The sequence below is a fragment of the Paramisgurnus dabryanus genome, chromosome 13, assembly GCF_030506205.2.
Source record: "Paramisgurnus dabryanus chromosome 13, PD_genome_1.1, whole genome shotgun sequence".
Lineage (NCBI taxonomy): Eukaryota > Metazoa > Chordata > Actinopteri > Cypriniformes > Cobitidae > Paramisgurnus > Paramisgurnus dabryanus.
Genome location: NC_133349.1, coordinates 13352064 through 13480667, shown reverse-complemented (window position 1 = coordinate 13480667; position 128604 = coordinate 13352064). Strand labels below are relative to the sequence as shown.

The window sequence follows — 128604 nt, the reverse complement described above, 5'->3', positions numbered from 1 at the left end:
TAGGAACCATTTCTGTTTACTTTGTATTAGCTGTTTGCATGCTTGAAGTGCTTTGCTCCTCTGTTGTGTACGTTGGCAACTTCGCCTCGAGTGCAGAAGGTCATTTCTCTTAGATAAGGTTGCCCAAGTATCTCTTTATGTGGTCTATCAAGACTGTAACATCCTTATAACTTCATGCAAGCATGCAAACATTAAAGCAGGTATTCTGCCCTGAATAAAACCTCCTCTTCATGGGGAAAATGTGGTTTGAACCGCAGTGCATGATTTTGAAACAACTCAGGCAGGGCCTAAAATAACAATTATCCAGATGCCTTGGAGAGATCCTTGTAGAGCTTAATAATTTAATATGAGAACCACTAAGATGACAAATTCGTACGTAATGTGTATGACGTTTATTAATAATGCCGTTGGGTCAAAAAAGGACGAGCCCAGCCTGTTGGGTTGTAATTTAACCTATGCTGGGGTGTTTTATCCAATTGTTTGGTCAAATATAAATATTTTCTGGTTGTTTAGCTCAAGGGCTGGGATCGTCCCTTTTTGACCCAAATGACATTTTGTAGAGTGTTGTATACTATGTATCCATCTTAAAAGCCTAGTTGATGATAGCGGTGCAGATCTTTAACATATTTGCTTTGCTGTATGTATTTGTTTGCAGTATAATGGCACTGCACCTTTGATCTATTTGGATGTGTCTGTCATGGCACCTGGGTGATCGGCAGTGTATGTGTGTCTGTTTGTTTACCTTTGGTGTTGGTTCCTCACGTGTGCACTCGCTCCTCCCATTCGTTTCTCTGATTGTTTCCCAGACGTGTCCTATTCCTTTTGGTCTTTTTATAGTCTTGCGTTTTGTCCTTTGTCACGCGCTCATTGTTCTCGGTTGGTTACTGTCTCGCTCCCTGTCCAGGTAGAGCCGTCCGCTGTAATTTATCTCACCATCTCTGCTCTCGCCCCAGGTTCAATCGCCGACATCCGGACTCTTGTCTCTGTCCAGGATTCTCGATCCTGTGTGTTTTGTCAGTGGATTACTGTCTAGTTTCCTGAGTTTTCGCGCAGTTGGTTGCTTCGTCTTCAAGCGTATACCAGCTGTCTTCGGCTTCCTATTGTGTGACGTCATCGGAAGTGGGTGGACCTCCTCGTCACTTTTGGACTTCTTCGGCGGTGCAGTGTGAGAGACTCTTTCCCCTGTGGATTGTGGACTAGTGTGGATTTATATTTTCTGTCTATCTGAAATCAGTCGGGTGCTTCGTCTTCAAGCGTATCCCTACAGTATCAGTGTTATTTTCATTTAATAAACTTTTTTGATCCCGCATTTGAGACTCTGATTCCTGAACTTTATTGACATTTCCTGACAAATGAGCGCGTCAGATATGGAGTCTGCGGGCGCGGAGGCTTTGGACCCTGTACAGACCGCACTTAACCAGCAGGGGGCAGTCATCGATCGGCATTCCTCTCTCCTGAATGCAGCCTCCAGAGATTTCCGCCTTCTCTCCGATCGGCTCACGGAGCTAAACAACCGTTTAGATCAGATCAGCCCACCGGTCGGAGAATCTCATCTTCCCGTTCCCGCTGTTACACCATCCAGCACAGATCGCGAGCCACACGCGGCCACACCGCCTACGTATGACGGCGACCCTAACACCTGCCGGGCCTTCCTTCAGCAGTGCTCCCTGGTCTTCGCTCTCCAGCCCCGGAGGTTTGCAGCGTCTGTTTCCAGAGTGGCGTTTGTTCTCACGCTGCTCACGGGGAGGGCGAGAGACTGGGGAATGGCTGTTTGGGAGGTCCAGGCCCCGTGCACGGCTTCGTTCGAGGCCCTCAAGGACGAAATGCTGAGACTTTTCGATCGATCTCTACAAGGTGACATGGCAGCAGCTGAATTAGTGCGATTATTACAACGAGATTCTTCCGTCACTGACTACGCTATCACCTTTAAGACCTTGGCTGTCACTTGTGGATGGAATGATGCTGCTCTCCGAGCTCAGTTCCTTGAGGGTCTCAACCCGCACATCCAGGATGAAGTCGCTGCACGGGACCCACCTACGTCATTGGAGGCTGCGATTGACATGGCATTACGCATAGAGACTCGTCAGCGTCAACGAGACCTTCGCCAGTCATTTCGTCGCTTTACTGTGGCATCTGAGTCTTCGGTTTCACCTGTTACACCTGTTTCACCGTCTGAGCTTGAGGAACCCATGCAATTGGGTAGGCTCCGCCTTACCGGCAGCGAACGACAACGTCGCTTGAATAATGGATTGTGCCTCTACTGCGGTAAGGCGGGGCATTTAGTCGCTGCGTGTCCAGTAAAAGGGGGTGCCCGCCGATAAACCCGGGAGTATCGGTGGGCGTTTCATCCTTTGATTCTCCCGTAAACCGCACCTTATTGCCTGTAATTTTGAAATATAACCACTCTGATTTTAATTCACAGGCATTGCTGGATTCTGGTGCGGAGGCAAGTTTCTTGGATGCCAGGTTGGCTGAATCTTGGGGTATTCCTGCTATCCCTTTAACCTCTTCTCTCTCTGCCTGGACGTTAAAGGGTCAGCATATGGCAGTAATCACCCATCGCACTCCCCCTGTAGGTCTGTATGTTTCTGGCAATCATCGTGAGGACATTGAATTCTATCTGTTACAGTCATGTAATTCTCCCATTATTTTGGGGCATGACTGGTTAACTAAACATAATCCTCACGTTGATTGGCAGAACAATATTGTCTTGTCTTGGAAGTCTTCGTGTCATGTTTCGTGTCTTGGTCCTGCTCCTTCTGCTTCTGTTTGTTCTACTTTTCAGATTCCTGCTGCCGATCTCTCGGGGGTCCCGGCGGAGTATTCAGATCTGCACCAGGTGTTCAGCAAGGCTCGGGCCACCTCTTTACCTCCTCACCGGTCGTACGATTGTTCTATCGATCTCCTCCCAGGTACTTTTCCGCCTAAGGGTCGTGTTTTTTCCCTTTCTAAACCTGAAAGAGAGGCTATGGATAAGTACATTAATGAAGCGCTTAATGCCGGTCTCATTCGCCGCTCCTCGTCTCCAGCCGGTGCTGGATTTTTCTTTGTTAAAAAGAAAGACGGTTCTCTTCGCCCGTGCATTGATTATAGAGGGCTTAATGACATTACTGTTAAGAACAAGTACCCCTTGCCTTTAATGTCATCAGCTTTTGAATTACTTCAGGGAGCACGCGTGTTTACCAAATTAGATTTGCGTAATGCTTATCATTTGGTACGTATTAAGGAGGGCGATGAGTGGAAGACAGCTTTCAATACACCATCAGGACACTGGGAGTACTGCGTTTTACCATTTGGTCTTTGTAACGCACCGGCTGTTTTCCAAACTATGGTAAATGAAGTGCTGGGAGACATGATTAATAATTTTGTCTTTGTGTATCTTGATGACATTCTCATCTTTTCTCCCTCCATGCAGATACACACTCAGCATGTTCGCCAGGTTTTACAACGGCTTTTAGAGAACCAACTTTTTGTTAAGGCGGAGAAGTGCGAGTTCCACAGGGTGTCAGTCTCGTTTCTGGGTTTCGTTATTGCTGAGGGAGAGATTCGCCCCGATCCCGCTAAAGTTAAAGCGGTCACCGAATGGCCAGTGCCCGACACTCGTAAAGAGCTTCAGCGTTTTCTGGGGTTCGCCAATTTTTACCGGCGTTTCATCAGAAACTTTGGTCAGATCGCTAAACCTCTCACTGCTCTCACCTCCTCTAAAGTGTGTTTCCGCTGGAATAAGGAGGCTCAGGAGTCCTTTGATGAATTAAAGTCCTGTTTCATTTCTGCTCCGGTCCTCTCTATTCCTGACCCGGCAAAACAATTTATAGTGGAGGTAGATGCTTCTGATGTCGGGGTAGGTGCCGTTTTATCACAGCGGTCGTCCATTGACGGGAAAGTACATCCGTGTGCTTTTTTCTCTCACCGGTTAAACCCAGCGGAACGAAATTATGACATAGGTAATAGGGAGCTGCTGGCGGTTAGACTCGCGCTGGGTGAGTGGCGTCACTGGTTGGAGGGAACCTCGGAGCCCTTTCTGGTCTGGACGGATCATAAGAACTTAGAATATATCCGTTCGGCCAGAAGGTTAACATCTAGGCAGGCTCGTTGGGCACTTTTCTTTGACCGTTTTAATTTCACCCTCTCGTACCGGCCTGGCTCCAAGAATACTAAACCTGATGCTCTCTCCCGTCTGTTCGGTCATTCCGAGTCTGAGCGGACCGAAACCATTCTTCCTAAGGGCAGGGTGGTCGGTGCCCTCATTTGGGGTATCGAGCAGCGGGTGAGAGAGGCCGGACGAGAGGAGGAAAGGCCGGATGGGTGTCCAGCGGGGTGTCTGTGGGTTCCTGAGTATTTACGTTCCGATGTCATCCGGTGGGGCCATGAATCCAGATTTGTCGGCCATCCAGGTATTCGGAGAACGTTGGCTGCCGTCCGCCAACGTTTTTGGTGGCCTTCTATGGCTACAGACATCAGACAGTTTGTATTAGCCTGTTCTACGTGTGCTCGTAGCAAAGCATCTAATCAGTCTCCCGCTGGTCTGCTCAATTCTTTGCCCATCCCTTCCCGCCCCTGGTCACATATAGCCCTTGATTTTGTCACCGGCTTACCGGCATCTGATGGTAACACTGTCGTTTTGACTGTGGTGGATCGTTTCTCCAAAGCGGTTCATTTTATTCCCTTACCTAAACTTCCTTCTGCCAAGGAGATGGCTCAGGTTCTGATCAACCACGTTTTTCGTTTACATGGTCTTCCGACTGATGTGGTTTCAGATAGGGGTCCTCAGTTTATTTCCCGGTTTTGGCAGGAGTTTTGTAGACAGATCGGCGCTACTGCCAGCTTGTCTTCTGGTTATCATCCACAGACCAATGGGCAATGTGAACGGGCTAATCAGGATCTCGGTCAAACGCTTCGCTGTCTGTCGTCACAATATCCGAATTCTTGGTGCCAACAGCTCCCGTGGGTTGAGTACTCACATAATTCTCTTCCTGTCGCTTCTACTAGTATGTCACCATTTGAACTATCTATCGGTTATCAACCTCCCCTTTTCCCATCACAGGAACCCGATGCAGCGGTTCCGTCTGCATTAGCTTTTGTCCGCAGGTGCAAACGCACGTGGAAAAGAGCTAAAGACCTTTTATTACAATCCTCCAGACGGACCAAAGTTGCGGCTGACCGCCACCGACGACCTCCACCTCGTTATGTGTGTGGACAAAAGGTATGGCTTTCTACCAAAGATTTGCCTCTCCGTGAGCCTTCTCGAAAGCTGGCTCCGCGTTTCATTGGGCCATACAGTATTGTTAAGGTCATTAGTCCGGTAGCAGTGAAGCTCAAGTTACCACTTACTCTTGGTCGGGTTCACCCTGTTTTTCATGTATCCAAGGTTAAACCTGTGATTTTTGCCAGTAATTTTTCCCCTGTCTCTGCCCCCAACCCTCCCGCCCCCCGTCTAGTGGATGGTGCTCCTGCCTATACGGTTAGGAGATTACTAGATGTTCGTCGCAGGGGCAGAGGTTTTCAGTATTTAGTGGACTGGGAGGGCTACGGTCCGGAGGAGAGGTGTTGGGTTCCGGCTCGGGATGTGCTGGATCCTGGTCTGATCGAGGATTTCCGTCGGCGACGAGGTGAGCCTCCTCCAGGTCCGTCCGGTGCCGGCCCTGGGGGGGGGGGGTACTGTCATGGCACCTGGGTGATCGGCAGTGTATGTGTGTCTGTTTGTTTACCTTTGGTGTTGGTTCCTCACGTGTGCACTCGCTCCTCCCATTCGTTTCTCTGATTGTTTCCCAGACGTGTCCTATTCCTTTTGGTCTTTTTATAGTCTTGCGTTTTGTCCTTTGTCACGCGCTCATTGTTCTCGGTTGGTTACTGTCTCGCTCCCTGTCCAGGTAGAGCCGTCCGCTGTAATTTATCTCACCATCTCTGCTCTCGCCCCAGGTTCAATCGCCGACATCCGGACTCTTGTCTCTGTCCAGGATTCTCGATCCTGTGTGTTTTGTCAGTGGATTACTGTCTAGTTTCCTGAGTTTTCGCGCAGTTGGTTGCTTCGTCTTCAAGCGTATACCAGCTGTCTTCGGCTTCCTATTGTGTGACGTCATCGGAAGTGGGTGGACCTCCTCGTCACTTTTGGACTTCTTCGGCGGTGCAGTGTGAGAGACTCTTTCCCCTGTGGATTGTGGACTAGTGTGGATTTATATTTTCTGTCTATCTGAAATCAGTCGGGTGCTTCGTCTTCAAGCGTATCCCTACAGTATCAGTGTTATTTTCATTTAATAAACTTTTTTGATCCCGCATTTGAGACTCTGATTCCTGAACTTTATTGACATTTCCTGACAGTGTCTAAATATTTACATTCGACAACTTCAGTATGAACTCAAAGCTAGCATAAGAGGGAAAAGGAGGGGCTGGTATAAGAGAGTCTCCATATAAATGGCTCTCTCTGTTTGGGTGGAAGCTCTAATAGGTGAGGGAGAGGTGGGTTTCGAAAGCCTGCTGAAAAGGTTTATGAGTGTGTGGCATGCATGAATAAACATCTCACTCTTTAATCTACATTACCTTCACACGCTTAGGATTTGCCTGAGCAGTCATTAAAAACTTTACAGTTTTCTGCTCTTTAACTTTCAGTGATTGCGAATTTTCTTCTTTTGCATATAAATGGAATGAAGGATGCCGTTTCAGCAGAAAGTGTGTGGCAAAATGTATGAATTATTCTGACCACAGCCAGGCAGATAAACTGGAATCCAACTTTTAAATAATGCAGAGCTTCTCGAGATCAGATTCGTCTTGATGTATTGAGTACTGAAGAGCATCAGCTGAGAAAGGAGCAATTTTCAAGCAGTTGATTTCTAGATGCATCCTCCGAGATAAAAATCTGTTCAAACTAGCTGGCACAAAAATATTCAAAACAGCTGTAAATCAGTATATTCATTTAAAAAATCCAGCTGTTCATTCCTAATCATGAAGACATGACCTACTGTTAGAGCATTGCTCCAGACAAAGACCCCTCTATGCAACCAGTGTCCCACAACCATCACCCACTGCCATTCCTTTCAGAACGATGCTGCCAAACATGCTTGCACCCTTCGTTACTGTAATTGTAAATTCAAAACTAATGTCAACAATAGGATTAATAACTAACCTTTCTCCCAAAACACTAACACGAATAATGAACCTGATTAGTGAGCCTAGCTGTTAGCGCACATACTCCAGATGCCTTCAAGTGGCATAATGTAGGATACTTATTTGTGTGATATTTAGTTCTGATATCACTTTCATCATCATTTCCTGTACTGTGTTTATCTCTCACTATCAGTCCCAAAATAATAATGATACCTTTAGTGTGAAAGGCTGCTTGTGATGATGGTTGTGGTGGTGGAATATTCTGTCAAGTTGGAGGGTGGAGGCAGCGGTCTGAAGCAGTGAGATCACCTTTCTCTGTTCAAACTTGACAAGAACTTCACAGCTTAGAAAGGGGCTGATGTGTATGTTCATTGTGATCTTATTTATAAATATTGACAAGAGGCTTGAAGACACATGTTATAGACAGGGAAATAAAGTGGTAAAAGGTTCAAATAAGATTAGTTGTCCTAATAGCTCAGCTTATAGAGAATTGTGCTAGCAGTCCAAAAGCTCATAGGTTTGATCCCTAAATAACCACATACATACTGATAAAATGTAACTTGAATGCACTGCAAGTCACTTTGTATAAAAGTATCTGCCAACTGAATTGCTCATGTCATAACATTGAAGCCAACCCACCACCACCATATTGGTATGCCCAAGTAAACTGCAATATATCTTATTATTATATAATGTAAATACTGCCTATCCCTGCATATTTTTTATATGTTAGGTCTTCCTGTACAACCTTACCCAAATGTTTTACACATGTACTTATTTAGAGTGCAAGTGAATTATATTCATGTTTATCAGATCGCTTGGCAAAAAAGCATGTTAGCATTTCAGTATGTATTGCAAATGTCAGAATTTTCATTCTGAATATAGATTTGTGCATTTATACATTAAACCCCTTAACTGTCCCTGTCCCGTGAGTGGAACACCTGTGTTTACTTTATTGTTTTGCATGTAAATTATAATCTATCACAACAAACTATAAATCTTTGGAAGAATCTAAGAATGTAGTTTTCATATTTCAAAACCTTTTGGAAGTAGTAATAATGAAGTGACAGTAATTTATTAGTTTGTGATAAGAGTATGCAGCACACTGTTGACGCCTAGTGGCCGTTGTTGGTAAAACCACTAAAAGTGTAACACAAACCATATGTTTAATATATACTTTATTGAATTATTTTTATTTATTACAATGAATGTAAATTTCTATAACGATTTTTAATTATTAAAATGCTATTAAAATCTATCTCACCTTTGGCCAGCAGGTCCTTGTCCTAATGCGTCCATTTAGTGAAGTCCTCGTTTAAACAGATTTAACGATAAACAAAAGAAACCAGTACTGATATCAATCACAAGATGACAAGTTTTATTCAAAAAGCACTGAAAAAATGAGGGACCAATCTCGAGAGAAAGTGTTTATGTGTAGTGCTGGTTTGCGGTCTCGCGAGACTTCCACAGATCATAGTTGAAGTTTGTTCGACTTTCTTCCGCGCCGGAAAAACGGACAGGGGAATGATGTCAAGATACCGCGAGAGCGAATCGAGAAATCATACGGAGATGTCTAATTTTGGATTGCTCTCGCGGTACTTGTATGTCATCCGCCTGTCAGTTCTTGCGGTGCACGTGAAGTCGAACAAGCCTATTGTCTACCGTTGGGACTTGCGCAGGTGCTTTATTTTTTAAGCGAATTGTAGACGCTCTCTTGCTGGTGCACGTTACATTTAATAGGAAAAACAGCTCTCGCAGAAAAATAAATGAATAAATAAATAAAATGTGGTAAGCATGTCCTATCCATCCATTTATAAGTGTTCTTCCAGGAATTTGACAGCAATAAAAAAAAATTTTTTTTTACATTTTTAAACACAACCACTTTGCGTGGTCTCTTGAATTGATTCTTACGTCTCTTTATAAACACACTAAAATGTTTTATGGGGGAAGCTGAAAGCTGTAGGGAATGTCAGAATTTCTTGAATCAAATTGAATTAGACTGCGCGCGCAACATCCCCAAACAAGTCTGTGAATAAACACAAAACGTGTCAATTTATATCCAAAGGTTTGCCAAAATGTGCACGGTAATTTAAAGGCATCCATTTATCTTGAAGACCCCCTGCTCGTGTGTTTATTACATCACGTGCATAGAGACAAGTGTCATTGATGTGGGAACCGGGACAGAGCCACAATAAAGCCGCTGCTGCGCTATTGTGCGCACAGTGGAACGAATCATCGCACAAATCCAGTCAAAGCCCATCTGAAAACATGGGATAGACGAGTCTTTTTTAAAAGCTTTATTTAGAATCTCATGATTCATTATGGTGAACTACAAGTTAACTTTTCTCCGCTCCATCGTTGGAGAGCATGATGGTCCCTCCCTCACATTTACGAGATCCTTTGTGAAAATTTTGTTGGGACTTTTTCCTCCCATTCCCTTAAACGTCAAGTGTAATCCCTACCGAGGACTTCGTCTCTGTGCTCTCTCTGTCTTGAAGGTGGAGCAGATATGAGAAGAAACGGACTATCAACCCACCAACAAGAAGAACTTTGAGATGAAGTAAACTTAGACCTCTCTAAACACGGGTTCATTTTTAATTACACACCCCTTTGAGGATTAAACAAATCCATAAATCGAATGATAGCAGGTAGGATGCTTTTCACATTTTCACCTGAGAGTTATCATTGGTGATATATAGGCCTTCTTTCTGTTTGATATCTGGAGTGTTTGTAATTGTTTAACATTTGTCTGGAGTCCTAGATGATCATTCAAAATGAATCGTCTCTAGGTGGCTTAATGCCAATTATCTGCAGTTGTTAAAGTTTTGAAAGTTTGGTGCATAGTTGCAGACTGTATAAAATCAATAGAAAAATCTTTATTTCTAGTCAATAATGATTATTCTGAAGCAAATCGACTAGCTGAATTGCAGAGCTTTTCAGTAGGCTTATGTGATAGATTTGTTGTATTTTATTTTTTAAGGAAAAAAACGGAAGTAAACTGGTCCCACCATTAAATTATACTTTTCATGCTCAATTCATACTTTTTCCAATAAAATTTAGTTTTAAACTCTTAAAATCTACTTTAAATCTGCCCTTGCAAAATTTACCAAGATAAAAGTTTACATAAAAATGCCATATTTATTATATGTGGAAACTGTGGTTACCATGGTAACTCTAAAGGGGGAGTTTAGTTATCCTGTAGATAATTAAATATTAATGGTGTAAATCTTCATGCACGAATGATAGACAGTGATGCCCGCACTAAACTAGCTGAGCTAACTTTAAATGAACTTGCCAGTCGATGTCAATTTAGTTTGAAATTAGACCAACAGCGCCACCCTTTGGTTGAACAAAATGTTGGTTAAAAAAATGCTAATCCGTATTTTTTAATAGAAAAATTGGGAAATGCCGACATGGGTGGGAAAATTTTTGCTTCTTTAAAAAATCCTTTCTCAGTCTTTCTTTTCTTAAGCAGTATGCTTATTAGATGTAATACCTTAATCTGCCCATTTTTAGATTTGCACATTTTTGTCTGCACAGGCAATCCATGCAGACAGTCAAGATGATTCACATTGATGACACAGCAAAGTGTGTGAAGTGGGATTTGCACTCCCAAAGGAAAAATGTACTCAATCAAGAGTACTGTAGCAATAATATATCCATCCTGACTCATTCTTTCCACCCCTAAACTGTCTATTCGTGGGAAATTGTTGCAGTAATGTGTTTTAGTTAACAGAATTGCGTAGTCTATTGAAGAATGAATGTGAGTATGCTGACACAGTATGTCTGTGAAATGCTTAGCTTGGTGCTTTGGATCTTTAAACCGGTGCTAAATCATTTCTGTCATGATACACTTACCGTACCTCTGCTGTGTAGCATTGTTTTATGATATGTATTGCGCCACTGCTTTTATTTTTGGCTCCTTTTTAAAATGCAATGACATTCTGGGTTTAACCTAAAATAGTTTGTGCATTTCTAATGTTTTGGAAAATGTATTCAGATGTGTCCCTACAAATATTCGTACCATGCATGATATTACAGCTCCTGGCAGACAATCATCTCTTCAGTTCTGTGCAAATTGATGGTCTGGTGAAAAAATGAAATGCACTCATATTTAAAACTCATTTATTGAGGGCTGCTTCACTGATAAACTGCATAGTTTTGTGAATAGACACTGTTTTAATTGAAATGTAATTTTTTTTTATTTAAGGGTGAGGTTTAGGAGATAGAAAAGGCTGTATAAAAACACCAGAAGTGGAGAGGCCTTGTAATGATGGTAAAAGAACCTGATATGTGTTTAATGCTGAGATTTAGCAGGGCAGTAGAGAAGATTTCCAAGCCATTAATTCAAAAGCTCTGACTCACAGGATCAAACTCTTACACTACCACAAAACTTCAGCCTCCACCGACAGCATCATTTTCCTCTGCCTGGAGCAATTTATGGAGTATTTGTCCGCTCTTTCAACCGTTTGTTTAGTCTCTAAAGCTAGTGCCACTAATTTGGCACTGTAAAGGTAACAAAAATGTTTCGCTTTGCATTAAGGGTCTTATAAGGAAACTTGAGATGTTTGGAAAAAAATATTTTGGATACTGTTGTTGATGTAACAGGGACATTACGACTGGATCTAAATATGTGTGGTATGTTTTTATGGGAGTTATAGAAATGCTGCACACTACAGACTCTCCCCTTCATTCCCAGCTCCTAAAATAATGTTCCAATGTCTAATTATTAGTCTCCCCCTAGTGGACAGACCTATAAAGAAAAAAAAATAGTAATATACTGCATATATTTTGATGTATTTTTTAATTAAATAAATTTGCAAAGAAAGAATTGATTAATGAATTCAATATTTTTTTAAAGAATATTTATATATAGGAGAAAACTGTAGTGTACTAAGTATAGTAAACTGTGCATTAACTATCCTTTAATAATATAAGCTATAGTATTCTGTACTACCTATAGTGAATTGATACACTGTAATAAATACATTAAAAGTGCCTACTTTAATATTTGCTATAGTAAGGTTTAAAAACTGTAGAGTAGGAATTTTGCTAGTTTACTATAGTAAAGTATACTACAGTATACATGGTGTTTCTTGAGCTGTACATAAAGTAACAAACAATTTCTCGTTCTTCAGTATTTCAATGTAACCCTGTTTCTTTTTCTTTTGGGCCCAGGGGTTTCTCTGCAATGGGCCCGGTACCCTTAAAACTCCTGCTTTCCATCTTGGCACTGGCTGCGCTCGTGGCCGCAGCAGTGGACGATGCCACGGGTGACGATGAGTGGCCGCAAAATAAAGTTCCACTGCTACAAGAAAAGCGCACGGTGCGTCTGGACAGCTCGGAGTTTTCGGCTAAACCAAAGGAAGAGCTCCACGGCATATGTGGCATCGAGTGCCAGCGGGGTCTCCCGGAGCCCAGCCTGCACGATCTGGAGAAGCTGCTCTCCTATGAAACGATGTACGACAACGGAACGCGAACGCTCACCACCGTCACGGTACGGGACCTGAACGCGAGCGAAAACTGGGCGCAAAGTTTTCCATCGCGCGCCCGGCGCAGACGAGAGGTGTACGGCACTGACACGCGCTTTACCATCGCCGACAAGCAGTACTCCCTGAAGTATCCCTTCTCCACATCGGTCAAGATCTCCACGGGATGCTCTGGAGTGCTGGTGTCACCTAAACACGTGCTGACGGCCGCGCACTGCATCCACAATGGCACGGACTACCTGGAAGGAGTGAAGAAACTCAACGTCGGTGTGCTTAAGGATCGATCTCGACGTAGGAAAGGAAAGAAAGGGAAAGGTAGGAAAGGAAAAGGACAGAGAAAGAATAAAGAAGAGGAAATTGAAGGAAATGAAGATGTTATTGAGAAGCAAGAACGTAAGGGCAAAGGCAAAGGAAGGAGGAACCGTAGCCGACGAAGCGCAGTTTCCGAGCCGCCATCGTTCCGGTGGACGCGCGTGAAACAGATGCAGGTTCCCAAGGGTTGGTTTAAAGGCATTTCTGAAAGCGTCGTGGCCGATTACGATTACGCCATTCTGGAGCTCAAAAGGGCCCAGAAGACCAAATACATGGATCTAGGAATCATACCCTCCATTAAAAAGCTACCAGCTGGACGCATCCACTTCTCAGGTTTCGACGATGACCGACCGGACAACCTGGTGTACCGCTTTTGCTCCGTATCGGAGGAGTCCAACGACTTGCTCTATCAGTATTGTGATGCCAAACCCGGATCCAGCGGTTCGGGTGTCTACATTCGCCTTAAAGAACCCGGCGAGAAGAAATGGAAGAGGAAGATCATCGGGGTTTTCTCGGGTCACCAGTGGGTGGATGTGAACGGTGTGCAACAGGATTACAATGTGGCGGTGCGCATCACGCCGCTGAAATACGCACAGATCTGTCATTGGGTTCATGGTGACTCCAGCAAGTGTCAGGGAACCTAAAAACTCAAATAGTCACCTCCCATCAATTCTAGCACCTCCCATTTGTGCACTTCACAAAGTACACAAACGGATGCATTTGTCAACACTTCAGCACTCTTACATTCATCAGTGAAGTATTCTGAGTAAGGCTCTTTTGATACCTTAATTTATTTTATGAGACACTTTTTGTTTGAATCAATTGGATTTCAGTCTGTCTTAATGAGAATTATCTCTATTATTTTAAATCAGAAAGTGTTTAGCAATGGGAGGCATTTTTTGTCTGTATTGACATAGATGCGTAGAAGTTAGATCTGACACAGAAAAAAATATTTTTTTTCTGAGAGAAGCAGCTTGTTTATTTGTGGATTTACCTTATTAATAATACTGGCAGGTTTTTTAAAATCCTTTTTTGTTTTGTTTCCATCATCATATAGATGTTGTAGTTGTGTGTATTTGATTTCATAAACTGTAAACTGTCTTCATAGGCATCCACTTACATCCATGTTGCTGTCTTTTATAACACAATGCAGGCAGATAACTACTGGGTGGGTGTCCTTGTTGACTTATGGTGCTAATTTAATTTTAAATGCAAAATATCACAGGACCTGTTTGAGATACAGGCTACTGTTGAACTGTAATTATGTATTTAAAGGTGTGGATTAGTTTAATAAAACCACATATTTCTTAAAGGGGTCATATTATGAGATTTTTTTAAGATGTAAAATAAGTCTTTGGTGTCCTCAGGGTGCATATGTGACGTTTTAGCTCAAAATACTGCACAGATAATTAATTATAACATTAAAATTCCCACTTTCTAGGCCTGAGCAAAAATGTGCCGTTTTTGGGTGTGTCCTTTAATATGCAAATGAGCAGATGAAATTCAAACACTGATCACCTGGATGGTGGTTTGTTGTAATTGGAACTCAATTGTGCTGTCAATTATTTTTTGGCTCTCTCTCTCTCTCTGCACTAAATGGCAGTGCTGTGGTTGGATAGTGCAGAAGGGTGGTATTATTGTAATTGGCCTTGCTACCTACCTCACAAAACAGGCGAAATCTGACCAGCCTAATTTTTCACACTCTTGCAGAAAATGTCTTACCCAAACTAAGTTACTGGGTTGTTCATTTTCAACTTTTGTAGGTTGATAGATGCACTGGGTACCCAATTATAGCACTTGGAAAAAGGATTTCGGATTTTCATGCTATGACCCCTTTAAAAAATTACACAGGGTTATTTAAATTTAATGCAGGCATTGGTTAATATCATTAGCTTTTTGTAATTATGATATGGAGGAATGCAATGTAGCTAGATAGGAAATGTAAATCTTAATATAATTTGCATAGATTTCTTTTTCAAAATTGGCTAGATCCTAATCTGTACTTTTAAAGCACCAAATAAACTGAGATTTAGGTGTCTTGGTCCAAAAGGACAAATATAGTACATCTGTGTTTTTAATGATCAAATAAATGATAACTCACATTACACATTGTTAAGCTAACAGCTTATCCAGGTCTAGTCTAAACCTGCTCTCAAGAATTTCTTATATACAGCTTTTAATAATAAATGTTTGAATTATATATATATATATATATATATATATATATATATATATATATATATATATATATATATATATATATATATATATATATATATTCATTTTATCATAATTATTTCACCTTAATGATCAAGGGATAGTTCACCCAAAAATGAAAATTCTGTTATCATTCCCTCACCCTCATGTTGTTGGTAACCTGTAGGAGTTTCTTTATTCTTGTTGAATACAAAAAATATATTTTGATAATGGTGAGCACACAGTTTACGGTACCCATTGACTTCCAAAGTATTTGTTTTTCTACTATATAAGTCAATGGGAACAATCAATTGTGTGGTTGCCATCATTATTCAAAATATCTTCTTTTGAAGGTTTTGAACAACATAAGGGTGAGTAAATGATGACAGAGTTTTCATTTTTTGAATGAACTACCCCTTTAAAGGAAAACACCACCCTTTTTCATATTTTACTATGTTCTTACCTCAACTTAGACAAATTAATACATACCTATCTTTTGTCAATTTTTATCTTTGTACATCGTGTCATGAAAGTGTTAGCATTTGGCCTAACCCCATTCATTCCTTAGGATCCAAACAGGGATGAATTTAGAAGCCACCAAACACTTCCATGTTTTTCCTATTTAAAGACACGAGTTACACGAGTAATTATGGTGGCACAAAATAAAACTTTTGTTTGGAGCCATAGGAATGAATGGGGGTAGGCTACATGCCAACACATTTACGAAGTGCTGTACAAAGACTAAAAGTGCATGCATCGATAAAAAATAGGTATGTATTAATTCATCTAAGTTGAGGTAACAACATAGTAAAATATAGAAAAACTGTGTCGTTTTCCTTTAATGTATCTCTGTTGAAAACAGACACAAGGGAACTCAGGTGGGCAATTCTTCCCATCAGTGTTTATTGCATCTCAAAGGGCTTACATGCACTATGTAGGGGTGTCAGTATGAATCAAAATAATTGCATTGAGAATTGCAAAAAGAGATCCAAAGATCTGCCTTTGTCATTTCCATGACAACAAACAATATATTGAGTTCGAGAGGGAAGAAGTTTCTACAGGTATGTCAATAAGACCTTTCTGTAACACTGTTTAACAGTGACAACCTCTGAAAACTATAAGAAAGATCTAAGAGTCTATCACTGCTACTAAACAGCATGTGCACCTATGCCCGATGTTATCCAGAAGGAAAACACCCCATCATCCATGGCATCAGTATTTTCATTCTGGATATCTTCACTGCACTCCATTCTGTTGTGCAAAGTAGTACCTATCCACACTCGCCAACAGAGGGAGCGTTCACTGACCATATTACGTATAACAAATGAGGAATAGTGCTCAGGATGTGCTATGAGAGGGTAAGACTGAGAACCGAACATGTGGGTGGTTCTTCTACAATTATACAAAATAACACTACATGTACCAGTTTCAGTTTGAAATTCATACAAGCACAAGTAACTATATAAGAGACTCAAACACAGCATTCCACTTACTACAACCGTGAATGTTTTGGGTTTTCGGCAGGAAACATCCAGATAACCAGGTTAACAAGTTGCTGTACATATCGGCTATTTCATTAAGAGACTGCAAAAGGCCTTTCTCAGAGATTACTCGGTAATGCTGAGGTTATTTTTTATGGGGTAAACCAAACGGATGCAAACAGTGAGTTAACAATGAAACAATATTATTACAAAAATGACATATAATCACCAATAGGATTATCTAGAGGAGCCCGGATATGTTATTACTTTATACATATTCATATATATATTTATATTTGTAAACAACGATTTCGATCGGTAACAGAAGATGACAAACATGTTCTTATAATCCGATTACCAGGTTCACATCAATAAGTTGGCCACAGATAAAAATGAGAAAAGAGGGGAGATCTTTGTATCGTAAATATACATGGTACCTTCTGCAAATGATACATTGCACACTGCTCCCAAACCAACATACAACAAATAGCACTCGAACAAACATATTTAAGGTGGTCCGTTACACCTCTGACCCCATGGCTCCCAGAACTACATTTAAGGGGAACACGCATATACGTCATACATCATTCACTTCAAAAATAAACATTGGAAAATAGTTGACATACTTGATTTTAATTTTTTCAACTTGTGTGTTTTTAAATCATTTTTTGTTTCATAAAAACAAAAGATTACATCGAAAAAACACATCATCATTTTTCGGCTTGTTTTTTCTATACGACTCACTTCACAGTTTGTGCTACAACATGACACGGGTATGCTGGGATGGGGCGGAGGCGGTTGAGGATGGGATCAGTGGATCTTTAGCTGTGGGCTCCTCAGGTGTCTGAGGGTGTAAACAGACAGCAGTCCTCTCTCATGGGACGGGAGCTCATTCTTTGAGAAGAAAATACTGAAAAGAGAACATAGACAAACTGATGTACAGTAGTATTCAGCTCTACAAAGATTTCTAGCGACATCTAGTGGTAAGATAAATTGCAACCAATGGCACAGTCTATATCTAGCTAAAGCATGTCTTTTGAAATGCATAGTGAAGCTACAGTAGCCACAGTTTGTCCATTTATGACTACTGTAAAAACATGGTTTATGTAGATAAAAATGCCTCATTCTAAGGTAATAAAAACATTTAGTAAGGTCTTTATACACTACCAATAGGACAGTTATGTATATAATAATGCATTTATGTCAAGAGACCCTTCTTAAAGTTACACAATGCACCTTTAAACTACATTAAGTTACATCTCTGTTACTTTGAAAAAAAAAAGAAAATTATCAATACTTTTGTAAGAAATATTGGTAAGATTTTACAATATAGTTCAATTAGTTAACAACATTAGTGTTGATCCAACAACAAACAATACTTCTACAGCATATACAGTATTAATCTTACTTCATGTACATTTTAACATTTACTAATACATTCTTACAACCAACGTATATGTTAAAGGGATAGTTCCCCCAAAAATGAAAATAATGTCATTAATGACTCACCCTCATGTCGTTCCAAACTCGTAAAACTCTTCCGCATCTGATGTGAAGCGCATGCGCGAGACTAAAGTCACGTGATTGCATTGACGCGGATGACATATGATGCAGATGACATATGACATGGCTGACGTGTTATCTGGTGCGCCCCAGCTGTTATTTTTTGTGCGCCCAAGCTTCGTTTACAGTCTGAGGGAGACACACACTGTAAGTTTGAAAAAAAAACTTTGCAAACACATCTAAGGATAACACGTCAGCCGCGTCACTGCAGTCACGTGACTTTAGTCTCGCGCATGGGCTTCACAACAGACGCAGAAGAGAAGACAATGCTGATTAAAGTCGTAATTTTGTTATTTTTTGTTATGAGGAACTGACCCACTGATGTCACATGGACTACTTTGATGATGTTTTTATTACCTTTTTGGACATGGACAGTATACCGTACATTTTTCAATGAAGGGTCAGAAAGCTCTCGGACTAAATCTAAAACATCTTAAACTGTATTCCGAAGATGAACTGAGGTCTTACGAGTTTGGAACGACATGAGGGTAAGTCATTAAAGTCATTATTTTCATTTTTGGGTGAACTATCCCTTTAACATTAGTAAATACAATGAAGGAACAAATAAATAAAAAAAATTGTATTTGTACTAACATTAAACAAGAATAGTGTTGCAAAAATATGTTGCTCAGTGTTAGCTAATGCATTAAAGGCAGGGTGCATGATTTTTTAAAAACACTTTGGAAAAGTACTCGGACCGAGAACCAAAACAAACTTGTAGCCAATCAACAGTAAGGGGACGTGTCTACTAACCAACATCGTTGCCTGGGTTGCGTATGTGTGCAGCGGGTCTATCAAAATAAGGTCCAGATTCCATTGGGGTAGGGGAGTGTTTTTTAGGTGATTTCAAATGTCAACATTGGCTTTCAGAGATCGCGCACCCCGCCTTTAACTAATGGTAATAATTGAGACATTGATCAGTGGTTACATTTTAATCATACCTGAGGGATTATAAGAAATCCTTGATGTTAAGATCTGCAAGGGGATCCTTGGTGGGTGGCTTTTTGGGGCTCTGAACAGCAGGCCCTGGAGACAACTAAGAAGACAAAGCATGGTTAGATAAAAGTGATATGCAATATGATTTAAATTACTGCAGTCAAGTGTATGTGTCTGTATTTTTGTGTGTGTATGAGGATAAGTTGTTTACGGGTGCTCCTGGACTAGTAAATGGTGGTCTCATCAGGGGCTGTCCCATCATTGCAGACTGAGGCATCATGGGAGCTCCCACTCCTGCTACTGCAGGCTGTATTGAGAAAATAACAAAATAATGAGAGAGAGAGACCCAGATTTACATAATATTTGCTATGCATTATGTTTTAACAATTTCTTAATATATTTTTGAGGGGATTTCTTACCATGCCAAAGCCTGGCTGTGCTCCCATGGGCGGTGCCATAGCTCCAGGAGGAGGGGCAGCAGCACCTGAAGCTCCAGTAGCAGAGCCAGGCTAAAAATAATCGCAAGAGAGAAAACAGAACCATGATAAAATATACAGAAAAACTCAAATCCTATAACATTTTTAAGAAGGAGCGACTCGTACCATCTGAGTGCCGGATGTGCCCCAGCTAGTGGGGGCTACCTGAGGTGTCCAGTTAGCTCCACCTGTTAGCTTCTTCTCTCCCCACTGGTTTTCCCTGTACAAAACAAAAAGCTGTCATGTCAGATGTCTTAATATACCTAAATCATTTTTCTCAATTTGTACATGGGACTCAATACAGTTGACTCGGGCCCTCCAAGGATATAGAAATTAAACATAATTGAATTGTCCTTGAGGAAAGAGTGAATCAATCAAACTGCTATATGAGTGTCAATACAGGTTACATCAAGCAGGCGGATGGACAATTATAGATAACTGACAAGATGACAAACACGCACAAATGAGAGCAAACACTTACTTCTTTTGGCTTCCCATTCCCAAGTCTACAAAAAAAAGAAAAATAGAAAGATAAACTGAACTGGCTTCACATGCAAATTGCCTTCTATAGCATTCAATGACCCTTACACACTATCTATACATCATTTTCTTTACGTACTTCCAACCAAACTGGCAAGTGAAGAGTCCAAGTCTCCGCCAATAGGTTTGACTGGTTGGGCAATCGGCACAGGTACCATTGTCGGGATCATCGCCGGTGCCATTGTGGGACCAGCGGTGGGTAAAATTCCAGGTGTTACTGGTGTGCCGGCAGTAGCCATGGGAGTCCCACCCGTGCTTTGAGGTGTAACGGATGGCATCAGAAGATCTCCTAATCCGTCAAACACTGGCATGGGCACAGAAAAGATTGGGTTGATGCATGCAGAATAGATTTGGAGTATCTACCATGCGTTCAGAGCCCTGAACTTTGTTTTGGACACACATTCACATAACAGTTCATTTGCATAACAGACTGAGACAGATATTGCAGTAGAGGAGTGAAAGACAACAGCAATAAAAAAACAGAAGATTATCATAACATGTATTCAACTCTGCATCCATGTGTTTTTTTAGACATGCACTAGAATGGTGCAAACTGGCAACACACATTTTTACATATGGGATATTTGCAACATGATCTCACAAGTTCTGTGTTATAGCCATGGAATATTTTGCTCATTTATCCGTGTCATTGTCACGGATCTCCGCATTTTTCCGTGTCTTTTTCCGTGTCAGTTTCACGTATTGGTTACTCAATTGTTTTTCCTATTTTTAAACCATTGTCGCGTGGGTTTGGGGTTAGATTTGGGGTTTGGTTTAGGATGTCACTTTAACTATTGGTTTATACTATTTTTTTCCGGATTTTTAAACAATTGTTGCCTGACATTAGGGTTAGAGTTGGGTTTGGGTTAGGATGTCATTTTATGTAACAGAAAGTCGTTCTAACCCCAAACCCACTTGACAATGGTAAAAAAATAGGAAAAACAATTGAGTAACCAATACGTGAAACTGACACGGAAAAGAAAGTCTGTGGCATGGTCATGGACACGGAAAATGTGAAGATCCGTGACAATGACACGGATAAATGATCAAAATATTCTGTGACTATAACACGGAAATTCTTGAGATCAGGTTGGATTTTTGTTGCATAACACATGTCAAGCTAAAGGATGCCAGCACACGGCTGGATAAATCCTGTCAGGCACAAAAGGAAATATCCTGAGTTGGACCAGATGAGGATATGACCCAAAACTTCACCAATACAAAATAAAGTTTTAGGTTATTAGAAAATGTTAAAGATGCAAAAAATATTTTTTGAGGAAATATGTTTATAGTGAGGTACAGTCACTATAGTTATATCAGTAAATTGTCACCATTTTATGACCAGCAGAATACCACTTTTGTGACATTTGTGACCCTTGCTGTGAAATCCCAGCTAAAGTTTATTTGTCTGATTTAAGTTTTCTCAATAAAATCATCCTACATGATATAAATAAGGCGCCTGACCAATATATCGATATTAATGGATTTTCCAAACTATCGGTATCGGCATTCATAATGGCCGATAAATGAATATTTTTTTAAAAAAATGGACGAAACAGCCTTCATTGGCCCTGTCCCAAATGGCACACTCCGGACTTGTGGTCCTCCTCAGAGTCCACACTTTAATGACATCACGTAGTCCAGACTTTAGGGACCCTTAATGCGAGTCCACGTGGGTGCACCGGAGTCGTATTTTGGGACAGACTCGAGCATCACACCGGAAAATAGGTAGAGAAGTTGCCCGTCAGTGTGAACTCCTCCCTTCCGTCGTCTGATTGGTTCGATTGCCCTTTCGCAAGGACTTCTGGGTTGGCAAAGTGCGCGAAGCCTGCTGCAATGCGGGCTTCGCTGAAGACCGCATCAAGGGGGCAAATGAGGCTTGATGAGCACACTTCAAAGCGTAAAAAAGACAGATGGGACACCCTACGGACTCGTAGACTACGCGAGAACGCGCAATTTAAGGCCACAAGACCGAAAGTCCACATGAAGTGCGCCATTTGGGACAGGGCCAAAAGATTTCCTCACTGTTGGTGTTTTTGACAGAGCGCTCTGAACCAGTAGCTGCTGGTGGGGTCCAGATTTAGGCGTCTAGCCACTGCCTGAGTCAAGTGATCAGCAATTTATATTTTGCTGTTGTTGTTATTTATCAGAATTTGTTTCCAGTCCAATTCAAAGTTATATTTATGAACAAAGTCTTTTAAAACTGGTAACTTTGATTTGGTTGTTGTTGTTTTTGTTCAAAGGCCTTTACGTTTCATATCTTAAGTTTGTATTTTTATACATTTTATTTATCAGAACTTTAATATATTTTGATGTTCCTCTGTTCTGACAATAAAAGAAACAAATTTCTTTTTAAAATCCATTATCATATTATTTTAGTTAAAACTCATAAATAACTACAAATAACTAATGTTAGGGAAATCCGTTAATGTTTTGTTGCACGTTTCTGAGAAAAAAAAATCGGCCGATATATATCGGAATATCGGATTTTAAACACAAAAACATTTGTATCGGTATCTCGTGTATTAATATTTTTTATTGTAACAATTTATGATTTGCAAAAATAACTGTTGCATCTGTGTAGATTAGATAAGCAAAGTGTATGCGCGTTGTGCACGCTATACATTATGGTCAAGCATGCGCCCTTAAAATAGCATAATGAACAATGCGCAACGGGCCACTGACTTTAAACAATTTTTTTCTGGTCAGTGGCGCAAAATAGCATCAGGGATGGTTTGCGCCGGAACACACCTCTTTTTTGTGCTGAACCGCCCAGGGAGCTTAAGTTCATTCCCTTGTTTGCCGACATGCGTCTGTGGAGGGAAAAACCCGCTGTGCGCCGGTGCAAAATACGAATGATACATGCGTCACTGACAAAGTCAATTACGCTGGGTGCAAGATAGGGCCCCATGTCTAAAATAAAATCAAGTGAAATTAAACTTTTTTGCTCCTAATCTCATTTAACCTGGATTTCACAGACAGGGTCACATTTGTGGTAAAGACCAAAATTAATGGCAAATATACCTGCAAAAACAGTACTGTATTCCTACAGTGATGTCAATTAGCAAGGAAATAAATACAGAAAGTGCACTTTTAATGAAAAACTAAGCAGGAGGGGTTTGGTCCGATCAAATCCTGAAACACCACACCAGAGGTCAAGTGAGTGCAATACCTACAACACTGATGCAGGCAATTCATTCTGCAGATATGTAGGCAAGCAGGTGGAAACAGAACACTAGTACATTCACACTTCCCCAACCCTGCAGCGTGATTGGGTAAAGTGATACATGCCGCAAAGCCGTGACCGGAGCTCTCTCGCCAACTCACCAATCGCACAGCAGGAGCAAGCAATGAGCCAGAGCAGTGTGCGAAGAGAGATATCACAGAAGCAGAAATACGAGGAAAGACCAGACAGATGAGGAAGTTGAGAAAAAGCATTATATTAAGAGAGAAAGAGTGCAGACAGTAGTAATTCAGATCCCAAAAAATAGAGAGAAATGCTTTTGGGAAAATGCCATACTCGGTATATTATACAGTACAGTATACAAAGGTCAGCGAATACAAAAGCGCTCATGCATAATTGGACAATGAGAAGCAGACAGGCTTAAAAGGGCGCCACAGTGTTTAGCAGAGGACTTTATCCAAAACTAAAATTCATTTTGTCAAATGGAACCCACTCTATAAAAACCCAGCCAAAGTCTTTTATTTGGTGATTTACTGTTTTTACATAAATTCATCTTAAGCCCTATTCGGACGGGATTAGTTTTACAGGGGGACCTCTGAGAAAATCGTGCTTCTCAGAGGTCCTCTGTGTTTTTAATCCCGTCCGAATCGGCCATGTCTGTTTTTTTTCTCTGACGACCTCTGTAAGAATTCCAGAGCAATTTACCTACTGTTTTTCGCCGAACTCCGAGGTCCTCTGAGAAATTTAATCCCGTCCGGATGCAAATGTCTGTGTTTGCCCGCAATATCTTTTGAAAACGCGGTTCATTTCGTGTTTTGGCCAACGTGATCTGCCGTAAGGTTTACTAATCCGCGTATATTTTATTTCCTGAGTCCCATTCATTCAGATATGGATGTTTTTACGCATTTGCCAAAATAAAATAATTAAATCAAGACGAGCTGAATATCAAACACTGACTGGCCACTGTAATATAATTAACGTTATAAGAAACTCCGTTCAAAGTTGTTCAACTCCAGAATGGTAATGTTAATTAATAAAGATAATAAATTGTTATTAATCATTATTTCTTCATTTCTTTGGGTTTATTATAAGCAGACAGTTATATAAAACACGTAGGCTAACGTAACTTTAGTAGGATTTGTATATTTTATTTTGATTTGTTAAAATTAAATAATAAATTACATTCTGTCATAATTTTACATTTAAAGCAAAATATTAAACATTACAAACACGCATATCCAGAGCACGTGCTCTTCTGCAACGCCCAAACGTATGAAACAGACACTCCCATCTCTGGAACAGCCTGCATCATTTTAATCCCGAAATCGGTACATAAAAATCACAGACTCAAACGTTGTTTGGAAAACTAATCCCGTCCGAATAGTGCTTTAGATCATGTTAAAGGGATAGTTCACCCAAAAATAAATATTCTGTCATCATTTACTCTCTCTCATGTTGTTACAAATCTATATGAATTTCTTTGTTCTGATGACCACAAACAAATATATTTTGAGAAATGTTTAAAACCAAATCGATCATGAGCCCCATTCACTTCCATAGTGTTCTTTCTTCCTACTATGGAAGTCAATCAGGCTTGATTACAAACATTTCTCAAAATATCTTTCTTTGTGGTCATCAGAACAAATAAAATGTATACAGGTTTGTAACAACATGAGAGAGAGTAAATGACAACAGAAGTTTTATTTATGGCTGAACTATCCCTTTAATGAAACTCTGTGAATTTTTTCTTTAAAGGAAAACACCACTCTATTTTTTAATATTTTACTATGTTGTTACCTCAACTTAGATGAATTAATACATACCTATCTTTATTCAGTGCGTGCACTTTTAATCTTTGTACAGTGCCTCGTGAATGTTTTAGCATTTAGCCTAGCCCCATTCATTCCTATGGCTCCAAACAAAAGTTTTATTTTGTGCCCCCATACTTACTCGTGTAACTACTCATGTAACAGTCTTTAAATAGGAAAAACATGGAAGTGTTTGGTGGCTTCTAAATTCATCCCTGTTTGGGACCATAGGAATGAATGAGGCTGGACTAAATGCTAACACATTCACGATGCGCTGTACAAAGTTTAAAAGTGCACGCATTGAAAAATGTGTATGGATGTATCCATTTTTCTAAGCTGAGGTAAGAACATAGTAAAATATTGAAAATAGGTGGTGTTTCCTTTAATATTGATTAAATAAGGTCATGTTAAAGATTCAAATAAATCCTTATCTCATTACATTATGAGACTTCAGCATGGATTTCACAGGCAGGGTCACAAATAAGTCACCAGTATGAATATTAAAGTGAGAGATCCATCAGAGGCAACACCTCACCTGATGCATCAAAGCCTCCAGATGGCGCTGCAGTGGCAGTAGTGCTGTCTGTTGCCGCTGGTGTTGCAGGCACAGAGCCGAAGGCATCAAAATCTGACTCCAGCAGGTCAGCAGGGGCTGAAGATGGCACTGGGGTAACTGTGGGGGCAACTGGTGAAAGTAACCCTGAAGACATTGAGAGAGACAAACGCCATTCAAAATCCACAGACCCATATCAACAAAGTTTCCCGAACAGGGCTTATCCTAGTTCCAGACTAAAAAACCTCTTGCATTGATATATCTTAGCATATATCAGTGCTATTGTTTTGTCTCAAGATGCACACTAGTATTGTTTTTTTGTAAGGTTTATTTGTAAAAACGACTTAAAGGAAAACACAATCGTTTTTCAATATTTTACTATGTTCTTACCTCAGCTAAGATTAATGAATACATACCTATCTTTTTTCAATGCATTGTGAATGTGTTAGCATTTAGCCTGGCCCCATTCATTCCTTAGGATCCAAACAGGGATGAATTTAGAAGACACCAAACACTTCCATGTTTTCCCTATTTAAAGACTGTTAGATACAACGTGGCGATTATTTAGGCGGATAAAAAAATGAGAACTTTATTGTATGGCGGAAGAGCACTTAGTTTGCAGCACTTCGACCTCGGGTTTTGTGCCAACATACCAACTTGTGTAACTTCTTATGTAACAGTCTCTAAATACTGAAAACATGGAAGTGTTTGGTGGCTTCTAAATTCATCCCTGTTTGGATCCTAAGGAATGAATGGGGCTAGGCTAAATGCTAACACATTCACAACGTGCTGTACAGAGATTAAGTGCACGCATTGAATAAATAAGTATGTATTAATTTCGTCTAAGTTGAGGAACATAGTAAAATATAAAAAAACTGTGGTGTTTTCCTTTAAAGGTCCTAATAGCCTAGTCCTGGATTAATCTAAACCCTGTCCGGAAAACCGCCCCAAAAGTGTTTTTTTTTCTAATCATCATATGTGACACATACCCCCAAGCAGGTCACCTGATGGTGCTCCGGGTGCAATGGTCTGGGACTCTAAGGCAGTGTCCCCAAATGCGTCTGTCAAGGCGATCCCATAACGCAGCATTAAGGAGGGGAAACATTAGTGAGCCTTAAAGCTGCATACACACTGGGAGAAGGGCAGATGGAGAGAGTGAGCCGGGATTTACACCAGACAACACACTCCCACACCAACACATAAACATACCGCAAAAACAATGACGCACTGTGCATGTTCCCACACATGCAGTCGTCTACACATGATGGCACGGCATGCAAACACGTACAATAAACACGAATGATGCATCTCTTTCAAACCTTATCATTGGTTCATATAACAGATGAATTAACAGACACCAATTAAACACCATATGATTTGGAGACCACAGATTGAATCAGAACTGAATCAGAATAAAAAGCATTATAAAAAATGTACAGTTACTGCAGAACCTTTATCCAAAGTGACTTACTGTATAGTATATTTAAGATTTTATCAGTATGTGTATTGCCTGGGACGAACCCACAATCTTGGTGTTGGTCAACCAATATAACAGAACACAGAAATGTTACACAGACAGACGCAACAAAACCTTTTTGCAATTTACAGTTTGTCGTAATTTACTAAATGCAACAGTGGAAACCTTTGGATATGACATCGGTATTTATACTGGCTCTTCAGGATGGATGTTTTTTATGAGGGAGTTTAAAAGACACACCAAGGAGGTCTAGCACAGGTCCAGGCTCAGCTTTAGGAGGAGAGGCGGGAACAGCTGGAGCCGCAGATGCAGCAACCACAGGAGCAACAGCCGGAGCATCAAATGAGTCTATGAAAGAGAGAAAAAAACAGGCTTTTATGCCTCTACACTCCTTCATTTTAGTCTGGTGAGTAACTTTGAGGCAGTGGTGTGCACAGGCTGGGGGGCTAGGGGTGGTGGGCTCAAGCCCGTGTCCCATTTGTCTCAAGGTGTAATGTGCCAGTAATAGTAAATAATAATGATTATTATTATAAAAATGTAATAAATATAAATATATGTATTTAAATATAATAAATATATATAAACATTTTGCGGAAGCATTTGGAGGATCTCAACACAGTGTCGAAATGTCAGTTTCGTGGCAGCCATCCCTACCAGTGAAGTGCAGGTCAATGTATAAACAACCCGCACCCGACTGACGTTTTCAACTAACCCGCCCGCAACTCGAACCGCAAAAAATTATAATATTAATAATATATATATATATATATTGTACCCGACCCACATTTTTTAAGAGTAGAAATTGTTTAAAATAGTTCATTGGCATCTTTATTTCAAACGACCTGACCATCAATGACCAGAATATAATTAAAAATATTTTTTGATGACTCGTAACGGCGAGTGATAAACCCGTGCATCACTGATCCCTACTGACTACACAAGCATTTTGAAATTAATATTAATAGGAAACGCTAAAGTGCATAAAAGACAATGAGATTCTCTTTCTTAACTCTTTTAAAATATATGCAGCGTTAAAGGAATAGTCTACCCCTTTTGCCATATAGACGAATTAATACATACCTATCTTTTTTTCAATGCGTGCACTGTACAGCACGTTGTGAATGTGTTAGCATTTAGCCTAGCCCCATTCATTCCTATGGTACCAAAAAAAGTTTTATTTTGTGGTACCATACTTACTGGTATAACTCCTCATGTAACAGTATTTAAATGGGGAAAACACGGAAGTGTTTGGTGGCTTCCCTGTTTGGTACCATAGGAATGAATGGAGCTACGGCTAAATGCTAACACATTCACGACGCGCTGTACAGTGCACGCATTGAAAAAAGATATATATGTATTAATTCGTCTAAGTTGAGGTAATAACATAGTTTAATATGGCAAAAGGGTAGACAACTTACAGTACCTGTCTCCACATCTACAGTTGAATGGTCATTTTCAGAGTTTTGTAAAAACTGTCATTTTCAAAGCATGTAAAATCCAAACTTCAAAATCTTTGTAATTGAGAGAGGTTCTCTGACCTACTGCTGCTCTCCATTAAGAAAGATATATTCTTATTGATCGTGAGGAAGTCATTTACATTTTTGAAAACACAACAGACAGAAGGGTACTGCTTTAACTCTTTCCCTGCCAAGGACTCTCTGCTTACTTAAAAAAGTTTCATCATATCTTTATTTGTTCTCTTTTTATCACTTCTCAAATATGGGTAGGTTTCTTTAAAAAGAAAAAAATTTGAGCAAAAAGTTCAAGCTAAGATAAATGCATTTTTGTAAAGGACTTTTGTAAGAGATCAGATTCAGACATCCACAGGGTTTTACTGTTTTTGAGTGTTTTTTAGTTGGGTAAGAAATCCACCAAGTGGATAATAGTGGAAATACGGATTGCCATAAAAACTCGGAAGTGTTTTCTCTTAATTGCCCCTAAATTCTGTAAAAAAAATACATTTGATTGTTATTTAAAGTGGTCATTATTATATGCCCTTTTTAGTCCGTCCGCCCCTGCCCCTGTGGAGGTCTGTGTACGCCACTGCTTTGAAGTATACTTGCAGTAGAAATGCAGACAAGGAAAAGTAAAACTAGGTAGATGCTTGCCATGCAAAAATATAACAATGATGCTAACATATTTAGCATGATGCCACAACAATTTAACATGATGCTAATTAAGTAAGGGATAATGTAGAGGCAGCCGGTAGTTATTGGGAAATAAGCCCCGACAGTGTGATCAGGACCCGACGCGAAGCCACATAAGAAAAAACTGGACATGAATATGAATTTGAAACATTTTATTGGCATATTTGTTTTAAATTAACATTTTTATCCTTCCGCGAAACTTTGCACAGATGCATAAAATTATCGTAATACCTTATTAAGATCCTCTGCTTCATACTTGTCTCCATTTTTTCTCTTTTAGCCAGCCTTTGAGAAGTTTTAATGCCCATTCTGTATTTTTTGTGTGTTGGCTTCGTAGCCGTCATGCTCTATTTTGTCAAGTTCAGTCTCAGTAAGCTCTCTGTGTCTTGTCGTTGTTCGTTCTTCTATCCACTGTTTAAATGTTTTGATTTTACTGTACATGTTAATGTCGACATTTTCCATTGTTAATTGTTGTTGTCCAGTGTTTGACACAAGATGGCACCAAACAGTAGCCTAATCTTTGTTGGTGCGGAGGGATTTTAAACATACAAGTAGTACCGGCTATGCGTTATTACTTTGGAGCGGTCATTATTTGAAAAGAACAAACCTGCAAATGTCTCAACTGACCAATCAGAATCAAGCATTCCAGAGAGCCGTGTAATAACATCAGTTAACATGATGCTAGCATGTTATCATGCGGTTGTAGCTGATTACTAGGGTGTTTTATATGATTAATATGTTGTTTCCTCTGGTTGCTAGGTGTTTGTAAGGCTCTATAAACTGGTTGTTTGGCATTATGAATGTGTTTTAGCTGGTTACTAGGGTGTTTCATGTAGATGCTAGGTATTGCTAAGGTGTTTTATCTGGTTACTAGGGTGTTCCATGTAGATGCTAGGCATTGCTAAGGTGTTTTATCTGGTTACTAGGGTGTTCCATGTGGTTGCTTGGCATTGCTAAGGTGTTTTAGAAGGTTACTAGGCTGTTTCATAAGGTTGCTAGGTGTTGATAAAGTGTTTAACTGGTTACTAGGGTGTTCCATGTGGTTGCTAGTTATTGCTAAGGTGTTTTATCTGGTTGCTACGTGTTTGTATGCTCTTATAAACTGGTTGCTTGCCATTCCTAAGGTGTTTTCACTGGTTAGTAGGGTGCTTCATGTGGTTGTTAGGTATTGCTAAGGTTTTTTAGCTGATTACTAGAGTGTTCCATGTGGTTGCTAGGTATTTGCTAAGGTGTTTTATCTGGTTACTATGGTGTTTCATCTGGTTGCAAGGTGTTCGTGGGCGCTATAAACTGGTTGTTGGGCAAAGCTAAGGTGTTTTAGCTGGTTACTATGGTTCTCATTTGGTTGCTTAATGCTGTTAGGCTCTAAACGCCAGATTGGGAGTAGAAATGCAAGAAAATAATATCAAGTAAAATAAAATACTATACAAATAAGCAATCAAACAAAGTATTATAATTTAAAAAAAGGAATTGGCACATTCACAAAAAGGGTTACTTTTTTATTTGAGGAAAAAATCTGATTTGTGTATTGCAAGAATTATCTAAAAACTATTATTTAACAAAAACAAGTGAGTATAAAAGTAGCTAGCTTTAACTTTTTTAAATGTCTGCACCCTGTTTGTTGAAAATGCCAATTCAAGGTCAAAGAAAAGATTCTACGACTCATCAGAGACTCACCAGACAACAGGTCAGCAGTCACACTGGCCTCAGGCAAAGGTGAAGGCCCTCGAGAAACGGCAGGAAGATCTTCAAGACCAAGACAGAGCAAGAAGATGAAAAGGAAAAGCAAGAGAAATCAGTAGGGTGCATGAGTGCACTTAGGACACAGAATCGTGCTTTTGAGGGTGCAAACATGCACAAGTCCACGTTCCACTATGAGGACAACCCAAGACGGAGGGGGGAAAAACAGATGAGAAAGAAGATGAAGACTAGAACAGACGAGACGTTCAAAACACGAGAATCAATTCTTGTACCTGCACCGAACAGGTCTAGGCTAGGAGTTGTTGCTTTGGGCTCTGTGGAGGAGCTTTGATCAGGCATAGAATCAAACATATCTATAAACAAGGACACACATATGTATTATGATTCTAGACAGTGCATATTATCACATGTACTGAGAGGGAACACCGTTAAAAGAGAAAAAAGGGAAACATCAGTATACAAGTTGTACAAATGGCTAACTTAAAGCATTAATCGATTTCAATGAAAGTGCAACATTCAGATCGAGGTCAACAATACCAGTAAATGATTGCAGGACATGGTCACAGCAAATCCTGGATTTTGACCAAATGCAGTGCACTTTAAAGGCCACACGTGAATCAACAACATTGACCACCCTGTTCCTTCTAGTAAATTTTAATATTTCTGATAAGGTGGTGAAGATCATGATTCACTATGACTCAAAATCCAGAATGACTAAATAAAGTATAAATCTAAATGAGAGGAATAGAAAAATGATCATAAAAATGTTAGGGAACTAGCTTAGCAAGTAATTAGTAATGCAAACGCAGGCAGAATGACAGCAGAGATATTACCACTAAAGAGGTCTAGTGTCGGAACGACGGCTGGTTCGGCTGTTGCAGATGTTGCGGATGTGGTAGTCGTGGTAGGTACAGAGGGGGCCGCTGTTGGTGAAATGCTCGGCTCAGGGCTAGTAGGGGATGATACGGACACAGTGACTTCCCTCTCTGCTGGCTTCATGGCAAAGAGGTCCAATTCTGGTGCAACACTCGAACTCCCCTCTGATGGTGCCCAGGGGTCTTTATTGGGGAGGGGTGACAGTGAAATGAGTAAGGTGTGTTAAACAACAAACACTGCAAATAAAAGAGGAAACACACTAAAAGCTCAACTTCAGGAGTGCTGAAGTTAGGGAGAGAGGAGATGGATTTGCACACATTTAAAGGGGCAAAAGAGGATGTTTTCGCCGACTGAGAATCCAAAGACCGTTACTGAGTTTTTGAAATGAGTGCATGCGTAAGAACAGCCCCCCCCTCCTTCACAGTTCATGTCTAGGGAACGCCTTCCAATACTCGTGCACGAGTGTTTGTTTACCATCGGCATATGCTGTGTCGCATTAGTGGATTCATTATGTGACATGATATGATAATAAACACATAAGACGTAACGTTTAGATCAGTCGATGCTACTCCCATTTCAACTAGCATGTAGCAGACTGTTCACTGCCTTACAATTACAGTACAGGAACAACGTCAATATACCTGGATAACAGTACGACAATAATTATTCCACAAAGGATGAATAATCACTGTTACCTGTCGAGAAGCATTTATGCTAACTGCGCTTGTCTGTGCACGTATCTCACAAGAAAAGTAATGGCAGTGATTGACAAGCCAGAGGGCCAATCGTTGATGCGATGATCGCGTCAAAGATTGGCTGATGTTTTTAAGGCCCTACCTTGTGCACAGATGACGTATATTAATATTATTACTTTCAGTGCACCTAATAAATAGTCTTTTATCAGTTAGTAAAGACAGTTTCAAGTAATATTGCAAAAATGTATAAAACAAAACATCCTCTTTTGTGCCTTTAAGGCCCGTTAACCATAGTACAACCACCAGACTGATGAAAATGGTTTACAACAGATTAAATGTATGTAGTAACACAAAAGTTGCAGATTTACCAGAACCTTGTAACGTGGGTACAAAGCTAAAGTTAATGTTAAAGTTCAAGCACATAAACAGTACGGTTAAAGTGAATGTCTTTATGTTTCACAACATGATATTCACACATTTAGTGTATCATGCAGCATATTGTATGTACAGTACACAGATTCTGCCATTAAAGGACAGCTCTTGTGAACACGGTTACTTCTTTATTGAAATACACATTTATTTTGTTGGAATGAATCATTGATATGCAAATATATGTCTGTCATGGACAGAATTATATGACAGATGAATCTTTATGTGCAAGCAAAAGCAGGGTGTAATAAATAAAGCAATGCAAATAAAATTACATGCGTGCACACACACACACACACACACACACACACACACACACACACACACACACACACACACACACACACACACACACACACACACACGCACGCATTCTGGTTTCCATGTTTTGTGGGGACATTCCATAGACGTAATGCATTTTGTACCATACAAACTGTATATTCTATTCCCCTTACCTACCCCATTCCCTAACTGGTCACATCAAACACATCAAAATGTCCCCACAAGGTTACAAAAATATTGGTATTCCTATCTTTGTGGGGACAATTGGTCCCCACAACGTGATAATTACCAGGTACACACACACGCAGGCATGCACGCGCGCATACACACACACACACACAAATAAATAAATGGGTGCTAATGGATCTTTTGTATGGATAAGCACCCACCAGATCCACCACATGCATCGGCAGCAGCTGCTGGGGCCACGCCCTCGTTTGGACCATCGCCTGGGGAGGGGGCAAATGCATCTGGACCAAACCAGACCAACAAAAACCAAAAGAGAAAAAAACAGGCATGAACAAGCAAAAGAGGGAGAAAGAGAAAGAGAGAGAGACATTTCAATGTCAGTGATTATTAATGAACAGAAACACTCTATACAACCCAAATGGCAATAAAAGTAAACCGATCTAGGTTGTATAGTTTAATTCAGTGTATCTGCACACACACACTGAGGGAAATGAGCTTGGCTGCGTGTCATATCCTGTCAATGCCGTAAGGTCAAAGTGTATGGCTTTGACAGCATGGCTCCTGTGAGCTCAAGCAATGATGGACCATGTGTAGGCATGGGCCGGTATAAGATTCTGGCGGTATGATAACCTTGAGCAAAAATACCACGGTTTCACGGTGTTGCGGTATTGCAACATTAAAATGTGTTTTTTCAAATGCCAGGTAAAAAATAAAGCCTTTAAATTATAATATGCTTTAAAAATATATAATATTTTCGTTATGTATATTAAATGTAAACATCAAATCAATCACATGACTTAATGAATTTTGTATAAACACAGATCATACCTTGGAGACGGTATCACAAAACATTTTAGTGGTTTGACTGTTTAAAACCTTGGTAAACCTTGAAACCGGCCCATGCCTAATGTGGTGTTTGCTACAGTATTTCACACCCCTTTAACATTAAATTATTTTGATTGTGATCATGTAGTCAGGTAGAAATGATTTCCTTTATTAGCAAAATAACCATAGAGTTAATGTGAAAAATGTAATCAACTGACTTTGTAAGTAACTGTGTATAAAATCCTTGAAAATAACCACAAAGGATTGGCTACACTCTTGAATACTTGCTTCTGATAGGTCAACTGTGGTCAAATTCTATATGATAAACTATATACTGTATTAGGGGGTGTCCTCCACTAAGGATTCACATATTAGAATCAGAATTGTTGAATCTTTCTATAGTCCACAAGGCAGTCAACAAATGGTTAACTTCTTTCACAAGCAGCACACAGAAACAACTTTCTGATGAAGTAACCAAAATTGTCTTCCAAGTGATGAACAAAGACAAAACAGATGATGCATTTTTATATTTTTTATAGGGCCGTTAATTAATTAAGATTAATTAATTACACAAAAAATAACGCGTTAAACATTTTTAACGCATTTTAATCGCACTTATTTTTGCACCGCGGAACATTTCTCATTGGATGAGTTTCGGCGGACCAATTATACTGGAGCACCAACTAGCATTCATGACTTCAGACAACAACAAACCACAGTGAACATGAACGAAGACGCTGATGAGATTACTTTAGTTGGCCCCGTGGATGGGAATTTATTTTATAAAAAACAAACGGATGGAAGCGTCGATAAGAGCATGGTTGTGTGTAAGCTATGCAACAAGGAATTCACATATCACCCGCATCACATCGAGCCTCAAGTATCATCTCAATGCAAAACATATAGCAGCTAGCGTGGACGTTAGCCCGACTCTGGGTACAACGACTTGGTTGAACAAAAATAAACAATATTTTGTTGCTCAAGCTTATGTATTCAGTCATTATTCATGGTATACTAAAAATCCATGTGAAAAAATAACTTCTCAATGTTCTCAGGTCAAATATTTATATGTGATTAATTTCGAATAATTAATTACAAAGCCTCTAATTAATTAGATTAATTTTTTTAATAGAGTCCTGGCCCTAATTTTTTAAGTTCAAATTAAAGGCAACATAAACATTCGTTAAATGATTCCTCATAACATTTTAAAGTCCAACCTAAAGAAAAAAAATTTTGTTAAACATTTTTTAACTAAACCTAAACAAAATATCAAATGTGATCCTCTGGGAAACAAGCAGTTATGACCAAAAAAATTAAATAAATAAATAAAATACGACAAATGACATATAATTTGTGATTGTTACAGTAAATGATAAAAACTAAGCTTTATATACAATTTCTTAAATGTTAATTTATAACAAGATAAACACTGAAATTAAAGGAACAGTATTTAAGAAATTTATATCAATTAATCATAAAATGGCCCTGATATGTCACTAGACAAAGAAATAATTTTCATTTCAAATACTTATATCAGTGACAACATTGGTCCGGCCAGGATATTGTCATTTAAAAAGTGAAGTTGCACCCCTTAACTGATGTTTATGTTGCCATGTTGTGTATTGGCCACCAGTTGTGTGATTGAAGTACCAGTTTTAGCCACAAGTTTTGTGATTGCAGTACCAGTTTTGGCCACAATCCTACATACTGTTCCTTTAATGATTTTATAGACACTACACTTTATTATTTTGCACAGAAATTCCTGCTATGACTTTGATAATCTCTGTATTCACATTACATTTTATTTGCATAGCATTATCATAATAGGCTGTATATTAATCTATTGGGAGAAAGCTATGTGTGAAATAATGTGATCAATGACAACCAAAATCCTACACTGTTGCACTCCATGATCTTTTTCTCTTTTACCAACATCAATATTTCATCTCCATTTCTTTACTTGTAAGTAGCCATGTAATAACCATGATAAAGACCAGTCAGATGCTCATTATCGTAAAACAAAACCCTTAAGTATAATACAAAACCCATCTGCTTCGCTCAGGGTCCTATTCACCATGTTTGCTTGCATAATTATCCATTACCAACACACATACCACAATACGATCATATGGTATCAAACTCATGCCAAACTAGGGTGAGCTGCTATTTCTGTTTGTTGCTTGTGCTGTTAAATAACGCTGATTATTCCAAGTTGTCTGCCATGGCTACACAATCAGTGATGAATTACTAAGAAAGCTTTCAAGACAGAAAGCTAATCATAAGTGATGTAATCAGTAGTTTCCTTTATTATGCAAATGGACCTCAGTTCTACAGTCCAATCCACTGAAACAACGATGTTTAATCTACATAAATAGACTTCTGGCCACATACAAGCTGAGGGAAATTAAGTTGGATGTTAAGCAAAAAGCCAAAATGTTCATTCAGAGACCCAAAACAGTTTAAAATTTAATTACATTTATGCATTTGGTAGATGCATTTATCCCAAGCGACTTACAGTATAAGTTACTGTATATATATATATATATATATATATATATATATAGTACAGAAGTGTCTCAATTCAAATTTAACGTTTATTGGTAATCCCATACCACTGATCATACAGACTGACCATGCAATCAAATGCAACAGAGTTGTGATGTACAAAGAGGCAACATGAACAGCACTCCACACCTGTTCTCCACTCAAACTTAAACCCAAAAATGACCTGACTGACCTCCAAACAGGTCCATGTCTGAGATTGTGGAAGCAGGCGCAGGCACTGGCAGCGAAGCAGGGGCTTGGGCAGCGATGGCATCGGCTGCAGGTTCGGTAGCCCCGGCAACGGAGGCCGCAGGAACTGCGGAGGCAGAGTCAGCTCCAGATACTGGTGCATCAGCGCTAGCGGCTGGAGCAGCAAGAGTGTCTGGAACCCCACAACAGCCAAACCACAAGCAAAGCATTCAGAGAGGATGAGGATGGAGAGAGGGTAATGAAAGGCTTTTTTTATAATGACGTATGTGTGTCTGCCTGTATGTTAAGGGCTAAGGGACACAAAAACATTTTTTGTGCAATAGCACATACACATCAAAATCACAAATAGCTCCATACCTGTTTTAATATTCATATTATTGTAAACAGCATATTTACATGCAAGTTTCTGATTTGTATTCTGCCATCATTTTTTATTATGCCAGTATTTTCTTTGGATTTGGTTGTCTGAACCCCTGTTGCAGATGTTTGGTGATGCTTTACTAAAGGGATAGTTCACCCAAAAATGAAAATTCTGCCATTATTTACTTATCATCAAGCTGTTACAAACCTGTATACATTTCTTTTTTCTAACGAACACTTTGTGAACTTTGAAGATGTATTGAGAAATGTTTATAACCCAAGAGAACCCCACACACTGATAAACTGCTCCAATAAATTTAATGGTGCAACGTTTCGACCATCAGGTCTTCGTCAGGCACAATTATTGTGCCTGTGCCTGAAGAAGACCTGATGGGCGAAACGTTGCACCATTAAGTTTATTGGAGCAGTTTATCAGTGTGCGGGCTTCTTCTGTTGTTTTTCGTTGATTATTTGTTGCCCAGCACCTGTACCCTAACATTTTGGGTTTTTTGGATGTGCAGTCCTAATCGCAAGCTTTTTAAATGTTTATAACCCAACAGTTTTGGAGCATCATTGACTTCCATAGCATTTTTTCCTACTATGGTGCTTTATATCTGCTTGATTTCTGTCTTAATCAGAAAGAAAACATATTTAAACAGGTTTGTAACAACTTGAGGATGAGTAAATTATGACAAAATAAACATTTTTGGGGTGAACAATCTGTTTAGTAACAGGCGTTGTCGAAATGATTTTCTTGTAATCAGTTAAAATGATGAAACAATCAATTAAACAAGCAGTGTAACGAATTACTGTTGACAGTAAAAAGTTAATAATATATCTTGTTAAAAAAATAACAAGTAATGAGTAAAAAAAACTTTTTTGAGTAACGGGAACAATGACTGCTAATAATAATCATGCCAATTAATTATTAAGAGATCAAATAAGCACATAACGGTTTTGCTTTAAAGTATTAGTCCATTTTCTTTAAAAAACAATCCAGATAATTTACTCACCACCATGTCATCCAAAATGTTGATGTCTTTCTTTGTTCAGTTGAGAAGAAATTATGTTTTTTGAGGAAAACATTCCAGGATTTGTCTCATTTTAATGGACTTTAATGGACCCCAACACTTAACAGTTTTAGGTCAAGCTGTCACGTCACACAGCCGGAGGAAGAAAAGAAGTTGTGGTTTAAAAGTCCATATTTTTTCTTTTTCTTGCCAAAAATGACAATCGTTTTGCTAGATAAGATCCTTGTGCCTCGTTTGGGATTGTTTAGAGTCCTTTGAAACTGAAATTTTAAACTGCATTAAAACTGTTAAGTATTGGGGTCCATTAAAGTCCATTAGAATGAAAAAAATCCTGGAATGTTTTCCTCAAAAAACATAATTTCTTCTTTACTGAACAAAAAAGACATCAACATTTTGGATGGTATGGTGGTGAGTAAATTATCTGGATTTTTTTAAAGAAAATTGACTAATCCTTTAAAGGCGCTACAACAGACACACTTTTTTACTCTGTAACATCTCATTTGTGTAGATGTGAATGGACCTCTCTACAGTATGTAAAACCTAAAAATCATATCTACTCACCATCACCAAGCAAATCTGAGGCCAAAGTCAAAAAACAGTCAGGAAAATAAGTAATGTAGGGAGACAAGAGAAAATAAACATTGTGTTAGATGTAATAAATGTATGTTATCTCTCTGGATTAGCTGACCCTAAATAGTAACATTTTTCTCAGAAGCCGAAACTTTCAATTGTGTTTGGAAAGCTTGGCTGGACAAAGTGCAAAAAAATTTTTTCCAGTTATATCATTACAGACTCAGGGTGCTCCCTTAATATTCTACCAATTGACCTTTTTCGGTTAAAAACAACTTTTTCATTGCGGCTCAATAAACGAATCTGTATATTCAGAGGAAATATAAATTGAACACAGGGAGCTACAAAATAAAACTCTAGTTCAATCCCTGTAGCAATGAACATAGAAAATGTGATCCATTGATCTGAAATGTAAAAACTGCTCAACCTGATCTGATCAACCTAACAACAGGAATAAAGAACAACAGCTCACCTCCCCATGATGCTGTGGGAGCGGCTGCAGCTCCTGCACTTGGTGCCAGAAGATCGAAATCCACCAGATCATTAAATCCACTACTGCAGAGGGAAAGTGAGCAAGAGTGATGCATCTCTTTTAAGAACATCTCAAGAACCATTTAGTCTGTATGGTTAAAGCAATAAGAAAGATTTTAACTCACTTTATAGTGGATGTAGCTGGTGCTGCTTTTACAGGTTCTGCTGTGGTGGTCTCAGGAGCTGCAGCTGCGGTGACGGGTTCTGCTGTTTTCGCAGGGGTACCAGCTGGCGTTCCATTATTTGTGGGGGATCCTTTCTATATGCGTTGTGGATTGGTTTAATTTAACATATAATAAAATCTTAAAATGTGACATAATTAAATGAACGCCATAGTTTGCGAGACACAACTCACCTTTGTCGGTGACCTAGTAGTAGAAAACAAAACAAAAGCAGCTTTTTAATTTTTTTTATTATTTTATAATTATACTTTTTTCCTTATAAATAATGGGAATTCATTTTCAAACAGCAAGCAGATGGGCAAAGTATTCTATATATTTTTTTTAAGAAATCCCTGTATTAAAGGTGCACTGTGTAGATTTTTAGCAGCATCTAGCGGTGAGACTGAAATTGAAAACGGCTTAGACCACAGCTCACCTCAGTAACAAAACGCGCTCTATACAACAGTTTGTCCATTTAGGGATACTGTAGAAACATGATTGCAACTTCCATTTAAGGAGACCCGTGGTGTATGTAGATAAAACACTTATTCTAAGGTAATAAATGCAATACATTTCATTTTGTAAGGACTTTATACACCGCTGATAATACAGTCATGTATATCATATTGCATTTTTGTCAATAGATCCTTCTAAAAGTTACACAATGCACCTTAAAGTTTTTATAAAACAAAAAAACAAACACCATGTAAAATACTTACAGCTATCATGCATCATTAAATATATAGTGATTCGGTTAAGATGCACATGTCCCAAGACCTTGTTATGAAAATTATACAAAAAGTTTATACAGACAAATTGACCCGTTCAATAAGTCAATTCTGGGTTAGTAGCATTAAGTTCATTCTGGTTCATTCCCTGTACAGACTGAACTTAATATTAATAAAAAATAGGGCTGTCAAAAGATTAATCGCGATTAATCACATTAAAAAATAAAAGTTGTTTTTTGCGTAATATATGTGTGTGCACTGTGTGTAATTATTTTGTATATATAAATACAACACATACGTGTAAACATGTCAGAAAAATTTTATGTATATATTTTTTTAATCTATATATAATATAAAATAGCAAAATCTAAATAAATAAATAAAATTAGTGCTGGGCATAGATTAATCACATACAGAATAAAAGTGCATTTTTGCATAATATGTGTGTGTGTGCTGTTTGTAATTATTGTGTATATTTAAACACACACACACATATGCATTTCAGAACATTATCTATTTTTGTTTTGTTTATATATAATATAGAATATACAAAAATATTAATAAATATAAATACACATGTAAATGTTTCTTAAATGCATACATGAAGTAGTGTGTATTTATATATACATATATACAATATTAATTACACACCGCACACTCTCATATATTATGCAAAAACAAACTTTTATTTTGCATGTGATTAATCGCTATTAATCTTTTGACCGCCCTTATAAAATAATTAATAAAGTTGGACTGAAAACGTGTTCATTCTATAAACAATGTGAACTTCAGCATTTCTGATAGTACAAAAACTACAACTGAAGTTCAATGTTCTATAGAATTGGAAACTTTACTGTTACAATACAAAAACAATGTGTAACAAATATATTCAGTAAATAAATACTTACTCATCACTGTTAATACAAAGCAAAGGAGGAACAGTATTATTACTTGTGGAAATGAATTACTTATAGAGGTAAACAGAGATCCTTTATACTTTCTGAAATATCTGTGGCCCACTAAATGAACGCTTCCCATATTCCCTTAAAATCTTAACAAACTTACAATTTCTTCCCCTCCAACGTGTTAAGATGTGTCTCCAGAGACTCCAGAAGGCTTTCAGGTGCCTACAAAACAAAGTGTTACAGTGACCTATCACGGAGAACACACTGTTTCACAAACACAATAATACTAAGTCGAACTAGCAAGAAGGTAAGGGAAAGATAAAGCATAATAGCTAACCTAAAAAGACAACTGCGATCATATGTAAGAGGTTATATGTATACACATCAATAGTAGGTCTATTTAAGTACAATTTACACACAAAAAAACACTAGTTGAAGGCAGAACACAATGCTTTAGTTCCCCCTCTCAGTGGGACCCATGATGCACTGCAACATGCTTACTCATGCATTCAGATCACATCATTGGTTGGACATGCCACATAAACACAGGTGGGTTTATCTCATGGGCAAAATACCATGCTGTTACAGCTATATAGATCACTCAGAGCCAAATAAATCACTCAGTTTTTATGATAATGATAAGCAGCAATACCACAGACATCAGTTTCCTGGTTTGAGTAAAAACACACCCGTATCTACAGTAACACAGCATACAAAAATTAATGCAGTAGTAATAAAACCAGCCTTGCACCTGAAATCACCTACCATCATACTAAATGCTATGTGAAAATCAGTACGCAAAATGAATAGTGTCCAAAACTTTGGTATGCAAAAGCAGTATGTGAGAAATACCCAAATGGTCTACTGCTTTCTCCGAGATTTCTCATTATGCATCTGAAGGGCACTTTTCTATCCCATGAGGCCTCAGCATATACACACTAACAGTTATACATTAACAAAAAAATTTAATGGAGATTCATTTGCATACAGTTAATCTTGTGCTCAATATCATTATATTCAACCATGAGTATGTGTGGTTAAGTACCTGCAAAGTACACTTAAATCTAATTACTCTTTTGAATGCATTTTTGACATGAAAGCATAACACTTATGCTAAATTGAAAGTACATAAATGTTGTCTTCTGATCTCTAATGAAATATGAAACTCAATTCATTCATATTATGCATCAGTCTCCATTGAAGTGGGAGGGGCTAGCACAGAATTTAATGAATGGGACCAAGCCTTTTTAAATCTAAGCTCAAGCTCATATTTCAACAAACTACTAGATGCAAAAACAAATGGACTGCAAGTCAACAATTCTGTTGGCCTTGGCATGCACAATATACCACTAAGGGTAGTACAATTCAACCGGACCAACGTAGTAATATAAAAATAGCCTGTGCACCTATCAATAAATTCCACTGCACCTAAAACCTGCATGTAGAAATGCAAGTGTTTATCAACATTGCTTGGAAATAATACCATAAAAACTATTTTAACACACCCTATTAAAATAACTTATTCAGTTTCAATATATGCAACTATTATACTGTAGCTGTGTATCCACAACCCAAGCCAATTATAACAAATGCCAAATCCAAAACTTATGCAGTCATGCATGCCTCCCTACACCACCTGCACTGCACCAACGATTTAAAGTTCCTAAAAAAGTCAACAATCCTGCCCTGACATCACGCACAGCATGCTTACAGAGCACAGCCTCATTATCTACCCATCTGTAGTGTGAAACTCACACCGACAACTTAACAGAGCTTCCACAATGGCAGAACTGTTCGGGCCTCATGCTTCATAGCACGGTTACGTTCGCTTATATTCTAAATTTAACTACTGACTTTAAAAAGTCAGCGAATGATTGTGGAAACTTTGTTCTTGATGGTTCCTTTTGAATATGATGCAAATGTGGTTGCTGCTCAATTCCTTGTTTCAGACCACAAGCATTGCTGCTGCTTAGCTCAAGATCCTCACATCCAAGTTCAGCCTAACAAGTATTTATATGCAGATTGTACAATGAGCACTTATGAGTGGCTTTAGCTCTTTCCTAGGCTGTGGGCTTCGCAAAAGTGACACTACTCACACTCTCAGCCTGTAAGATCAATCTGCACCTCTGAAATAAGAAGACACGGGTACAGAATCTGTCAATTAACCAGGTGCATTGAAGACAGAATGGATCCATGGAACACGACCTCTTCTGTAAACTCCAAAAATGAGAGAAGAATGACCTGGTATGTGTTACACATGGATGTCTGTCCTGCTAAAAAAATCCAAGGGTAGTGGCTCCGTTTTGAAACACAGTAGTTGGTTTTAACTGGTCACTGGCTGGTAGACCAGTAACAAATTAGGTACCAACTGATCATGTCAGCTTGTTGACCAGCTACAAACCAGTTGGAAACCAGCTATCATGTTCTAAAACAGTATCTGATAAAATGCTTGTACTTTTAGTTTGTAGTCCAAAATACATGCAACACCATGTTAAGAACACCACAACACTTACATGCTATGTTAGTACGGATGTGGAGAGTGTTGGGTGAAAGATAAAAAAACACAATCTAATGAAAGCCTTACCTGGGTAAGTTCTGGAATATCGTTTTTGTCAATTCCCACCTGCTGTTGGGAGAAAAAGGTGAGGTTATTTAACAACCACTTATGAAATCTAACACTGAACATCAAACGATATGAAATATTAAATTTACCTCAGCGATTTTGAGGAACTCTGAAACTCTGGTCATTCGTGTCAAAAACCGTTTATAGATTTCCAAAGCGTCTTTGCACTGTCCTTTCTTCATCTGGAAGAATTTCTCTACAAATTGATGCAGAATTGATAAATAAGCTTGCAGAAATCAAACAAAATTCAACAGCTTGCCAAAATACCATTTGAGGAATACTAAGAAGTACCTAAAAGATTAATGATCCCATCATTGTAGCACGCATACAGCTTGATCAGATCCTTGAAGAGCAACAGGAAGGCAGCATTGATCACCCCATTGACAAGATCTTTTGGATGAACCTGAAAGAACAAAAAATAAATGTAATAGTTTTACAGCAAATACATTTTATTGAACATAAATGCTGACTTTAAGTAAACATCTCAAAATTGTCATTATGACAGATTGTGTATTGTGTGCATATGATAATCAAAACACTCACGTCAAACTCCAGCAGAGCATCGATCTGACTCTGCAGTGTTGGCATGCCTTTTAAAAGTTTGTCTGGTGACATAGTTCTCATCACACCATCAGCACTGAGAAAGAAATATACACAAACATTGACTCTTAGATGTCAAGGAAAATTGGTCTTTTAACTGAGTGCCCAAGCATCATTCCAAGAATGTATAGATTTTTCGGACGGTTTTCCGGGCAGGGCTTTTCCCAGTCCCAGACTAAAAGGCATGTTAGAGATGCCTTAATGCTGGGTACACACCAAAGGATTTTTTACATCTTATAAGATTTTCAAAATGTGATCAAACATGAGGATAAAAAATCCTAGATTTAACCGTTTTGCTCCTATTGTGTGTGGTGTGCCGTAATGTGTCAAAGACAGCACACCACACACAAACAGATTTTCAACCAGAGTCTCAACTGTGAACACAGGAAATCTCAGAAAATCTCGCAAGACTTCAGAATAAGCATGGCGGACGATATGCAGGAAGAAATTTCAATGATAGTGTTTGGAATGTTTAACGCGACATTTTGTATTAACATTCATGCTCTTGCCACAAATCAACAAGCTAATCCTCCATCTCTGCTCAGGGTTCCCACACCTTAGTTAACTTCAAATTTAAGGAACTAAGTGTGGGGACACATTTTGAGTGAGAGCAAGGTTACATCGTGTTACCTTTTAAGATATGTTGTTACAGTTCCCTTTTGAGGGAACTCGCGCTGTGTCACTGCGGTGACACTTTGAGGACGCTTCCAGGGTTAAGTGCGTCTGAATGTGTATATCAAATTCAACCAATGGTGAGGCTTAACGACAAAGACAGAGTGATGCAGGAGCCAGAAAGTATATCACTATCTAAAATATTGCCAAATACGGCGTTTCAGGGACGCAGGAAGTATGGCAACGGAGACACAGCGTCTCATTCCCTTTACATACGTACCCCAAGACATTTTCATGTGTCAAACACACACAACTATGCAAAAAAGCATTTTGGTATGAATCAACATTCGCATACAGAAGATAAAAGCATTTAAGGCAAACAGTTTAGCACATGTGATTAAAAGTAGAGCCCGACCGATTTATCGTTTTGCCGATTTTATCGGTCGATATGAGCCTGTCGCAGATATATCTGTATCGGCGTATAAGGTCTCACTGTACTCACTGTAGTGACACCAGCCAACCCCCCTTCACTTCAGTCAGTCTCTCAGTTCAGGTGGTTGCAGTCACGTGGTTTCTTCACAACATTTTACCTGGTATTAAGACGCGCTTTGGTCGATTGGATTATAAGTGGGCGAGAAAGACACATTCCGGTTTACATTTGGTGTTTTTAATCCGTCTCTTTTGTCCACTTGCGAGTTGTTTAAAACGCAAGCGGAAGAAATGACGCGAGGCGGAGAAAGGACGCGCTTTAACTGCCGCGCAGTCTGTGGGAGTACAGCTGCTTGTGCTGTTACTGAACATGCTCATTTAAAAGCAATTGATTAAATACGCTCGCGCAACTTTACACCCTCGCTAAATTAAAGAGGCGAAGAGCAGAAGCTTTAGTTTTATAAAAGTTTAAAGTCCCGGCAGAACACTGTGGGTTCGTGTTATAAAAACGTTGTGCAGTACATTAAACAAGCCTACATCATTATGTTGTCAGCAAGTCAAGCATTGTCGTCTTAACGGTAAGTTTCTAATTAATTTGTGAAGTACATAACTTATTGTAAAGCTAATAAACAATGACTTTATAAGTTTCCATTTTCTAAATAAGCCCAATATAACATTATTCTTGTCAAAACTGGAAATCATTTAAGTTATATGTATTTTGTTTTGTTTGTGTTTTAAAGTTATTTATAATTAGTCAAGTTTACTGTTTTGTGCACTTATATCAGAGTCATTTTGGATAATAAAGTTTATTGTTAACTTGTAAAACACACCTGCCTATATTACATATCTTTGTCACGTCATTTTAAGTGTTTGATCACCACATTTGTGAGTGATCATTGCAAAAAAAGTATTTATATATAGTATATTCTGTTAATGTATTATATGTACAGTAGCCTGCTGTAGTATATACTGTAGTATATGTGTACTGTACTATAATATACACATAAAGAATATCGGCCGATATATCGTTCGTTATCAGTGTTTTTTTACTCCCTAATATCTGTATCGGCATCAGCCCCAAAAAATGCATATCGGTCGGGCTCTAGAGTCTAGAATTTTTATGATATCATCCTACACTACAAAGGGAATAATGTGTTTTTTTCTAGAAAACTTCTTGTATAAAATAGATTCAAGCACTTTCAATGACCTGTATCTTTATATGTATATTTTCAAAAACTTCCCAGGGGCTTGAATGTTTTTCTCCAGATTCACAAACTTTCAAGGATTTCAAGGACCTGTGGGTACCCTGTCTGCTGTTCACATTAACTTCACTTTGTGCTGCACCATGACTGCTTCCGTTTCAATCATCTTGCTTTCTGATTGGATATTTTTTCGTTTCAAGTGCTAATCTCAAGAACGTTCACTTGTTTGTCCTCAGGGTTCCCCCCCTCAGATCAGGATTTCCGATCGTAAATATTAAACATTAAGATAATCGGGACATTGTTAGGATTGTTGGAAAGAGGGAAATCTGCCCCAAATCAGCCCGATTATCTTTTGGTGTGTACCCAGCATAAGTTAACACATATCAGTGCCATTATTTTGTCTCAAGATGCACACCAGTATTGTTTTTTCAAGTAAAACTCATTTACCCTTTCTTCACACGGCCAAAGTCGAATGCCATCTGTCTATAAGCAAAAGCCTTCTCGTTCAGATATCTGCTGTAGCGCCTGATAAACGTTGACATGTCATAACCTAAAAAAAGAAAAAATGAAAAAGAAAAGATTAATAATTAAAAAAGTGAAAACTGCAACCTGGCTGTCACATCTAATACAACTTTAATGGTTATAACAACTAATTGTGTATCCAGTTAAAGTTAATGGGTCTCATTCACTAAGCATGCGTATGCACAAATTTGTTCGTAAAATGTGCGTACGGACGTTTAACTTACAAATCATGATTCAACAAAACTTTCGTACTAAAATTGATTTTAAAAGTATGCTAAAATGTAAGAACTTAGACCACACGTACGCAATAATCATAACACAGATATATTATAGGGTTCTTTTTCCTTGTTCATGATTATTGCGTGTGGTCTAAGTTCTTACTTTTTTTAAACAAATTTTAGCATGAACGTTTTTTGTTGAATCATGATTTGTAAGTTAAAACGTCCGTACGCACATTTTGCGAACAAATTTGTGAGTACGCATGCTTAGTGAATGAGACCCATTGTTTGTGATTTCATGTTTTCTACATAAAAATACATGTTTCTAGCAAAAAATGTGTCACCAGTGTGTGTGTACAGAAATATCCTGTAAAAATACAAATCTATATTTTATATCTATATCTATACTTTGAACCGCAACAGTCACACAAAACAGGCTGTAGGGGATCCCCTATCAATGTGATGTTAACATCGTATAATGAAAGATCTGTGGTGTATTTTGAGCTGAAACTTTACAGACACATTTTGGGGATACCAGAGACTATTTTTATATTGCTGAAAACACATAGGTTAGGGGCCCTTTAAATGAATGCTATAATATTGATGCAGTATGCACGTTCACAATTGTTCACCAAAGCAATATTCATGTGAAATCTTTTCAGATGCTATTGTGAGCAACTGTTAAACTGACAGCAGTGCAATTCATTAAAGCCAAGTTAACATCCCATTGTAATTTCAATCACGCTACGCTATCCAAAATGATTTTGTCTGGCAGCTGCCGTCCATGTCAGATCAATGATGATGATACTGTAGTGTCTCATTACCAAAGGTCAGACTACACTGCACAAAATACTACTCACCATGGGAACCAGTTTTGTCCAAAAAATTACTAAGATTGAAGAGAGTGTTCCTTGAGGCAAGGTACTGAATAAACCTCTGAAACAAAAGACAACAATTTGCATTCATTTTAATACTTGCAGTTTACAAGAAATAATTCAGACGCAATGCTGTTTTACACAATGAGATGTAAATGAATAAAAGCATGCATAAGACAACCACGGTAGAAAAAAACGAAGTCATTGAAAATCCTGAAATCACCTCAGGAGTAATTATAAACAACAATGAAAGCACTTAGTGAGAGTAAGTGGAAGAAAGATAAGAGACCAGCACTTTCAATGTATATGAGTTGTGAATGCAATTACGCTATCCATCGCATTTATTGAAACGCTGTATGCATACAAGGCCATGGCATAAAGGTTGTTGTAATATGAAATATTTTCTGAATAAAATCAAAAGAAGATATTGTTAGGGCATTTGTATGAATACATAAAATGCTAACAATCAAATCTAAAGTGCATAAAAAATGTCATCATCTTTGACTACAAGTGGAATGAAACACTAGATTGCTACTTTACAAAGACATTACAGTGTACGCGGTAAATTACTTCTTAAATTGTTCGTAGTAGGGATGCATAACGATTAATCGTGATTAATCTATAGCAGAATAAAAGTTTTTGTTTACATCATATATGTGTGTGAACTGTGTACAATAATTATGTAATATATAAATATGCACACATGCATGTATAATTTGAAGGAAAAAATATGTATATATTAAGTATTTATATTTATATATAATATCAATTATACATAAATATACAAATGTATATACACACGTTAACATTTCTTAAATATATACATGCATGTGTGTGCATTTATAAAAAATTATTATACACAGTTCACTCACATATATGATGAAAACAAAAACTTTTATTCTGCTACAGATTAATCGCGATTAATCGTTATGCATCCCTAGTTCGTAGACATTCCAAATAGCAGTGTACTTTGTTTCATATTGTATAAAAAGTAGCTTTTGAAAATAGCTTGATCTTATGTTATTCCAAATTCTTTTTTATGGCGTTTAACCAAAACCACATTTAAAATACATAATCCCTGCATCTCTTTAATTTAATTTAATTTACATTTGCATATATATATATATATATTTTAATAATCACCAATTTAAATATTCATGTGTACGGGAAGCCATTTGTGACATATTACGCAGCACTTTAAAATACTTGATTCTGATTGGTCAAAATCGTGTTGTAAGTGAAACCTGTTTATATTAGACAGCAGAATGACACGATTGACCGATCAGAATCGAATATTCCAGAAAGTAACAATAAAATAGTCAGATCACTTATAAGCAAAAACATAATAAAAAATCCCATATTAATAAATTAGAGGGCAAATAGCACATCTGTTCTTTCAGGCAAAGGAGTCTGGCATATCAAATTCATAATTTAATAGCTCTCCTTAATTAGAATATTGGGCATGGAGCTCATCTACTATATATCATGTTCCCTGCGTTCACAGCATTAAGCAGAATGGAATAATAGTGCTGTTTATCAACACATTTGACACCATGTGCTATTTACTGTACCACAAACAGATTGCGAAATTTTGCCTGAATGCAAACCCATTAACTCAGCATTTAGGTTCCTCCACAAAGTTGAGAGGCTATATTCAATTATCCTTTGAAGCTTCACCTTTTCATCTCTGCATATCCCACATCTGGACCTCTAAAGCTCTGTTCCTCCACCATGTTTTATTTCCCTGTCATTCTCTTCTCTCTATGCCTGAGTCTGCCATCCACTGCCACCTGCCTTTGCACTCGGCAGTGTCTGTAAGCACAGCACTTTAGCCTTGACCGAATGATTAAACTGTGTTTTCAGAGAGAGGGCTGAAACATCTGCCTGACTATCTGATGGGTGTGATGACTGTCGGAAGTGATACTTTGGGTGGAATGCACTCCGAGCCAGAACCAATTAAAGTTTTTTTGGTTAAGCTTTTAAACTGCTTTTCAAGTTGTGTTTTTAAGCCATTTTAGATTATTGAAAGGAAAATTGTGTAGCCGGTCTGCAAAGTAATTTTCACAAACAAAAAAGCCAAAACTTATATTGAACAACTGTAAAAAATGATATTAAAATTATTATTACGTTTTAGGGGTGGGGCATTTTTAGGGACACTCCACAGTTTTTTGAAAATATGCTCATTTTCCAGCTCCGCTAGAGTTAAACATTTGATTTTTACCGTTTTGGAATCCATTCAGCCGGTCTGACTGTAGCACTTTTAGCATAGCTTAGCATAATCCATTAAATCTGATTAGACCATTAGCATCGCGCTAAAAATAACCAAAGAGTTTCGATATCTTTCCTATTTAAAACTTGACTCTTCTGTAGTTACATCATGTACAAGACCACTGGAAATTAAAAGTTGCGATTTTCTAGGCCAATATGGCTAAGAACTACACTCTCATTCTGGCGTAATAATCAAGTACTTTGTTGCTGTAACATGGCTGCAGCAGGCGCAATGAAATTACGCAGAACCAGAAAATAATCCCCTTGGTTACTTCAATAGCAGGGGACTATTTTCGGGCAGTGCGTAATATCGCGCCTACTGCAGCCATGTTACGGCAGCAAAGTCCTTGATTATTATGCCAGAATGAGAGTATAGTTCCTAGCCATATCTGCCTAGAAAATCGCAACTTTTAATTTTCTGTTGGTACTAGTACACGATGTAACTACAGAAGAGTCAAGTTTTAAATAGGAAAATATCGAAACTCTTTGGTTATTTTTAAGCGCAATGCTAATGGTCTAATCAGATTCAATGGATTATGCTAAACTATGCTAAAATTGCTAGCGCCAGACCCGAAGATCAGCTGAATGGATTTGACAACGGTAAAAATCAAATTTGAGAGCTGGAAAATGAGCATATTTTCATAATAAAGTCAAGTGTCCCTTTAAGACAGTGGGAGAAGACATGAAGATACAAGTTGGAGACAGGAATACGGCATTTGCAAAGGACCTCGAGCCTAGGGCTGTGACAAATGTCATGACCACCGCACCACCCCGGTGGTTCAGCGCCATCACGATAGTAAAGTGTGACCCGCGGTAGTGTGTACGTCACAAACTATGAAAAATAAATAGTGCAATCTCGCCCAGCATAGTCTCTAAGTTTGTGTGAACCCACCGGCGGAAAAATAAATTGGCGACTATGAACATGCACGTTTGTTAAAAAAAACTAATGTCTGATCCTTGTTTACATTTTTATATTTCAAAATATATGTATGCATTATATACGAAGAGTTTGGTTACAAAACAAGATAACTAATTTACAAAAAGTCTTTATAAGTTTTATAATTGCGCATTCCAATTAATGTCATTCAGACTGCAGTTGCTGTGTTTTGATATAAGCTTTTAAAACTAAAAAATACAGCTAAGTAGCACAATAAAAACATGATAACATAATAATAAACATGTTTTGACCAAAATTTTAAAAACAAAGTTCTCATTTTGGAACCAAACTCTTCATATATAAGCCAATTTGCATCAATGCACGTGAACCCAGTATAGCTAATATGATTAATTTGATTTTAGACATCAGACAGACATCTGCACTGTCACGATTTGTTTAACACACAGTGTCGCATTTGAATTCACAGAAATCCATACATCTCCTTCACAATCACAATGCTTTAGCTCAAAAGTAATGTATATAATCCTGCAGTTATCAAATACTTGCTTCTGCAGAGTGAACAATAAATTGCACCTCACCTCATTGCCATGGACCATCAGATGATGAGTAGCGACCAAAGCCTTGAAAACCACGATCCAGCTGGCATTTCCTGCTCTCTCAAACAGGGTATCAGCCATCTGAGGGATATTGACATTTGACTCCTGGGTTGCCTGGATCAAATCTGCAATGAAATATAAAATTGCATAGACAAATTAAACTAACAGGCACACATAAACAACACCAAAATGCTGGCAGACTTGCAAACTCAACTTTTTGTTTTTAATAACCACAAAACAATCAGTCATCATCAACTATGAGAAATGCATTCAAATGAAAGACGGTTTAGCTTTCAACAAAAGCCTGTTCAAAACCTTCAAAAGACACAACACACAAAAGCAGCTCTACAAAATTGTGAATGTAAAATACAGCACTTTCTGCATCAAATCTAGAATATGTATATTTTTCAAACAAAAGGTGAGCAGCTTTGCTACAGTATTTTAAAGGGTACTTTCAAATTGGCTTTGCACTCTTAAATTTTACATAAAGTACATTCAATAGTGGATTGAACAAGCCTCTCAGTTTCAGTGAAATTCAACCAGTATGTATGTAAAAGAGTGAGTTGTGATAATGCAGATAATATTAAGGGAAAAGAAACATGTGCGTAAAACTACAGCATTGTCATAACATTAAAAAATGCTGCATGATGGAAACTCTGTGGTGCACCAGTGCAAAAAGGATTTGTCATTTTGTCATTCAGTGTGACATGTGACAATGCGGTAAAATATGTAAAAAAAAAAAAAGAGCAATACAGATAAACAAATAGCCCAAAACAGAAGCTGTATTGCAGCAGTTTGCACTCATCACATGGAAAAGTCTGCGTTTTTGTTGGGGTTAAATGAGGTTGAAATACACCAGGGGTGTAATGCGATGAAGTCACCTTGACTGACAGAGGAAGGTTACAAACAAGATGAAATTACATAACCACAAAGTCCTTACAAAGTCTCTCTCTAAGGCTTTTGGTAGCAGCAACGGGATTACCATTTTAACAACATGCTAGTACAAAATCTCAAATCTCTTTTCCACAGACAATCCTATCCAACTGGGGTGCGTTTCCCAAAAGCATCGTTAGCCAACGAACATCGTAAGTTCCATCGTTACTAACATCGTTCAACAATTTGGTGTTTCCCGAAACCATCGTTCAAACGAACATTCGCAAACTGCATCACTAACTTGTGTCATTGGAACGACAGCTCTTGACCTGTCGTTAGAAGGATCGTTCCTTGTTATTATCATATATAGACTTACGTTGATCATGCTTTTGAACAAAATAAGCACAAAACATGTAGTACAGTCTATATCTATCATATTACAATTTTATTAAAAATTTTTTACGTCTTTACATGTGTAAACAGAATGAAAGCGCTGCATTTGAAAACTGCACATGTGCACAGTCTACAAGCTTAAGACCCTGGGGAATCCCTGGGAGTACTGACGTAAGAGGGAACTTGCACATGAATGAAATATTTGAAAATAAACAACAGATAACTAAATCACGATAACAAAATCAGTCTTCCGATGCAATATATGTTATTTAAAGCAATAATCTGACATTAAATCGATTTGCACAGATTAATTAGTACTTCACCTCCCACGTGACATCATCAACTATGTTGTTAAACCAACATCGTTCGAACGACGAATGTGCGACAAAGCTACTATGCTTTCGACAAACAGTCGTGACAAGGTAGTTAGTTTCTCCAATGATGCATCGTACTATGGTCGTTCAGCAACGAGTTACGTCGTTGTTTGGGAAACGCACCCCTGGATTCTTGGAGGTCAGTGCCACTTTGTTTTGTCCCAATCTAAGTAGTAAGTTAATTGTTAAAATAATTGAGTCTCTGCACTTCATAATAAGAGCTGGTAAGAAAGCAGATTTGTTCAGCCTCATAAACTTCTCTGTAAGACATGAGGATTGTTGTCCTGTCTCAAATGAATCGTTTGGAATATATCTTTGACTAATCGTTGCCGAGAGGCAAAACTGTTGCTGCAGTGCCATCTGGCCGAAATTACATTATTAACAGTTGTTGAGGTACCTGGAAAATGAATTACACTCCTGTATGAGTCACACTTTAATAGAAGAATGAGTCTGTGTATTGTGTTACAGCAGAATCTGTAGTAGAGGGTTTCCCACATATTTTTAAAGCCATACCTCTCTTTTAAGACTCAAACATAACCTAGTCACACAGTGACTTCTACACACAGTCTATGGGCCCTATTTTTAACGATCTGAAATGCAAGTGCGAAGCGCAAAGCGCAAGTGACTTTGTGGGCGGATCTTGGGCACTGTTGCTATTTTCCCGGCGGGAGAAATAACTCTTGCGCCAGGCGCAAATAAATAAGGGGTTGGTCTGAAGTAGGTTCATTATTCATAGGTGTGGTTTGGGCGTAACGTCAAATAAACCAATCAGAACGTCATCCAACATTCCCTTTAAATGCTAGTGCGCAAGTTCCATGGCGGGTTGCTATTATTATGACGGATTTACCAGGCGCACGCCAGGAGCGGTTCACAGCCGAGGAGACCGACGTTCTTGTAAGAGCAGTCAAAGACAGAGAAGTTGTTTTGAATGGGGATGGGAGTAATCCGCCCAAATCAGCGTCGGTTAAACAGGCGTGGAAGGAAATAGCTGGCATCCCCAGGACGTTGCGCCGCAAGCGCTACAATGATGTCAGGAGACGGGGGAATCCCAAGCTTGCCAGGATAAATAGGGCACGCCGTGTAACTGGAGGTGGATCTGCATTTACACAGGACCTGACGCCAGCAGAGGACATCGCTGCGTCTACCCTCACCGCTAAAAGCCGAGAAACGCAATCAGTCCAACCCCAAAGTACACTTATAATCAAGTTCACATACATTAAGGTTTCTTATGAAAACATTGTAATTATTATTTACATAAAATAAGCGTAATACAGCCACACAACAAACTTATGAAAATATTTTAATCGTTATTTGCATGATAACTTTTTAACGCAGCCACACAAAATAAATAAAAACTATCACCACAATGCTCACCACAATGATTTCCCTTATCTCATGTGTTAATATTTTTTATTGTAACAATTTATGATTTGCAAAAATAACTGTTGCATCTGTGTAGATTAGATAAGCAAAGTGTGTGCGCGTTGTGCACGCTATACATTATGGTCAAGCATGCGCCCTTAAAATAGCATATTGAACAATGCGCAAAGCGCCACTGACTTTAGACTAGTTTTTTCTGGTCAGTGGCGCAATTGTTTTTGAAACTGCAAAATAGCATCAGGGATGGTTTGCGCCGGAACACGCCTGCTTTTTTGCGCCAGTTCATTCCCTAGTTTGCCGACGTGCGTCTGTGGAGGGAAAAACCCGCTGTACGCCGGTGCAAAATACGAATGATACATGCGTCATTGACAAAGTCAATTGTGCTGGGTGCAAGATAGGCCCCTATGTCTGCATTAAATAAGTATTAAAACCCAAATTGACAAAGGTATAGTTGTAAAAAGCAGTAATATTTTTATAGTGTAGTTTGTCATGCCAGGTTACTCTGCACTTACTGTAAGTGATTTTCAAAAAGTCTCTTATAGAAATTTTAATAACGTATGTTTTCAATGGCAAAGTTTAAGGATGGGTTATGCCTTACTCGCGTCTCGCTCCTCACCGCGAGGCTCCGCTGACACTTTATACTTGTTATGCTCACTGTTGCACTACACTTTGAAACAACAGGGGGCCTCTCGAGTAATCGAGTACAAAACTAACACAAGTAAAAGATAGAAGATCCCTTGAATGTCTTTATTAGCTCTTTGACCCGTTAACATTTTCTGCAAGGCATTAAACGTTTGTGAAAATCATGAAAAATGCTGGCGCTGGCTGGCAACTTAAAAAAAAAACACTTTCAGGAAAAGAGTTATACATTATCTTTTTATTTAATGGAAAATGTGTAGTTTTTTAAGTATTTTATTCAAAATCAATGACTTTATTCAAAAAAATGTCCTCACTGGTGCTATATTGAAAAACTATAATAACAGAGAGGGACAAAAAGCATTAGCCTACAGCAACACGTTTTTGTTCAGAACTTGTGAACCAGCTGAAACGGACAAGGAGATCAGTGAGTACATAACGGCTACCGTAGTTGCAACATGCATTTGGAAAAGCGAGGCGCTAGAGAGCACTATTCCTTTGAATGCAAAATACAATTTCACCACTAGATGGGGAAAATCCTACTTACTGTCGCTTTAACGTTTTTATTATACAAACAATACAAAAATCTTAGGGTTTATCCGTTTTACCGTGTTTATCCACCAGGTGGCACTCTTACGCAATTCCGGAAATATTGCACTAGGCCAAACAGCTATATGTCCGTGTATGTTTTGATGATCGCTCTTAATCTGATCTCTATTAAAATTCATTCACAAAAATTGAATTATCTCAGCTTTTTGCTAAAAAACTGGTGTTTTTGAAGAAACCTACCCATATTTGAGAGGTGATAAAAAGCGAACTAATGAAGAAAGGATGAAACTTTTTTTTAAAGCAGAGGGTCTGTTCTATCATTTCATTTAATTTTTCATTTATTCATAAGTATTAAAAGTGCCACAAACCCCAATAGTCCCCTCTAATACCCCTGTTAGGGAACCACTGCTGTAGACAATAGCTGACCTAGCTTGCTAAATTATTTAGTAAAAGTGATTGGAAGATAACTGGGCGATAACCTCAAGGTTCTTAAATAACAGGGCAGGAATGCTTACACACACAAACACTGAAATGAAAATAAACACAGAATCTGTATTCACACAGACCTTGAAAAGAAATCCTGTAATCATGACGCCCCATTCAGACCACCAGCGACTCATTCATTTGATTTCAATGAAACCTTGGCGACTTTCAGCGACACGAGCAAAAGGGACTGTGGTGACCGGATGGGCGTGTCCAGTGATGCAAGAAAGTTAAGAAAAGTTTAACTTTATGCAAATGATACATGATTTTTGGGAGCGACTACCAGTGGGAGTGAACCAGTGGAGTTTATGTCATCCGACTCGTCAATGGAGTGGACGGTACTCATTGTTTAAGACTTATTAGAGTTTTACAGATTTCGAAATGCCTCATAAAAAGAGACGGACGACACACAGGGAGAAAGTCGCTGGCGGTCTGATGATCGAGGGGTGAGTATGTACAGCTGCACCGCCATCTCATATGAGCCTGAAAAACTATCCTGCAGCCTTGTGGCCTGTTATCGACTATAAGCTTGGCCCGCATGCCACTTTCCCTGTTCAATATCTGGAGCTGATTACAATATCAGTGGCAGGTCATGAGCTGATGTGGGGAGAATTTCCAATGACTCCTCTTTTTAAAAATACCTCTACCCAAAGCCACAATCACAGGAAACTTTCTGTGTAGATTATTTAAGTGTTAAACAGGCATTAAAGGAAACAACAGACTGAATTATTTTCTCTGCTCTCTAAAAGACAGATAAATACTGTACTTCATTAACATTTCAACTGACAATTCAGCATTTTTCCAACCCTTAATCCAGATCCAGACTTGTATAATTTATCCTATCTACCTTTTTCCTGACTTCTCCATGTACGATGCCTTTACAGCAAATTATGTCCTTCTGTGTTGTGTTTGCTATCAGCATTACTGAAGATTATAGTGGTATTTGCACTATTACAGGTGCAGTAAGCGATTTCTGAAATAAGTCTGCACCACAACACTCTCTTAGCCAATCAGTAATCGGGGGTAATGTGTATGTTATTTTGAGGCTAAAGCACTGCTACTTGGGCGGAGTGATTTTCTCGCATCACCTGAGAAGCCCGGTGGTGAAGGGCAGAGAGTTTGCACAAGTGTTGGGCTAATCACTCCGCACAAGTAGCAGTGCTTCGCCTACTGAGAATATAGTTCACAGAATGTATACAGTTAAAAGATGGCTGTGTCTCATATGACCTTGTTATTTGTACACGGCGTGACTAAATCACAACATATAAATAGGAAAATATTGGTGGTATTTTTTCACTTATTGGGAGCAGTATGCTAGCTGAAGCCATTTACTTCCAGTCTTTGTGCTAAGCTAGGCTAGCGGTGGGTGCATCAGACAGAGTTACAGGATGCACAGAGATGAAAAAGGTATGTATAGACTTATCTAACTCTGGGGGATAAGGTGAATAAGCTAAAGTCCCAAAAAGTCGGCTTGTTCCTTCAAACATCCTGCGGACAAGCAAAGCACAATGGGCAATTTAGCGACTTGTACGAAAGATGAATAGAAAGGGACTATTACTGTCTTCAGTGATAAAAAAAGCCCAAGAATATTTCGCACTTGGCTGTTTAATAGACATTAGACATTCAAATAACCCAGTTGTATGATGTAGCTCAACTAGCAGAATATTGCATTGTTAACACAAAGATCACTGTTAATTGCTTTGGATAAAAGCATCTGCCAAATATAATGTAAATGTTACTCCATTACAGTCATTTCACTCAAATGTCATTCCAAAATCCTTTTCAGAGCTCTGTTGCAAACTAACACCAACATTAGATATCATGCAATGTGTTATAAGTGCAGAACCGTCAGTTGTTAAACCAGTAATTTTCACTCCACTAAAGACATGAGTAGGAGGGGAGACAGACATGCTAAAAAAGCTTGTTTCCTTGACAACAAGTTCACAGCACTTGGTGTCAGGAAAGCAGGTCTCCTTTGTAGTATTTAAGGACATAACAGCATTTAATTAAGGGATGTATACAGGCATGAAGTGAAACCAAAGGCCAGTTAAAAGCCACTTAATACAGAATGTCCCCCTGTAACTGTAAACTGAAACCCACAATACATACTGGACATGACGTGTCCACAAACAGCTTTAAAAAAGCTATTCCAATACACTTAAGTTTGAAGAGCAAAGCATCAAATAAGTAGTACTTATTCATAGAAACATAACACTTTCACAAAAAAAATCTCTAATTCTCTGTTTCTAAATAGGATACACAAATACACAATTTTTGCAATAGTATTAGAGCACTCTCTCGAGTTTTGGATATATATCTGTATTTTTTTCCTAGTGGGATAGGTCTATATTGTTATGGTCTGATATGACCATCCGTTGCAACAGGAGTTATCAGGAGCCAGAAATTAGGTCAGATGAAAACTTTCCAACCAGCTTGCATGTTGTGCAGCTGTGCATTTTCAAACGAAAAAAAATCCAATCTTTGAAATTTATTTTCATCATATGTTTTTTTAAGAAAGGTGATCAGGACATCTCACATGAGGCTTTGATTTCGAATAAATATTAACAATTATTTCACATTTATCATATATCGCCATTCACCAAAAATTACAGAGATAATTTTTGGTCAAAATCGCACAGCATCTACTCCGTCATTTGACATTAAAAACTGCGTAATATGTGTTTTGTCATCAAAGCACTGCCACTAAAAGTGTACCACTAAAATCAACAAATTGAAATTATACAACATTTAAAAATTTCAAGGTGCCATAAGCAATGTCAGTCAAACATTTGTTTCAGATGCAATCATATCACACAAAAAACTATGTTTTAAATACCATTATACGTAACAGAACAGCACGTGATCGCGTTATCAAACGCAATGACAGCAAACTAACATCCCCGCACAACAAGCTAACAACTGGCTATAAAGCTATAAATCTTCTTACAGTACATTTACATCTGTTTTCCTCAATTCTCAGGATGCCAAGATGCTGTGCAACTTCCCTGGAAAATTTCTGCATTTACTTAACTAACAATTTTGTGATGGTCAAGCTTTATACAATGAGTGTGCTGCAATAAACTGTGTTTCTTTAAACACTTGTATGGGTGTTATGAGGGTGTTTGCAAAAACAGCCATATTCCATGTGCACATGAATGAAGCATGAAAAGCTCTCTTTATTTATAGTCCTCTCCCTGGAGCAAAAACTGAGAGATCGCTCATGTGCCCTTACTGTAGCATCCAAGAAACCAGAGAAAACCAGCCAATACAGGAGATACAAGATTAGAAATAGAGAGATTCTAGAAATAGAAAAGATTTCCTTCTGTACTCCAGATGTGAGCTAAAACATTTAATTCTTTTGCCACCTGCCTTTTTTTGAAAAGTTGCCCGCCAGCATTTTTTGTAATTTCATAAAATGCATTCCAGAAAAATTTCTTCAAAAAATATATAATGTTAATATATAATATATATGGGTATTTTTCTTTAAAAATATTTTTTTTTTAATCAAAAAGCTGAAATAATAGCATTTTTGTGAAGGAATTTTGTTCGAGATCAGATTCAGAATGATTATCAAAAACATACACTGATTTTAAAATAAAATAAAAATATATAAATTGGGTAAGTGCGGTAAAATCGTGATATAACAGGTTAACATAAAACCTCATCAGTAAAACACTTTATGTTTATGCAAATGCTTTCTCTTATTTGACAGATAACTCTTCAATAGCGGGGAAAGAGTTAATATCCAGCAGCCATTATTAAAACTGATTAAAAAATCTATCAATTATTTAAAAAAATAATACAACAAATAGCTAAAGAGGTTTCCTAAAAATAGTTTTTTTTACAGCATTTACTATTATTAACTTATGCTGTTCAAAACACATGTCCAGTTTTCAGTAAAACAAAAATAAATTTTCATTATGCAGATCTTGATATACAACATCAGTTTGTAAATACCAGAGCAACCAAAATGCTAAAATGACCAAAATAAATATGCCTGGATCTGTGTTTATGCTCAGATTTAGATATTGTTTCCATTCAAAATGAAATGTCATCGGGTGACAAGCGCGGTATAATGTATGCAGCTCACCAAACAAACTTTAGCCAACTTCGGTTACAAAACAATTTGAATTTATAGAACAGCAGTTTAATAATAAACCTTTTCTTTGATTACCAAATGAACCGAGTAAAGATTTCCTTTAATGGCCCTTGAGACAGTGTTGCTCTCCAATCCCACTATTTGCAATTCTGCTTATTTTTCTCGAACATGTGTATTTGCTTTCACAAGATTTATGCATTAATAAAACAAAAGCCATAATCTGAACACATCTAAATCAGATAAAAATAATTGTAGTATTATAATCCCAGAGTTTTACCTCTCCAAACAAATCCAACACGCACCCTTCCCCCATTGAAACCTCTTGCTTCTGCATGACATGTATAATCTCAATCTGTTTAACCGGTGTGAAAATCACTAAGTGTGGCCTAATCTCACACGCCAGACCATTTCCAGGTCTGTGACATGCACTCTTTTTCTCTTGAGATCAGGGCTCTTGTGGACCCAGCCGTGTGGTTAACAGATTACACAAGAAACACATCTCTGCTTGCATTATTTATGGCACAGCGGAGTATTAACAGCACCCATTGCTGCCATGTACACGGCTGCCAGTGTGGATGTTTCCTGATTAACCGAGAGTCAAATTTGGCACTTTAACCACTATGCAGGCAGCACTATGAACATCTGTGCAATGAATAGACAGAAAAGCATCTCTTGCTACACTTGAGCGTGAATATGCATATAAGCTTGTGCGGATGGGTGATTACAAAATAAAGCAGCGTAAATTACTCAAATTTTAACTCAACACACAATGACTAATACACAATGAACAGGGTTTCAAGGACACAGTGACCTCTGAGTGTGGGGGAGGGAGACTGGAAAATGGGAATTGGTGGCCACAGTGGAGGAAGGTGTTGTTTCGGTTGCTGTAGGGGTGTCTCTGTCCAAGGTGCTGAAAGCACTTGGCTTGCTAATGCTCCACTTTACTGTGATTGGTTGAAGGCTGCATTTTCACACTGTGACATCACATCACTGCTGATTTCTCGTGCTGACTGACATCAGTGCAGCACAAGCGTTCACTTTCCTGCTTTCATGTATTGCATCCTGGATAATGTGTGGTGTTTGATTTGCGGCTGCGCAAAAAAGATAAGTGAAAAGAGAAAGCTATTGAGAGACAAAGGCTGATGAGAAACAAAGGGGAGTAGGAGAGGGCAAGATTTATAGGGACAAATTAATGCAGAGTATATAGTACAAGTATATAGTAGGTAGGGATGCACCGATACAGATACTGGTATCGGGTATCGGCCTCGATACCACATTTTCTAAAGTACTCGTACTCGTTAAAAGTCCCCCGATACCAGGGATCGATACCACGGTCTGAGAAATGTCTATGTTTGAGCGGCGTGTAAGGGGTTAATGCCTCTTGTGTTGTCCAAAGAGGCAGAGTTTACAACAAACTGGAAAACTAGTCTCTTGGTTTTTTTTGTAAAATTATATGACTAAAGCTGTTACCTGTAAATTTAAATCATGTTTTTTATTAAGTACTCGGTATCGGCAAGTACTGAAATGCAAGTACTCGTACTCGTATTCCAAAAAAGTGGTATCGCTGCATCCCTAATAGTAGGGTTATGAGAATTGGATGCTTATTAATATTTTCCATTACATTCATTTGATCCTGATTGGTTGATTGATTCATAATATAAAGTACAGAGTAGCACCAAAGTCCAAGAGTTGTGCCAATCGGAGGCCATGTTTACAATGTCTCTGGATGTGCTTAATTCAGTCCTTCCAGAAAAACGTGGAGTTTTTTGTGATTGTTGCAGGCAAAAAATCCTTGATCTTGCGTAACGTTTTCTTAAAGCTCACGTAACACACGCTGTTTCTGCATTTCTGATGTTAATCTGGAGTATCTATAGAGTAGTATTACATCCTTTATATCTCCGAAGAGTCTTTAGTTTAATCAGATTTATAAAAGAAAGATTAACTTTACCGAATCTTTCCGATAACGTACGAAAAAATGAAGAAGGAGGAGTTATACCACGGGAGGAGCGAGTCATGCAACACTATACAATACTGTTTAACTTATGATTCACTACATGTTCGTCTCATTTATATAATATGCACGCACCTATTTCCAACATAAGACAGAAGTCTTACTTACCCCATGCAACTCATGAGAAAATCCATCGCATCAAACACACAAGCACAACTCCGCTGCTACCCTGGATAATAAACTATATCCATTGTTTTCATAAGGCTGGATTTCTTCTCCTTACATCCAAAAACACACTTCTTCTTTCATGCCATTGTTGAGTTTTGAAATTAAACAAAGGTATGTGGCGTGATATGATGATTGCAAGTTCTAGCGTCTCCCGCTGATTAACGGGTGGGCGGGGTTTTCCGGTGGAAGTGCCCATATAAAGAAGTGATACGTATAGAAAACCCCTGAAACGTCAGCTGGACCTGTAATCGAAGAAAACTTTCCGAAACTTGTACGAACCCTGTTGAGGTGCATTCGGCACAGAAATACTCTGTAACACACCCAACTGCTTTTTTGACACTTTGCCTACGTTTCGCATGAGGAAACAACTCTATTACTGTGTTAATAAGTCAAAATGCTTGAAATACCATTGAACCACCCCTTTAAAAAATGCAATGGAATATGCAGGATATTTATGCAACTTTATGCAATGAAATTGAGGGAACTTGCAAAAACTGTTTGCAGCTTTTCAATGATGTTCACATCACATAATCACGTCACTTCATAACGTTCCCATGGCAAAAGGGGACATGGCTGCGCTTGTGTGAAGAAATGCAACATTTTTAAATTTTCTGCTAAGAGATATGTGATTTTTGCTATGAAAATGCGAGAATTAGGAAATCATGCAAGCCCCTCAAATTTTAAGCATGGAAATCTGCAATTTATGCTGCGAAAGTGCGGCGTATTTGAAAAATGCAGTCACCGCCTAAATATGCAGACTTTGGCTGATTATGCGTTGAATGATGCGATCGCATAATCGCGTTTTCTGGAGGGGCTGTTAAATCGCATTCTAAAATCACAAATAGACAACATGTATGTGACAAACAACTGATCCTGACATTAGCCCCTGGTTTCACAGACAAGGCTTAAGGCTAGTCCTAGACTAAAACACATATATAACTTATTATAAAACGGTTCCAATCCTTGATTCTGATTGGTCAATAGGTGTGCTTTATTCACGATAAAACACTGCTATGACCGCTTCACCTAACGGTTCTGTTTATCACTGCGCCCTTAGCAACCACACGTATCGGTTTGTTGTTTTTATTTGAGCTTTCATGCATATTACACATGACTGGATTGCGCATAGAACGCTTAACGTAACAGCGTATGGTGAAGCCAGCGCAGAGTTTGAGCCGCAATCTTGGTATACCCAACCGGCAGAGAGCGTCATTGACTTCCATTCAAAATCATGTTTTAAATTCACCGCTTAACAGCGTATCAGTCACGCAAGATTATTTTTAGAATATGTGTACGTAAATTAACTGTTCATTCTGGTGTTATTTGCAAATTGCAATGTTTATGTTTTAGTCGGGCAGGAAAATGGATTTATAAAAAACCGTTAAGGTGAGTGTCTGCTGCATTCTGTTAATGACACGGGTATAAATAAAGTTTTTTTTTGACATTCAGCTACACGGTCAGCGTTTTTTCTCTAAATAAGTTTAGGTACCTTGTAAGTTTTAATAACATAAAACCAGCAAATTATTGCATGCACATACAGAACAAAGCATGATTATTTATTTGGATTTCAGAATGAGCACGTTTGTCATTAATACTAAATATGCTGCGGTTTTGATTTGTCTCAAGATACACAACAGTAATGTCTTTTTCTAAGGCATGTTTTAAAAGATGCTTAAACATTTAAATTTAACTAAGGCCTAGCCTGGCTTTAGCTACGCTTTGTCTGTGAAACCACGCCTAAGTATACAAAAACTTTTGTTTCTTAAAGCGGATGTTTTTCCTGAGTTTTCGAAGCTTTGATTGAGTTTAAGGTGCGCAATATTAAAAACGCAGTATTTTTCAAAAATGTTCTTGTTCTATGAAGTCCCTCCTTCAGAAATACTTAACGAGTTCTGATTGTGAAGCTGGTTTAGTGTTGTGATTCGACAGCAGCTTAGACGGGTGTATTCCTGTTGGCGGAGGTTAGTCAAAAACTCTTCTTTTGACGTCATATATCCGGGAAGTAGAAGGTAGAATTTGCTGAAAAAGATGTCAGATATGGCTATAGATATGGTGATGTAGTGAATTAGCAAGGAAGAAGAACCCAATCGCAGACACGAAATACAAATGACGATTTATTAACAAAAGGGAAAGAAAAAACCCACGAGGGGGCAACAAACAGGATAACAATTAAGTGGACAAGTAATCAAAACGGACATAATATACGACTGAAACTCACTGAAGACCTACAGAGACTCAAGACAGGACCACAATACAACACACAGGACGAACCCGTAATGAGTGACAAGCACAGGACTCTTAAATAGGACAAAGTAAATTACATACACCTGGAAAATAATCACACGTAAGGGACCGGGGAAAAAGTGACGAGACACTGGAAACACGTGGCAAGATACAAACAATAAAAAGCCACGTGTGCCAACACAGAACATTGTACTGTCGGGACCCTGCCATACAGAAATACCAAGGATCTGACAGGATCCCGACATGTAGGGCATCAAAGTAAAATAATTTCTGGGAAGGCTCTCATTTATCTCATTCATCTGTAGATGTCACTTGGACTGATAGTTATATAATGCAATGATATTCATACATAGTTAAGTGTCATTTTAATCTCCACTGTACTAAAGATTCTGTTGCCCCTAATGAGGCAGACTATATAAAGACATGACTTATTGACGCATGCCCAAAATATGCAAAAAATGGTTACAGGAAGATTCATGTTGTAAAATGCAAGTCATGTTAATTTAATAGTTATGTTCATTTCCTCATATTCTTGAAATATCAAATATTAAGATCAGCAACCTTCTCAGTTCTACCTGACATTGTGCTATTAAAATGCATCTGCACGTCACAAAATGGCAGGGAAACTAATGAGTCAGCACATATAGAAACATTAAAGATATTGCTGGCACTAGTGTATTCACAAGAATACATACTGACTACTGAACGTTGCACACAAAACAATACATAAATAAACTGAACATAAATTACACAAAACCAAAGAATAAATGTACATCACATGTGATTCTAAGTCATACAGTTCAAATGCCTAGCTCTGGTTTAATTGAAGTGTTGTGATTACCCCCGCTCCTCTGAGAGAAATGTGGGCGTGTCCTAGTGCTGGGGAGACTGGGACACCTGCCACAAATGTAGAGCTTTTTTGTGATGCTGATCAGGACTGTTTAGAAGCTATTGATTTAAGGGCCGACTGACAGAAACACAATGACTCAGATTTCAAAGACACTGTGCTCATATTTCAACACAAGACAATTTAAAAAGCTTTGCACACGATTGCAAATATGCTTACATTCAATGCATATTAAATGCCTTTTAAGACCCATCAGTGTGTTCTTTGACAACAAGAGGTCTGGATACAAAATCATTCATATTTGTTAAACTGTAGGAAGTTAAATTCAAGATTCTACATGTTGTGAACTGTTATAAAATATCAAAGAAAACCCTGCTTGGTACCCGTTAATGCCAATGGTGACATCCTCCCTTGGACTTATAATTTAGCAAGGGTGAATCTGAGAGCCAGTGAAAGGAAACTGGGATTGCCGAAACAATTCCACCTGCTGCTTGACCTCATTTGTGCGGTTGATTACCTCTGTTTTCGAGTGCACTTACACTGAACTTACAGTTACTTCAGTAAATGCTTCCATTAAAGGAAAAGGCCAGACAATATTATTGTATTTTTATTAATACTATACATACATAAACTATTTTAAGTAAAGCTCTGCAAGCAATTGTGACAGCGTAGTGCAAATTCAGGGTTCCCACACCTTAGGTAACTTCAAATTCAAGGACCTTTCAAGGACTTTCCAGGTCCAATACCCTCAAATTCAAGGACTTAATGTGGGGAAACATCTTAAGTCAGAGCAAGGTAACATCCTGTTACCTTTGATACACTGTTACAGTTTCATTTTGAGGGAACTTGCACTGCATCACTGCAGTGACACTTTGGGGACGCCTCCAGGAGTAAGTGCGTCTGAATGTGTATATCAAATTCAGCCATTGGTGAGGCTTAACAACAAATCTTTCATCGCTATCTGAAATATTGCCAAAGACGGCTTTACATGGACGCAGGAGTATGGCAAGAGAGACGCAGCGTCTCGTTCCCTTCTCAGGGAACAGCATACGTAACCAGAGACGTTTTCATGTGTCAAATATAACTATGCAAAAACGCATTCTGGTATAAATCAACATTTGCATACAGAAGATATGAGCATTTAAAGCTAACAGTTTAGCATGTGCGCTTAAAAAGTCGATTGTTACGATATTATCCTACACTACACAGGGAATAACATGGATTTTTTCGAGATAATTTATTGCATTAAATAGATTCAAGCACGTTCAATGACCTGTATCTATGTATGTATATTTTCAAAAACTTCCCAGGGCCTTGAAGTTTTCCCCCAGATTCACAAACTTTCAAGGACCCGTGGGAACCCTGAAATTATACTGAAATTATACTTTTTGTATAAAAAAAATATTTTTTTATACAAAAAATATTTTGTATTATGTTATCTACTTACATGGGAGCCATCAACACCACATGCTGCTGTTTACTTACAATATTTTTACAATAATACCATGCGTTAATCAGTAAATAATCGCAAAATATTATGTTTTCTCTCATAAACATCGTTTGCTTAAGAAGACATATATTAACCCACCTGATTTACTTAAATAGAGGATGTATGTGTTTTCTGGACTTTCAATGTGTTGACCCCCACTTAACCCATTTGCGCCTGATGCTACGCGCCAAAACATTACATCTACCGCCGGTTACTTTTATTTGTGCTACAGAGGCTTAGATATTACGTTTTTGGTAGACGTTGACAATTCCTATTTTTCTGAAAACCTTCAGGAGATAAGGGTATTTATCCTAGAATAACATAGGTTTTAGGAGTAAATGGGTTAAAATAACATGGTGGCATAAAATGATTCATTGTGTTCAACTGAAGAAAGGAAGTCATATACAACTGGGATGGCACGAGGATGAGTAAATTATGAGCAAATGTGAACTTTTCCTTTAATATCTAGAGGTCATGTGTATGTAATAATGTATTTTGCAAACCTCTACCAGTGACAGTCTGTGATTCAAAGCCACACAGTGAGGTAGCCATGTTCTCTAGTCATTCTTGTGTCTCTCTGCTCAGTGACAGACACATTGTGAAATCAGATCTATTGCATCTCATTGCCACTGGTACCCATAACAGCACCATAAGCCTTTCCACTTCACCCAGTGGTATTTGATGACCTTTGATGGGCACGAACATGACAAAGTGTGTAACCTTAGGCGCGTGTACAGTATGTGTACCTATGGAAGGGTGGTGTTTAAATTATTGATAACATCTTTAATAGGCATAAAGAAGGGCAAAGGCATATCAGAGTCTGAATCCACTTACATTCTAGATGTTTCTTCTTGGGTGCCATCACCTCGTGCGTGGTCGCTTTACACACAGCACGCGACACCTCGGAGCCCGTGAGGCTGTACTGCGCCGCGGCGATGCGATCCGTCAAAGTCTGACCCGACATCTTCCTTCTCTCGCTGTGAACTGTATTTCCGTATGAAAGAGATTTGACGACTTGCGGTCACCTAAAAACCTCAAATGTGTGGCGTTTAAAATAGATTCTTGAGCACAATTTACGATATTAATATAATGTGATATTAAAGCCAATCTGAGACGAAGTCTCTGAAGTGTTTCATTCAAGTTACACCCCCAAAATTTAAGCGGACTTATGTAAAACAAAACTAAACCATGCGGATTAATAAGGTATAAGAAGATGTCTGCATTTACTATAGTAAAAATATCGAGTCAACGCATGCGCATCACAGCGCTGTATATTCGCCTCGTGGGGATGCGGGATCACATAGGTGACGCGTAACGATTATTTCATCCGCAAATGAGTCTTTCGGCGTAAACATTGAGTTTTATAATAATTAAAGATTGTTTAAATTACGTCTAGAAAGGTATTCCTTGTTTTTGCGCGTTGTCCTGGAAGAGGCGTTTTTACGATGATGCTCAGCTCGAGCATTCGTCCTCTCTCCTCCGGATGAAGGATTAGGCTATCCGACAAACACCGCTGGATGTACAGTCACCCAAAACCTTCAAATGGCTTGCGTTGTTCTCCTCATCTCTAAAAAAAACCTCTCTCCTGCCTTTGCATTCACCCCGTGGCTCTGTCCAGTATTGGACAATTGCTGAACAAGGAGGATGAAACGCAACGGAAGCCGAGGTCCCTGCTGGACTCAATATTTATTTATTTGTGGTATCACTCCGCCCCCACGCACGAGTCAGGTCACACGTCATTTCAAACCCATATCGCGTTTTACTATCTGCACCCAATAAATCTCATAAATCTTTAGTTTATTGATTCTTACATGTATAGATAACAAAAAAATCTAGTTGTACAATTATTTATGAGTTTAGGCTTAGTGATATTCATTCCCTATTATGTTTTACTTTTCTATTCTAATCTTATTTCAGTAAACGTTGCTCTTGTGTTTCTTACATTTTCAACAACAAAAAACTGCGCCCATTAAATGCTCATACCATGGTTTTAGTAAAATAAATAATTAAATTATTAATAAATTAATAATAGACATGTTGAATTAATATTTCCCCCTCCAAAAAAAGAAAAGAAAAAAAACATAAAACCTCTCTGACTTTCTTCATCATATTTTTAATGTAGCATTGCTTGTTACCTCTAGCTAATTTTAATTTTAATTTCCAATTTTAATTTTTTTTATTTACTACTGTTTATATTGACTATGCACATTATTTAACAATAAAAATCTATCGGCCCCATCAGAATGTCACTTTTTATTACTATGGTATTGCAGGTGAGTAAATGATTTTGAGAAGAACTTTACATTTTTGGTCAATCTATGATTTACATCGACATCCAGCATAATTTATTACCACTGTCTTCTTGTTCTTAAGTCTAGTGAAAAATAAAGTGCACGTTTGGTTATGGTTCGTAACAAAGCAGTCCTGTATTTAATGAAGGAAAAACAGTTGTAGACACATAAAACAATGCAGATAAATTCAATTTAGTCCCCAACATACTGTGGTATGCAACAATAGCTTTAATATTATGGCTTTGATCAATTTCAAATCAATTTTCATTTAAAACTGTCTATTTATATTTAATTTTCTTACACAAAAAATGACACCCTTAAAATCTAATTCAAAAAGATTAGTGCAAGTTTGGTTAGTAAGACAGGGACATAAGGTCAGCTACACGTTTTAAATTTAACTGATATGTCTCTTTATTAAACAAGTCACCACAATATGGAATGGCACAGTATCTTCAATACTATCCTATGGGCACAAACAAATGAAATAATTCAATACATGTGTCTATATTTACAAGTAAAAGACTTTAAATTAAATAGTATACCTTTGAGGGAAAATACATTAATTAGAAAAGCAAAAAAATGTACAAACTTTTCTTTTTTTTTTTTTTCAGAAAAGATGTTGTTTTTAAAACACGTGTTAGTTTCAATTTTTTGTTCATCTCAGGTCACGTTTTAATGAGTCCCTCTAAAAAGTCCTTCTCAACCATCTCCTCAATGTTTTGCCTGGCCCGGCTCCAAAACACTTTCTGGCTTTCCAATTTGCCGTCCTTGCCAGGGAATGGGCCGTCTATGGAAGTTGGGCTGTGGTATGATCCTGAGCGGCTGCTGCCTTTACTGCTAAAAACCTGGCTGAGAAGGTTAAAGAAGGGAAGGAGCTGTTCCATGCTGCGGATCACATATAGGGTAAGCAGGAGCTGTCCAGGCTCCCAGGACAAAGTGCGAGAGGAGCAATCCTCCTCTGGATTTTTCTAGAATGAATGCAGACATTCTCATGAGGCTAATAAAATGAGATACACATAGAAGAACATTTGGAAATCTATGCTACCGAATAGTCCATAAATGTGACCCTGCCTGTGTAATCGAATTATGAGATTAAGAGCATCAAAGTTAGATTTCAATCATTGATTTCACATTCATTTTAATCTTTGATATGGCCTTACTCAGTCAAATTAAAGATATCAAGGTTATATTTTCACAGAATGTTTTATGTATAAAACAGTTTATCACTTTAACAAGAGACTTCCATAAAGGCGTGCTCTGTAATGGTTCTTTTACGTCACACTGACACCTAGTGGCATATGTTTAGCATTCCAATGGCTTTCATTATCGATGCCTTGGTAGAAATGCACTAAAACTAGGCAGCCATAACTCATTTATTCAATGAGTGACATAACAGGGTGGTTTTCAAGATAAAGAGTAATATTCCTCTGGCTATAGGATCCCAACATGTCTGCTCCTATTAGGTGACCCACTCAGTTTAAAATTAAACAGCTTTTATTAGAATACTGATAGGGTAGAATATTTATCTCATGTGAGAGTCCATTTCTTATTGCGAAAATTCAGGAAAAAATTATTTACACACCCTCAAACCATCCGAGATGCATCTGTCCATCATCTTTTGAACACACACCATTTGAGTTATTTTAGAAAATGCCCTGTCTCTTCCAAAATTTTTAACGGAAAACACTTTTAAGCCCAAAAAAGTGCATCCATCCTTCACAGAAGTAATCCAGGGGGTTAATAAAGCCCTTCTGAGGGTAATCGATGCCCTTTTGTAATAAAAAATATCAATTTTTAAAACTTTATAAACTATAATAAACTAGCTTCCGGTAGCAGTCAATGCGCATTCACCAGAGAGTTTTAGCGTAAGATGTAGCATACGATGCATATAGTTAAAGCTGGGAAAAAACAGGACATTTAAAAAACTGAAACTGTGTTTGTCCGACATGCGTATCTTGGATGGCTTGACGATGGGTAAATCATGCGGTACTTAGAAATATTTGTTGAACTATCCCTTTAAAGGTCACGTTCTTTCTGATCCCATTTTTTAAACCCTAGTTAGTGTGTTGTGTTGCTATAATAGAATAAATAATAACTGTAAAATGATAAAGCTCAAAGTTCACTGCCAGGCAATATATTTTCTTTAACAGAATTCACCTTTCAAAGCCTACAGCGAACGGCCGGTTTGGACTACAGCCCTCTACTTCCTGCTTTAATGATGTCAGTAGAACAGTTTTTTGACTAAACTCCGCCCACATGAATACGTCAGTCGCTAGCTAAGCTAATGGCAAGCTAAGCTGCTATCGAATCACAACACACTAAACAAACTACACTATCAGAACTCGATACGTATTTCTGAAGGAGGAACTTCATGGAACAAGGAAGACATCAGCCCGTTTTGAGGACAGTTAAAACAGCGCTATACAGATCAGTAAATTATGTGAAAAACACTGTGTTTTTTACACGTGAAACATGAACACATGTTATATTGCGCACTGTAAACACAATCAAAGCTTCAAAAACACAGAAAGAATGGAACCTTAAAGGCATTTCTAAAATGTAAGCATATATCTCTTTGAAGGCTACTGCTGTGTGGTTGTGTTACCTTGGCCCTTTTTCTCAAAAGCTTTGCCAATCTAACAACATAGGGCTTGAACTCTCTCTGATGGGTCCCCTGTCTGCGGACCTCCATACCGGAGTCATCCGAGGCCTCAGGGACGAATGCCCAACGATACCTGTGACGTATTGCATTTATTATTATTTAAATTAAGATTACATTAAGGACATTGCTTTTATCTAATTGAAATGGAATGTGGGCACCCACATCTGGAACTGAGGCAGGCTCTCAGAAGGCAGAGCAAGGGCTAGATCCAGCAGCTTACAGGCAGACAGGTAGAGGTTGAGCCAGCGCTGGCTATTGTAGGAGGTAGAGAAGCCGTTGCCCCCTGAGTAGGTTGTTTCAAGCCCCGCTACTGAAGGGCAGGAGGTTCTGGAAAACGACCAGAGACCACAGCCATCAGTACTTTACAGTCACCCATATTGAGCAAATATATTATACTTTAGATAAGCAGTTGAAAATGGTCAATCGGATATTTTTAATGATATTAAAACCTGGTGATGTCCTCGTCTGCAGTGACCTCCTGCTCCATGAGTAAGAACACCTGAACCTAAGAAAAGAAAAAAGATACATGTACAAAAAACTATTTTTACTACCTCCTGTTATTTCACTTTCTAAGCCAAAAGCTTATAAGTTTACTCAAGATGTAATAGAATATTATTGTAATATAGTGATCCTGTTCTCACCAGCTCGGTGATCATAGTGGGCCAGAGTGAGGTCAAGTGTTGGGGTGACATGCGAAGCAGCAACACTCTGAAGAAGAGGAAGACCTGAGCATGGAGGATGGGCACCTGAGGAAGTCGCAGGCTCTCCACAAGACGCTCTGAAATCACATCAACACATATTGAGCATTATTTCAAGTTTATTTAAAGGGACACCATTTAGCATCGCGCTCAAAAAAGAGTTTCGATATTTTTTTCTACTTAAAACTTGACTCTTCTGTAGTTACATTGTGTACTAAGACCGACGGTAAATTAGAAAGTGCCTGAAAATAGTTCGCTGCTATTGAAAGTTACCAAGGGGACTATTTTTGGGCACTGCGTAATATCATTGCGCTTGCTGTAGCCATAGTACGGCAGAAAATTCCTTGATATGGCTAGTTCCTAGCCATATCTGCCTAGAAATCGCAACTTTTTTTTTCTGTCGATCTTAATACACGATGTAACTACAGAAGAGTCAAGTTTTAAATAGGAAAAATATCAAAACTCTTTGGTTATTTTTGAGCGCGACGCTAATGGTCTAATCAGATTCAATGGATTATGCTAAGCTATGCTAAAAGTGATACCACACTCTAGGGGAGCTGGAAAATGAGCATATTTTCAAAAAAGTGGAGTGTCTCTTTAAAGATCAGGTACTGGTATGTTCGTTAGCATGTACCTTGGATGTCCGGCAAGTACTTCTGATACTGGTCTACCTCACTGCTGTATATGGTGAAGGCCAATCTTTTGAGTAGCATGGCTCTCTGTTCAAGCTCTGCGTCTCGATTGGTGAAAAGACTCAGGGAGCTGCTCTGGGCCACGGCAACTCGGGCTGCACACAGATGTGCTTTTACAACACTCGGACACATAGACATTAAGGAAGCCACGTTTAGTATAAAGGGAAGACTCACTCATCAGGTCTCTGAATGTGGTTTTATCATGAGTCATCAGATGGTCTATAATCGCTCTCCAGCTGAAAGGGAGAGAGAAATGTGGTGAACTGATGTGCAAAATGCTGTGTCCCAACCACAAAGGAAATGTACTGTACATGATGTCACTCACTGGCTAACACACGAGGAGTCCATCTGGAAAAACGTGTGGTCCATAAACAAGTCAAAAGCTTCTTTCTTCCAGGCTCTCCGTGTGTACTGATATCCGCTAAGGCTGCTCAGCAGCTGTATGCATGCACGGTAGCTGGGGGCGTTGTGAGCGCTGGTGGAAAGAAACTGAAAGTCAGTTCCTAAAAGCTTCAAATTCATTGTAGTGAAAATTCACAACACTATACATTTAATGAAAAGTCAACTTAGTAGATTTGAAGGAAAGTACCTGTGGTTGCGCAGGTAGGGCACCACATAATGCATGAGGTTGACCAGCAGAGGGATAACCCTCTCTTTTTCATCACTATAGAAGACCATATCTAATAGATGAGCAAGTACCTGCAATAAAGCCAGATGTATTTAAACGTCAGCATGCATTTCACCAAACCACACAAACGCAAAGACGTCAACACAAAAACACACAAATTGGGTAAGGAGCATGCTTCATTATGCACTCCTGCACATTGCACTACACTGTAATGAATATATAGTATATACAACTTCCTTGCAAAGTCCAAATCTTGGGCTTCAAACCACTCGGTTGTGCAGATGTTTGTGTTTACCTCTGCCAGCAGTGTGAGGGCATGAACGCTGTAAACAGATGGAGTGAAGCTGGATGCCTCCATCACTGTAAGCATTAAGTCTGAAAAGCACATACTGTTAGTTAGCGACTCTCCATGCAGCTGTGTATGACACATGAGACTACATCCACACAGACAGTCACTCACCTTCTACATCCGTCTCCAGACTGGAACCCTCCACCATGATCTGAGGAGAAGGTTTGACCTCCAGGTTTCTTCTCAGCCATGTGGTTTGTTCTAAAGATGAGCCAGCAATCGTGCCAATGGCCTCTACGATCTTATGGGTTACATCCTGGGCATTCATGATAGTTTAATTTAAATGTAAAATTTGTGAAGTGAAATAGCAGATATTTCAGCTAAAATTAGAAAGTATTTTTCACAAGTATCTTTACAAAAAGCACTGTGGTAGTTCAATCCTTGACATGGTATCAGATACTAATGCCAGCACCACTTACTGAATGATAGTTATATACATATAACATTTGATATTGCCATACGGTAGTGTCCAAAATATTCGTATTACTATGGTACCATTACCGAAAATAGTGATATCACCGAATCATGTTGAAAAATGCTTTGTAAGCATGTGCACAGTAATTGATGAGAAAAGTCACCTGTAGCTCTCGTTGGTCCTTCTTGCTCTCCAGGGTGGGATTCTTGAGGATAAACTCATTCAGAACACTACAGAATAAAGAAACACTTAATGTAACATAAGAAATAAACAATATACGAGGAGCTCAGATGCAAAAGCCCCTAAACGCCGCCACCACTGTCAAAACTGAGGTAATGATATTGACCGAATGCTCTCGGCATGTATTTTGCGTTCATTAATTCCCTTCGCTTCAAATTTGCTTAAAGGAATAGTCTACCCTTTTGCCATATTAAAATATGTTATTACCTCAACCTAAACGAATTAATACATACCTATCTTTTTTCAATGCGTGCACTGAACAGCGTGTTGTGAATGTGTTAGCATTTAGCCTAGCCCCATTCATTCCTATGGTACCAAAAAAGTTTTATTTTGTGGCACCATACTTACTGGTATAACTCCTCATGTAACAGTCTTTAAATAGGGAAAACACAGAAGTGTTTGGTGGCTTCCCCGTTTGGTACCATAGGAATGAATGGGGCTAGGCTAAATGCTAACACATTCACAACACGCTGTACAGTGCACACATTGAAAAAAGATACGTATGTATTAATTTGTCTAGGTTGAGGTAATAACATAGTTTAATATGGCAAAAGGGTAGACTATTCCTTTAATCTCCACCTAAGGCCGTTCAAAAATACCGCTTTGTTGGCAGAATCCGTTAAAAGGCACGTAGGCTTTTTTTAGCAAAAACCTCAAGTGCCTGGAAGATTTATTGTCTGAACGATGAGTTTTGCAGCTAAAGAATGTCAAATTTGGTAAATACCAATGAAATGAAGTAACATTTGTAAAAATAAGGTATTTCCATTATTGACTAATAACCTTTATATTGCTATTAAAGTGAAACTACTGAACCTAAAGGGGCCCCTTACCTAAGTGTTTTCAGCAATATAAAAATAGTCTGGTATATAAAAAAAAACTGGTATCCCCGAATGTGTCTGTAAAGTTTCAGCTCAAAAGATCTTTCATTACACGATGTTAAACATGGCCATTTATGGCTGCAATGAAAAACGCGCTATTTTTCTCTTTAAACGCATAAAAAGCTTCTGTTCCCCTCCCCAATGCAAAGTAGGGGGTAGAGCGCTTACAGGTACACATGTGCTTTGGACTACATCCAAACGTGTGTCTACATCCATAAGGCGGAGTCTGTGAGAAAAACCACTAAGCCAATGTTATATATTTTGTCCAGCTGATTACTATCAATATCTGTAATGTTTTCAACTACTTGTAAATCGTGAGAAAATTGCCATTCAAAACATTGACACGGGGCAGTGCAGTCTCCTATCAATGACGTTAATATCCATGTGACCCTTTGTCACCGCCTTTACTGACGTAAAAACATGACAACAGTGGTCGAGTTCAAAAAAATAAAATGGCGGCCAAGGAAGCGACTGGAGCACAAATTTAGTGTAAATAAATGTATATTTTCACTTTTTACACATTTTAATTGCATTTCTAGCGAGAAATTAGTATTGTAGTTTTCAAATATGTGATTAGTTATCACAAAGGCGCTCTCTGTTTATATTTCAAACACGCTGCCTTCATGCCTTCGCTGCCTTCATGCCTCCGAAGTCATGGCCTCATGAGGCAGCAAGGCAACAAGTCACTGCCTTGAGTTTTCGGACCCAGCCAGTGTCGTGGACAAATGCAGAACTATGCGTTAGCGCCTGTCGGGCTACGTGCTTGCTTATAGATTTATGGATTACTTTTTACCGTCTGCCACTGGTTGTGTCAGCGAAGACTGCTCCCGTAAATGTACGGGCCAACCAAACGACCCAAGAAGAGTTTGGAACAAAACGAGAGAAAGAATGAGGATCAATTTGGTGTTGCATTATCTGGATGGAGAGAGCTTCGCGACATTTAACTAGACAGAGATTCTGATCCTGCTTGTGTTTTACGCGATGGGTGAGTTGTTTTGATTCGTAACCCTTCAAAAAACGTATGCTATTATATTGATCACAACATTAGTGTGTAGACTGTAATCAGCGCGTCTTCCCGCGGACGATATGCACATCAAGATGTATTGTACAGCAATATAAATGGTCATTTTAAGACACTTCACAATAAGATTTGTACTGTCAATACATTATGTGAAAAAACATTGTAGATTGTAAGTTGAAAACTTAATTCTGTGCTGTGTTAACCATCGAATATGGACTAATATTGCTATGACTAACAATTTCGTTTTGAACATCACATATAAACTTACATAATGAAATAAACAATGTCATCAAACGCAACATTTATAAGACTTGATTACCTTATCCGTCAACGTGATTTCTCGTTCGCGTCTGATTGATGGCCATCAGCGGTTGAGTTAAAGACTACAAATCCCATAATTCCACACTGCTTCAGAGCGTCATTAAACAACGTCATTTGATGTTATTGTGTTTTGGCGCCATCTAGTGGTAAAAATTCTACGTATTCGACCTTTAAAGGGTTTTGCATGTCTAGATCTGTGTGAAAGCACATACCCAAGTATCAGAAACTGTCCAGGAGCGGGTAAGCTGAGCTGCACAGACTCTTTCAGCAAGGCCAAGAGCGAAGGCCAGCTATCAACCAGACTAGACACTGGAATCCTGCAGGAGATAAAAGCTTACTTGCAAAAAAATACATATACATACTTTTCATATTGATGTTAAAGATAAAGATATACACACACCTCTGCACATAAGCATAAAAAAACTGAAGCATGCAGACTTCCAGGGAAAGATGCTTCTGTGAAATAAAGAAATACCAAACTGAGCATTAAATCTGCAACAGTTTTAACACTGACAATCCAACATTCATAATTACTATATGAATAGTTTGCTTTTCCTTAAAGGAGACATATCATGCTAAATCCACTTTCTTGGCTCTTAAATGCATTTTGTTGTATATTTGTAGTGTTTATAAGTACATAAAAGTTGAAATTAGTCTCTTCAGGTGCTTTGTTGATATCTTTATATTCTGTTTTGGTCATATTTTCCAACCGGTTCTGATTTTTCTATTATCTATTACGTTTTTTGAACAATTACGTCACAGTATTTGCAGCGGAACTGCTAAATAAGGACATCGACTTCCAGCCCAACACTACGAGCAATCCGCCATTTTATATTTCTCGCTGCGATATTGTAGTCCAAGCTCAAGGATGCAGAAGTTACGAGAGCGTAAGAAATGTACTCACATCTGTGGGTAAAGTCATTTTTGTGTGCCCGAGGCACTTTAAGGATAACTACTTCACCAATCTCCACCAGTATAAAGAAGGATTTGCCGATAGACTTCGTCTGATTGAGGAGTCAATTACTTCTTTCTTTGGAGACGACGAGCAGAGCACTTCGGTAAGCAGTTTATAACTTAAAGTAAAAAAGTAAAGTACACGGTGGTCATGGTTTAGCAGTGCTGTTTCTCACTCCGAAGGCTGCAGCCTGCGGAGATCGCTTTTGGGCATCAAGCCTGGTTTAAGTTAACTGAGCATCACATTTGCAAGTCATGAGCATATTACAACAACTTACGATTAACTAAGAATAATAGTAAACTTTATAATTGTTAATATTCTGAAATAAGACCGTCTTGATGACGTATGCAGCCTAGATATGCGACCTCCGGAGGGTGCAGCCTCACACCATTGCGATACCTTCATATGAAGACGTTGTTCTGCAGGTTCGTCGTCTTCATTTTCCTCTCAGTCCGTTTCCGACTCTGGCGCGAACATATAAGGCTGGGTGGACAAGTCTTCCGTTGTTGACATTTTGTGAATAACGAGTAAATAAAAAGTTTCTGTGCAGCTAGATAATCGTATCTCTGCTATAAAACTACAAAAATGGCCGAACGGGGTGGAGTTTAACCGAGTGTCACCTCTGCAACCTGGAGAGGGGGCAGGGTATGACGTGCATTTAAAAAGACAGTACCAAAACGAGTTGCTCTCAGATGCACATCAGAAAAGGGGTAGAAAGGGGGCCTGTGGGGCTATAATAATGAGGAATTCAGACCCAAGGATTGCAGTTTCGCTTTACATAGACCACAAATAGATGATTTATATGTAAAAAGGACAGATTTAAAAGCATGATATGTCTGCTTTAACAATACCTTTTCTTTGGCAATGGCTGGTGGTTGTTTAAGGACATCCTTCACTGTCTGGATCACCGTCTCAGTTCTCATAGCGCTTACTGAACGAACAAGTTCTACAAGGAGAAGCTGTTCCTCGCTGGCCGTGGGTATTACCTAAATTACAGACACATTCTTAAAAGTCAAAAGTCTCAAGATTCATTATGCTAAAAGTTTTTCTGTAGCCGAACTTGTAGAGAATTACATTAGCAGTGGCACTGCAAAGTTTGGTGGTTTGATTTCCAGAAAACACGAATATGAATGAAATACCTTTCTCTTTAAGTGTGCTCTTTAAGACGCTTTGGATTAATAAATTGAAAGTTTTTAGGGTTGTTCATACCTTGTTTCTAGTTGGAGCTTTGGTCTGCTTCCTTTCATTCCACACATATGCAATAGCTGCCATGAAGTGAGCACCGTGATTCATTGAGATTGGGCCCAGCAGCTCCAGAATTTGCTGCCGGAGATTCTGTGAACAACCAGGAAAATTATTAGATTGTAAACACAGAATAAGGACTAAAGACAAGATCGAAGCACATGCTTAAAGGAAAACACCACCGTTTTTCAATATTTTACTTTGTTCTGACCTCAACTTAGACAAATGAATACATACCTATCTTTTATCAATGTTTGCACTTAATCTTTGTACAGCGCGTCGTGAATGTGTTAGCATTTAGCCTAGCCCCATTTATTCCGTAGGATCCAAACAGGGATGAATTTAGAAGCCACCAAACACTTCCAGGTTTTCCCTATTTGAAGACTGTTACACGAGTAAGTATGGTGGCACAAAATAAAACGTGAGAGCTCTTTCGCTATACAATATCATTTTCATTTTTTATCCACTTAAAAAAAATCTTTTACAATTTTTTTTAAACTACTTATGTAACTTTAAATAAAGAAAACATGGAAGTGTTGGCTTCTAAATTCATCCCTGTTTGGATCTTAAGGAATGAATGGGGCTAGGCTAAATGCTAACACATTCACGACGCACTGTACAAAGATTAAGTGCATGCATTGAAAAACGATAGACATGTATTAGTTTGTCTAATTTGAGGTAAGAACATAGTAAAATATTGAAAAACTGTGGTGTTTTCCTTTAAACAGGCCATCTTAACTCTAGTGTTACTGTGATACCTTTGTAGATCCTAAGTTGATGTTGGAGGAGGAGCAGGCAGAGGCTGCAGCTGGCCTGTCAGAGCTGTCAACCAGATAAAGGACTCCCCACAGCAGGGTTACAGAGGACATGATGGTGTGCAAGATGGAGAGAATGCCGGCCCGGGCCTCTGCAAGATGCTTCTGATCTACATTTGCCTGGAGCTAATGGATACATGCACATAAACTTAAAGAACACTGAATGGATCTTACAAGTTAATGATTTAAGAATTAGACAATAAGTGACCTTGCCTGTCCAACTAAATTTTTTTGTGATTTATTGTTTTCTACTTGTAAAGAACGTTTTGTAAAAATTTAATCTTGATTAAGGTCATGTCAATGATTAAAATTTTAATCACTAAAACTTTGATGCTTTTATTCTTTTTGATTTTACAGACAGGATCACATATATTATTAAAGCAAAGCCCTTTACAAGAGATTACAGCGAACTGCCTGCGACACAAAAAAGGGTCAACTAGCGCCCTCACCTGGTAATATTGTGAGGTTGGGTCTAGCAGACAATAATGGATTATGGCTGTCATTCCTTCTAGTAAAGTCAGAATCAGGTCAGGAGGAATACCCAGTGCCATCCACTGAGGCCTAGAAAAATTGCACACACACATTAACTCTCACAAGGCTTTGCTTCAAGAGTGCATAATAGATTTGTATTTATATTTATATAACTACAATGTTAATGCAATAACTGAGCTATTGATTAATGATTCATATCAATAATGTCTGTTTTCTGTTTATCTTTAAAGATTACATACATTTCTTTATAAACAAATGATGTCCCTATTCCTGTTTACCCAGCAGACTGTTTACCTGGTGTCTGTCAAGCCTGTCTCATAGCGGTATTGCTGTATAAAGTTGTCAAGGTTTTTGCACAGCTGCAGCGTAACAGAAGCGACCACTCGCCGAAGCACTTTTCCCATGTAGGGCAGAGTGGCTGTGATGAGGCCGATCCACTGTGGGTGCATCTTGCAGGCATGGTGCTGATGCAGGGCCCGGATTACCGCACACAGAAACATCCCTTGCGCCGTGATAGGCTGCCCATGCAAGTACTGCAGTGAGGTCATCGGTTGTTGCGGGTTGACATGCTCTACCTCGCCTCCGATCAGCTCAAAACCAAACCCGGGGCCGTTAGCTCCTCCAATAGACGCAGTAGTCCCTGGACCTCCTTCACCAACTTCGTCCGCTGGGATGAGCACACGGTGCTCTAACACCACCAGGCTCTGTAACAAGCGCAGGAGCTGGGACTGTATGGCGCTGCAGTTATCCAGCTGGTCCTCTGACAGATTGATGACACTGTCCTCTGAAAGACCCTCCTCAACTGCCGCAACATTGGTGCCACGGATGCGATGTTCATGCCATTTCTGCACGCTAAAGATGGTGGAGAGCAAGCAATGGAGCACTACCTTCTGCACCTTGCATTTGGATAGCACGTCACAAATGAAGCTGGCAAAGCCCTTGGCTGAGCCACCGGTGACCTTGGAAAGCTCGTTGAAAAGAAGCGTTAAGACCTCCACGCTGGTCAGCTGCATGGCATGATTGCCAGCCAGGTCCTGTGCTGTGGCGTCAACATGGGCCGAGTAATAGCTTCGCAAAAAATAGAGACAAAGGGAGATGATGATCTCCAGGAACATCGCACTTCGGAATGAGTGCGAGTGAGAGTCTTGTGGGATGGGGCAGTAGAAATCCTTGCCCATGACAGAGACGCGATGGCGTGCTAACAGGTTCTGCAGAAGAGACAGTTGTGGTGTGTATGTGTTATTTATGCTTGTGGTGGAGATGGCGCTTACAAATCCTGCTGGTAAGGCACGAAGCATGGCTGCAATGGCGGTGAGCGCATGAAGAGTACGAGAGGAATCATACAGTTGAAGATAAAGCAAAACATGCTGGTACAGAGGATGGATGTTAAACCGAGCAGGTGTCCCAGATGTGCGAGGTACTCCCGCCCCACAGCTAGGGGAGCCTATATCGCTCTCAATCTCAGACACTTCGCCCTCCCCACAGCTATACCAATTCTCCAAGTCGAGACTGTCCCCGAAGAAGATGCTGGGTGGGCGGCTCTTCTCTGCCTGGTTGGCCTTACGCCTTTCATCTTCTTTCCTCTTGGACTTCTTGATTTTGGGCTTGGCCCCTGGCGATTTATCCACTAGTCGCTCCATAATCTTACCCTTTAGGCTGAGCTGGGTGCTGCTGTGGCTGCGCTTGCGTTGTGGGTCATCGACCTGGAGGCTATGTTCAAGGATACCATTGCCACCGCCGTCTGGAAGAGTAACGATCGAAGGAGAAGAGCTATGGCGAGCTATGCCTTCCCGATGCGCCTCTTCCCCTGAAGCTTCAATTGAGGCAACAGCCAGGAACTCCAAAGTCCCTCCTGCAACCAGTTCTGGGAGCGTCCTGGCTTGGGTATTGGGGAAGGAGGTCAGGGCGATGCATGGCTCAGTGGACATATCTGTGGAGGAGTTGGAGCTATCAGAGTCTGTCTGAGCCCATGCCTCAGGAGATGATGGTGTGTCGATAGACCCTTTCTCCACTATTTCCACCACCCTGTCCACTACCTCAGCGAGAACAGCAGAAACAGTCTTGTGCAAGCACACTTCCTCCATCGAAGAGGACCGACAAAGCTCATGACCACATATATTAAAAGTGTTACCACCTCCCTCCGGTTCATCAAAGCTCCCATTGTCCACAGTGGACGACTGGGACCCACTTGAATCCGAGCTCTGGGCCTCTCCCTGCTGATCCGGAGGTTGATATTCACCACAGAGCTGCAGGTTCTCACTGCTAAGGCTCAAGAGTGAAAGACTGTCACTTAAGGGGTTAACCGTCAGGCTGAAAGGTTCCATGTCATCCAATGGGAGGCCTCTGCCGGACACGTGGACACCTCTGTGGCTACTAATCTGGCCATAATCTGCAAAGGGGACAAATAAATGTTCATTAATATATATTTTTGGTGGCAGCTAAGAAATACATTTTAATACTAAAATAAAGGCATCTTACTATCAGGGCAGTTCACATCCCTCATGTAAATGGGGTCAGAGGGCTCTTGTTCTGATGGGTTGGGAAAGGCCTGTGCAAGGTGACGCTGCGCTTGAACACGCTGGATGGACACGCGATGGGTTTTAGGGTGAAGAAGCAAAAGCAGCAGAGGCTCAAGTACACGAGCGATATCATGTCTCTGCAAAACTTGGTTCAGCCAGGCCCGGCCAACAGCGCTCACCGAGCCATCCCAAAAACTGAGGCTGTCCAACATGATAAAAAGAGACCTACAACAGGAGAGGAGGTAGAAAATGGTTCAGATTTTAAAAGAACTATAAACACGGTTTCTCAAAGTAATATTTGCATCATTACTGCAATCTGCTGTTACCTGTCAAAGGTGCGATTGAAAGGGGAGGACTTCGTAATGTTCAGGTCTCTGGTCAAGTGCCAGAGGACAGAGAACTTTACATGGGCCTCCAAGCGTATCCTCTAAAAAGAGAGTTTGGTAATTTAAGAAGATGTAAAGATTTGTGTGTTATATTGTTATTGGTTTCCATTTCTACAACATTTGCACACATGCATGTACACCCATAAATGACCAACCTTGTCCCGATGCATGAGCTGCTGGCTAATGACATCTTCACAGATGCTTGGGGAGGGAGCCAAGTTGTGAATCTGATAAAAGAGCTCCACACTGCGCTTGTGATGCTGGGGGGTCACTTCTCCTAATTGATCCCATAATATAAGTGCTACATTCTGCAACCAAAAAGTGAGATGGTGATAAGAATAAAAGGAGAAACTGAAAATAAAATGAAAGTGCAAAAGAAGATATCCAAACCTTGAAGAAATCAGTTTTCTCTGAAATGTACTTCAAGATCCCTGGTGTGAGTGGCGGCCGAATCACCACCGCAACGCGCCCTTGGCTAGGACTCATTGGTTGGTCCGAGTCTGGACTAGCCACACGCTCAGCAGTCACCATAGCTACTGATTGTGTCAGACCGACAAGGTCCATGACAAGAGAGATAGCCACTGCCTGAATAGTGAAATCAGCAGCTAAACAGCATGCGTCCATCAGAGTCTGAAGCCAAGATGCTGGCTGAACACTTTCACCTGGAAGGAAATTTGAATCATGTTTAAACGGATAAAGATAAATGATTCTTTTCTTCAGCTGAACACAAACAAGTGCTGTCACTTTATTGGCTTTTACGGTACTTGAAACATTAAAGGGGACATTTCACAAGACTTTTGTAAAAATGTAAATAAATCTTTGGTGTCCCGAGCGGACATATGCGAAATTCTAGCTCAAAATAACATATAGATAATTTATTATAGCATGTTAAAATTGCCACTTTGTAAATTTAAAATGCAAATTAGCTGTTCCCTGCACTAAATGGCAGTACCGTGACTGGATTAAGGGGCTGTATTATCCCCTTCTGACATCACAAGGGGAGCCAAATTTCAATGACCTATTTTTTCACATGCTTTCAGATTTTTTTTTACTGTTGATCTTTTTCACATTTATAGGACCCAATTATAGCACTTAAAAGTGGAAAGAGTCAGATTTTCATGATATGTGATACATAACACACACATACAAGCACTATTATAAGGATAACTTAAAATATCACTGGTGCTTGTAATGAATTGTGATGTAATATCATAAAATAAGTAGTCTATAATAATAATAATAATAATAATAATAATAATACTATAATGGTGGCATTTTTAAATAATATAAAAATCTGAAGGAAGGAAGTTGTATACATATCGGATGGCATTGGGGCGATCAGCATTGTGTTCCCGGAGTTCAACCTCATGACCTTTTGCACTGCTAATGCAATGCTCTACCACTAAGCAATAATGATTAAACATAAGTATCTTTGTTAATTGTTTACCTGGCTGCTCTTCTCTGGTGGGTGAGGACTTCAGGTTGCCCTCAGCAATGTAGACTGGAAAACTGGAGCACTCCAGGAACAGCTGGCAAGCAGCCGTAAATGCATCCAGACACTCTTTCTGCTCAGAAGACGTCTGCTCTGCAAAAACATCATACCTTCTTTTATCGGCTACCACCGCAAGAGTGTCCATCTCAGCACTGCAGACCTTTCCAGGCTCTGTGTGACCTCCCGGGATGATGTAAAGCTTCACGAGGAGACAAAGGAACTGCTGGAAATGCTCGAGGCAGCACTGCATCACTGGCTTGCCCTGGGGTTTGCTGTGGGCAGAACTACCGATCCCAGATTTGGGTTTCGGTTTGGGTGCTTCTTCAGGGCTGGATGAGTCATCCTCACGGTGCGGCACGCTATCAGTTGGCGTCCCACGTTCACCCCGGTACTGGATAAAGTCTGTGAATCCACTGCTGCTTGAAGGGTTCTCTCCATCCTCAAATACATTGGGAATTTCTAGTGCAATCGGCAGGGCCTGAGCAAGATTAAAAGATTGGAAAATGATATTTCTTTCAACTGTGCAGAACATTACATTTAAATTTTTTGCATTTGGTAGTTGCTTTTATCCAAAGTAACTTGCAGTGCGTTCAAGTTTTACGATTTATCAGTATTCATGTTCCTTGGCACTCGAATCTACGCCCTTTGCACTGCTAACGCAATGCTCTACCAACTGAGCTGCATTGTCATAATCAATATGACAATGTGAGTGGTTATTCAACAATTCTGTATAACAGTCAAGGCAGTTCAATACTTCAACTAATTTTATTGCATCACGTTGATATATTGTTAGATTTAATAGGGACAGCAATTTCATGCCTGTGAAAACAGAGGCCATTTGTTGCCCATAACAGTTTTGGCATTCCTATCTTTCACTCTCAAATAACACCTTTCCTATAATGCTGTAGACTGGCAACAAACCCTAAAAGCACCCCAGAGCCAGGCTCAGGTGGAGAGCACTGTGATACATGCACCCCAGAGGGGGGAAACAGGGAGGCTTGGGAGGTTAAAAGCTATTTTCACCTGAGTGGAAATTACTGATTTTTTGGTCTCAAAGACCACACTTGGCTCCCACTAGAGAGACAGGAACACAGCTAAGCATGAACATGTCATACGTATTCCCTCTCTGCAAGCTGGCACCATCCAGCGAGTCTGGAATTATTTTAATCATGCTACACCCACTGTAGAGACACATCGTCCCAGTCAGGTAGCAAACAGGCCATGGCACGCATGCCCTCACAAAGTTCTGTCAGGGCTAATGAGTGTGGACCCTGGACCATCCTGTCCGAACTCCAAACAGGGAGTCTGAAGGCCAGCACAGAGGAAAAACCATAAAGCAAAGGGATGGTTCTTTTCAGGCCAGTGCTTGTATACAGTAGCAAACAGGACATTGGCTAGTCTTAAAGGTATAGCAGAAGATTTTCCAAAAGATTTTTCTTCCACTTCATAAAAAAAATGCACAAAAATACACATGCGCAACACTCTACCTGCTCCAGAGAGGGAACGTCAATTAAACGTGTGCACGAGCCTAGTTATTCTTTTCGCTCTGTTTACAAGTTGCTGTCAGCATGTTTACAGTTTCTGCGCGGTTCGTGACTTGTGCCAGGGCTAGCATTTCTAATCACAGCTTACATCAACTTTTACTAGCAGTGATTTTAAATGGATTACTCCAAAAAGCATGCTAAACTTTACCTATCAAGTAGAAACTTTGTGTAGGAAAACCAACCTGTGCTTTTAGCACACGGCAGCGTGTGAAATAGTCTCCCAAAAACACTCTGGTCTTGTTGCTTTCTTAAGAGGCCTTCTCTTCTTGTCATACAATTCATAGACACTTTTTCTCTTGTGACCCTCAGATATTTTGAACAAAAAAATGATGAGAACGCGAGCTTCAATGAATGGCTGAAACCGTTGACCACCACACATATACACCTGAAAGTGCGCATGTGCAGAAAGCGAACCTTGGGACGAGCACGTACGACGGCCTTACGTCAACATATCACCAGAATGATTGACAACTGGGATGACCAATAGTCTTGATGATCCACCCGAAAAAGAAAATCTTCTGCTATACCTTTAAACAAACTAATACTGTGGACACTCCTGCCTCCATAAACTCAACGTTATACAAACAGTTATAAACTTTGAACAACTAAAGCCGCATTCACATTAAAAGCGACATTGTCGCTGTGTGTCACTCGTCTCTTTCAAAAGAGGCGTTTCTATATCTAGTTGTTATAAACTAATGAGTAACGTCCACTCCAGTAACTGACGAGAGACGGATGACGTGAACTCCCCTGCTTTGTTCTCGTTGGTAGTCGCTCCCGATTGTCGCTCATAATTTGCATAAAGTTAAACATTTCTCAACTTTGTCACGTGACTGGACACGCCCATCCAGCGGTCAACGGTCACTGTCGCTCAAGTCGGTGGATGCCGCCGAGCTTCCATTGAAATCAATGAGATTGCGTCGCTCTGCTACTACTAGTCCCTTATAATGTGAATGTACCTTAAGGCTACGTTCACACTGCAGGCAAAAGTGGCCCAAATTCGACTTTTTTGCCCAAATGTGACCCATGTCTGATTTTTTACGATAGTCTGAACAGTAAATGACTCACCATTTTCTCCTCTCTGTCTCTTGCTGAAGGGGTAGTGGCCGCTGTGGACGATCCAGGAGGCAGTGCAAGGGGTGACACCAATGGGGGCTGAACTTTGCTGAGGATCTTTGAGCAGAGGCGAAGACAGTAGGTGAGCTCTCCGAGGCCCAGAGCCTGCAGGTGTGTGGTAAGAGCAGAAACCATTCGCAGGAGCAGCTGAGGTAAATGTTCGGTCTGGATCTCTATGTATGTCTCCTGGAAAGACCAATAGAGACCGAGTGAGAGACATGTGAGAAAAGAGTACAAGCACAGAATTGCAGTCAGTAAGAGCCCGTATCATTGACAGTGATGGTTAAAAACGCAGAAATTAAAATATCGAACTGTTTAAATGTTGTGTGTGAGACAAAAACGGAATTTGCAACTGTAACAAGTTTAGGATCTTAAACAACCGGTAAGCAATAAAAAAAAAGTACAAAGCATGCAAAATTACAGTTCTACCTTCCCCAACATCCATAGATAAACATGTGTGGTTTAATAACCATGTAATAAATCGAATAATTTAAAAGTTTTACCACATTTGTAACAATTTTAAATTGTGCTATATAATGATGTAAAACAGAAGCAATATGGATGTTTGTGGAAAGGTTGCCAAACCCGAGTGCAGTAAAGAAGCAAGAAAGAGCAGTACTGTACCTGGCAGATAACCCTCATGCTTCTAGTAGGCTTTAAGGAAAAGAAAGAAAGGGCAAAGATTTTCAAAAGACAAAAGCAAGCAGAGAAGAGGACAGAAAACACACTTTGTAAACCTTTTAGGAAATTTTAGAAATGGTTTACAAGTAGTGTTAGACAAACTCTCACTAAGTCCTGAGGATCTGAAACTCTCATAAGCTTTTCACTTGAAAATAACAAAAAACATACTAAGTGGGGCATATGCAGAATATGTCAAAGCTATGGATAATCACAATCCATAAGTGTGGCAAAAATGACTCAAGTAGCTTTGAATTTTTTATATATATATAGTTAAAGAGTAATTTATCAAAAAATGAGAATTTACTCTCAAATCAAATATGGTCCTACAATGCACGTTGGATATCCAGTGTACTATACAAGACCCTGGACCAGAAAACCAGTCATATGGGTGAATTATCCGAAATCAAAATCAATAAATAAGCTTTCCATTGATGTTGTATGGTTTGTTAGGATAGGACAATATCAGGCCGAGATACAACTATTTGAAAATTTGGAATCTGAGGGTGCGAAAAAAAATATATTGAGAAAATCACCTTAAAAAGTTGACCAAATGAAGTCTTTAGCAACACATATTACTAATGATAAATACATTTTTATATATATTTACAGTAGGGAATTTACAAAACATCTTTATGGAACACGATCTTTACTTAATATCGTAATGATTTTTGGCATAAAAAATGTATAATTTTGACCCATTTAATGTATTGTAGGCTTTTGCTACAAATATACCCGTGATACTCAAGATTGGTTTTGTGGTACAGGGTCACATATGTAATATAAACTTCTTCAATTGTCCTCCTTTAATCTTGACAGCCCGATGTCACTATAAGGAAAAGATCTGTCATACTGTAAAAAGTTTGAGAACCACTGATATAGGTAATACATGTGAACAAATGAAGATGCAAAACCCTTCAAGTGTGTCTGTCATGTTTTTTTTTTTTAAATCAGACTTTTAAAGGGGGCATATCATGAAAATCTGACATTTTTTCATGTTTAGGTGCTTAGTTTTGGTAAACCATTCTCTGCAAGCATGTGGAAAAAATAGGTTATTGAAATTTGGCTCCCCTTGTGATGTCAGAAGGGGATCTTACTATAATAATACCAACCTTTAATCTGCACTATCCTACCACTGCACTGCCATTTAGTGCAGAGATCAGCTCATTTGGATTTTAAAGGATACAGCCACAAAATAGCAATTTTAACACGCTATAATAAATTATCTATATGGTATTTTGAGCTAAAACTTCACATACATAGTCTGGGGACATAAAAGATTTATTAAAAAAGCCTTGTGAAATGTCCCCTTTAATGCTTTCAGCCAACCAAGCGGTATTTCTCAATGAACCCGGGGCGGATTTGAAGCTAAAGTATTTGATGAACGTATAATATGTGCTTTTGTATAAGAGCGTTTGGTTAATATATTATCCTATTTTTGATGCATGTGGCATTTAGTGGCTTTGCATCTGAGCTCCTCAAATCTCTTTTTGTGTTTCTGTAGCAGTAGTCATTTTCATACAGCAGAGAAAGGGTGATAGTGGAACTTAACTTGTGAAATTATGTTTCAATAAAAAAAATTTCATGTGAACATCAAGACAAGCAATACCAACCAAAGAAACAATGTCCAAAAGGAAGTCCACAAGCTCACAGAATTCAACCAATGAACGTGCTGAAGTTTCAGACTTCACATTCTTCCCTGGGACTTGACTGATCTGAGTCCATCTAAAAAAAAAGAGAAGCATTGAGCAAGAATGAAATCACCCTATTTAAAAAAGTATACATCTTTAAATCAAATGAACACTCACCTGCAGCACTCCTCAAACCATTGTGCAATATAATCCCACATGTAGTACGGCTCAAAGGAGTTAAACAAAAGGTTGGCTGTTTTAATGAGTTCCGCCGTCTTCTTGTTTTCTCGAAGTTTGCTGAAAAAGGAATCAACAGACAAATGTTAAGCCCGTTTCAAGTAAACTGTTTAAATATAGCCACCAGAATAAGCAAATCCAATGTATTTCAGACCTGCTAAGCTGAGTTTGGTCCTTGCTGAAGGGGTTTTGGTTCTGAAGGTCTAATTCAGCACGGCATTGAGTGTGCAGGGTGCGAAACACTTCAATCAGGACATCCTCCAAGATTGCTGGGCCTTAGTGGACCAAAACATATAAAAAGTAAGGGACAACCATGAACTCTCTCTTTAAGCATATATACCAAAAACTGTGCAGTGTTGTGCTGATTCATGTAGTAAATGCTTTACCCAGCTCAGGCTTGTCGAGCAAGCTGATGAGGATGCGAAATGGCTTTAAGTCATGCATCAGGACGCTCTCCTCCTCCCCTCCTCTGGCCTTCCCCTGCAGGATCCCCACCATGGCCTACAAGAATAGACACACTTTATTGTTCCTCTGTATAGTTGTTGATGTTGTAATAAGTGGTGTGGACTCTGCTACTCTCTTAAAACAATATATCTTTATCATATTGTTATAATTATTGACCTTAGTAGGTGATTCTCACGAAACCATTGAAACACCACGGCACTAATGATTTTAGCTATAAAATATGTAATATAGTAATATTAAAAAGCATCAGAATTAGCACAATACTGTGTTCTACCTTGCACAATGTGTGATTTCAACATAAGAATTTATAATTTGTCAATTTTATCTCATTTTCTGCTGAAATTCTCATTACCGCAATGTGTCCGGCTGTGTTTGAACATGCGTTATGTTGTAATTTAATCAAATTAACACAAAAATATTTAGAAAAAAAATAAATGGATGTTTTTCTAGACTACTTTAGATGACAGAAAAAATATTTACTGAATATTTATGTATAATAATAATGAAGAAAAATTTGGAAAATGATGTGTCCATGCCTGATGTTCTCATCCTCCGCAACACTTTTTGAGAACAGTTTAAGCACACATACAGAATTTTAATAAAGTTTGATTTTGAGTGACCAAGCACATGGACCAGTTACTTCAAGATGTCTACCAGGTAAGATCATTTTTTACAGTTAATTTGAAATATTGTCTTGTCAGAATGCTTACACGACATTTTGATTATCATTACCGCAACAGATGCTTATTAAATGTTAATTTAATTAATAGAAGCATAATACTTTGATTTTAAATGCATGTGCAGAATCTCCAAATTATGTTCTTTCAGGTTTGTCATGTCATTTTGAAAATATGTCAGTGTTGATGTTTTCTGACTGTTGCGGTAATGAGATTTTTTAGGACAAATTTTTTTAATTATGTTACAAAAAGTGTTAAATGATAAGTAAAAGTGTTTAAATTAATGTTCCAATTTACTCCAGACTTTGTTTTTCAATGTCTGGTGGGAAATAAAGTAAATTTAAGCAATTTTTACATTTTCATGCTTGACATTTTTAAAACCAAGTTTTCGTGAGAATCACCCTAGTATGAATGGCTAAAGGGGTCTCCCACTGGACGAGAAGCGCAAAGTTGCGATACGCAACACATTTAAATGAAAACAATATTTTCCACGAGTGTACGCATAGAAAATTATAAATAAATGTGATAGTCAGGATGGAACGTGGCACCATGCTGCACTTCTCACCTAGTGGGTGACAGGCTTAAGACATACCCCTGAAACACACTACCCCTGAAATTAAAAGTTTGGCTTTGCCATAAAATGTGTACAACTGCGCAAAGCGTTCACTCTTTAGATTTCATACTTAATGCATGACTGCGCAGGCTATAGAAACAGATGGTTATAAATAAGCTAAACTTTACAAGTTCATACCAGATGGCATCCAATCAAACAAATTCCCTTTTCAATAAAAAAAAAAACTCCCTCATAAAGACCCAAAACTTGAGCCCAAGTGTAAATGCAGGTCCCTGAAATGTCGGTGCCTAGTGTCTCAAGCTAAGCCATGCAAACAGAAAACACCAAAAGAACTAAAGACTCACATAGTGACTTATTGATGAAATGCGCCTGTGTGTCAACGCAGACCAAACTAAATTGGTTTGATCTTCAAAAGTAACTCAAATTTTGATGCATTTGATGTAGCTCTGTCTCTGTAGTTCTGATCATGTTTTAGACCCCTGTGCATTGCACAGATTTTATGCCAACTCTTCAGAACACACAGATCAACAAACTAAAAATGGATTCTTCTGAAGATGACAATAAGCTAATTTTGGATAAACCTAAAATGGTCTTTTGATATAGTTATTTGTGAGAACTATACTATTTGATCAGACGAGTCCTTTTTTTTTTCGAATGACCATTTGGCATACCTGAACAAGCATGTCCTTGGAGTAAGTATTGAAGTAGTGTGTGACATGCTCTTCTGGATTACTCAGTCGGGTGCTGCGAGGGCCTGCTTTCCCACCGTTGTTATCGAAACCTGAAACACCACCACACGCGCAAACAGCAAATAAAAATGAGTAAATATATTCAGTTTACCTGCACAATTTAAATGATTCACAGTTAAAGGAAGAGTTCACCCAAAAATTTAAAATATTTTACATCATTTACTCAACCACATGTTGTTACAAATCTGCTAAACACAAAAGAAAATATTTTGAGCAGTTTGTAACCAAACCGTTTTTGAGTACCATTGACTTCCACAGTAGTTTGTTTACCTACTATGGAAGTCAATGGTGCTTCTGTTTTCTGCTTGATTACAAATATCTTTCTTTGTGTTAAGCAGAAAGCAAAGAAATGTATTCAGATTAATGGTGCATTCACACCAGCCATGGTAGAGGCGGCAAAAACCCGTTATTCGCACGTAGTTGGACGCTTGAACATTTGAGTATGCTCGCTTCATTCGCGCGTGAAAGCCACGTGTGAAATTCTACGAATTTGTGACATTCACGTGGAAATTCACATCTTCTGCGACTCCACTGAGACTCCGCTCGCTTCCTGTAATAATGTCACTACTACAGCAAGGTCCTGATTGGTTAACCCAGATTTTCAACTTGCGCGTTTCCAGCGGCAACGCTCAATTCGCGCGGAACGCACCTTCTGCACCGCAGGATGCCAATTCGCATCTTTGCATTACTTAACACTCGTGCTTGCCGCCTCTACTGCGTCTGATGTGAACCCTGCATTAGAACAACATTAAGGTGAGTAAACAATGACATCATTTTGAACTTTTCTTAAATAGAAACATAAGAAAATAAGAAAAAAGCGTATATGAAAATGTGATAATAGGCTACAGCTTTCATGGCATTCAAACTTACCACAAAGTTTATCCACGGCAAAGAGGTGGCGAGTAAAACACAAAATAGTCAAATAGTCAAACCAACAAAATAATATATATATATATATATATATGCTAATGCTAACCATACAAGATTTTTATTACCGTACTAGTTTATAAACAGGAGAGCAAGCTGTCATAGTACATGACATGTTTACATAAACACATAAAAGGTCAGAACGTTTTTTTAACTGGTTTAACAACCCTTAGGATATATTTCCAAAATACTGTTAAAACAGTTAACTGTTGTTGTAAACGTATTTGCTTGTTGACATGCACTAATAATAATAATTATTGCAGATAAGTCAATACCAGTCCAATTTACTTTTAGAAATAGGATGACTTACAAGTAGTATAGGCTTCTAAATGATAAAATATTGCATATTCAAATCATTAGAAATTGTAAAGAATCATTGTAAAAATGGGACAAACATCAAAAAGGAAAGTGTGAGAAATGTGGATGTCTCACCCAGTAACCAGGCATAAAGTCTACGGTTCAAAGACATATCTCTCCTCAGAACTACATGAAGTGCGGCTGACAGAATCCTGATCATATCTGGACGTGTCGCCTAAAATAACCGGACTGATGTTATTTTTATAGCACTCATATTATGTATATACAGTAAAGATTTCATTTCTGCAAAATGTTGTAATGAAGTGTTAGAATGTATCGGTAGATGACATAAAATATCTCATACTAAGCCAAATGGGGGAGAGCACCACCTTATGCATCTTGGTTTTGGCTTAATCACTCCAAAAATATGTGTTTATAATTGTAGTTATCCTTTTAACAAATGAAATTTGCATTGTTTTCATTCAATAACTGTTGTACACTTGATGGCTTAGTAATACAGCATTACAACTAACCCTGCCGTGTGAACATGTTTTCAATCCTAGCTAAGAGTTGCTAGAAGTTGCTGACATCTCTCAAAATGGTGCTATGTTTGAAGCAACAAGACAGTGATTAATACAATACAGAGGCAGTTTCCTGGACTGGGTTTAGATGAATCCAGGGCGAGGCATTGGTTATATGGAGACATTTAAAGGAACACCACTTTTTTTTAAAATATTCTCATTTTCCAGCTTCCCTAGAGTTAAATATTTGATTCTTACAGTTTTGGAATCCATTCAGCCGATCTCCGGGTCTGGCGGTACCACTTTTAGCATAGCTTAGCACAATCCATTGAATCTGATTAGACCATTAGCATCGCGCTCAAAAATAACCTAAAAGGCTTCCAATATTTTTCCTATTTAAAACTTGACTCTTCTGTTGTTACATCGTGTACTAAGACTGACGGAAAATAAAAATTTTCTAGAAAGATATAGCTAGGAACAATACTCTCATTATGGCGTAATAATCAAGGACTTTACTGCCGTAACATTGCTGCAGCAGGCATAGTGATATTACGCAGCGTATGAAAATAGTCCCCTGCTATTAAAAATAACCAAGGGGACTATTTTCGGGAAGTGCGTAATATCACTTAATTATTACACCAGAATGAGAGTATAGTTCCTAGCCATATCGCCTAGAAAATCACAACTTTTATTTTTCTGTCGGTCTTAGTACACAATGTAACTAGAGAAGGGTCAAGTTTTAAATAGGAAAAATATTGAAACTCTTTGGTTATTTTTTAGCGCAATGCAAATGGTCTAATCAGATTCAATGGATTATGCTAAGCTATGCTAAAAGTGGTACAGCCAGAAGCAGAGATCAGCTGAATGGATTTCAAAATGGTAAAAATCTAATTTTTTTTACTCTAGGGGAGCTGGAAAATGAGCCTATTTTTAGTACCACTAAGCCCTATAAATTATTTGTCTTTAAAATAGCACATGTGAAAACCTCAAATAGAATTATGAGAAAATTCAAGTAAAACTTGTTTCGCAGGGCACAATGAGAGGTTTAAATGCAGAACATGTAGGCTGTTACCTGGCTCATGTGAAAGGGAAAGCAGAACAGAATGAGGTCCAGGGTGCTCCTCTGAACTAACACACTTGAGTCCTGAACTGATGTGCTAACAGCCTCCACCTGAGGAAAATTATTATTTTATAAACAAGATTTTCATGCCCATAATGTTATTAATTCTATTCTTAAGCAAAGCCTACTCAACAAAGCTTTTAATTAAGCGTACCATCAGTTCGATGTCACTGCCGATGATGTAAAGCTGGTCCTCCATGGAAAGTTTTCGGTTAAGGTGCAAAAGAACGAAAGTGACTCCAGGCAAGCGCACAGCAGGGCTGGTCAGAATACTGCCCCACAGGGCACTGTAGAAGGCCGGCTGTTCGACAGCAGCTGCCACTTTCTCCAGAAGGGTATTGGTCCTTTCCAGACGAGATTAAATGAGACTTAAATGTTTGCATCATTGATTGTGTTTAATTGGGTATAACTGTGGGGCCTGAATGTCAGAAAATAATTTTTTATTGTAAACTATAAGCAATTTTACCTGTCATAGTACTCTGAGCCCTCCTCTAAACCAGGCAGTACACCAGTCAGGAGCCCCTGTAGGCCTGGTTTGAGAGTCTTCCCCAAGGGCAGGTAGTATATCTCATACAACCCAAGTAATACTGGCTTTACAGACATAGCAGCATTTGATAGTAAAGGGAAGAGCCCAGAACTGTGGAAGAGGGTGATGAAGTTACATATTAGCCCATGAAAGCGACTGTAGCCGATAAATTAAGATTAATGTAACCCTGCCTGTTTATATTCTAAGTAAGGTTACGTCAAAGATTGAAATCAAAATTGTATGTTCCTAATCTAATAGTAACATTAATATGAGACTTTAACCTGGATTTAACAGGCACAGGCATGGTCACAAATATCCATTTTACACAATCTCTACCTATAAAGAAAAAGATCTTTTGCCAGGCGCTTTGGTCCAATGATCTTGAAGATGATCTCGTAAGTCTCCAGGGCCTTGCGGTGAACCCCGCTGGGCAGCGCCGGGTGGAGGCATTGTGCCAGACGCTTTCCAATTGTCAGTTTCTTGGGCACAACCTGGTATTTGCCATTGTTTTGCAATACCTGTAAACAATATGGAGAATAAAAGATCAGCACACCTACATCTCTGTTTACAAGTGACTATGGTTTTGTGGCAAGCACCTTATTGAGCTTTCCGAGCGCTGAGATCAGATCGGCCCATTCGCTTGAGTACTCAAAGTTTTTCAGGGCCTTGTCTACTGCCGCCACATAATTCCTGTACTTCGAGTCACCCAGGAGTTCCAACTCCTCTGCATTCATCGTCCTGCACAATGGGACTAAAAGCCGAGGTCATGTACGAGCATCACACCTTCGGTTAGAAAAACAGATAACATTGCACAAAGGTTAAAACACAATAAAATCGAACTGTACTAAGTGAGTAATGGCACAATGTTGATCACATGGTTAATGATTATCAGTGAGCTCACACCCAGATTCCAGCATATTTAACCTTAGGCTTCACTGTATGGTACATTTTACACATAACAAAACACACAGCAGCATTTTATTGATCTGGAAATGGTGGAGGCAGTGTGGGTGAATTATTAACATTTGCGACTGAATGTAGGCGAGTCACATTACGCTTTAAAATAATGTGGTATTCAATGTGTAATAGATATGGTATTTCAGTTTCTAAAAATACATTTTAATTGTATTAAAATACATTTTAAAAAATTATATAACCAACATGTTTCATATTTAAGGGAAAAGAAACTTGCATCACAACAACTGAATTTGAACCATAAAATATATCAGACATTTTAACAATGTAAACTAACATAAATAAAATAAATATCACAACTATCATGCACAGTTGCACACGCACGTATATCAAAACTAACATCCAACTGACAGATACTATATTATCTGCTTTGACCTAAAACTTTTACCATACGTCTAAATTGCTCATTTATTGCAAGCCATTGCGATATGGCTATCGCGGTGTGCCGGTTTACGATATTCTGTTTATTTTGCTATATTACACAACCCTAGTACTGTAGTTGTGTGATGCACAATGTTATTGAAAATTTTAATTTAACAAATGCTTTATATGACCCACCACAATATGTTTAGATGGAAAATGGAGGAAACAGACATTGTTCTCTATCAGAAGAGAAGTGTCCTATTTTTACATTGACATTTACGCATTTGGCAGACGATTTTATCTTTTTATCTGCGACTTCCAGTTCATTAACAGGCTATTGCATTTTTTTTCAGTATGCGTGTTCCCTGGGTTAGAACCCATTACCTTTTGTGCTTCTAACGCAAAGATCTACTATTGAGCTAAATACAAGTTGCAATAATAAAACACTTTATGGATTAACAATATCATTTTAACATCTTTGTCCCAACCCACAGTTTAAACAGCTGCTGGTCTACAATCCTATGTTTACATGTAGAAATAGGACTGAAGCTAGGAAAAGGTGACCAACATATGAGACTTATATATATTTTAAAATATTAAATAGTGAAAATTTAGGGAATATATGACATTCTTGACAGAAACAGCTCAAATCAACCAGGCCTCAAGCTTTACTGTATGACAACAAATACATGCTGTATTTGAACACAACTTAATAGTTTAGTTAAACAAAAAAAAAATGGTGATGACTTAGTAAAATCAGTCAAGCTGCGAATCTTGCACTGTTTGATTAAAATACAATCAATAAACATACAGATTTCAACAGTGTATATGTCAGCAATTTGCATTTTGCCATTGTGAATGTGATTCCCCATGATCTGCTGACAGTGAAACAAGGGACTATTATGTGATGAGCAGGCCCCCCTAATGTCCTCAACAGCAGTTAGCCAACGTAAGAATGGTTCATATCCAGTATCTCCTCAAACCCTCGTTACAAAACCCCCCAACCTCAGTGACAATAACGTCCACATCGAAACATAATCAATTGTCATGAACAAACGCTAACCCGCTAAGCTGCGGTATGCTCTGCTGAATAACAGTCTCCATTAAATAGCTGCTTACCGTTGTCAGTCGAGGGACGACTTGGTCTGTGAGGTTTGAACTATGAGAGGCTGCCTGTTTCTGTTTGTCTTATGGTGTATGGACGGATGGATGATAGAAGGATGGACACAAACAGGTTGTAAGCGATGTACGGTCACCGTCGTCGGTGGACCCAGTGACAGCAATAAACGGTTCCCGGACAACGTTGGCGAAATTACATATCTGCTTTCATTAAAACATGTGTTATACCAATGTGTCAGTGTTGACATCAGTCTAAATTGTCCCGATACTCTGCGGATGGGTCCATTTTTGATGAAAGGTTGACAGGTGAGACGCTCTATTGTGCGCATGCGCGACCAGTTCCTCGTTAAACAAAAAATACGTCACCTTTTCATAATAAAAGTTACCCTGTCATTTATTTCCGGGCTAGCTTTAAATTTGTAATATCGTCATTTTCGACTACGTCTACATCGCAATATTAAGACAGAGATATGTTGCTCGGATTTATACGATTCAAAGTTTGTTTTTATACTCATTTACGTCGAATTTGTAGATAGACAAACGTATTTTGGAATCTGACGGTGCTGTGCACACCAGAAACCATTACACACAACGTTATGCAATTATATTACACTAACCTTATTGGTAATGACGTTAGTTCATACCAGAAGCACGCGCGTCATAGTTTCCATCTACGCTTTAACACCATTTAATTTCTATAACTTTACTTATTTTTATTTTAAGTCATGTACAATCATGTTCCGAAACAAAGGGTTCGTGTCACTATCAGGTTAAAAAACACGGTCTGCTGTTCTTCCCTGGAGCTACACTTTACATCAAAATATACAAATCCAGAAGTGTTATAATTAAATGTAAGGAAAACAGCTCATGAGACAAATAATTGTATACTTACCGTCTTGTAAAGATGTATAGACTGTATGTGCATGCCACAATAGGACACTAAATGATCAAATAACCATGCCGTTGTTTCTCATTATTGTAGTCATCTTTTCTGTAACATTTGTTAATGTTCTTCACCAGGTTAATCTGCACCATTTTTAATCCTCTTTGTTTACACATACTCTCGCCAATATCATTGTAAAATATTTTATCAACAATAAACAAATCACGATTTAAAATTTCAAGTCTAACAAAATTGACATTTAAAACTGTAATCTTATCATTTATACTAAAATGTTAACTTTTCAGTGTTCACAAAGCTAAACTGACAGACAAGAAAAGGCACACACAAAAATAATTGGGGGGAGGGAAGGGTTTTTATTTTTTTGACAACCAAATATTACAATATTTTAATATACCAATTATTTCTAGATGGGCTTCAGTTTTCATTTTTTAGTGACATTATTATGGTTGGGACAAATTCAAAGCCAATTATTCGGGACACCGTCAAATTTAGGAAAAGGACTTAAACAAATTCCATCAAAATAACTTACTTTTAAAATGTTAAAACATAATTTGTAACTCTTGGAATCAAACAGCATCACCATTTGCTTTAAACATTGATTTGCGGAGGAAAAACCAATGTCTTGGAGCAAATGTATGCGGCTTGGTCTTTAGCTTCCTAACTTTGAATCAGGGGCCAAATAACTGTTGTAACAAAGCAAAATTAAAATACTTTTTCCATTTGCATAGGGTGGGAAAAAACAAATAAGTATAAAAGTCCCTTTCAATTTCAAAATGTTGGTTCTTTATTTTTTTTACTTTGCACTTCAAGTTCGCTTTGCCCCTACTTAGTGCATTATACAAAAAATATGTGCAAGGTCACTGGCAACAATTACACAGTGCAGGGGTTTTGACGCACTATAGGCAATTTCTTTTCTTTTTTTTTTAAACAAAATATTCTTCAGCATTTGAAAACAAGCCATGTCCTTAGCACGACTTATACATTCAGTGTTATTACTAAAAATACTTTATCAGCAGGTTTCAAATATTCCTGCAAAAATGTACAATATGCTACAACATTTTATACATTTCATTATTTACATGGCTCTATTACACACATCAAAACTCATCAGCTTTGTTTTGTCATCTTTAAGATAGCTATTAATATCACGTTCTGCCAGAGAGGTAGTTTACCACACTCATAAGTGGGAAGGGGTGCTTCATCACATACCCACAGTTGAAAGACCAACATTGTCTGAAATTTTTGAACACAAACGAACAGCAGTGCAAGAATAACAACAAGTGAGAAAGGGCAGTGTGCGTGCGTAAAATGCTGACTACTTTCTTTTAAACACTGTAAACGATCCACGCTGGAGTTAATCCACATTGGATGCCCAAAGTCTCAGTTCTCCCACATCATGATACACACTTTCATATCATAACAACGTTCATTACATCAAAACGCATCGCAGAGCAAAAAAAGCTATGAAACGAGACCAGAGAATATATCATCCTGTGGTCTTGCAGTCACAACTCCCTCCGCAAATTTGCTATGCGATCGTTCTAAAAATATTGCAAAACTTAAAAAAGAAAAAGAAAACTGAATTCCAAAAGCGATTTGTCAAAGAAACAAAACCTTAATATACACGCCTGCCAATGCCTTACCCAAATGATTTATGGCACTTGTAACCAGATTTGGTCAGCAAAGGGGGATTTCACTAGAAAGTAGCAGATAAGATAGCTTTGGTAAACATTAAAAATTACACTTAGTCTTCTAGGCTATAACATAAGGGATGCATAAAAAGTTTATCGCTGCAAATGAGCTTATGAACCTTAGTGAATTTCAACACCTATAGTGCAATGCGCGCAGCGCTATAAAAAAGTACAGGTGTTGAAATCACATGGTCCATTGTGCCACCTCATTAGGCTTGAGGTTAGTCATATGACCTATGTTCACTTAAGCTTGTTCCCCCTTCATAGTCTGTTCGCGAAGGTCTCCCTGCAGAACGAAGTCAAGTGGCTTTTACTTCCCAAAAAGCAAAACAAAAAGATACCTGGGAATGCAGTATGCACTATAACGCTACAAATGCTGCTGTGCTTAGCACCAAGAAGTTTCTGACACTCCATACATGATTAAAACTCAAGCAGAGAGTGCGCATACATACTCAGCAAGCGGAAAACGGAACATAAAACCAAATTTTCTGACATCTATTAGGCTGGGTTGAGAAGAAAAACACACTGACTGTCACAAACAGCCATCAAAAAAACAACAAAACAAAACAAAAGAGCATAACAGAGCAATGAGTAATAAAGGAGGACATCCAGTTCATCGTTTGTCATGGCATAAAACTCGCGTTAAGAATTCTCAACCACCCCCTTAAGGCCACAACGACGTAATAAATAGTTAAACTTTAAAAAAAAAATAGAGGTGATGGGCATCAGACTGTCTATCAAATGGTCATCACCTGAACACGCAAATCTAAAAAGAGCTATAAAAATATATTACATCGTTGGAGCATTCAAGGTGAGGGAAGGAGACCAAAACAGAGCTTTCGTTCGAAGATTGGCTTAATGAGAGCAGCAGTGAGAAAACCCCTTAGGCCTGAACCTTCAGGAGGCTCTTCAACTGAAAGGTCATTTTCTCACGGTGATCGCAAGGACCCATAGGAAGAGACACCCAGTGGCTCGGGGGCTTAGGTAGCACACTTGGGGATGGTGGTTCACTAAACTTGGCTCCAGCATAGTTCTGACCACCCTGAGCTGACAAAAGTTTGTTCAGATGAGACATAGTACCCTCCCAATTCTGATCAAATGGTGTGGCAAAACGAACCGAGGCATTCTTCTTGTCTACAGTCTCAGGAGACCAATAGTTGGTGCCCTTCTCAACCCTGCGGTGAAAAGGCACCCCTAAGGCTCCTGAGGCAGTAGAATGCATCACTCCATTCTGGTCTCGGCTTCTCTGCTTCCCCCGGCCAATCTGGTGGCTCTTCTTGGGCGCTGGACGATCTGGAATGTTGTATCTCTCGCCACCTCCCATACTGTTTTAATTGGATGTCACCTAATCAGCAAGAAAACAACAAAAGAAAGCAAATGGTAAATGTTTAAATAAAAAAAACACAATAACTGCAAAAATTAGACAAAACAGAAAAGTGCGCGCAAATAGTAAAAAAACACATGTATCAAATATCAAGGTTGGCGTGTTTCAGTGTAGCAATAACAAAGGGCTACGTGCAGAACGAGACAGCCGTCCCGTGTCCGCCCATCCCCCAGTCACTTCCTCCGCTTACCTTTTTGTTGTGAAAAAGTTGAGTGCGTTGCGTTCTTTACTTTTTAATTTCTCTTCGCCAATCGGGCTCCAGGTCCTCGAAGTAGTTGATCTACTTCTCGCTGCACATTTATGTCCAGCAGGATCTGAGGTTTTCATGTGCCAATGAGCGTTGTTTTGTAGCGAAACCGAGCTGAACATGAATTCACCTCGGCGCACGGTACTTTAGAAGCCGTATTTCTATAGAAAAAAAAAGATATTTATAAGAGCGCTTCCCACGTTATATCTCATATTATTTAAGTATTTTTATAGTTTTAATTATATGTAATATATCACAAGTAAATAATTAGTAAAAAAGTAAAACAAAATATATTCCCATTAAGTACAATTTAAAGTATGACATAAATAAAGCCAAACGAAAATAAAGTGTCATTTAGTCTTAAAGGAAATAACATAAACATCTAATCCTCCTCGGGTCTGCTCGACGTCGTGGTTTTTTTTTTTTTTTTTGTAGAAAAATATCGAATACAATTTTCATTTTTTCGAAGTAGCATATGCATTTATAACATTATAATATTAAGCAGACTGTATAACTGTAAATTGATATGAAACAAATTTGGATTAGGTCATGTTTTCTGGTCCCACACCAAAACAAAGAATCCTGAACGCAACATGGCGTCAGAACGGTCGACGACTCTCTGCTTAAAAACAATGTAAAAACAACTTACCGACTTCCTCAGGCTATGGTGGAATAAGCCCTTCGTCGTCAATTGATTTAATCCGTAAACTGTAGCTGTAAATGGACAAATATTTTCCAGAAATATTCTCCTTTGTGAAATCTGAGGCTACAGCAGAGTGGTAAAACTCTCGTCCTGTTTGTCTCTCTCCTCATCTACCAACAAAATGGATCCTCAACAAAGCATAAGTAGTTCTGCCGTGTGAGGCCCTGACCAATCAGCGGCTAGCATTGCTGTCGTTGGACCAATAGGAGCTGTTAACACGCCTGTTGCTACGCTTTCTGCGTCATGTATCGTTGTACGTGTTTGTGGGGAATTTTGGTTTTTCCGCGTTACTGTAATGTGTGAAAGAAAAGATATCACATGATGTGTTCCGGTTGGTTTTTATCCCCAAATATGAACAGTGATTTGTACTAATGTATAATATCGGCATGATCAACAAAAACACAGCACTCTTGTTCGTGTACAGTATCATTAGATAACCAGATGTGAACAAAGAACAACAAACTATGTTGATTTTTATACCTTTACATCTCTAAATAACGTTTAGAAGTAAAATTCATTTTTACTATGAAAACACGATCAGCCTTCAGTTTGCCAGAAATAGCTAACGTTAGCCAAAGCAGATCTGGTGTGCAAACCAGACACTGATTTTGTTATAAATTATCATATGAGACAAAAAAGAGATTCAAAATTAAGTCAAGATGTTGTTAGAGTTCAACATGTAGTAATAATAGCCATTTGAATCTGTAATTTAGACTTAGCATTCATTAGCATAGCCGTTAAAAAGGTGTGACTGTACCGAACTCCTCTTCGAAACCACCTTTTAAGTATCACACACCACCTGCTGGCATGTAACAACAGGCAGATAAAACCTGTGAAGTGTCTAGTCTGTGTTATATCAATGACAAAGGGAGGAAAGGGTGTTTTTATTTTTTTACAGAATGTACTGACAAAGGTGTGATTTCAGGGTAGCCGGATATTCGTAAATCTGTGAGTGCTTAGTGGAGGCATATGGGCCATTTGGTGTTTTTAACCATAATGTCGACCAAGATTGTTTATGGTGCTGTAAATTGAACAGCTGTTAAAATACAAACTTTTAGTTTAGGCCAATTTTGAACTTTGTTTGACTTGTATTTTTATTCTAAACATAACTTTTTTCAGTGTGCAAAAGCCTACTGTTAAAATGTAAAAAAATATGATGTTCAAAATCCACTTAAGCATTTAAGGCATTCTGGTTGTCCCACAAACAAACCTGTTGCATAACAGATCGCTCGCCTGCCTGTTTATTCAAAATCTGTGACGATGACGGAAGTAGGCTACATACCTTCTTTATGTAACCTTGGATTGAAGTTTCCAGAGGGCTTGGCCAAGTTTAAAAGTAGGTCAGCTGGGAGGCTTTTATCTGTCATGTGATTTGAGAAGAGGTCAAATGACCAAATTTGACTCTGTTGGAAGAGAAACATCTATGTAAGCATAGTCATAAATGTAAAAATACAATACACAAAACAACACTGTTCCCTTAAAATATAACCTGCTTATTTAAAAATCAGGGTCACTAAAGGTGTTGAATAGATAGATTCTTTGGATTACTGCTTGTTGCTTAGCTGGTAAAGTGTGGTGCCAAGCCAAGGCCATGGGGTTAGTTTTCAGGGAACAGACTAATGTACCTTGAACTCACTGTAAGTCGCTTTGGACAAAGGCATCTGCCAAAAGCATAAATGTAATACTTAATATTTAATATCAGCATAGAAAACACTGTTTTGCTGTGTGTTACCCCCTTGAACATTATTTTGTGATAGCTGTGCACAGGGGGTTAATTTCCTCATGAAAATTAACCATGGTTTTATTGTGGTAAAAATGTAGTAACCATGTTTTTTTGGTGCATTGATTACTATCAGCAAAACCATGGTATTACTACACTAACTATGGTTTTAATATGGTTTCTGAAAACCATGGTTGTCAAAACCAAGGTTATCTTGTGGTTACCATGGTTTTACTACACTAATCATGTTTTTTTGGGTTTTAACTGTAGTAAAACCATGGTTAATTTTCGTAAGGTAAGGGCGGGGACCCCCCCAATAATCAAAACTTACAGTTATACCCCTTCAGTAAACATTGATTAATACAAATTTTATAATTTTAGATACAAATATATTTATTGTATGGTCAGTAAACATAATTGTATGGTGTGTCATGTTTTCAAAGATAGGTGAGGACAGATAAATAATATAGATAGGCGCCACCTATTGATTAAAAAGAAAACTACACTAAATATCTGCTTGTCTGTCTGTCTCTGTATGTCTGTCTGTCGGTATATTTGTGCATAAATGTATCTATAAATAGAAACAAATTGAGTTATGAAGTCTCTAGCTTAATAAGCTATAATAAGTATTCATAAGGACAGAAATGTATAAGGTGTCAGTTGCAGTGCATGAAAACCAATATGTTTTCACTGTTCTTAATTACATAAGCTAAATTGGTGAAATGGGTCAGTAAATGCTGGAAACGGTAAATGGGAAGCTGTGTCAAAGAGAGAAACTTCCAACATTTAACCAGTATTAGTCCCTTGGGGTCAATCTGACCCCCAAGCCACTTTTCTTTAAAAAACATGGTTCCCTTAATCCCAGTGGAATAAGATTTTGTGACTTTTCTAGACTATCTGTCAATATTCATATAAAAAACATGGGCTTGATTCGGTTGTTCTAAAGATGTTTTAAAAAAAAAAATACCAAAAGAGGCCCTTAATTGGGGTAAATGACCCCAATTGAAAATGATTTGGAAATGCCAAAAATCCTTTTTTTTTGTCAAAAAAAAAAAAAAAAAAAAAAAAATCAATGCATCCAGAATAAATCTGAAAATGTCAACTAGAGCACAAATTTAATATAGAAATGACATGCTCAATCACACACACACACACACACACACACACACACACACACACACACACACACACACACACACACACACACACACACACACACACACACACACACACGCACACACACACAAATGTATCAAAAACTACCAAAAATTCTACTATTTGAAATATTTATTTTTTATGTTCTTTCTAATGTCTATATAAACATAAATTCACAAAATGTATCACTAAAGTAGTGATGTGAGCAGTTGGCCACATCCAGTAAAATGAATGGGTCTCTTTGTCCCTCTGCTGGTCGAAATTATTTATTTCCTAAACTATAATTCTTTTATTTTTTTTAAACACCAGATGGCAGAATTCAACACATTACATCTAGATCAGTATCTAACTATTTAAATCAAATTTAGATTATAATTTATGTGCATTTTTCATAAAAATTTGATATTTTACAGGCAAGCTAATGGTGTAGTTGAGGAATTTTTGCAGTCGAGTGGTAAACAGATACAAAAGTACTTAATATCTCAAGAAACACAGCATTAATTTATAGATGGGAAGTAAACAAACAAAAAAAGATATATTATTTGTATCATTAAAAATGTATATATTTTTTGTAATCACTCTTTTAATTTCTGGGATCATTTTTACCCCCACGGAACTATAACATATTCAGGAAAATCGGGGCTTATGAGGGTTAATATCCATTTGCTATTTTATAATGACACCAAAATTCCTCTTTGGATGCTATAATGTGATGCTCAGATAATGAAGGATTGTGACCTTTCATCGGATTTGGTAAACTATGTCTTGTATCTACAGTCTAGTGTATTATTGTTTTTAACACCATCACTTGTGAATATGTGAATAAACACTGTAAATTCTGCTGGGTTATTTTGAACCCAATGTTATGTGTAAATATTGGACAAACACATGTTGAATTAATACATTAACCTATGCTGGGTTGTTTCAACTCATGGTTAACCCAGCATGTGTTCGGTCTAAAATTTACCCAGCATTGGGTTCAAAATAACCCAGCAGAATTTAGAGTGAATACATCCCAGTTAACATAATATTGTCTGACTAGATGAACCTGATACGGAAGCTAAATGTATTGTGGTTCTTTTTCTCCCTCTCTCTCTCTCTCTCTCTTTCATTGGGGGTGTGTTATATTGTGTTGTAACCAGAAGCAGAAAGCAGAAAGATCTTATTTGTGAAAGATAGTGAAACAATATTGGTTTCCTGTGAGAATCCACCAACGGACAAACACGAAGGTAGGAAATCACTTAAGTTGTTCAAAGCGTAGTCTATGACAAAACCTCATTAAAGTTTTTTTTTTCTTGTTTTAATGAGACATTTACATCACTGTGAATACAAGTAAAATATATGTTATTAAGTGAATGGGGCTCATGATCGGTTTGGATCCAAACATTCCTTAAAATATCTTCCTTCGTGTTCATCAGTATAAAGACATTTATACAGGTTTGTTACAACATGAGGGTGAGTAAATGATGACAGAATTTTTATTTTTGGGTAAACTATCAGATTTGGGTAAACTGTTCTTACATTTTACAAAGAGTGAAACAACGTTAAAAAGTGTGTGACTCATTAATATAAAAGAAATGCAGTTGTTTTGCATTATTTTCAAGTTTTTAGATAGTAGAAGAAAACTTTTTTTATTTTATTTTTTTAACTATTTTACTAGACTATGCGAAATAAATGTTTTCAGTATTATGTTTATATAAATAACACTTGGCACTTGTTAACTTACACCCTGGTTCTCACACTTTGCAACGTGCTTGTGTAGATTGCATCCTTTCGAGCATATTAAATTATACAATGTACTGCTGATGGTTGGTAGCTATATTTTTTTCTATGGTTTGACTGCACAGAATTGATAATAAATTAATGTATTTTATTTTTAAATGTCACAAAACTGGGGCCCCCCAGCAGCATCTTGCACCCCCCTGACAGCATGTTGCACCCCCCAGTTTGAGAACCCCTGACTTAGCATTTATAAAATACTGTTTTGGGGTAATAATGTGCAAATAAAATAAAACATCATATAGCCCTGCTTTAAATGATACTTTAACCGTCCTCGCCTTGCATTAACCTATTTGGTCTTTGAGCCAGCAGGGGGCAATATCCATATCTGCAGAAGGCTCATTGAAAAGCTTTATAAGTGATTTATAATGAGAATGTGGAAAATGTTTATAAACTCTTTATGACTATATATTAATGTAAATTATCAGTTTAAACCTTTTACAAATTGACAATATGAGCCAGGCTGATCACTTCTGTTTCCAATCAAAGCCATGCTGCCTGAATAATGTGCAGTTTTATTTATAGAATGCATTAGCCTAATAAAAATATTGCTTGGAGACATGTTTCACTTTATATGAAATTTGTGTGTGTATTTTATCCCTCTTCATCATGTCCAATTCAGAATTCACTATTTAAAACGATGCCCATGTTAATTTGGCCTACATAATCTGAATGGAAATGTAAAACATTGCTAATTTCCTGTTGCTGAAATCGTACGCACTGTCCAAAGCAAGCTGAAAGTAAACAAATCTGTGAATACTTAGATGGAACAATTGGTGCGTGACTGTCATGAAATGTGAATAATTTTATATTTGTTTTTACAGATCATTTGGTTTAAAATGGAGGGCCAAACAGAACAATCTCACGAAGCAACCACTTTGCTTTACTCAAATGAAACTACACTTACAACTACAGGTAGTTTCTCAGTTAGACTTTCTGTGGTCTGTCTCTCTCTGTGAAGAAATAGCTTTGTCAAGTTTTGTCACTCTGTTTTCACATATGACACTGTCCCACAAAATCAGCCATAAGTACCACTTATTGGTTATGTAGCAATAGCCAAAAATAAATTGTATATGGGAAAAAAATTATATATTTTTTATGCCAAATTATTATGATATTAAGTAAAGATGTATGTTCTATGAAGATATTTTATAGATTTTCTGACGTAAATCTATCAAAAATGTATTAATCATTTGTAATAAGTGTTGCTAAGGACTTCATTTGGACACCTTTAAAGACAATTTTCTCAATATTTTGATTCCAGATTTTCAAATAGTTGTATCATGGCCAAATATTGTCCTATTGTAACAAACCATACATCAATGGGAATCTTATAAATCAGCTTTCGGATGATGTATAAATCTCAATTAAAAAAATTCTTTAAAAAAATGACTTACGACTTCACTGTAAAAAGTAAAAGCTGGATCAACTTTGAAAATTACTTAATTTGGTAACCTAAAATTTACTTTTTTCAACCTAAATTTTGAAACTTTTTGAAAATGTTAAAATATTTTAAAGGGATAGTTCACCCAAAAATGAAAACGCTGACATCATTTACTCACTCTCATGTTGTTACAAACCTGTATACATTTTGTTTCTCAAAATATCTTACTTTGTGTTCATCAGAGAAAGAAATTTATACATGCTTGTAGCAACATGAGGGTGGTAAATTATGACAGAATTTTCATTTTTGGGTGAACTATCCCTTTAAAGTGTTACAAATTGAAGTAATTTCTCCTTTAAATTTCACTTAAAGTGAGAAAATTTAAGTTGAAAAAACTTCAGATTTTAGGCATTACCAATTGAAGTAATTTTTAAGTTGATCCAACTTACTTTTTACAGTGTGGATTTGTGGCCTGTGAAAACCCAGCAATAGTCTAGTTTTTTTTCAACATAAAAATCATCCTACAATAAGAAAAGCATAGTGAAAGAACATTCTGTGAAAATATAACCATGAAATATTGACAGAGTAAGACCATATCAAAGATTAAAATCATAGTGAAATTAATGGCTGAAATCAAACTTTGATATCTCAGAATTAGATTTGAGACTGTAGCCTGGTTTTCACAGGCAGGGTCACTTCTGAAAATTTCGCTATCTAGGTTAAAGTCTAGAAATAATGCTAATACAAGATGCCAGAAGGATGACCTTATAATCTAGAGTAAAATATCTCTGAAGTATGTTAACATTAACATTAAGATTTTTTTAAGCAAACCATGGTGACAAAACATGATCTAGTCCAGTCATGGCTTCCTCTTTCACAAGAGAATAAATATTAAGTAACACAAGCCCCAAGTCCCCTTAATCATCATGGTGGATAAAACCAAAGAATAGTTCTGATGTGCAGCAAAAGACTGTTGAGCTACGCAGAATAGAAAGTGGCTTTAAGGAAATCATTAAACCATAAAAACATCTATTTCCACAATCAGGGAAATAATGAAAAATTTTTAATCGACTGGAGATGTTGCAAATCTGCCTTAACAAGAGGATGTGTGTCTATATCATCTTAATGCACAGCACGGAGAATAATTTGAGACTCTCCAAGGATCACAGATGGAGAACTTTAAAAATCAGTTGAATCTTGAGGTTAGAAAGCTTCAAAAATAATAAAAAAGGAAGTTTTTTGGGACAGTTTAAGAAATCTGCTCTTCTGCGGCCATATGAAACATAGAAGAGTTTTTGGCAGCAGGAATACGAGATGGCTTAAAAAGAGCTATATGTCTATAATCAAATATACCATCGGACCTTAATTGTTTTGAACCTAATTTTGTAACAGATGTCCTGGACATCTGGACATTAAGATGCATTTGATTATATCAAATACCATAGAAAAGTCAAAACCTGACTTGCTCTGCTAGAAATCTTATAATGGGTCGTGATTCAATCTTTCTTCAAGACATTGGTTTAAAACAAACATCAAAACAGTGGCGGCTCGTGACTGCTCTTCCGAGGGGTGCAAATTCAAAATATGTGTTCAGAGTGTCGTGTGTTGCTTATGTTTTCAAAATATGTGTTTGTTGCGTCATGTGAACCATGTACATCATGTGTTTTGTGAAAATAAGTGCATGCTGCACATGTCTCAAAACCTTTTATGATAAAAGAGACGCTCACGTTCACAAAATACACGAAAACACTCCCTTAACAGTAAACTTTGATAACACATGAGATTGTGCGAGTATCTGGTAAACGTGAGCGTCTCTTTTATCATAAACCCTTTAGACGGGTCTGCAGCAGGCACTTATTTTGACAAGACACGTGATGCACACAGGTTCACTGGATGCGCCAAACACATATTTTGAAATTACGAACCACACACATGATGACGGGCTACATAACTATGCCTCGAAAAAAGAAGTCACCGCCACTGCATCAAAATAAAAAAAAAATGGGTCACTGAGCACTAATTCAAGGTTCTGCCACAGCCAACCCAGTTCCCTGACCTAAACCATACAGAAAATGACTAGACTGAACTGAAGAGAGAGCAGCAACATTTTAAAGAAAATTCTGTATGGAGGAATAATCTAAGATCACCTGCCAATCAGATATTAGAGAAAACTCTGAGCTGTTATTCTTGCAAATGGAAGTGGCAAAGAGGATTAAATAAAAGGGTGCCAATAATTGTGTCCAGTGTGTATTAGAAAAAAAACATTTATTTCATAATGTAATCCCCCCAGTTTTTAATTGTTTTACTTCAATGAAACATCATATTTTTGTGATTTTTTTATTAAAGCTTAAAAGAAGAAACATTATAGATTATTTTTTATAGCATTCTGTGCTCATATTTAGCAAGGGCGCCAACACTTTTGGCCATGACTGGATAATTTATATTATATTATATATAAATACTTAATTTATATAATTTATATTAATTGAATTTATATTAATAGTTATATTAATACTTAATTTATAAATAAATATATTAATTTGTTTTTACATAGAATTATACATGCATGTGTGTGTATTTATATATACATAATTATTATATAAAGTACACACACACATATTTGATGTAAAAAAAACTTTTATTCTGCAAATGCTTTATTTTGCAGCTCTAAAATAATCATGATACTAATCTCAATCCTAAACTGTTGCAGGTGAAAACTTGTGTAACAGTTTGAAGTGCTACATGGTCCTGACTGAACGGGAGAAGAAAGGTATCGGTGTAATCTGCTTCCTTGCTGGCCCTGTGACTTTCTTGGAAAATGTTCTGGTCCTGGGGGTCATAGCCTTTTCTGCCACTCTGCGAAGGCGTCCAACGTACCTGTTCATCAGCAGCTTGGCACTGGCCGACACCTTTGCTAGCTGTTTCTTTACCATCAGTTTTCTAGATTTCCATCTTTATAATCGTGATGATGGCCCTAATATGTTTCTGTTCAAGCTGGGAGGTGTCACAATGGCATTCACAGGCTCTGTGGGAAGCCTGTTGCTGACAGCGTTAGATCGCTATCTCTGCATCTACCAGGCCTCCAATTACAAAGTGCTACTCACACGCACAAGGGCCTTTCTGGCTATTTTGTTCTTATGGTGTTTGACAATTCTCATTTCCTTTCTGCCATTGATTGGTTGGAGGTGCCCAACCTTGTTGGACCCTCCTTGTTCTCGTATTTTCCCTTATATTGATCGCCACTACCTGGCCTGTTGGACGGGCCTGCAATTTGCGGTGCTCTTTCTCATCACGGTGGCTTATTTCCTTATCCTGTGGAAAGCTAATCGGCATGTTACAGCAATGGGTGGATCTAAGCTGGGGAGACAGAGTTTTAAAGGACAAGCTAAGATCCGCATGGACATACACCTTGCACGGACCTTTGGTATAATCTTCTTAATTCTTGCAGTGTGTTGGCTACCAGTTCTCTCCTTTATGTTGGTAGACGTCTCGGTGACCCTTACAAATAAACAGCAGCGAATGTTTGCTTTCTGTAGCACACTATGCCTGGTGAACTCATCTGTAAACCCACTCCTGTATGCCCTGCGATGCCGAGACTTGAGGCGAGAACTATTAGCATTGCTGGGATGTTGCAAGGCATGGAGGGAACGTGTGTTGGAAAATGACTTTGGGCTTTCCAGAAGGAACAAGGATCAGACACCTGACCAAAGCAACCAAGAAACTGTTTCTGAGAGTGTAGACAGGCAGTTATGATTATGAGTTATGTGATGATTTGTTTATTATATGTAAAAAATGTTAACATTGTATTTAATGTTGACCACAGTGTTTTTCTATGGCAATAAGGCAAGCAATATGTCACACAATAAAGACTTCTGTCATCCAGGGGCGTCATGCACCAATTTTTTTTAAGGGGGCAAAGTGTCAACAGCTCACAGAAATTTGTGCATACACAGACATCAAACGAAATATTATAGAGCTTTCAGTCTTTTCCATGGCACTTACATTTCTAACAATCTGAAAACCCCTGCTTTCATGCAAAAACCTCCAAAATAAGAGTGATGACTAACTTTAATATCAAATACTATTCAATCGGAATAAGGACACATTTGCATCATATTTACATCTGAAACGGCATGTTTTATTTAAGTCTTGTTTAATTGTGTCATTAATGCATTTTGCACAACAACATTATCATATCAAATTAATGTAATTTTAAATCCATAAAGTATATAAACAACAAAAATGACATAAGCTATAGCCACGTGATTGATTTTAATGTTCAATAATGATTTAAAAAAATATGTTTAGATAAAATTATTAGAGGAACGGATTTTTGCATTAAATGTTACTCGTGAGCATGTGAGATTCCGCGCCCGCGTGAACTACTGCGGTCAGGCCACCCTCCACTTTGAAAAAGACGGTCAAACTAGCCCTCACGTTTTTTTTCTGTGTGCACATATATTAGGCATTACGGTAAATGCACGAGAGGAATAATTTCAAAATAAAAGTTTCTCACTTAATCTGTTGATATTTCTGTTGCATTCTGTGTGTATTTTAAATCGTTGCTAGGGTATTATGGGTGGTTGCTAGGCTGTTTCTGTTGCATTCTGTGTCTGTTAAGTCGTTGCTATGGTATTATGGGTTGTTGCTGGGCTGTTTCTCTTGCATTCTGTGTGGTTGCTAGACTGTGTAAAGGATGAGACAGGGAATCTTATGCAAGTAAAATGTTTATTCGAATAAACAGAGAGAGGAGAGGAAAAGGGGTAATCCACAAGGGTCTTCAGCAAGTCAGCAGCCAACCACACAATCCATGAAAGTTCTCTGAATAGTAGTAAGCCCACAGTCTCATAAGGAATCAGCTGGTATACACAATCCTCAAAGCGGCAGGGAAAAATAATCCTCAGTTCTCAGAAACCGGTAAAAATGGTAGTACGGACGGTGAGAACTCCACCACGCTCAATCGGATCTAGCCTGAAAACGAGACACACCGATGAGCAGAGAAACGAGACACAAAAAGTTCACAGATGTGTACAGTACCGGGTAAATGAAGAAACTCTCCCAGCTTGAATGAGGCTAGGTTGATTAAAGGTGAATACGGCCACCGAAAGTCCACTAGATACAAAAACAGTAATCCAACCGGAGGTGAGAGCGAGTACCGAGCGACACCAATCTCTGCCGAGTCCTGGAGGCAAAAAATTCACAAAGAGAACAAAAACACGATCAACAGACCAACAAGAGTCTAGCATAGCATGACAGCGATCACCCGGAAGAAACTCAACGAACGCGCACAGGACACAGCAACCCCGGACCTAAAATAGAGAAACACAAACACACATCAGCTGGAAAACAATCAGGGATAACAAGAAGGGAGGAGACCGAGTGCGCACACATGAGACACAAAAGGTAAACAAACAAAAGGAGCGACCGATCACACCGGGGTCCTGACAGTACCCCCCCCCCCACGGCCGGCACCAGACGGACCAGGGAGGAACTCACCCTGTCGACGACGGAGATCCTCGATCAGTCCGGGGTCCAGAATGTCCCGAGCCGGTACCCAACACCTCTCCTCCGGACCGTATCCCTCCCAGTCCACGAGATACTGAAAACCTCTACCCCTACGGCGAACATCTAGTAACCTCCTGACCGTGTAGGCAGGAGTACCATCCACTAGAAAAGGGGCGGGGGGCTTAGGGGCAGAGACAGGGGAATTAATAGAAGCAAAAATCACTGGTTTAACCCTGGATACATGAAAAACAGGGTGAACCCGACCAAGAGAAAGAGGTAACTTAAGCTTAACTGTCACTGGATTGACCACCTTGACAATACTGAATGGCCCAAGAAATCTCGGAGCCAGCTTACGTGATGGCTCGCGAAGAGGCAGATCCTTGGAGGAAAGCCAAACCTTCTGTCCACAGATATAACGAGGAGGAGGTCGCCGGTGACGGTCAGCCGCAGCCTTGGTTCGTCTGGAGCTTTGTAATAATAGAGTTCTAGCTTTCTTCCAAGTGCGTCTGCACCTCCGGACAAAAGCTAAAGCTGACGGAACCGCTGCATCGGGTTCCTGTGATGGAAATAGGGGAGGTTGGAAACCGATAGAAGCTTCAAACGGGGACAGATTGGTCGAGGAAACGGGAAGAGAGTTATGAGAGTACTCGACCCAGGGGAGCTGTTGACACCAGGAGTTCGGATAACGAGACGACAGACAGCGGAGCGTACGACCGAGATCCTGATTAGCCCGTTCGCATTGCCCGTTGGTCTGCGGATGGTAACCAGAAGACAGACTGGCGGTGGCGCCGATCTGTTTACAAAACTCCTGCCAGAAATGCGAGACGAACTGAGGACCCCTATCTGAAACCACATCAGAGGGAAGACCGTGTAACCTAAAGACATGGTTAATCAGAACCTGAGCCATCTCCTTGGCAGAAGGAAGTTTGGGCAGGGGAACAAAATGAACCGCTTTAGAGAAGCGATCCACCACAGTCAAAATAACCGTGTTACCATCAGATGGTGGCAAGCCAGTGACAAAATCAAGGGCTATGTGAGACCAGGGGCGGGAGGGGACAGGCAAAGGTTTAAGCAGACCAACAGACGGCTGATGAGAGGCCTTATTACAAGCACAAACCTGGCAGGCTAATACAAACTGTCTGACGTCAGAACCCATAGCGGGCCACCAAAAACGTTGACGGACAGCAGCCAACGTTCTCCGAACACCAGGATGGCCGACAAACCTGGATTCATGACACCACCGGATAACATCAGAACGCAACGCCTCGGGAACCCACAGACAACTCGCTGGACACCCATCTGGAACTTCCACCCCTCGTCCGGCCTCTCTCACCCGCTGCTCGATGCCCCAGACGACCGCCCCGACCACCCTCCCCTCCGGAAGAATGGTCTCGGAGCAGTCGTGTTCTGAACCACCGAACAGACGGGAGAGAGCGTCGGGCTTAACGTTCTTAGAACCAGGCCGGTACGAGAGAGTGAAGTTAAAACGGTCAAAGAAAAGTGCCCAGCGAGCCTGTCTGGATGTTAATCTCCTGGCTGAACGAATGTACGCTAAGTTCTTGTGATCAGTCCAGACCAGGAAGGGCTCCGAGGCTCCCTCCAACCAGTGACGCCACTCACCCAAAGCAAGTCTAACCGCCAGCAGCTCCCGATTACCTATGTCGTAATTACGTTCTGCTGGGTTTAACCGGTGAGAAAAAAAAGCGCAAGGATGCACTTTCCCATCAATAGGTGACCGCTGAGACAAAACGGCGCCTACCCCGACATCAGAAGCATCTACCTCAACTATAAACTGGTGAGCCGGATCAGGAATAGTAAGCACAGGCGCAGAGATGAAACGGGACTTTAATTCATCAAAGGCTTCCTGAGCTTCGTTATTCCAACGGAAACCTACTTTAGTAGAGGTAAGTGAAGTAAGAGGTTTAGCGATCTGACCAAAGTTTCTGATGAAACGCCGATAAAAATTGGCGAATCCCAGAAATCGCTGTAAATCCTTACGTGTGTCGGGTACTGGCCACTCAGCGACCGCTTTGATCTTAGCGGAATCGGGGCGAATCTCTCCCGCGGCTATAACAAAACCCAAGAACGAAACCGACTGCTTGTGGAATTCGCACTTCTCCGCCTTAACAAATAACTGATTCTCTAAGAGCCGTTGTAAGACTAGGCGAACATGCTGGGTGTGTATCTGCACTGAAGGTGAGAAGATGAGAATGTCATCCAGATACACGAAGACAAATTTGTTAATCATGTCTCCCAACACTTCATTGACCATAGTCTGGAAGACAGCTGGAGCGTTCGCTAATCCGAACGGTAAAACGGAGTATTCCCAGTGTCCAGAGGGTGTATTAAATGCTGTCTTCCACTCATCGCCCTCCCTTATGCGAACCAAGTGATACGCGTTACGCAGATCTAACTTGGTGAAGACGCGAGCTCCCTGTAATAGTTCAAAGGCGGTGGACATTAAAGGTAAGGGGTATTTATTCTTAACAGTAATGTCGTTTAACCCTCTATAATCAATACAGGGACGAAGGGAGCCGTCTTTCTTCTTGACAAAGAAAAAACCTGCCCCGGCAGGGGAGGTGGAACGGCGAATGAGACCGGCGGCAAGAGCTTCATTAATATATTTGTCCATAGCCTCTCTTTCAGGACCCGAAAGGGAAAAAACACGACCCTTAGGCGGAAAAGTACCTGGGAGAAGATCGATAGCACAATCATACGACCGGTGAGGAGGCAGGGACGTAGCTCGAGTCTTACTGAACACCCGGTGCAGATCGGAATACTCCGCCGGAACCCCCGAGACATCAGCCGCTGAAATCTGCAAGACAGGACAAACAGGATCAGAAAGAGCAGGACCAAGACAAGATACATGACAAGACGGTGACCAAGACAATACAAGACAATTCTGCCAATCAACGTGAGGATTATGTTTAGTTAACCAGTCATGACCTAAAATAATGGATGACTGGGAAGACTGTAACAAAAGAAATTTAAAATCCTCACGATGATTGCCAGAAACAAAAAGACTTACAGAGGGGGTGCAATGAGTGATCTCTGCCATGTATTGCCCTTTTAAAGTTAAAGCAGTTAGACACTCTGTTAGGGGTACCGCAGGAATACCCCAAGACTCAGCGAGAGAAGCGTCCATAAAACTCGCCTCGGCACCGGAGTCCAGCAAGGCCTGAGAGTGGAACACAGAATTATTATGGGAGATGGAGACAGTCAACATGGTACGAGACCCAGGAGAAGAACTGAGTGGAGAAACGCCCACCGATACTCCCGGGGCTACCGGCGGGCGGAACCTTTTGCTGGGCAGTTGAGAGCCTTATGCCCCGGCTTACCACAGTACAGACACAGACCATTGACGAGACGTTGTTGTTTCTCTTCTGCGGTAAGCCGAAGGCGACCCAATTGCATAGGCTCACCCGGAGAGATGGATGGTGAAGAAACATCGTCGCCCACATGCAGCGAGGGATCAGACAGAAGATGGTGTAAAGAGCGACGAGCCCTCCGCTGTCTGTGGCGAGCCTCAACGCGGAGCGCCAGATCAATGGTACCTTCCAGAGAGCCAGGTAGGTCATGGGATGCGATCTCATCTTGAATATGCTCATTCAAACCTCTGAGAAACTGAGCTCTCTGGGCGGAATCGTTCCATTCGCTTGACACGGCGAGGGTTCTGAATTTAATTGCGAAATCCGTAACAGAAGAATTACCTTGAGTGAGGCGGGTCAACTCGGCTGCTGCTAAATCGCCTTGTACACTACGGTCAAATAATTTGATCATCTCCGTGCGAAAAGATTTAAACGTGACGCAGCAAGGGTGTTTGGCATCCCAGACTGCCATTCCCCAGTCTCGCGCTCTGCCCGTGAGGAGAGTAAGGACATATGCCACCTTTAAAGCCTCCGAGGCATACCTCCGGGGCTGGAGCGCGAAGACTAGGGAGCACTGAGAGAGAAATGCTCTGCATGACTTGACATCCCCATCGTAGGTGGGCGGATTATTCGCATGGGGTTCGCGTTCGGTACCGCTCAAACTCTCAGTAGAGGATGTGGACGCTCCTCTATCTCCAATGGCTTGCGCCACCTGCTCCATTCTGTTATGGATTTCCGCTAGACGACCCGACAGCATTTGGAAATCATGAGAAGCTGAGGAAAGCATAGATGAATGTTGCTCCAATAGCGCCCCCTGCTGGGCTAAAGCCGCTTGGACCGACTCTCCACTCGCCTGACTTGCAGATTCCATTATGGCGCGTTCGTTCTGTAAAGGATGAGACAGGGAATCTTATGCAAGTAAAATGTTTATTCGAATAAACAGAGAGAGGAGAGGAAAAGGGGTAATCCACAAGGGTCTTCAGCAAGTCAGCAGCCAACCACACAATCCATGAAAGTTCTCTGAATAGTAGTAAGCCCACAGTCTCATAAGGAATCAGCTGGTATACACAATCCTCAAAGCGGCAGGGAAAAATAATCCTCAGTTCTCAGAAACCGGTAAAAATGGTAGTACGGACGGTGAGAACTCCACCACGCTCAATCGGATCTAGCCTGAAAACGAGACACACCGATGAGCAGAGAAACGAGACACAAAAAGTTCACAGATGTGTACAGTACCGGGTAAATGAAGAAACTCTCCCAGCTTGAATGAGGCTAGGTTGATTAAAGGTGAATACGGCCACCGAAAGTCCACTAGATACAAAAACAGTAATCCAACCGGAGGTGAGAGCGAGTACCGAGCGACACCAATCTCTGCCGAGTCCTGGAGGCAAAAAATTCACAAAGAGAACAAAAACACGATCAACAGACCAACAAGAGTCTAGCATAGCATGACAGCGATCACCCGGAAGAAACTCAACGAACGCGCACAGGACACAGCAACCCCGGACCTAAAATAGAGAAACACAAACACACATCAGCTGGAAAACAATCAGGGATAACAAGAAGGGAGGAGACCGAGTGCGCACACATGAGACACAAAAGGTAAACAAACAAAAGGAGCGACCGATCACACCGGGGTCCTGACAGACTGTTGCTAGGGTTCTTTAAGTTGTAACTAGGGTATACTGGGTGGTTGCTAGGGTGTTTCTGTTGCATTCTGTGTGTGTTTTAAGACGTTGCTAGGGTATTATGGGTGGTTGCTAGGCTTTTTCTCTTTCATTCTGTGTGGTTGCTAGGGTTCTTTAAGTGGTTGCTAGGCTGTTTCTGTTGCATTCTGTGTGGTTGCTAGGCTGTTTCTGTTGCATTCTGTGTCTCTTTTAAGTAATTGCTAGGGTATTATGGATTGTTGCTAGGCTGTTTCTCTTGCATTCTGTGTGGTTGCTAGGGTTCTTTAAGTTGTTGCTAGGCTGTTTCTGTTGCACACTGTAAGTCGTTGCTAGGGTATTATTGGTGGTTTCTATGCTGTTTCTCTTGCATTCTCTGTGTGTTTTAAGTCGTTGCTAGGGTATTATGGGTGGTTGCTAGGCAGTTTCTCTTGCATTCTCTGTGATTTAAGTGGTTGCTAGGGTATCATGGGTGGTTGCTAGGCGATTTCTGTTGCAATCTGTGTGGTTGCTAGGGTGCTTTAAGTGGTTGCTAGGCTGTTTCTGTTGCATTCTGTGTGTGTTTTAAGTGGTTGCTATGGTATTATGGGTGGTTTCTAGGCTGTTTCTGTTGCATTCTGTGTGGTTACTTGGGTTCTTTAAGTGGTTGCTAGGTTGTTTCTGTTGCATTCTTTGTGGTTGCTAGGCTGTTTTTGTTGCATTCTGTGTGTGTTTTAAGTCGTTGCTAGGGTATTATGGGTGGTTGCTAGGCGGTTTCTGTTGCATTCTGTGTATGTTTTAAGTTGTTGCTAGGGTCTTATGTGTGGTTGCTAGGTTGTTTCTGTTGCTTTCACTGTGTGTTTTAAGTCGTTACTAGGGTATTATGTGTGGTTGCTAGGCGGTTTCTGTTGCATTCTGGTTGGATGCTATGCTGTTGTTAGGGTTTTAAGTAGTTGCTAGGGTAGAGCTATGGTTTTCTATGTGATTGCTAGACTGTTGCTAGGGTACTATGGGTGTTTGCTAGGCTGTTACTGTTGCATTCTGTGTCTGATTTAAGTAGTTGCTAGGGTGTTATGGGTGTTTGCTAGGCTGTTTCTGTTGCATTCTGTGTCTGTTTTAAGTCATTGCAATGGTATTATTGGTGGTTGCTAAGGTGTTTCTGTTGCATTATATGTGGTTGCTAGGCTGTTCCTAGAGTATAGCTATGGTTTTCCATGTGATTGCTAGACTGTTGCTAGGGTATTATGGGTGATTGCTAGGCTGTGGCTCTGGTATTCTGTGTGGTTGCTATGGAAATATGAGGGTCGCTAGGATGTTGCTCTGGCTTTTTGTGTGGTTGCTAGGCAATTGCTACGGTATTATGGGTGGTTGCTAGACTGTTGCACTGGCATTCTGTGGGGTAACTTGGCAGTTAATAGGGTATTATGGGGGGTTGCTAGCCTGTTGTATGATTCTGGTTGGTAGCTGATATTGCTTTTGTTTTCTGGGTAATTGCTAGACCGTTGCTAGGGTATAATGGGTGGCTGCTATACTGTTGCTAGGGTGTTCTTTGCAAGGGTATTTTAGGTGGTTCATAAAATTGCTAGGCTGTTCAGGGTGGTTGACACAGAACAATATGCATTTAATACAGTGTCTGTGAGTGAATGGTAGGTAGTTGCTACAGTATTATGGGTGGTTGCTAGTGTTACTAGTTGCTTGGGTTGTTCAGGGGATTGATAGAGCATTGCTATAGTCAATATTTTCTATATATTTAGTTAGATGTTAAAGGGAAACTACCTCTTTCCACAAAATCATTCCACTTCTGAATGATAGTACACCATCTCAGGATGTCACACCTGTAGTATCATCACAGTCTGATATGCTGTTTTTAAAATAGAGAGCCCTGAGGTATCATATACACTCTGTATTTTTATATATTAGATTAGATGTTAAAGGGAAACTACCTGTTTCCACAGAATCATTCCACTTCTAAATGATAATACACCATCTCAGGTTTTCACCACTGCAGTATCATCACAGTCTGATATGCTGTTATTAAAATATAATGCTCTAAGATGTCAAGTAAACTCTGTATGTTCTGTACATTTGGTTAGATGTTAAAGGAAATCTACCTGTTTCCACAGAATAATTCCACTTCTAAATGATAGTACACCATCTCAGGTTGTCACTCCTGCCGTATCATCACAGTCTGATATGCTGTTTTTAAAATAGAAAGCTTTAAGAAGTCATATACACTTGTGGTATTTTCTATACATTCGGTTAGATGTTAAAGGGAAACTACCTGTTGCCACAGAATCATTCCACTTCTAAATGATAGTAAACAATCTCAGGTTGTCACCACTGCAGTATCATCACAGTCTGATATGCTGTTGTTAAAATATAGAGCCCTGAGGTATCATATACACTCTGTATTTTTATATATTAGATTAGATGTTAAAGGGAAACTACCTGTTTCCACAGAATCATTCCACTTCTAAATGATAATACACCATCTCAGGTTTTCACCACTGCAGTATCATCACAGTCTGATATGCTGTTTTAAAAATAGAGAGCTCTAAGTAGTCCTATACACTTGCAGTATTTTCTATACATTCGGCTATATGTTAAAGGGAAACTACCTGTTTCCACAGAATCATTCCACTTCTGAATGATAGTACACCATCTCAGGTTGTCACTCCTGCAGTATCATCATAGTCTGATATGCTGTTTTTAAAATAGAGAGCTCTAAGAAGTCCTATACACTTGCAGTATTTTCTATACATTCGTTAAGATGTTAAAGGGAAATTACCTGTTTCCACAAAGTCATTCCACTTCTGAATGATAGTAAACCATCTCAGGTTGTCACCACTGCAGTATCGTCACAGTCTGATATGCTGTTTTTAAAATAGAGAGCTCTATGCAGTCCTATACACTTGCAGTATTTTCTATACATTCGGCTATATGTTAAAGGGAAACTACCTGTTTCCACAAAATCATTCCACTTCTGAATGATAGTACACCATCTCAGGTTGTCACTCCTGCAGTATCATCATAGTCTGATATGCTGTTTTTAAAATAGAGAGCTCTAAGAAGTCCTATACACTTGCAGTATTTTCTATACATTCGGTTACATGTTTAAGGGAAACTACCTGTTTCCACAGAATCATTCCACTTCTAAATGATAGTAAACCATCTCAGGTTGTCACCACTGCAGTATCGTCACAGTATGATATGCTGTTTTTAAAATAGAGAGCTCTATGCAGTCCTATACACTTGCAGTATTTTCTATACATTCGGTTACATGTTTAAGGGAAACTACCTGTTTCCACAGAATCATTCAATTTCTAAGTGACAGTACACCATCTCAGGTTGTCACCACTGCAGTATCATCAAAGTCTGATATGCTGTTGTTAAAATATATAGCCCTGCGGTATCATACACACTGTATTTTCTATACATTCAGTTACATGTTAAAGGGAAACTACCCGTTTCCACAGAATCATTCCACTTCTAAATGATAGTACACCATCTCATTTTGTCACTCCTGCAGTATCATCACAGTCTGATATGCTGTTTTTAAAATAGAAAGCTCTAAGAAGTCCTATACACTTGCAGTATTTTCTATACATTCGGCTATATGTTAAAGGGAAACTACCTGTTTCCACAAAATCATTCCACTTCTGAATGATAGTACACCATCTCAGGTTGTCACACCTGTAGTATCATCACAGTCTGATATACTGTTTTTAAAATATAAAGCCCTGAGGTATCATATGCACACTGTATTTTCTATACATTCAGTTACATGTTAAAGGGAAACTACCCGTTTCCACAAAATCATTCCACTTCTAGATGATAGTACACCATCTCAGGTTGTCACTCCTGCAGTATCATCATAGTCTGATATGTTGTTTTTAAAATATAGAGCCCTGAGCTATCATATACACACTGTGTTTTCTATACATTCAGATAGATGTTTAAAGGGAAACTACCTGTTTCCACAGAATCATTCCACTTCTAAATGATAGTACACCATCTCAGGTTGTCCCTCCTGCAGTATCATCACAGTCTGATATACTGTTTTTAAAATAGAAAGCTCTAAGAAGTCCCATACACTTGTGGAATTTTCTATACATTCGGTTAGATGTTAAAGGGAAACTACCTGTTTCCACAGAATCATTCCACTTCTGAATGATAGTACACCATCTCAGGTTGTCACCACTGCAGTATCATCACAGTCTGATATGCTGTTTTTAAAATAGAAAGCTCTAAGAAGTCCTATATACACTGTATTTTCTATACATTCAGTTACATGTTAAAGGGAAACTACCTGTTTCCACAAAATCATTCCACTTCTAAATAAGAGTACACCATCTCAGGTTGTCCCTCCTGCTGTATCATCATAGTCTGATATGTTATTTTTAAAATATAGAGCCCTGAGCTATCATATACACACTGTATTTTCTATATATTCAGTTACATGTTTAAGGGAAACTACCTGTTTCCATGGAATCATTCCACTTCTAAATGACAGTACACCATCTCAGGTTGTCACCACTGCAGTATCATCACAGTCTGATATGCTGTTTTTAAAATAGAGAGCTCTAAGCCGTCCTATACACTTGTGGTATTGTCTATACCTTCGGTTAGATGTTAAAAGAAAACTACCTGTTTCCACAGAATCATTTCACTTCTGAATGATAGTACACCATCTCAGGTTGTCACTCCTGCAGTATCATCACAGTCTGATATGTTATTGTTTAAAAATAGAGCCCTAAGATACCATACACACTCTGTATTGTCTATACATTCAGATAGATGTTAAAAGAAAACTACCTGTTTCCACAGAATTATTTCAATTCTGAATGATAGTACACCATCTCAGGTTGTCACCACTGCAGTATCATCACAGTCTGATATGCTGTTGTTAAAATATAAAGCCCTGAGGTATCATATACACACTGTATTATCTATACATTCAGTTAGATGTTAAAGGGAAACTACCTGTTTCCACAGAATAATTCCAACTCTGAATGATAGTACCCCATCTCAGGTTGTCACTCCTGCAGTGTCATCACAGTCTGATATGCTGTTTTTAAATTAGGGGGCTCTAAGATGTCATATACAAACTGTATTTTCTATACATTTCGTCAGATGTTAAAAGAAAACTACCTGTTTCCACAGAATCATTTCACTTTTGAATGATAATACACCATCTCAGGTTGTCACTCCTGCAGTATCATCACAGTCTGATATGCTTTTTTTTAAATAGAGAGCTCTAAGATGTCATATACACTCTGTCTTTTCTATACATTAGGTTAGATGTTAAAAGAAAACTACCTGTTTCCACAGAATCATTCTATTTCTGCATGATACTACATGGGTGACACCTGAGATGTTGTACTATTAATACAGACTTATATGTGTTTTTTAAATTAGGGGGCTCTAAGATGTCATATATACTTTGTATTATCTATACATTCCGTTAGATGTTAGAGGGAAACTACCTGTTTCCACAGAATCATTCCTACTATTATTCAGAAGTGAACATCTCATGTTGTCACTCCTGCAGTATCATCACAGATACCAAAGTGGAAAAAATTTACAAAACACTGTCTATTTGCTTACTAATTCAGAAGTGGAATGATTCTGTGGAAACAGGTAGTTTCCTTTTAACATCTAACCGAATGAATAGAAAATGCAGAGTGTATATGAAATCTTAGAGGCCCCTAATTTAAAAACAACATATCAGACTGTTATGATACTTCAGGAGTGACAACCTCAGATGGTGTCCTATCATTCAGAAGTGGAATGATTCTGTGGAAACATGTAGTTTCCCTTTAGCATCTAATTGAATGTATAGAAAATACAGGGTTTATTGGACACCTTAGAGCTCTCCATTTTAAAAACAGCATATCAGACTGTGGTGATAATGCAGGGGTGACAACCTGAGGTGTTGTACTGTTATTCAGAAGTGGAATGATTTTGTAGAAACAGGTAGTTTCCCTTTAACATCTAACTGAATGTATAGAAAATACAGAGTGTATATGTGATCATAGAGGCCCCTAATTTAAAAAACGCATATCAGACTGTGATAATACTACAGGGTTGACAACCTGAAATGTTGTACTATCATTCAGAAGTGGAATGATTTTGTGGAAACAGGTAGTTTCCCTTTAACATCTAACTGAATATATAGAAAAAACAGAGTGTATATGACATCTTAGAGCTCTCTGTTTTAAAAACAGCATATCAGACTGTAATGATACTGCAGGAGTGACAACCTGAGATGGTGTACTATCATTCAGAAGTGGAATGATGCTGTGGAAACAGGTAGTTTTCCTTCAACATCCAACTTAATTAATAGAAAATACAGAGTTTACTGGACATCTTAGAGCGCCCTAATTTAAAAACAGCTTATCAGACTGTGATAATACTACAGGGGTGACAACCTGAGGTGGTGTACTATAATTCAAAAGTGGAATGATTCTGTGGAAACAGGTAGTTTCCCTTTAATATGTAACTGAATTTTTAGAAAATACTGCATGTGTTAGACTCCTTAGAGCTCTCTATTTTAAAAACAGCATATCAGACTGTGATGATACTGCAGGGGTGACAACCTGCGATGGTGTACTATCATTCAGAAGTTGAAGGATGCTGTGGAAACAGTTAGTTTTCCTTCAACATCCAACTGAATTAATAGAAAATACAGAGTTTACTGGACATCTTAGAGCCCCCTAATTTAAAAACAGCTTATCAGACTGTGATAATACTACAGGGGTGACAACCTGAGATGGTGTACTATCATTCAGAAGTGGAATGATTCTGTGGACACAGGTAGTTTCCCTTTAATATTTAACTGAATTTATAGAAAATACTACATGTGTTAGACTCCTTAGAGCTCTCTATTTTAAAAAAAGCATATCAGACTGTGATGATACTGCAGGGGTGACAACCTGTGATGGTGTACTATCATTCAGAAGTTGAATGATTTTGTGGAAACAGGTAGTTTCCCTTTAACATCTAACTGAATATATAGAAAAAACAGAGTGTATATGATATCTTATAGCTCTCTGTTTTGAAAACAGCATATCAGACTGTAATGATACTGCAGGAGTGACAACCTGAGATGGTGTATTATCATTCAGAAGTGGAATAATTCTGTGGAAACAGGTAGTTTTCTTTTAACATCTATCTGAATGTATAGAAAATACAGAATGTGTATGGTATCTTAGGGCTCTATATTTTAACAATAACATATCAGACTGTGATGATACTGCAGGAGTGACAACCTGAGATGGTGTACTATCATTCAGAAGTGAAATGATTCTGTGGAAACAGGTAGTTTCCCTTTAACATCTAACCAAATGTATAGAAAATACAGCAAGTTTATAGGACTTCTTAGAGCTCTCTATTTTAAAAACAGCATATCAGACTGTGATGATACTGCAGTGGTGACAACCTGAGATGGTGTATTATCATTCAGAAGTGAAATAATTCTGTGGAAACAGGTAGTTTTCTTTTAACATCTATCTGAATGTATAGAAAATACAGAATGTGTATGGTATCTTAGGGCTCTATATTTTAACAATAACATATCAGACTGTGATGATACTGCAGGAGTGACAACCTGAGATGGTGTACTATCATTCAGAAGTGAAATGATTCTGTGGAAACAGGTAGTTTCCCTTTAACATCTAACCAAATGTATAGAAAATACAGCAAGTTTATAGGACTTCTTAGAGCTCTCTATTTTAAAAACAGCATATCAGACTGTGGTGATACTTCAGGGGTGACAACCTGTGATGGTGTACTATCATTCAGAAGTTGAATGATTT

At 38.8% G+C, this 128604-nt stretch overlaps 5 protein-coding genes across 15 annotated transcripts; 2 read left to right on the top strand and 3 right to left on the bottom strand.

Annotated features, from left to right (window-relative positions):
• The first annotated feature begins 9370 nt into the window (after window positions 1-9370).
• On the top strand, window positions 9371-14950 carry prss35 (serine protease 35). The gene is made up of 2 exons (XM_065298360.2): window positions 9371-9749; window positions 12280-14950. Exon 2 carries the CDS (start codon window positions 12293-12295, stop codon window positions 13544-13546), a length of 1254 nt encoding a protein of 417 aa, XP_065154432.1. The 5' UTR covers window positions 9371-9749; window positions 12280-12292; the 3' UTR covers window positions 13547-14950.
• Window positions 14951-15979: 1029 nt separating this feature from the next.
• Window positions 15980-69372, bottom strand: LOC135788902 (clathrin coat assembly protein AP180-like). 7 transcript variants are annotated; one of them, XM_065298362.2, is made up of 29 exons: window positions 69080-69372; window positions 68524-68673; window positions 52126-52268; window positions 48367-48442; window positions 47214-47316; window positions 44467-44560; window positions 44215-44326; window positions 44013-44119; window positions 43885-43926; window positions 41461-41522; window positions 39862-39874; window positions 39632-39765; window positions 39448-39530; window positions 38967-38981; window positions 36998-37186; window positions 33636-33716; window positions 31798-32022; window positions 31237-31317; window positions 30941-31009; window positions 27357-27464; window positions 26629-26700; window positions 25622-25786; window positions 20174-20398; window positions 20036-20060; window positions 19681-19774; window positions 19498-19587; window positions 19290-19385; window positions 19084-19178; window positions 15980-17489 (listed from the first exon to the last, which is right to left on the bottom strand). In XM_065298362.2, exons 2-28 carry the CDS (start codon window positions 68651-68653, stop codon window positions 19092-19094), a joined length of 2721 nt encoding a protein of 906 aa, XP_065154434.1. In that variant the 5' UTR covers window positions 68654-68673; window positions 69080-69372; the 3' UTR covers window positions 15980-17489; window positions 19084-19091. The 7 variants fall into 7 exon arrangements, with proteins under 7 accessions (XP_065154434.1, XP_065154433.1, XP_065154435.1 ...); XM_065298361.2 differs by having other exon boundaries at window positions 68524-69372; XM_065298363.2 differs by having other exon boundaries at window positions 20174-20383; window positions 68524-69372.
• A 990-nt stretch (window positions 69373-70362) lies between these two features.
• On the bottom strand, window positions 70363-99641 carry dop1a (DOP1 leucine zipper like protein A). 4 transcript variants are annotated; one of them, XM_065298369.2, is made up of 38 exons: window positions 99305-99641; window positions 97444-97630; window positions 97184-97365; window positions 96788-96958; window positions 96476-96665; window positions 96274-96372; window positions 94816-94915; window positions 93379-93488; window positions 91378-91492; window positions 91146-91266; window positions 90932-91051; window positions 90737-90848; window positions 89070-89099; window positions 88398-88631; window positions 85741-86263; window positions 84684-84955; window positions 84449-84601; window positions 84234-84334; window positions 83867-84132; window positions 81683-83777; window positions 81346-81457; window positions 80840-81022; window positions 80049-80174; window positions 79691-79825; window positions 78285-78340; window positions 78097-78201; window positions 75588-75654; window positions 75121-75265; window positions 74956-75035; window positions 74622-74731; window positions 74358-74507; window positions 74207-74268; window positions 73975-74127; window positions 73284-73420; window positions 73092-73147; window positions 72805-72969; window positions 72586-72715; window positions 70363-70948 (listed from the first exon to the last, which is right to left on the bottom strand). In XM_065298369.2, exons 2-38 carry the CDS (start codon window positions 97579-97581, stop codon window positions 70646-70648), a joined length of 7407 nt encoding a protein of 2468 aa, XP_065154441.1. In that variant the 5' UTR covers window positions 97582-97630; window positions 99305-99641; the 3' UTR covers window positions 70363-70645. The 4 variants fall into 4 exon arrangements, 3 of the variants coding, with proteins under 3 accessions (XP_065154441.1, XP_073667659.1, XP_065154442.1); XM_073811558.1 differs by having other exon boundaries at window positions 93379-93461; XM_065298370.2 differs by lacking the exon at window positions 89070-89099.
• A 900-nt stretch (window positions 99642-100541) lies between these two features.
• pnrc2 (proline-rich nuclear receptor coactivator 2) lies at window positions 100542-104363 on the bottom strand. Its single transcript, XM_065245273.2, has 3 exons — window positions 104180-104363; window positions 103474-103691; window positions 100542-103244 (listed from the first exon to the last, which is right to left on the bottom strand). The coding sequence occupies exon 3, from the start codon at window positions 103221-103223 to the stop codon at window positions 102783-102785; it is 441 nt and encodes a 146-aa protein (XP_065101345.1). The 5' UTR covers window positions 103224-103244; window positions 103474-103691; window positions 104180-104363; the 3' UTR covers window positions 100542-102782.
• A 3893-nt stretch (window positions 104364-108256) lies between these two features.
• On the top strand, window positions 108257-114145 carry cnr2 (cannabinoid receptor 2). 2 transcript variants are annotated; one of them, XM_065239864.2, is made up of 3 exons: window positions 108257-108337; window positions 109712-109802; window positions 112982-114145. In XM_065239864.2, the coding sequence occupies exons 2-3, from the start codon at window positions 109727-109729 to the stop codon at window positions 114022-114024; spliced, it is 1119 nt and encodes a 372-aa protein (XP_065095936.1). In that variant the 5' UTR covers window positions 108257-108337; window positions 109712-109726; the 3' UTR covers window positions 114025-114145. The 2 variants fall into 2 exon arrangements, with proteins under 2 accessions (XP_065095936.1, XP_065095937.1); XM_065239865.2 differs by lacking the exon at window positions 108257-108337 and adding an exon at window positions 108349-108545.
• The last annotated feature ends 14459 nt before the right edge of the window (window positions 114146-128604 follow it).

Coding starts and splice junctions, on each gene's coding strand:
- pnrc2 (XM_065245273.2), bottom strand. CDS start 103,223: ATGGGAGGTGGCGAGAGATACAACATTCCAGATCGTCCAGCGCCCAAG.
- dop1a (XM_065298369.2), bottom strand. CDS start 97,581: ATGAATGCAGAGGAGTTGGAACTCCTGGGTGACTCGAAGTACAGGAAT. Junction 84,602..84,683: donor AGAAAACTGATTTCTTCAAG/GTTTGGATATCT, acceptor TTTTGGTTGCAG/AATGTAGCACTTATATTATG. Junction 75,266..75,587: donor AGGACCAACGAGAGCTACAG/GTGACTTTTCTC, acceptor ATGAATGCCCAG/GATGTAACCCATAAGATCGT.
- cnr2 (XM_065239864.2), top strand. CDS start 109,727: ATGGAGGGCCAAACAGAACAATCTCACGAAGCAACCACTTTGCTTTAC. Junction 109,803..112,981: donor AACTACACTTACAACTACAG/GTAGTTTCTCAG, acceptor AAACTGTTGCAG/GTGAAAACTTGTGTAACAGT.
- prss35 (XM_065298360.2), top strand. CDS start 12,293: ATGGGCCCGGTACCCTTAAAACTCCTGCTTTCCATCTTGGCACTGGCT.
- LOC135788902 (XM_065298361.2), bottom strand. CDS start 68,653: ATGTCGGGTCAGACTTTGACGGATCGCATCGCCGCGGCGCAGTACAGC. Junction 41,523..43,884: donor ATATTCCAGAACTTACCCAG/GTAAGGCTTTCA, acceptor TTTGTTTTGTAG/GCACCTGAAAGCCTTCTGGA. Junction 20,061..20,173: donor ACTTGCCAGTTTGGTTGGAA/GTACGTAAAGAA, acceptor TTTTTTTTGTAG/ACTTGGGAATGGGAAGCCAA.